Source organism: Xiphophorus maculatus, chromosome 24 (genome assembly GCF_002775205.1).
Source record: "Xiphophorus maculatus strain JP 163 A chromosome 24, X_maculatus-5.0-male, whole genome shotgun sequence".
Classification (NCBI taxonomy): Eukaryota; Metazoa; Chordata; class Actinopteri; order Cyprinodontiformes; family Poeciliidae; genus Xiphophorus; species Xiphophorus maculatus.
Window position 1 is genome coordinate 5,270,511 of NC_036466.1, and position 103,503 is coordinate 5,374,013.

Genomic DNA, 103,503 nt, shown 5'->3' on the forward strand with positions numbered 1-103,503 from the left:
TGTTTTTTTTACAGCACAAGAGGAGATCCACAATGCTGAACACAGCTATGTTGTTTTGGGTTTTTACTAATGAAATAAACGCATCACAAACTTCAAATTGTCTAACGTCCAGTGACTGGATTAGCACTGAAGTTTAATTTAAGGAAAAAGTAAGCAATGAATAAGTAATGCTTGGTTCAGATGCTTCTGCTACAACAAATCTCAACCTTGTTTTAAGATGCGGCAGCCGATGAAAGCCCACAAGTTATTTTGTTTATTCTTTGAGATCTTCAAATATAAAGATATATGTGTTGTGGCAATTTGAATTATAAATATAATCCCTCCCTTAACTTAATCTTATTCGGTAGGACTAAAATAAGCTGCTCTGAACATTGTAGTTCTTCTGATGACAGAAGAAATCTAATTACTTTAACTGGAGGTTTGAAAACATGTAATTACTGAGATATTTAAAATAAATCTCAAAACTAAATATTAAAAATGGATTTTTTTAAACAAATGTTAAGCACTTGAAATTCTATTTTTATGTCTAATTTCAATATATTACTCAAAGGGGCTAATACAGCTAAAAACAATAATATTAGCAGGAGAGACATTTAGAAATCATTAACATATTGGTGCTAATGAATAAATCAGGTGGATTTAAATGAATATATCATCCATAACTGAAGAAATATTAAACATCAGAATGTCCTCTCCCTAACCATGATCAGGATATGATTCTAAGGCAGAGCTGCCTTCCTTTTCTGCCCCAGGTTCGGTCACTGATGGCCTCATCTCCAGCGTACTCTGGGACTTCCTGAAACACCTTTTCTTTTCTTCTCTTAACATCCTCATCCGTCCAACGGGTCACATTCGGAACATGGAGCTTACGCTGACTTTGTTGTGAGCAGACCAGAGAAATTCCTTTATGTTACGGCTAAAACGTTACTTAATGGAAAATCTTTGACCTGACCAGACTCTGTTGAAACTCGCTATGGATACTTCAGCTATGTCTCAATAGATGTTAAATCTGAAACTTATTTTCGGAGTGGAAGCCTCTAGCTGAGTTTCCATTAGGGATTAAATTTAATGTCAAAGTAAAGACAATTTCACAATTGCCGTGCATACAATAAAAAAATCACACGTTACGTTTGTTCATGTGATGCTGCATCATGATCCTCCTATTTGCAAGATAAATCAATTTCAATACTGCTGAAAATCATCCTAGTGCTAAATCGCTTTTTTTTTAAAATCAGAAAACAAATTTGTTTTTTAAATTGGCATGTTTCTATTAAGCAAATTTATTTTTGAAATGTCAAATTGCGCAATTATGTGGTCAATGGAAACGCAGCGACCTATTCTCCCTTATTTTAATCCGTCTCTTGTTTCCTTTCTGTACAAACAGCTGATTTCAGATCCACTGCAGGAACAAGAAGAACTTTTTAATGATTCTGGACCAACTTTTACCCGTCTGGGTCGATAGTTGAACTGTCACAACTCAGCCAGTGGCCAATTACCCACACAACTGCCCTCGGTGCTTTGATATAATAGAGTCCGCATCACATCAGAACTTGAACTCATGACTTTGCGGGGATTTCTGCTGGGGAATAATTCATCATGGGGGAAAATGACAGAATCTCCAAGCTGTCCTCAGCTGATCCGAATATACACGAAAACACTCAAATCTGAGCAACGCCACTGCCGCCGCCGAGTGAGTGCTCTGTTTTAGTTTTGTCTCCACAAGCTTTTATTTCCATTCATGGTCTCCACACTTTACAGTTGTTCCTTCCTTCCCAGACCACATTCACTTTGTCTTACGGCTGCAGGAGCTTTTCCACTCTGTGGATCCATGTAAAGGGAAGCTGGGGAGCTCTCTCGCCTGTTTGCTTTAACTTGCAGAATAAATAGATGCATATCCCCCGCCATATGCCAGAACTCGTTAAATTTCACACACTTATGCTTCTATTTATCCAGTCTTCTTGTCACTCACCTTTATAGTGTTTCCTCTGTTCCTCCTTTGACGTGGCTTACATCTCCCCTCCTTCTCCCTCCCCTCCCATCCCACCCTTTATCTTCTTCTTTCATCTCATCTCGTACCTATATTTTTATACTGGCACAGCAGCAGGTTTTTGAAAGTCTTCTTGAATGTGGCATTGCACAGTGCGTAACAAGCTGGGTTGATGGTGGAGTTGACATAACATAGCCAGTAGCCAATCGCCCACACGGTGTCAGGGACACAGGACTGACAGAAGGTGGATATCAGCACCATGACATTATACGGTGTCCATGTAATGATGAAAGCCAGGAGGATGGCAAAGATGGTCTTGGTTACCTGCAGAGAATGAGAAAGAAAAGAGAGAGAGCAGAAGATTGGACTTAGCAAAACAGAGTAAAGGTACAAGCAGTTCCAAATGAAAGATCTTTAAAAAGACACAGAGGGGACATTTTGTCTGTTTGCTTTTATCTAAACGGACCCGATGCAGTTAGAATCTGATTACAGTGCCTTTTGACAAATCCAGATAATGCAACGGATTTGTTAGCTAACGATGAAGAGGTGAGACAAAACATTTGAGATGCATGTGGATGTGTTTCACTGCAACACCACAAACACACCACTGACGCTGTGTGTCAACACACAAAATGCAAAGAAGTAGAGTGTCAGGAAGGCTGAAGAAAACTGAGGCAAAAGTTTCTGGCCTCCAACAAGGCTCACTTGTTTGAACAATTTTGTACAAGAATGTCCAGTTATCATACACATCAAAAAGGAGACGTGTTCTCTGTCCCAGATGTGAAGAGGTTTTGGTCTGAAACGTGTGACTCAATGCTGAAAACCTCATGAACAAGCTGCTGTACAAACATGGGCTGAAAGGTCGCTCAGGGAGGAAGAAGCCATCTCCAAAAGACACGGATTACAGTTTGGAAATGCACTCATGGACAAGAACGTTGAGTTTTGTAGATCTATCCTGTGGTCTGATGGCTGACGGCTCCAAACGGTTTTGGAGTGTCCATCACAAGGTCGTGACCTCAGCCTCAGAGGGCGGAGCTGGAAAGGTGTGTCTGTCATTCCAACAAACTATTGCTGAAGGAAACCCAAACATTTGACCAAAATCATACAGTTTAAAAGCAGGTGAAACTTGGAATTTAAAGAAGAAGAAAAAATTCTAAAAATATTCACTCTTTTATTATTCAGGTATCTTAATATAAGAAAGAGGGAGAAAAAGTCTTTTTGCACAGTGAATGTAAATCTCTGGTTTCAACTGTCTGTGTGAACTGCAGCTATTATAGCTTTAGGACATGATTCAGTGTTATGTGAATAAAAGCAGCGAATGCCATTACGCCCTTGCATTCAAACCAAGCATTTTCAAAGGCATTTACTTTCAACAGAAAGGTATGAATTATTCAAGTGCAAAAAAGACATCTGTTTCAAAGGATGAACCAGTAAACTGTTTTGAATTCTAGCTTTAAATGCTGCGTTAGAGCCTGTTGCACAGAGGCATCATTTGTCCCACAACTGTAGTTGCATCTAAATGCCTGAAATAACAGTCTGATGGGAAGAAAGTGATTTTTGAGAGAGCATGGCCGAAAACACCAGCAAAGAGTCAAAATAAAAAACAAAGTGAAGCAGCCAGAAGAGATGCTCTTGTTTAAACATAACTCTGTAGATTTATGCAAGAATTTACTTTGAAAGAAGCTTTTACATCTAGTAGCTGGGGACTTCATAAGTGAAGCAACAATAGACAGAGGCTTGTTGTCATGCCAACCTGTCCAAGACCTGAACATGGTAGGTTCAGGTGACATGAGACTCTGTGTAGCGTGGTGGACATAACCTCTTGGAGGGTATGATTTTATGGCAGGAAAGAGAGCCGATAAGGATTTCAGGAGAAACTTCTAATTCTTCTTTGTCAGATGGGTTCAGGGTCAAACAAGGGCACAAACTGCACTCCTTTAAGACAACTGCCAGGTTAAGCATTTTACCCAACATGTCTTCATGTCTCTCATACTATCACAGCTGCAGAAACATCTAACATTACCTGGAAACTTCTTTAACCACATCTTGCAGAAATACAAAAACACAGCAGATATAATCAGTAAATAAATGGTAATAATAAGTATCATCAGTTCCATCAAAGGCTATAAACAAAATTTTCTATTACAAGAGCAATAAAAAAAAAAATCCTTGAAAGCGAACATATTGGTGGAAATAAAATGAAAGGGGAAAAGTCTGGGAGAACAGGGATAAGGGATAAGGTATTGAAGCAAAGCACCTTCAGTGGAAAGGAAGTACCAAAGGCTTGGACTATGGCTGAGCCATCAAGAGCAACTGCACATATCCAGGACATGGACAGTAACCATCACGCTCCTTCAGGTAAATCCTGAACCAGAGACAACATCAGAAGCTGCTAATCTGACCTGATGTCATGTAGTGGTGCGGTGTAGGTGGTGAGGCAGACGCAGTAGACCCAGGCATAAATGAGAAATGAAGGTTTAATGAAGAAAACAAGTCCAACAATAGTCCAACAACCAGGCGGCACGGCTGAGCAGAATCCAGGGCTCGACGCCTATAGCAACTGGAGGAAACGAATGGACAGCTGACGGAGACGACACATACAACCAAGCCAAATGAGACGAGGACCCGACAAAGACACAGACACACAGGTGACACTAAATACACAGGAGGGCAATCAGGGAATGAGAAACACCTGGGAGTAATCGAGGGGAGAACAGGACAACGAAGAGACTCAAGGACACAGAAACTCGAAATAAATACACAGAAAAACACAGATCATGACACCTGAGGAGACAAAGGTTTGGACCGGATCGGTGGTCCAAAGTCTTTTCTCTCGTCTTCCCTCCATGTCATGAAGTATTTCATGTCAATGGATCTCCAACCAACTATTGAGTGAATATAGTTCATGAAACTCAAGAAAGCTTAGAAAGAACTAACTTCAACTCAACTACAAAATCTAAGACTCCAACATTTATGAGAAAATGGATTTATTGTACTTCAAGGGCAGTGCTGTAGTGAAACACAGGCATGTAGGATTAGGTGTGTGCTTCACCCTCTCTTTTTGTGATGGAGATTGAGGCTGTTTCTTTTGTGCACACGTTGAATGAGCAAAACAACCCAATACTACCAGTGGCAAAAGCTATATGAAGTGGGGATTGGAAAAGCAATATAGTCCAGTAATGCATATATTCATGCTAGACCTTCTAAGAAAGCGTCAGCAGTGCAATCAGAGCATGGTGGATCCGCTGTATGATAACAACAATGATGCAGCCACAGATGCTCTTTTGTTGATAAAATCATGAAGAAATTGCTCTATGTAGTCGTGAGCTCCTTCTTCCTTCTACCCCGTGATTCAAATACAGCTAACAGAGTTCCTGATCATTCATGCACAGCCCTAACTCAGCACGGCGCCATGTGCCAGCAAATCCTGTCCTGGTCAGTCACATCACCACAATGCATTCCTTGCACTAATTTGGAAAGAGAGTGAAAACCAAGAGGAACCAATAACATAACTGTAAACTGAAAGGAGCCACAAACCTACCACTTAGGAACCTTTCTTTTATAGGAAACATTCACAATTGTGCTTCACAGGAACAGAGAGGCACCTGATGTTTGGAAAAATACATTTGAACCAATTGACAAGTAAACTATAATTGTTAATATTTAAAAGTGTTTCATGTAATAACCTAAAGATTGAAAACATATCAATGTACTCTAAATAAAAACAAAAAAATATGTGTAGTCTTGAGTCAACGCTGGACTGTTAATATCATCATAGAAGCACGAATGCTTTCAAGTGTATGTTTACATTTTTACACTGCAACATTCAAATCCATAATATTCGTCACAGGAAGAGGGCAGAAATCTCTTTTCCAAAAATAAGTCCTTGATACTGAGAGTAAGAAAAACTGTAGAGAAAAGTGTTGTGTGATTCAGACCTCCAAACATTGAAAGCACTTTCTGACTGGGAATCTCAGACCAACATCATCATTGAGCTTTCTGTAAAGCTAACATCAAAACACGTAGTGTTAGCTTACATCTACTGGGATGTTTACTACTTTTAAGTCGCTTTAAAGTGGTAGGAAAGTTTAATATTTTTCTTGTCTGCTAGTTGTTAAGTGTCCAAACAGCACTGTTACATTAGACAGAAAATGTTCACTTTAATAATACACTGATAGCCCACAGAGTGTAGAAATACAAACATCCAACTGATTTTAAAGTGTTAAGATAAAACTATCTGTTTATGATGAAAGACTTTTAAAGACATTTATACTGAGTTGTTTATTAGTCAAGAAAAAAAAATTGCAAGCTATTTATTTTGTAGCATTTTTACAATTAAAATGCCATGAATTGCAACATCCTGAAGATATTGAATGCTTTATACATTTGTATTCAAATAGATAAATTATTTTCTTCAGTTGCATCATTATATGTACTGTAGCATAAAAGAAGAACTAATTGGGTTCGGGGCTGCAAGGGGCTGGAGCCATAAGGCAAACCAAGGTCACTATTCCTTCACAGGGTCAACAGAGAGAGAGACACATCAGCTGCATAATTATTCATCACAGTAGTTAACCAGAATCAGAAGAAATCTTATTCACAGAGAGAAAGTAAAAGCCTTGTTGTTGTGAGGCGACATCTGAGCCACTCTGCTGACTACCCACCTTCTCCTGAAATATGAGACAACTTTTGCTGGTAACGGCATCAACACAGATGGTAGGGGCCAGATCTGGACATACTGCAGAACATCATAGCTGTTGCCTCATTCACACCCAGTTTGGCCGAGTGCTTTTAAAGGCGAGGAGCTGAGGACGCTGGGAAAGTAGATTTCTGCTGCTGAATAACTTCAGTTTAGCTTAGCAACATTTGGGATCAAATGTCAGCTCATTCTATTGACATTTCTTCCAGTCTGGTGTTTATTTGTCTGGGCTGAGACTCAAGTGATGCTTTTATGGGTTAACAATGACACATACAGTATCTGACATTGTGTCTGACTTGTTGCAGCATTACAAGCCACACAATCTTTCTTTGTCAAACCAGAATGATTTGGATCATCCTGAGTAACCAAAGATAACCTGAGTAAATACAAAAAGCAGATTGAAATGATGGAAGAAAAATCTAACAGGCCACAAAAGCTAACAGGCTGCTGTTGATGCAGCTCTATGTTTTGCTGTTTACTAACAGCATTTATGCAGGAAAATTTCACTCCTGAATAAATAAACCTTCAGAGTGCTTATCATTTGGATAAACCACATTTGATCATAACAAGATTTGTCCACATGTGTTTACACGGCCCACTGCTTCACTCAAACATAATGTCCCTGTGGAGCTGCAACGGCAAGGTGCTCTAATTGAATAACACAAATAACTGGGTATTATTCTGCGTTTTCCCAGTAGCTATTTTCTCACTGCAGGAAAAAAAAGTGGCTTTCACACACTTTATAGTAAAATGACTCGCCACAGTCAGTTCAATTTCACAATTCCTGTTAAGCCACAGTCATGAAACATCCTCAGAAAATCCACCAACACATTCTGCCGGGTCAAATGAAAGATGAAAAAGGTCAAGAGGCAGAAGACAGAAACCAAGAACAGTTACCGTAGTTGTGTTGCCATGTAAGTGTGAAAGTGTGTATTTAATAGCCAATATTTGGAAAAAAAAAGAGCTCCTTTATGGTGAGAACAATGGGGGTCAAATATATTCAAAATGCCCAGAACAATAGCTAAAGACTTTGTAAAGATACTCATCATCTCCAGTGAAACCAGTCGTGTCCCACCATAGGCTCAGAGAAGAAGAAGAAGAAGAAGCCATTACTCCAAACCAAACATTCAGCCAGATTACAGTTCAGGAATCTACTTGGAAACAAGAGCTTTGGAAACATGTCCTGAAGAAACAAAAATGTAGGTTCTGAGCCCTTCTGACTGTTGTCATATTTAAAATGAAATAAGATAGAAAAAAATCAAAATTTTATAATTAAAAACTGATATTAAGAAGAAAAAAAAACAATCTGTGGAAATTAGAGCCTACAGACATCAACCAGAAAGTTAAAGTTTGAGGGTAAATGGATCTGTAATCCCCACCCGTAGACATGCCAGTTCTGAAACAAAGATGTTTTTCAGTAAAATTACTTGTGATGCTAGGATTAGGTGGTTCTTTGGTTTATTTGGGAAAAATGCAATGTAAATTTTTTTCCCGCATCTTATGAGTCAAACCACAAAGAAGACAACAGGAAGTAGTTGGAGGATCATGACACCGCATGTTTTTTAACACGTGGACAAACTTATTCACACGTCATTTAAATTGCGTGTCTTATTTAACGGAAACGCCACAATTGCGAAAATGTAATCGTTCGACATTAGTGTTAATATTGACAAATTTTGCTCACATTTGCAATAGTTTGCTTCAGAGTGAGCAGGAAAGTCCTGCTCACTCTGAACTTTAGTGGGTGGAGCCTAGAGGATGTATGTGAATAAGTTTGGTAAATCAGATGACCTAAAACGGTAAAAGTTTAGTTTGTTTTAAAATCAGATAGTAAAAAAAATGTGTCTTTTGGATACAGTACATGGAAATATGTTGCTGCAACACTATCCAGTTTTCACCACATGCTTAAACACTCACTTTCTTTTCTCTGGCAGCCATCTGTCTTTTCCTCTTCACTTGGCTTCTCGCGATGCTGGCAAACTTTCTTGCCACGGTTCTGGGGCGGCTGATTGGGATGGAGCGCCTCTCCGCTCCCTCCACCGGCGGGACGATCTCTATTGCTGTGATGCATTCGTCGCCCGCCTGCTTCGTGACTATCTTTATCTTGGACCACCTTGACGATGGGTTCATCTTGGTAAGGGCAGAGTTGGATGTTGTCGTGACAACTGGATTGGGATTTGCAGCCGCCTGCAATCAAAAGCAAAGAGTTTTATTAAATCTCACCGTGATTTCTCTTTTAATAGGGTTAAAACTTTTCTTTTTTCATAAAGTGTGCAGTTAGAGTAGCTAATAAGATGGCCGCTCACACTGGACCAGGGTCTACTGGAGGTTTCTTCCTGCTAAAGTGCAGTTCTTCTTAACTTTAAACATTTCTATGAGGCACAGAAGCTCCTCTTCAGCAGCAAACAGGTAATTAGCAGTAAGGTCTCACAGCAACTCAGTTCCTGTGAGACCTTAAAGGGTTCAGGTGAAAGTTAATGCTCTACAGCAAGTCAGTAACACTGAGCTACCAAAAATGAGACAGTAAGTACAGAAGAATTTAATTGAATATAAAAGCATCTAGTTGGGACTTTAAATCAAGAACATAAACTAAGACGCATTTTATACTGATTTGCTGCATCCGTTGAATGTCTGCTGAGAGAGGCTCAACATTTTAAGATTGCTTATTTAATTGAATTTGAATGAACTCTACTGGACACGGCACAGCAGCGGATCTTATTGTCCTCCCAGCAGTTTATGTCTTCTTAAATGGAAAATGTTACATGCAAAACAAACAAACAAAATCTTTTATTGCCTATTTATTTTATTTTTGTTTCGTAGAAAGTCCTGCCACAAGCATCCAGCGACTTTTTTATTTTTTTTTTTAACCCGGAAACACACTCGGGCACACGCATCCATTATACTTAGCTAAATGCAGTTTTAAAAGAAAATTAACATTTTTGTTGCTGGAAATGCACCAACAAGAAGTTAGGTAACCGCAGAAATTAAGGCAAATGTCATGCTAATGTTCGTTTGGTTAAAATATTATTGCTGTGTAGATAAAGGAGGAAAAATTCACACTTTTTGTGTTTTCAATTGGAGAGGAAAAGCTAATGTTGCCCCAATTCAGATGGATGTTCTCCATGATGTATTGGGTTACGGCTGATGTTACGTTCTTGTGCTTCACTGACTGCATCCTAGCCGGCCTTCTCCTTGAGAGGTTACATTGAGGAGAAGGTTTATGTGAAGGTTGAGGAGAGAAGCACGTGATTGAGGTCCGATTTTTGAAGAACTTCATGTTTGCAAACACCTGTGTTGAATAAACCTTCCATCCGTCCTGATAATTTAAAGTGGAGCTGAGCAAACAAGAGTGAGACCAGAACTGCAAAGTCTTAATCCAGCAGGATCGTTGTGAAAAACTGAAGCAGAACTACACACAGTTTTATGCCAATATGTGTCTCACAGATGAGTTTGGTGTAAAATCTATCAACCTCAGGAATAAAACAAGACACAACTGTGTCATTAGATTGTCTTATTATCCAAAGTGAAATGATTTCTGTATGTTATGAGCTCAGCAAGGAAGAAGCCTTTACGCCAAAATTCACAAAAAGTTATTTGGAAATTTGCAGAAGGAAATATCTTGTCAGTTTAAAAAAAAATAAAATCTGTAGCATGATGATAAAATAAAATTGAAGTTTTGGTCCTAATTTCCAGTTATGTCAGGAGGAAAGGGACGTGTGTACAGACGCTCCAGGTCACACATGTTCATGAGGTAATTCCTCCAATTACTACAGATCTGTATGGAAACTGATCAAGATGAACAAAGAAAATAGAAAATTAATTCTCTTTAATTCTTCAGGCATATTTAAAATGGAAACACTTTTGATAATCTTCACTAAAACAGAATCCGTCTCAGACGTTGAAATGTGTGTGTACAGTTACAGTGTGTAAAAGAAACTGGTTTCAACTGTGTTCTTATTTAATCCAAGACAAACTTTAATTAAAAATATTTTCCAGTGCTGTTCATCGAATATTCAGAAGAGTTAGCAACATATTTCCATTCATTGTCATGTAGCTCATCTTTTTCTGATCATTGTCTTCGTTTTCTAAAGAAGCCGGGAGGTTCTGGGTTCAAATCCCAGTCCTGGTTCTTTCTGCTGGGACCTTCCATGTTCTCTGCAGGGACTCTGACTGTTGGGTTAATTGGTCTCTTAAAATTACCCTTGGGTATGAATGTGTGTGTGCATGTCTGTTTGTCCTCTGTGTTGTGATGGGCTGGCAGCGTCTCCAGGGTGTAACCCGCCTCTCACCTGTTGACCTCTGGAGATAGGTTAAATAGATGTTAATATATAGTTAATAGATGGATAGAATGTACTGCTTTATACTGATTTTGTTTCTATTTTTCAATAATTAAAGAAAGGTTGTAAGATGAGGTTCTAGCCTTATCATTATTATTATTAGTAGTAGTAGTACTGTAGTGGTAGTAATATGTTAATTTCTTTGCACCTTCTGCCTATGAATGAACATTTTCCCAGTCTCTAATATTTCTGTTTTCTGAATTTTTTTTTGAAAGTTTATGGCATTGATTCAATAAAACTATTTCTGCAAGACTGACTAAGGCTGTTTGGCGACCACATGTGCATTCAAACCGCAGCAGAGTTCACTTCAACCAAATCGAGGCCAATGTTTTTTTTTTTTATTGCTCAGAGTTTGATTAAAGAACAAGGCTGGTGTGAATTCAACGTAATTCCCATGTTTCCTAAAATGTGTCTTGGTTGCAAAGTCAGATCACAAAAACCAAACAGGCCATACATGTCTGGCCTTTTTATTTTATTTTATTTTTTTTTACACACACTGCTGTTCTTTGGAAGCTCTGTAAGATTTCCAGAGCCTACTTGTGTCTGTAAAATGTCTGAAAGATAAGCAAATATGAACCAGCACATTTGTGTGCCGATAAGAGCCACTGCAATTCTCCTCCTATCCGCAGACGTGAAACACGGCTGCATGTGATACGAGTATCCACGGAAACCAGCCATCAGGTAGCCGTGTGTAGAGAAAACACTGCGGTCCCAGCGTCATGCCTCATGGAAAGATGCTCCCCCATGTCTTTTCCCTGGAGCTTCCCGCTGTGAGAGCTCGTCTCCAGCAGAAGATCTCCCGCCCTGAACAGCTCATGTCAACAGCATCTGGGGGAAAGAGCCGAGCCAAATTGTCTGCAGAGTCTTGTGAGCATCTCTCTCTGTGTGTGAATAGACCTAATGGGAACATTAATCAATGATGTGGGGTTTGAACGTATTAAAAGTGGATTTTTTCCCCCCCTCCACTGATGTGTAAAATACAGAGCACTGGGAATTTCTTTATCTAAATACATGGGCAGGGCTTCAGGCAAGACAACTGTTTCAACAGTTGCTTTGGCAAAGAGTTTCATAGTTAAAACTGGTTTAAAAAAAAAAAAAACTCAGCCTGAGTGCTAAGAATAAACTCAGCGGGGAAAACGGTTTGAGGATGTGTGAAGAGCAGCTTGAACACCTGGAACAGGTTAGAAAAAGAGGCAAAGATGCTCCAAGGAGAACAAAAAAGATTATTTTGAAACATTCTGATCTAAAGAAGCAATGGCAATGAAAAGTTAAATGTCACTAAAACCATTTCAGAGCTTCAAATATCATCCTATTTGCTCTGATACATAGTTATAACTGAAAAGGTGCGAAGGAGCAAGGAGGCAAAAGACAAGGCCGGCAAAATTTTAAGCACAAATCCTAAAAGTGTTTTGTCGAGAAAAAGTGAGGAGACGTCAGATGACGATATGAAACGGTCGTATGTAGCTAAAAATAATCCAGACGTGGTGCTGCGTGTCAAACACACAGAGCAGGTCAGTCAGCATCTGAAGGAAAACGTCCAGACCGGCGTCAGATTGTTTTATGTCAAACCTACAGTACTGTCCTTACATGCAAATTCAGACTCTGAAAGTTCCATCTTGTTTTTTTTTTTGCTTTTCTGCATAATGTTGCATTCATCTGAAAATATTTGCATACATCACTCAAACAGAGCTGCCATTTGCTTCCCTGTTTGTGTCATTGTATAATTCTCCTGCTTGTCATTGTGTCCATTTTAAGTTTGACACCAAGCCATCACCAAACCACAAGATTTTATTACAACTGAGTTTTTAAATCTCTAACGGCTGAATTGCCTGGGTTTTAAGAATCATGTAGGAATTAGTCCAAATAGAATAAGTCATCTTCAGAATTAGATGCTTCGACTTTTTGAAATGCTTATGTACATCACTATACGTTTTTCAGCCATAGTTATATACTGTATATACACATATACCAGTAATCAACAGTCACAGAGCTGCTGCATTTGCACTCAGAAAAAAGGGGGCTGACTACTTTTGCACACCGCATTTTTCAGATTTTTAACTTATTAAAAAAAAAATTTGGAGTCATGTTGAATTTTCTTTCTACTTCACAATTGCATACCGCTTTGTGTTGGTCTTTCACATTAAATTCCAGAGAAATAGATTTATATTTGTGAATGCAATGCACCAAAATACGGAAAAGTTCAAGGAAAAGCATTGATAATTTAGCAAGCCACAGTACGCAGACCACCACTTCTGAACAGAGACGTTGAACCTTAAAGCAGGAGGTTTACAGCAGCAGAAAACACACCGGCTCCCAGAGTGCGTTGTAAACAACATGAAAGGATCTCTATGGTTATATCAACAGTCCAAGTTTAATGATGCGAGGAATATTCTCTTACCACACAACCGAGCCTACACGAGTTACTGACCATGCGCTTCCCTTTCTGACCACTAACAACAATATTATCCACGTTTTGGACACAAACCTCAGACGTCGCCTCGCTGTTGGCCTTTGGTTCTGTTGGAGGGATAAAAGCTGTGGACGAGTCGTTGGAGCTCTCCTTCTCCTCCTGCGAGAAAGAAAAAGGCACAAACTCTAATGCCACTCAGTTATGCAATAAATGCAGGCTCAAAATACAGTCTCTCTGCTTTAATTTGAGGGCACTCCAAAGCTGCAAGTAGAGGTTAGAGGACTGCAGCGTTCTGCAGATGGCTATGAATTTAGAAACTGCTTCATGGAGAGCTGTGAGAAATTCTCGTTAGATCTTCTGATTAGTAGAGCAGGTAGGAGGATTGCGGGAGATTCTGTATGTGGAATCTGCATTCTGACTTTAGTCTGTGAACTGACATCAGTGAAAGTGAAAGGAGCCATTCTTTGACTGGAAAGGACTGAAACAGATCCATCAAAGAGGTAGAGCGAACATCCAGAGCGGAAACCTTCACTAAAACAGAACACACTAATGAGCCCAGACACACAGAAAGGCTACATCAAGAGTTGATGATTAGATGGATTCCCTCCATGGTAAAAAACCAATACCACAGACATCAAGGGTTCGTCACAGTCAGTGCTGTCAGGTACTTTTTATTATACTTCAGGCTCATTTGAGCAAAAACATATCATCTTTCATTGCCACTTTTTGTAAAGTATTACTGATTAAACTTTAGCTTTAATAACACAAAGCTACATCATTTTTTTAAGTTTAATCAGTAATACTTTTCTAACTAATTTCTGTCAGATCATGATTTCTTGGTTAATGACAAGTTGTCATAAAGACATTTTGAATAATGTCAACTTTGTATTAAAAGTGTCATGATTTAGCGAATGACACTTTATGACAACAGTCATAAATATTCATGAAGACTTTAGCGTCATGACAGTCTTATTCACAACCCGCCAAATAGTTATTTGCAGCTGATAATACATGAGATAAAATCTGCGTACGTTTGTGATGTAGAGAAGAATGTTCTCTGTTCCCAGGACATTTACCAAAATAAAAGCTATCACCAGGATTTTGAACATTGCTCACTTTTTATAGACGCGCTATTATTTTGAACCCAACTGTAGTTTAGCATAAACGCTCCATGCTGCCGTGCAGCTGCTGCTGGAGCTGAAACAGAAGGTAAAGGTGAACATGTAGGCCGGGGGCAATCATCCTTCAGAACAAAACAACAGCACTGACAATCATATAGGCACGCAACGCTCTGCCTGCACAAAAAAGAAACAATGAGGTTTTCAGTGTTGCTATGGAGATCTGTCTCAGTTTTACTGGGGTGTGGTTTCTCGGTTTTTAATCTGTTTCACCTTCTCTCTCTCTTTGTCTTAACAGTTCCCTCTATCATCATCTTTATCTTTTTCTTCTTCCTCAGCAACACCATCACTCAAAGTAACACTGTCCTTTAAACTGTGGCTCTAATAAGTGCATGACTCTATAGATTTAAATCTTTAAGTAGCTTTAAATTTCATTGCTAAATTCACTGTTGTGTCTTTGTGCAATGATAATAAAATAAGTCTAACATCACCAGTGTTCAAAGATGTATTTAGAGTTTCTTCTCATTTTCAAACATCTAGACAGAAAGCAACAGAAGGAGAAAGGGAACATGAGAGGATTCAGAAAGTTTAAAGAGGAAATGACTCTGGTTTTCAGGCTGAGGCCCTGAGCTTTCCACCCCAGGGCGTTCTGAGGGAACGGACGGTGTTCAGCTCCACAGTTACCGGAGGGCTATGAATAAATGTGGAAATATCTCTAAGACTACATTTATTTATTTATGATTTAAGGCCATATTCCCCACAGATCATGTGATAATGCTGATCAGCTTAAATCCCAGATTTCTTTCACTATTGGCAACAACACAAGAGATAAACATCCTGCAAGTTTAATCAAAATGGACGCAAAGACCGTCATATTGAAGCTTAGAGCTTAATTTTTCCAACAACTAAACTTTCTAATGTGTAATAAGGTTTAGAATAATAAGTCAGTACCTGTGCCAGTCTGGGACTGGGGTGCCCCAGGGCTCCGGCTTGGGAAGGTTTCTGTTCCTCCACCTGGCCGTTCTTTACTCCATCCAGGGCGGTGGTGGTGGAGTCCAGGCTGGCCTTGGGAGTGGAGCGAGGACTGACTTGAGGGCTGGTGTCGTTGTTGTTGTTCTGCTTTATCATGTGACTCTTTAGCAGGTTGGGAGGTCTGAGGAAATGGACAGTTATTATATTCAACTAGAAAATACGTTTAAGACTCTAGAGAATGTTTTTGGACGTTGACAAAACTGTTTTACAATAATCTCAAACAGTAACTCCTGTTGTGTCCTGCTTCCTGATATTAAAACATTCTGAAGTTTTCCTGTTTTATTAAACTGTATCAATTTTCTAAATGTCAGAATATATATATTTTTTTTAAATCTTTGTGACTTTCTTTAAATTTAGACTCATTATGTCAATCAGTTTGGGATGATCTTTCAGGTGGATAAAGGTTTGATGAGTTAATTCATGACATGATCTAATCAGAGCCATACTGAAAAGTTTAACCAGATTTAATGTCAGAGTGAAGAAAATGACTGCATCATTATATACAGGGCATGCAAACCTCTGGTATTTTTTTTTAAGCTAGGTTGAATTTGAGAAAGAAAAACAAAAAATCCCTGTTATGTCCAGAAGGTATTTCAAAGAAGTTTGATGTTTAATTCACTGATCAATCTTACTTGATCCCCTTCTTCTCTTTCTTCTCAGGTTTGTGTTTGGAGACTCTGCTCCTGGAAGCCAAGGAGATGTTGATGTACAAGACTGTCATAATAACGACGGGCAGATAGAAGGCCGCTATAGCCGTCCCAAAGGTCACTGCGGGGTTAGAAAGGAACTGGAAGAGGAAACAGAGAAAAGAAAAAATGCATCTGTTCACACTCAGAGGTAATTAAGATATGTAAGAGTTAGATACACAGGCGGCAATTTAAAGTCCAATAAAAAGCATTTTGTATTTACTTGACACGTACTAGATTAATATTGAGACCGACTAATACAAACTATACAGAGACTATTTTTGGTCAAACTAAAAGGATATTCTCACAAACTCAGCTCTGGTTGCATTTATATTAAGTTTTCCACCAATTTTGAAACTGGATTCTTGAAAGGGTGGAAATAAAAACGAACAAACAAACAAACAAACAAAAAAACACTCTTCCAATAATTCACCAGATATTATTTGTTCTATTTCATCCCTACTGACCGCCAGAGGCGGTGCTTCAAGCACTGAATGATCATTCTTGCGCATGCGCAGGTCGAGTACTAATGACAACAAAGTCACCTGTGACCTGCCGGGGACCCACGTGACTCTATATAGTCACGTGGCACCCGGCAATCAATCCCTTTTGTTCTTCTCGCGCGCAGGTGTGTTGAGGACAGGTGTGTGGTCGTGTGAAGCCGGTTGCTTCTGTGTATACCACTAATTTCCTAGCTGCTTGTTGCTGGTAGCCCCGTGACCGGGTTTGGTCGGAGCTGCGGGTAAGTCTCGCCCTCCAGGGGCTGCACAAGCTGCTTTCACCTTACCAGATCCGCGGTGACTGGTAAGTTTTTGTTCTTTTCTCAGCAGTAGTTTACTGTTCGCTTTGATTTGCCTCTTTTGTGGCTCTTTTGTCTCACAGTAGCGTTTCTGCTCGCGCTGAGTTTTCAGTTTGTTTATCTACACTCACCAGTAGCGTTTCTGCTCGCGTTGAGTTCTTCTACAGTTGTTTATCTACACTCCCCAGTAGCGTTTTCTGCTCGCGTTGAGTTCTTCTACAGTTGTTTATCTACACTCACCAGTAGCGTTTCTGCTCGCGTTGAGTTCTTCTACAGTTGTTTATCTACACTCCCCAGTAGCGTTTTCTGCTCGGGCTGAGTCCATTTTACTTTGCTGTTGTTTATCTGACTCACCAGTGGCGTCTCTGCTCGTGCTGAGTTCATCTTTGGTTGATTATCGATTTGCTAGTGGCGTTCTGCTCATGCTGAGTTTGGAACCTCTACGGGGGGTTTTCTGCAACGGAGTCGCCGGTAGCGTTTTCTGCTCGTGTTGACTTCTGTTGGTGGCAGGCTAATCACGCCTTTCAGCGGTATGATGCTGGATAATTTATGCTGCTCGTCCTGTCTGGCTCCACTTCAGCCCGACGACGGACATGACTTGTGTCCCTCCTGCCTCGGTGTGGAACATCTCCGGGAGGCGCTGTCAGATAACGCTTGCCCCAACTGTTGCGTCATGCCCCGGTCAGTCAGACTGGATCGGTTGGCTGCGCTGGAGCAGCCTACCGACTGGGCGGGCGCTGCGCCGCGTACTCATTTGCCGATGGGGAAAGCGATGTGCAAACGGTCTACTGTGGCTGCACCTTCGGTACCGACAAAACGAGCCAGACGGACCGATGCAGGGCGGTTGTCCACGAGAGTGGATCATCTCACTACTGAACTGGCCCAAATGAAAGCCCTCCTCCAGTCCTTTCAGACTGCTGATGATCGCGGCCCGGCTCTCCCTTCCGAGCAGGATGAAATGTCAGTCAACGCCGATGATGCTGTTTCTGTGGCGGCCTCTGGCACCCATTTCTGTGAGGACCTGCCGGAGCTGGGCTCCGGGGCCTCTGGGTCGGACTCCATTGCCTCCCAGGAGGATACGGCGGAATCTGTGACATCTGCTATTAGAACGGCTCTTGCCCGTTTACAGATTAGTGTTCCTCAGGCCCAGCCTACGGCTTCCAGCGCCTTCTTTAAGCGCAGTAGGTCAGAGACTGCCTTTATGGTTCCTCCCTCGGCGGAGTACGTGCGGGAACTCCATGCTTGCTGGTCAGACACCAAGGCGCTTTCGCGTCTGACGACGGATGGCAGGGTCCTGGCAGCTATGCTGGAGGCCCCCAAGGTTGGCTTGGGGCAGATGCCAGCGGTGGAACCGGGCATTGCCTCTCTTATTATCCCACCTGATGAGGCTTTGCGGTCCAATGCCCGTTGTCCGCGTCCTCAGTGCCGTATTACCGATGACCTTCTCTGCAAGGCCTATGACTCTGGGGCCCGCATGGGCCGGATTGGGAACTCTCTATCCCATCTTATGCTGGCCCTGTCTTCCTCCTTGGAATCTGTTCCACTGGATCATGCCACGCAAGGCCTGGTTGATGCATCTCTGCAGGCCTTTGCTCTTATGTCGAGGGAACTTGGACGCACACTATCCACACTGGTTCACGCTCGCCGCCAAGTCTGGTTGGCGCAGTCACCACTTACTGAGCCTTGTAGGAGGACCCTCCGGGCCCTGCCTGTGGTTCCGGGGGAACTTTTTGGTTCTGCGGCACTGGACGCCTTGGACCGTACAGCTCAGGCTTCTAGAACGAGGCAACAGCTGGCAGGGCTTCACAGACGTGATCGCCAGCCAGTCAGCACCTGGGCGGCTGCGGGTCCTTCACGGAGGTCCTCAGGGCCTTCTCCTTCTTCCACTGAGCCCCAGGGGCTGGTACCAGGTCAGAGATCGGTCCAGAGACCTGCTCCAGATCGGAGAAACAGGGCTCGAGACCAAGCTGGGACGAGGTCCTTTCATCCCTTTCGAGCCGCGCAGTCTGGCCGACGTCCTCCCGGGCCTTCGAAGGGCCGGGGGGCCCGCAGATGATGCCTTAGGGCCGGCGGTCGGTTATTTTTCCCCGGGTCAGCTCAGCTTCTGGGCTGCCCACACCCCGGACTTGTGGGTGTTGTCCACCCTGTCCCGGGGGTACCGTCTTCAATTCCGCCGCCGGCCACCTATCCCTGGCCGGGTCAGGATGACTGCGATCTGCGACCCGGTGAAGGCACAGGCACTGAACCAAGAAATCTGCACCTTGCTGGCCAAGGGTGCTATAGTGCCTGTGGACCCCCTGCTGGATCCAGGGGGCTTTTATTCCATGTATTTTCTGGTTCCGAAGAAGACCGGGGGCCTGCGTCCAGTCTTGGACCTCAGAGGCCTGAATGTGTACTTGAAGGTCATGCCCTTTCATATGCTGACCACCAAGGAAGTGTGGCAGGCGATTTCCCCAGGCGATTGGTTCACTTCCGTAGATCTCAGGGATGCTTATTTTCACATCCCAATCGCTCCGCCCCATTGGCGGTTTCTTCGTTTTGCTTTTCAGGGGAGGCATTTCCAGTTCAGGGTCCTCCCGTTCGGACTTTCACTGTCTCCCAGGGTGTTCACCCGATGTGTTGCGGCGGCCCTCTCTCCTCTGCAGGCACAAGGATTGAGGATCCTCCCATATCTGGACGACTGGCTCATTTGTGCCGCGACACAGGACCAGGCGGTTCGGGATACTCGGTTAGTGCTCCATCATGTGGGATGCTTGGGCTTGCAGGTGAACATGGAGAAAAGCACTCTGACTCCCTCACAGGAGACTGTCTTCCTGGGCATTGCCATGGATTCCATCTCAATGGCTGCTTGCCCGTCACCCCAGCGGGTGGACAGTATATTGAGCATGCTCCCGGAATTCGGGCGCGGCATGGCACCGCCTCTTGTGCGGTATCTTCGACTTTTGGGCATGCTCACAGCTGCGTCTGCCGTAGTGCCCTTGGGGCTGCTGTCATTGTGGCCCCTCCAGATGTGGTTGAACAGCTTGAATCTGGATCCCGCACGGTACACTCATCGTCTCCGCAGACTTCGGGTGGGGCCTCAGTGTCTTCAGTCTCTGTCCCAATGGAGGGTGAGGTTGTTTATGACCACAGGGGTCCCGCTCGGTTCCCTCCCGTGTCGTCGGGAAGTTGTGTTTACGGATGCATCCTCCACGGGCTGGGGTGCGACTTGGCGGGGTCAAATGGCACAGGGGACATGGTCCCGGCGGCTGAGCAGGGAACACATCAATGTCCTAGAGTTACAGGCTGTCTTTCTGGCTCTTCAGAGCTTTCTTCCAGGCTTGCAGGGGAAGCATGTGCTGGTGAGGTCAGACAACACCACAGTGGTTTTTCACATCAACCACCAGGGGGGAACCAGGTCAAGGAAACTGTTGTGCTTGACTCGACGGCTTCTGACCTGGGCAGCTCCATGCATAGCCAGCCTCAGAGCAGCCTACATACCAGGGCCGGAGAATGTGCCAGCAGATTTTCTATCCCGTCGGAAGCCGCTTCCAGGGGAGTGGAAGCTTCACCAAGAGGTAGTGGAGCGCATCTGGACGGTCTTTGGCAGGGCGGCCGTGGACCTCTTTGCCTCAAGGGACGCATTTCACTGTCCCCTTTGGTTCTCATTGGACAACACCAGCCCTCTGGGCCGCGATGCCCTGGCACACGACTGGCCCCGGGCCCTCCTTTATGCCTTTCCGCCATTCGGCCTCCTTTTTCAGACTCTCCTCAGGGTGCGTCAGGAGGGGCACAGGGTTCTGCTGGTGGCCCCCTACTGGCCAGCGAGGACTTGGTTTCCTCTACTGTGCGAGCTCAGCTCCGGCTCGCCAATGCGTCTCCCCTCCAGGAGAGATCTTCTTTCCCAGGTGGGGGGTCAGATTTTGCACCCCGAACCGGACCGGCTCCAGCTCTGGATTTGGCCCCTGCAGGGCCGGGGTCCACCTTCTCAAGATACCCTGGGTCCATAGGGCATACGATGGCTAATGCATGGGCACCGTCCACGCGAGCTGTCTATGCTAACAAGTGGACGGTCTTTGCGACCTGGTGCCGTGATAGGGGGCAGGACCCGGTGCAGTGTTCAGTTTCGGACATCCTGACCTTCCTGCAGGCATTGCTGGATCAAGGACGGTCTCCATCTACCTTAAAGGTGTATGTGGCTGCCATTTCCTGTTGGCATGTTGGGCTGAATGGTTTTTCTGTGGGCCGAGACAAAGAGGTTGTACTGTTTTTAAGGGGTGCTCGGCGTTTGCACCCACCCAACCGCCCTGTGGCACCGGCCTGGGACCTTTCTCTTGTGCTTGAGGCTCTTCGGTCCCTCCCATTTGAGCCCCTGGCATCGGCAGACCTCAAATGGCTCTCACTAAAGACGGCGTTCCTTTTAGCTATGGTTTCTGCTAAACGTGTGGGGGAATTACAGGCTCTCTCGATAGCCGAGCCCTGCTGCCGGTGGACTCCTGATGGCTCGGGTGTTACACTGTGGTCTGACGTTGCATTTATTCCTAAGGTATCACTGGCGGCTGGCAGTACCCAGCCGCTCCATCTTGCTCGGCTTGACACCGGGAGCCCCTCTGAACCACTGTGTCCTGTTCGTGCCCTTGAGACGTATATCGATGCCACGGCATCCTTCCGAAAGACTAATAGCCTTTTTGTTTGCTACGCTGGCTCACGGAAAGGGCAGGCACTTTCCAAGCAGCGACTTGCACACTGGGTTGTGGATTTGATCTCCAAGGCTTATGCCTTGCAGGACCGGCCACGGCCGGCGGGAGTGAAGTGCCACTCTACACGGGGCATGTCGACGTCGTTTGCTGCCATGACTGGGGTGCCATTGGATGTTATATGCCGTGCGGCCTCCTGGAAATCACCTAGTACCTTTACTCGGTTCTACAGGGTGAATGTGGCTGCGCCCCATCCGCTTCAAGGAATTTTGGAGCAGCATGCCTCTACATCACATTAGGTGGGTGGTGTAGTCGCTGTTCCTTGTTGCTGATTCCTCGTGACCTTGTTGATATGAGTCATCCAGTGCTTGAAGCACCGCCTCTGGCGGTCAGTAGGGATGAAATAGAACGAAAGTTACTACCGTAACTACGGTTCTATGAATCCCGGATGACCGCCAGAGTGCTTGGTCCCTCGGAATCTCTGCTTTCGCGAGAAGATTGAGGGATTGATTGCCGGGTGCCACGTGACTATATAGAGTCACGTGGGTCCCCGGCAGGTCACAGGTGACTTTGTTGTCATTAGTACTCGACCTGCGCATGCGCAAGAATGATCATTCAGTGCTTGAAGCACCGCCTCTGGCGGTCATCCGGGATTCATAGAACCGTAGTTACGGTAGTAACTTTCGTTTCAAATTGGCTTTTGGGTTTCCATCATATATTCCCACTTGAAATGTAGAGTTTTCAGGCTGTTTTCATGCAGAACGACTGGCTGGGATTCAAACCTGGGACCTTCTTGCTAAGAAAATACTGCCAAGCTGTTGCAAAATCATGGTCATAGTTAATAAATATGTTTTTTTTTCCATTGCATATCTTCCTCAAAGTCCTTATCTGCATCTTTAGGTTACTAAAATCCACTATCTACTAACTAGTCATATTTTTCCCCCCAGAATTCATCTGCCACATAAAATAAATGATTTCTTGTGAATGTAACTAGTGCTGCAGTCAACGTTGGCACATACCGACACCAGCAGAATGGGAACAGATTTGTTGGATATTTTCAGGATTTATATCACATTGTGATGCCAATATTAGGAAATGTTGTTGCAAAGCCAAAAATAATTCATCTTCACTGGCAAGATTGCTTTTCTTTAGTTTGATTGAAGTTAAAAAATGTTTTTGGTTCCATCATTTTCTCGTAGCTGAGACTGAATACTGAAGATGAAAGCCAGAAGCCATAGAAACATTACCACCACATTTAGGTTTCACCTCACTGTGCTCATTAGCACTCACTATGCTATAAAAAAATAAATATGAGACAAAGATAATACGAAATGCAGACTTCAATTGTTTCATTTATTATGAAACATGAACATAATTGCTTAATGCACACCAGTAAATTTGCCGGGGAGTACCTCAGATTCGCTAAAGATGAAGCTTTTGGAGTGGCCTAGTCAATGTTCAAACACAAATCCTACTGAAATACAATGAAATCATTTTTCAAAAGGCCTTTCATGTGATTTAATGACTTGGAACAAAGTAGAATTCTTAACATCTTTAAAACATAGAGAATGTATTTAATGAACCCAGTTTAAATATTCTTTAAACTGGGTTCCACTGAGCAGCAGTAGATAACTTAGTTAGTGTCCAATTATTTCGAAATCACATCAGTTGCTCTCAGAGGGTAAACCTAATGGCCTGTATGAACACAGGTAAAGGAGAGGGAGAAATGCAAAAGTAGTTTAATGATCTTTTAACCTGATATCATATTTGCATTATACTGTTATGTATGCAAACCAGCTGTTGTTTACATAAGGACCGTAGTACAGAGTGGACCTCTTCTAATGACCTTCCATGTGAAACATTGAGCAGATTAAAACCTGAGAAGCTTCTCCTGCCAGAGTCAATAGTACAAATTGAGAGAACGTCTGCTTGATCTGCTATATTAACTTTTAATTTTAAACCACATGACCTTTTTGAGACTGAATTGCTTTTGAGATGACAGAAACTCATTTTTAGCAGATCAAGATTAAAATATTGTGAGATTATAATTTTCAGACTCCAAGAGAAAATGACTTCAAGGTACAGTATTGTGTATTTTCCAGACACATAGGGCCTTTTTACATCACAATCACATAAAAGTTGTTACCTTCGGTTCTTATAAAAAAATTCTATATATATCAAATATGACTTCAAACAAATTTGACTTTGTAATGTAATGCCTTGAAATGGGGTCTCTGTCTCTTTAAAAACTCCTGCTCTTTCTGACACTCCATCTTCAGGAAGTCATCACAACATGGCTCCTCTACTAACTCTAATAACATGTTACCATGGTTTCACTGAGAAGTACAGTAGCTCCTATAATGAGCTCCGGTGTTTGCTAATTGCTGCTGGCTAGTCTGAAGGAGCTGAGTGGGGGAGATCCTGGGGAGGGCTGCTCTGTAAGGAGGAAGCTTGGTGGTTTGTTCTCAATAAGACTCTTGGCAGGCAACAATGTCCCTGTGGAACATCTCCAGATCCAAACCATGAACATCAAAATTTTAAATAGTCATGGTCATACTTCCTTCTTTTTTCTTTTTTGATTCACCCAGACTCTGTCACTCACTGTATCTTCAAGTAAAGAAATCCATCCTTTTTATCTCTGGCATTGGCTCGATGCCGTTGACTGAATGTCAGCAGTTACTTTTTCTGGTTTATGGTTTTTCCTCATCTTTGTTAAGTCCTGGTTTAGGGTGAACTGGGAAAAGGTGTTCCATGGTTTCCCTTCCAGAGATTTAAATTTAAGAAAGTGGAAGACAAGACTTTCATTTATCTCCTTTCATAAAAATCATTGGCATCATCATGTGTGTGAAACTAATTTGTATTTATACAAATGAAGACACGAAGTGAGTTATTTATTCCAATAACTTCCTGGAAACTAACCAGTCATAAAACCTAACTTTAAAAATGCTGACTTTTCCTCTTAGTAACGTGGGACATTGACAGTCGCACTTGACCTATAATATGTACCTGAATGTAGCATTCTCCTGCTGGCACTGTTCGCTCCCCGACAATGAACTGCCAGAACAAGATGGCTGGAGCCCACAAGATGAACGACAGGATCCACGCTGCAGCGATCATTAGTCCCGCCATCTTGGTTGTCCTTCTGGTGGGATACGTCAGGGGTTTGGTCACGCAGAAGTAGCGATCGAAGCTGATGATCAATAAGTTCATCACAGAAGCGTTCGAGACGACGTAATCTAAAGCTAGCCACAGATCGCAGACGACCGGTCCCAGGGGCCAGGAGCCAACAATGATGTAGACTGTGTACAAGTTCATGCTGAAAACTCCGATGATCAGGTCAGCACAGGCCAGGGAAAATAAAAAATAGTTATTGACAGTCTGCAAGTGGCGGTTCACTTTGATGGACAGCATGACTAATATGTTTCCAGTCACAGTCACAAAGCTCAGAGATCCAGTCACCAAAGCAATAAAAAACATCTCCACGGTTTTATACGAACTTCCAGGCCTCGCGTTGTCGTCGGGAAGAGAGCAGGATGTGGAACCGTTGGTCGACTCATTACAGGAGATGTTGGAGAACAGGTCAGCTGACTGGTTGCCCAATGACCCTGAGGGAAAAACCAAAGATGGTGGAGAACCATGAAATGTAGCTAAGTTTGAAATTTGGAATCACTATTTGATAGTAAATGGTGCCTGTACTTGTATTTCTGTATGCTTCAGTCAACAGATTAAACAGATTTACATTGAGAAAGAAAAGTAAAAAAGATGAGACTGAGATTGTGGACAGGTGTTAGAAATGATTTCTGTTTTGGATTTCACTACTGAAAACCACCTGAAAATTTAAACAGAAAACCCAAGACACATCAGATTCCCAAACCCATCCAATTAGTATCCATGAAACAAACACCTGCTGTTTGCACTGCCACCAGGAATCTGATAGATCCTAAAACACACTGATATCTCTGCACACTTCCACATTATGTTTTTGGACACTTTGACAGACAATGTTCTACATGATAGACAGACACAGATAGATGAGTGACAGCAGTTTTAAAGATGGGAGACGCCTTGTGTGCTGATATTCGTCTCAAATGATGTGAAGACTGAGCGCGCTGAAGAAACTGACTGACTCCAGCTGTCAAGCCTCAGACCCAGAAGGAGCAGCGTGGCTTTGGGGATGTTGAGCGGATCATCGTTCAACTGGTCTACATGTATGGATATGGAGAAACCTTTTCACTGTGACCCTTAAGGTTTTTATGATGGGTGTTGCATGAACATGAGGTTCTATGAGGAATATAATCAAAGCAAGCAAGTAAAACTCGTTTCCAGTGGGGATTGGACTACACCGGTCCTGTTATAGATACAATTTTAATGAAAATTAAAACGATAGATCCTATTTTTTCTGCCCTAGCTTCACTTCATTGACTCCTTGTTAAATCCAGAATAGAGTTTAAGATTCTCGTGGCAGGCGGCTGCTTGTACTGAGCCTGGTTCTGGTTCTGCTGGAGGTTTCTTCCTGTTAGAGGGGAGTTTTTCATTTTCCTCTCCACTGTCGTCTCATAAATGCTCAGTATGAGGCATTGCTGTAAAATCAATGACAATGCAAGTGATTGTCGCAACATGCTCGTCCAGCAGGAATAAATACTGCAAGTCACTGAGTCAAGGTTTCCTCAGAAACTTTTTAAACTACTTTGAATAATTAACGGGGATCAATTCAAATGTATCAATGATTGAAATAACTTCTTTTTTTTGTAAAGTGCCTTGAGCAGACATTGGTTGTGAATTGGCACTACATCAACACATTGAATTGAGTTGAATCTCTGGGGAACCGAACCTGTGAATAAATGAATGTGGGATTTTTAGGCATCTGGTAATTGTACCTGAACAGGAACCAGACCTGTGGATGATTCAGGTGTCTAAGTGAGAAAATCTTATCAGCTCTCAAACTAAACCAAATGAACTTAAGTTGCAGGCTGAAGTGACAAGAAATCTGAAACGTTCACTTGGAGAGGAAGTAGTAATTACTCCAAAATCCAAAAAAAAAATCTCAATTTTAAAACTCACTTAGGCAGGGCCGTGCAGAGACCTTTGGAGGGGCAGGGGCTCAAAGTTAAAAAAGGGCACACTGAACAAGATCTTAAAACACCGAACAACAACATAGAAACAACCCATATTAATCAAGAATTTAATCGGATCCTACTATATCATTGGCATTATATATAAAGGCAGACATTCTTTATATCTGTCGGTGGGACTGACTCAGGCTCAAACTCTTCTAATTTAACTAAAAGTTAAAGAGTTAAATATGAATGAGATGTTTTGCTACCTTTAACAAAACAGCGTAAGTCTATGAAAGCAGTGTAGCAGTTTTGCTAATAAGTCAGCTTATTAATATTCAGTCAAAGTAATGAAATAAACTGCAGTCTGATTTTTCTTGTTAATGCGTTTCTACCCACTGAGCAGTGAAAGTAAATAAAATGTTTACATGTCTTTTGCTGTAAGTATTTTACTTATTGGAAGGGTTTTTATTGGTGATGCAGAGCTACAGCTAACAGCTAGCTCCTCACTTCAGTGGCTCTCCCACACTTTGGACTGAACTATTGTTCTAATTATGGTAGGAGGAGGGAACTAAAAATTAATTCTTATTTTTTTCTGAGATAAATGGCAGATTTATTTCGTTTTTGGTTTCTTTTATTTAAATGCAAACGTTTCTTCAATGATTTATTTTTTTTGGGGGGGGGGGACAATTCTAGACTTTTCCTAGATTGAAGTCAGACTGAGAAGTTCCTCATAATGCAGCATCAAACATGAATTATTGATGGCAAAGGCCATTTCCTCAAATGTAAAAAAAAAAAAAATGGATATATGGACATTATGATGATTTATCCTAAATACACAACTTATTTTAAAATATCTCAAGAAGGCAACACTTCAGGGAAAAGTTTACAGCTGTCATTTCGTTCAAATAGCAAAAGAATTTGATGGCCACACATGGGATAGCATCTAAATGGGTCCCAGTAGCTTTAGCTTTATGGAAGTGATTTTTTTTATTCTACTGAGGTAATCCTGTTTATTACCATCAAACTTGAACTCATCAGGAAAAATGAAGTCAGTTGCATTTTTCCATTTTTTTAACTAGGGGGCACTTATATTTTCAAAAAGGACCAGCTAACTTTTCATATCACAAAAAGTTAAATCATTTGAAATCAGCATTGTGTGAGTACTCTAGTTCCTTTTATTTATTAGTCTGGAACCTTGACGTTTTTTAAAGAAAAGAGGAAACTTGTACAAGAGAAAATACTTTTTCACTACTTCACTTACTAGTTATAATAAGGAGATTTCCATACAAAATAAATATAAATAAATAAAATAGAAGTAAAGTCACAGTGTAGCCTTACAGAAAACTAACTCCAAGGACCTCATGGTGAAACACTGGAACAATGGAAACGGGTCATGTGGTCTGATGAGTGCAGATTCACCGAACTGCAGAGTGATGGGAGCATCAGAGAAAGAATAGCGGCAGATGAAGCGATGCCCCCATCATGCCAAGAGCCTACTCTATAAGCCTGTGGGGGCAGTGTTATGATTAACTCCCGCTGAGGAATCAGAGCTGTTACAGCGAGGCAACAATGGGATGCTGAAAAAAACAGGAGGGTACATGGCATCATGTACGCTCTGGAGGAGGAGAGGATTTTTAATATCAACAGAGAAAATATGAGAACCTGCCTAACGGGAGCCCATGGTTCCTACGCGCACAAGGTTGAAAATTACTAGCTTGGTTTGTAAATTAACAATACAACTGTTGAAATCAGATGTTTACATTCACCATATAAAGGAATTATCTTCCTATAAATTTGTTTAAATAATCCAGTTTTCGATCAGGATTTCTAAAATTAGTTGGATTTGCTACATGCCAAAAATAATGACAGACGGAACATTTTCAGTTTTTTATTTTCTTTTATCTACTTTTTCCACTTAAGTTATATAAGCTTAAGTTTTTAAGTCTATGATGATGTCACAGCTTCGTATGCTTCCATTTGATTTACAGCAATGAAATCAAAACCTCAAACACTCCTTCTCCTGTGACATCGCTGCAAAAATAAAAATAAGTAAGTCAAGACATCAGGAAGGGGAATTATGGACTTTCAGTCCAGGTTTGCTTCTCTCTTGGTTCCCAGTCTCCAGCCACCTGAACTCTCCACCTTCATCTGTTCGATCAGTTATCTGCAGGTTCTCAGTGGAGACGAGCAGCGGCTACAAAATCAGCGGCCAATTGTTATAGATGTCAAAGCATCTGTCAACTAAGCAATAAATACAGCTTAGATAAACTGCACCAGAAAGAGAGCAATGAAAATCTTAAAGTCAGCCCACTGTTTCACCATATGGTAGAAACAGTTCAGATACACATTAATGAACCAGCAGATGTTCAGAACTGCAGAGCTGTCAGTCTTTCTATACTTGTGTCTACAACTTATCCCCATCTGGGATGGAGATGGGGATAAAAAACTGTTCAGGGTTTGGTTAAGAAAGATGGAGGCCAGGCTGCTGTCTTACCCACACAGGCTTCTTTCATTCATTAAAATTACATTAAAATGACGGTTAGGTTTAAATTGACTTTTAGGTTTTCGGTCTTGTTCCCATGAAGTGTTGTTTTTAGAAACATTTTGTATTTGTCCTTTCGAAGAAGTTCTTAGCATCACACAATTTTAAAAAGTGGCCTTGGCAATACAAGAAAACCGACACCAAGCAAATATGCAACTTACAATTTAGTTTTCATCCTCATTAGAATAATGATTGCTTCTTTTTTTTTTAAAGTTCAAATTCTGAGCTGATCCTAAAGTATTTGGTATATTAAAGATAGATGTTCAGATAGATATTTATTTTATAATTTTTTTTTCATTCAAATTTTACCAAATTAAACCCTTTCCTCATGTAGCCACTTACTTACCAGCAGGCATGAACTTATGGGTGAAAAGAACAGAAGATATGCCACCACAAGATCTAGCATAGGTGACAGGGTTGGCTCTGGAGCCCCCTGCTGGAGTGGAGGGGAATTGAACTCGACACCAAACTGGAAATTTGGCAGTTTTGGAAAAACGGAGCGAGTGTTTTCCCTCGGCTCGTTCTCTAATTCGGTTGTCAGTATGGATGGATGATTAATTAAATTGTCCAGAGAGCTCCGCTGGTCTCTGCAGACTAGTTAAATGATTTGAGATCGATCTGGAGTCTGCCTCAGGGTCCCCAGTCCTCTCTAAGGGCCTCATGATGAGCCTTAACGAGCCGCAGCTGCGGGGCCTGCACCTGCCGGTCACACCCTGGAGAGACGGATGAGGACAAAAACACCCAAACCACCACACAGCTCTGTGGATACCAACTACGCCTTGTTTTGACGTTTACACCTTAAATTCTACAATATGTTTTTGATTTATAATATAAATACATTAGGGAACATAAGTATTTGGTAACTTTTCCAAGTTTCTCCACTTTCAGAGAATAAAGGTCAATAATTTTCATCGTAGACCTCAGCTGTGGAAGACAGAATCTAAAAGGAGGATTCAGAAAATCACGCGATTTATGATTTCCATGCACGTTCAGACCTTGTGGAGGACCAGTGATCATGAGAAAGGTCAAGGTTCAAACCAGAACTGCACAGAAGGATCTGGTCAATGATCTGAACTGAGGTAGGACCACAGTCTCAAAGGTTACCATAGTAACACACTACATAGTTACGGTTCCAAATCTTTCAATATTGGGCATCTTGCTATAAAAGACTGAACTACAGGAGGCTGGTTTAAGAACTATTAATCCCATAATGCTTTGAGTGATGCATCATGTCAGCACGAGGCCTCTGCTGAAGAAACGTTATGTGGATTATGTTAAATCTCTAAAATATATTCTCAATAAGCAAATAGAAAACATTTTGGTGATTCTCTCGAAACTAAAACATGAGATGTTTGGTCAGATTAACTTCAGTGTATGTAAATATCTGGCTTCAACTGCAGATAAATTTATTAGCTTATTCTTGTTGACAAGCTTAGCATACTGACATGTACAACATTATCTGCTTCCAACAGCATTACTCAACTTGTTTGGGAAAAAAACTGCGCTAATTTTATTTTTGCTGGCCTGCTGCCATGACTCTAACACACACAGGCATGCAGGTCTGCTCAGCATCAGGTCTCTGTCGCTGCCCTGGGCGTAAAACTGGCACTGGCATCCCAACGCTCAGGTTGTGTTTAAAGGCGGCTCAGAAAAAAACATGTTAAGACATGCTAACAACGGATTAAAACAGTTGTAAAGGTTGAAAAATGTGTGGGGAAAAAAAGAGAGCTCAGATAATGGGAGTGTGGGAGCCACAAATGACCAAACGAGCCTGTTTTTTCAGTGAAAGCATCAATAAATATCAATACATTTGAAAATGTGATTAAATGCAGCTATTGTGTGTGTGTGTGTGTGTGTGTGTGTGTGTGTGTGTGTGTGTTGGTTACCCAAATCACTTTTTTACACATTACAAATGGAAGGCTATAAGTATTTGGTGTTTGGCGAGGCTTTGATTTTTATGAAGCACAGTAATAGTCATACAGATGCCTAAAAAATTAATAGTTTTAATGTTATCAATATAGCGCCACAAAATACCGTGATTAAACTACCTCCATATGCCCGCCCCTAGTGGACTGCACAGCAAACTGCAGGATCATTTCAAACAATACACAAAATGTGCACGTGTGTTTATGCCTCCAAAACATTTATTTGCAATAAATGACAATAAAAATGTGCAAACAACAGCATAAAAGTTATTTAAAATGAGAAAACCAGTGTAGAAACCAATAGGAATGTAAACAAGACGTTTATGATGGTTCTAGAATAAGGAAAGGTCTATGATAACTCAGGATGCAGCAGTCTGTCTGGTGATGATCTGGGTGATCCTGGGGTAAAGGTCATGAGGTCAGACGAGAACATCATAGAGCTTTGTGGTATGAACGCTACTCGCCGTGTTTGGAGGAAAAGGAAGGATGAGAGGAATCCCTAGAGCATCATGCCAACCGTGAAGCATGGGAGTAGAAACATAATGCTGAGGGATGCTTCTCTGTAACCGGGGCAGGGTGGCTGCACCGTGGTCCTGGAGGAGCCTGGGCCGTCTCCAACACCTGAACCCAATAGAAAATCTCTGGAGGGAGCTGAAGCTCCGTGTTGCCTAGCGACAGCCCCAAAACCTGAAAGATCTGGAGGAGATCTGTATGCAGGAGTGGACCGAAACCCTGCAGTGTGTGCAAACCTGGTCAAGAACTGCAGAGACAAACCTCTGGGATTGTAAAACAAAAAAAGTTTCTGTACCAAATATTAGGTTATATTTTTTAAATCATCTCAAATTGGTTATGTCATGAAAGAAAAAATGCTGATTAATGATTTAAAAATCATATGCTTTCATCGTTGATGAAAATTACAGACCTCTCCATTCTTTGCAGAAGGTGAAAGATGAAAAAACGCCTTTTGAATTTGAGTTTAAAGGAAACTTTCAGATAGCTTCAAACGGCATAAAAATTTTACAAACAGAAACTTTTGTTCTTTTGGACACATCCAAAATCCTATCTAAATCCTATTATTAATCGAACAAAAAGTCTCAGCCTCCAACATGAATACAAATCGACTTTCCACCAACACGATCCAAGGAGCAGGCTGCAGAACAGGCGGATTAGAGATGGGTGACAAGCGAACAAAGAAGCCACAACGATCCGCTGGGCCATTTCAACATTCTGCAGCTCTGACCGTCAACACGCTCCAGGATGGAACACCATCCTACCATTCCTCTCCTCTTATCCCACTAAATTCCTCTTCACATACTAGCATCATATGCCACACGCCCTGCGATTTCTGCTGAACCATGTCAACAGACAGATCTGAGAGCAGCTCGTTGGGCTCAAACCGATTTTTACTCCGAGTCTGGTTTTAGATTGTGGATTTTTACTAGTTAAACAAAGGAGGGTCAAATTCAACCCTGTTTTAAGCCCTGGGTTCTCATGCTAAAGCAAGGAGGGAAAAATTAGAAAAGCAACATTTAAAAAAAACAAGAAACAAACTGGTAACAGAAAAAGATAAATAAAATAAATCATGTTTTTCTGCTTTGGTTCAACGTTTTTGCTGCATTTGTATGCATCATGGTCCCAGCCCCCATGAAGAACAGATTTTACATACTATGCCTGGAAACAATAAAAAAAATAAAATAAAAGAATAACAGCACTGTTTAGATTTTAATCTTTTCCAAGAAAAATCAAATAACAACATGTCATATCTTCAATGTACTAAAATTCCAACGATTTTAGTAAATTTCCATGTAATCGGGATGAACTGATGGCAGAGTTCACACAAATCTACCATGTAAAGATTCCAGACTCAGATTTCAGTGTCTGCCCGATGTAAAGGTCAAAATGAATTTATTTATTGACTGATTCAGCTTTAAATAAGTGATCAATACTGTAATAAACAAACAAACTGCAAATTTGCAAACTGAGATGTAGGATGGAAGAACAGAAAGGATGAAGAACAGGAGAGAGTGAAGAAGAAAACAAACCTTTAGATAACTAGATATGTACAAATACACACCTTCTCTATTAAGCACTTTTTCCATACTTATTCATGCTAGAAATGTGATTCATTTCCAGTTACATACTCCATTGTTAGATTTGTTTTGCATCGAACAAAAATAAATAAATGCTAAATCTGTTTTTGCTGGGATGCCGTTATGATGAGATTCGTCTCTGTGTGCAGCGGGTCATTCCAGCACAGCCGGAGCGCACCTGACCGATTCTCACACTTTCAGGTTTTAAAACTTGAAACCCGTCGCTTATTTCCACCAGCTCCTCCCTCTGCTTGTTAAGCCGAATAAGAAAAGGTTTTGTACTCACCGCCGAAGCTCCAGTGAGGCTGAAAGCCTCCAACTTCACTGCTTTCATTAATCATGTTTCATGGCAAAAGAGCGAAAGCCAAGTTTTTCCCGCTCAGGCTCCTGCCGCCTCGACCCTCCACTGGAATCAGAATCGATGTTTGGACTTTTTTTCCCCCCCTCCTTCCTGGAGCTTGATTTGGTTTCAGTCCGAGTCTTTGTTAACATCTAATTAGGATCGCGGTGATTTGAGCTCCATGCCATCCGGGCGCACCGCTCCGCTGCGCTCCTCACCGCGCAGCGCTCTCTGGAAGAAGCAGCAGAGAGATAGAGAGAGAGACTTATGATGTCATTTTCTTCAGCCAATCCTTCATGACTCACTGTTTGGATATTAGAACTCTCATTTATACAGACGCTTTCCTAAATCTTCCCGACATTCATCCACAAACTCCGGGGAATCATCCATCCATCCATCCTCCCGGATTGTTTTTACCCAGCATTTACGACTGGAACGCGGTTTTCTACCAAATCACAAGCAGATTTTCATTTTCTCTCACCCCTCTGGCAATCAAATTCAATCTCCTGTCAGGCAAACGCAGGCGAAACCCTGAGGTTGGGGGGGAGGAAAGCTGGAGTGCGCTTTTGTCACTTTAAAAGTGAAGCAAACATTTTTAGATAAGGAAGAGGTGCTTTTTTCTAAAACCTGGGAGATTATATATGACGGTGTGAATAAGAACAAATTTCCACCAAGAAACTCAGACAATTTTGAGATTAATCTCAGAAATTTTGTAGAAAAAAAAAATGGGAAATTTCTAAGTTTAAAAAAAGTCAAACATTTTCCACTTTTGAAACTGAAAATGTAAATGTTTTTTCTAATATATATATATATATATATATATATATATATGAGCTTAATCTCAAAATTTCTGCGTTTTTGGAGCAAATTTTTGACTTTTCTCAGGATCTTCTACGAGATTTACTCCATTTTTTCTATTCACAGAGGCCCTAATACAGCCAGAAATGTATGGATTTCATTCAGTTTGAATCAATGTGCCTTTTTTGTAAAGTAACCACAATATGTAAAGGAGAAAAATCTTTTTTATTATTATTTTATTCCACTCATTGGACATAAAAAGCACCTTTAAGTTTATCTCATTTTTGCTTCTATCCATTTATCATAAAATATCATTTTTTTTCTTGTCTCCTCATCTCTCCTGTGTTTTTTTCTTATTGTGCTTCTCTTATAAGATGCCATCACACCATTCAGTTGCATTCTATGGAAAAGAGCACCAACCCAGACAGAAGCTACAAGTGTTTATTAATCACTCCAAAGAAACTTAAAACTGAAGTGTTTCTGAAGGACCAATTCAGAAAAAACTAGCAGAACATAGAAATACATGAAGCACAGAGAATTTTCTGTGGAGACAAAAGAGAAAAACAGAAACCTGAGCAGTCAGAGCTGGTAAACAGAGAGTCAGTCATGAGAAAACCAGGAGCAAATATTCGACTTTATGAGCAAAAAGATTTGAGATTTACAGTGAAAAGTATTCACCGCTTGAATGTTTTACCCTTTTGACTTTTACAAATCAATCTTTTCTTGGCAAAAAAACCCCTCTGTCAAAGCAAAAAAAAAAAAACAAATCTACAAAATTGATTCTTGAACTTGATCTCAGATGATATTAACCGGGATTCTGTTGTTCAGTGGAAAACGTGGAACTTTGGTTTCAGCCTTGTGTCACTTTTAATACGCTCCTTACAAGTTTTCATTTTCAGACTAAGCTTATTCCAATTTTAGGATTTTATTCCTTCAATATTAATGCTGATTAGTATTTTTTCAAGCATTGTGATAAACACCTTAGAGCAGCAAACCGTTGACTTTTTTTTTTTTTTAGAGTAGCTCTTTCTTTTTCAAACATCTTCCACTCTGATTAAACCTACTGACTTTATAGAGTCTAACATATTGACAGCGTCTTGCATTTTTTCTCAGCAACTGTGCGTCTTCAGTGACTTGCTCAGTTGTGGTGCTCCCCAAGGCGGACTCCAAGGACCTCTCATTGTTTACCCTCTTCTGTATGGTCAGTGAATCCAAAAATGATGGTGACCATCACAGTTTCTCTGCAGACAACACGTCTTGTCGGTCAAAAGAAAAACCTACAAAAAAAAACCCCAATTTGTTTCCAGTTTGCTCTTACATTGATTACTGTAATGAAACTTACAGTAAGCCTTTGTCTCCAGTAGGTTCAGAACACTGGAGCTCGAGTAATTACAGAGACTAAAAGGCACAAAAACATCACCCCTGTGCTTGCCTGTCTGCACTGGTTTCCTTTTAGGTTTCATATTGATTTTGAGATCTTGCTGCTTGGTTGAAAGCTTTAAATGGCCATGCCCTGAATAAATCAGTCCTATTGACAAGGTGAGCTTCCACTTGAACTCTGAGGGCCATAGACAGCGCTCCTCTGAATATTCCCAAGGTGCAATTTATGGCGATACGAGATCAAACCATCTCCATTATAAATCTCCAATTCAGGGAAACCAACCCACTAAACACGGGCCAATGAAATGCTGACCTTAAGAGCTAAGCTTGGTTCTGCTTGTGAAAGTCTTGGTACATTCTTCTTTCGTCTACTTTTATTGTTCTGAATATAAACTTGGCAAAAAAAATCTTGTAGTTTCTTCTTATGCAATATGCTGTAACAAATGTCCATTACAGGTTTTTCTTCAGTTTTGCTGTTACAGCCAATGGAAAAAAGTATTTCAGAAAAAGAACATACCGCAAGTTCAACATGGTGGTGGCAGTGTGATGGACTTGGACAAAACTTTGCTGCTTTAGAATCTGGACATTACAAAATCAAGCAAGTGTGATATAAAAGGAAAAAAAAATCAAAACAGAAGAAATCTATTGGGGGACAATTGCGGTTTTTTGTGTGCGTGTAAACAGGTCAAGGATCAAACAATGTTTTTAAAGAAGATCTATTATGCAAAATTACCTTTTTGCAATTCTGTTTGTGTCTCTACTGCTTCTAGAAACAGTCCAAGCCCTAAAACCAAACATCTGTTTGTTTGGCAATAAGTCTAGGGTTTTTTTGGTGTCTGAAAAACGAGCCACTTTAAAAAATCTTCCCACCGCCTTAGAAAAAGTTTTGTTACACTTTGCAGATCGATTGGTTTTGTTTCTAATCTGATTTTAAAGTTCTTTAGATTGGGGCTTTAGATTTATGTCAGACAGAGTGACCTGGTATTCAGACCTGGGTGTGTCTACTGGTGAAATTGAGCTAAATTTTCTATAATCATCCACTTAATTTGCAATTTTTCAAAAACTAAATAATATGATTTTAAAATGTGCTTTATCAGTTGAAATTTCAATGTGAAAAAAACAAAAAAACAAATCTGCTCAGGTTTTCTCACAGCTCTGCTCATGTTGTCATTCTAATGCAAAAAAACAACAACTCATCTTCAGAGGAACAGGAGCCGTTGAATCGGAGGCGACAGGTGTACCGCTCTGTTTGTGTGAAATTTCAGAGCATCTGCTGTCACAGTCATTCTGCGTTCACACTTGCAAACAATAAAAATCCAGAAAGTCTTGTGAAAACGAGGTGACTTAACCATCTGGTGGCAAAATTGTAGAAATGAGTCGAATGCCAGAGAAGGGCATGAGTAACGTGAGTGTGCAGAAATACTCAGGCACACACTCAGACTCTTCTCCCTGCAGTAGGTTGTATAAGAGTATAATGGCTGAGCCAAAATCAGTCCACTTCAACCCATAATGGTTGGAGTAGAGTTTCTTATGTAAGCTTGTTGGTGCAAAAACACACACACACACACACACACACACACACACACACACACACGCGCGCGCGTTCCATTTCCTACTATTGACGTCCATTTAACGGACACAAAGGAATCTCATGCCTTCGCATTGTGAAGTAGTCGTCCTTCACCTTTTATAGCGAACAATGTCCTTTTATAGTTCAACAGAGATGCATATTACATGGGATCTGGCATTTCTGTTCAAATGTCCAATTGAAATTTGTTAAAAAATTATAGTTGAAAGATTTATTTTTCCCCCCATACAAGTTCTTTCCAGGAATTTCTACTTGGGTTTTCAACGACTCCACAATATAGAGATAGACGTTTTAATTGATATGTGAACTAACAGCAAGTTAGTGATTACTAACTTGGTATCAATGGATCTCAAGTGCTGAATTTGATACAGTGAAACTGGAAAAGTGACAACTGGGCAAAGTGAATTGAAATATTCTTTACACATAGCTCAGATTAGAGTCTTGTGACATCTCTTACCAGCTCTATGCTAATGGTACACATCGTTATATTTCTTTCTTAGTCCCGTACTCACTTAACTCCAGCATGTTATTCCTCCAGATTAACGCTGAAAAGTAGACAAAAGTTGTGGTTTTTAGTCTCAAAAATATTAAAGCTAGACATAAGAACTACAGAGTATCAGACACAAAGGAGAAGTTGTGGATGTAGACTTAAAATTGAACAATCACAAAAAGAATCCAGCTTTGTTCACCTTCCACCATCTTAAAATGAACGTAAACCTGCCGCCACAGTTTGCCCCAGTATATTTTGACATACCTAAGATGGCTTTATTTTGGTTCAAAACAGAAATAAAAAGTACCAACTGTATCGTTTATGATGCACTCCATCAGCCATAAATAAAGATCTCTGAACAGATGGGGACAGTTTTTGGGTGGTTTGGTTCTCTGTATCGTCACAGTTACAGTGGAATAAAATAACACTTTGACACAACAAAGGTGGATAATTCACCAACTTTCCCTTTTGATTCTTATTCCACCATTTTCAGTGATTAGAGTGTGGACAACTCTAGCTTGTGGTTTTGCATTATTAAGCCATAATTTTGATACGCAGCAATGAGGCAAGAACAAATGTTGCAGTTCACTTTAAAGACCTGGTTAATCAGTAAATCAAATAGTCTTCCTACTTGGTACTATAAAGTTTGTTTGGAACCATTACATCCAATTAAGCCTAATGTCTCTAATTTACATCACACCAAAACGTGTATCAATTGGATGCATTATTTGTAAATTAACAATATTAACATATAAATACTTAATGCAACAAAGCAATAAAAACAATATGTTATTATCTTTGCACTGGCTGAAAAATATGACTTTTTAAAAATGTCATCGCTTCCACTGTAAGGCCTAAAAAAAAAAACATGATTTACTTGTCCTATGTTGAAGTAGTGGAGCTATTTAATTCCATTTTAATCCTTTACTGTGTTACTTTTTTAATTTACTTCTTTTTCTGTGCAGCACTTTGTTTGTCCTCATGTGTGAAAACTGTTCACTGACTGACCTTCCCAGTAACATTTTAAATAGGAGGAATTTTAATTAAAATATGGGAATGAGCAGCAGATATTTGACCACTGACTGCATTAGTTATGTCTATTAGTTGCAAAATATAAAGTGCCTTTTACAATGTCTCGTGGGATTGAATAGTGTTTTACATTTGCTGGAGGACATTTTTCAATCTTTTGCAGCTTTGTTTGCTTTTTTCCCTCACCTTTAATTTGAAGCAGTGACTAAATCCTGGAAATCGGTCGTCTTGCAGTGTTGCCTTTGAATGCTTCGCCGAACATCCTAATTAAATCCATTCCTTTTTGCTCCAATAGCTTTCAGAGTTTTATTGAAGTGACATCTGTATAAAATAAAATAAAAAAAAAAAAAAGGTTTGTTTCACTAAACTTGTAACCTTTTGAAAAAATGCTTAGAAGGTGTCCTATTTCCTTCTTTTGGTCCAATTACAGAACTAATCCAATTATAAAACTTCCAGAAACATTCAGCTATGAATTTATTTTATTAAGTTACAGGCAGGAACATTTCTTAAACAGACTAAAGCTTTTCTGTAAGTAACAGGATTTCAGCCAAAGTATGACACGGCATCTTGCGTATGAATTAAATTTGTTTTGATGTCTCAACTCCCACTCAAATTAACCAGCCAGCATGACTGCAACATAATGTGTTCTGTCAGATGCATTTTCAGCCTTTTGAATGACAGACCATCAACGCGTCAGAGTTTCTTAAAGCACATTCGGACGTTTCCTTACCAGCGCAACATTGTTTTTATTTTGTTTTGGTTATTTGACTCGCATCATTTCAGGATGAATGATGAAAAGAAACAGGAAGAACGGCATATTATATGGATGAAAATGTATCGCATGCAGACCTACTCAAAAGGATACAAGCCTCTTCCCTCGATGCCTGACATTTAGTCAGACTAGATTTTCCTGTTTTACGTTACGATAGTCAGAATGATCAAAATTGATACTCTGTGCCAGACAGATTCTTCTACGTTTTCAAATTCAGACAGTTGGTAGATTTGGCCTTTAAGTTGATTTTCAGGGTAAGCATCTGAAAATAGTTTGCTGAAATTCTCTCCCAGTCTTCCTCATAGAACTGGGGCGGCCATGTTGAGGCTTATAGCCTGTATATACAGAGAGTCTGCTGATTTATTCTCAATTAATTCCTTCTTAAGTATACTGTGTGCAATTTAATTTTAACTACTCCCTGGATTTGCAATTATATCCATAAAAAACAAAAAGAAGTTGTAGACTGAACTAAAATTACGCAGGGTAGATGTAATAAATTCACCCTGATTCACATTTTTATTGATTCTCATCTATAAAAGTCAAACAACACAATGCATCTCTTTGCTTTTGTCAGATGATTGCTGGGTTGTACAACAAACACATGACTGTTTGTAACTGTCCAATCAAAAAGTGGTACAGTGTAAAATTCTGAAGAGTTTTCCCACATAAATATATTGTGAGATTTGGGTTATGATCTGTAAAAATGTCGCCTTTCTGCGACCCTCCAAGCTGTTCTCTTCATTAAATCCTCTCTGTCTGCTTCTTTTTGAGAATCGCAAAACAACAATCCATACCGCTCAAACTTTTCCACAGCCACACGCCCACGAAGCATCGTGCATTTTACTGGGAGATGATGTGACAGATTAAAGTAGTGTATGATACAGCTGGGACACAGAGGTTATTTTATACTGTGGATAGAACAAAAATAATCAGATCAGATCAGGCCCCAAATGGAATCTAATTTTCTTACATGCAAACCACTGAAGGTAAAAATAACACAGCACTGCCGTCCCCAGTGTGATGCTGTGGGCATGTTTTTCATCAGCAAGGACAGGACAACTCATTAGCATTGATAGGAAGATGGATGGAGCTAAACTCAGGATGATCCTGGAAGAAAACCTGTTAAAGACTTCAGAACTCCACAGTTTGTAGGTTTTAATTTGAATGGCTTTGGGCGGTACGTTTTTACTACAGGTTTCCTTAGTCTTGGTACCTCCAGAACAGAGTTGGTGTACCCCAGGGGTCCCAAAGTCGGTCCTCAAGGCCCTGCATGTTTTAGTTCTCTCCCTGGTTTAACGCACCTGGATCCAATGATGGCTCGTTGGAAGGCCTAAGAACATCGACATGCTGAAAACATTGTTGGCGCCACCAGGGAGAGAACTAAAACATGCCGGCCCTCGAGGACCGACTTTGGGCACCCCTGGTTTACCCTGATCAGTTGGCAAAGTTCCTTCCTCAGAGAGTCTGAAATGATTACTGTGAGCTCTGTGAGGAAACAGATCAATTCTTTTCTCCCGCTGACGAGATCACAGCAATGGCTGCAGTCGGCCAGATCTGGGATCCCTGCTGCGAGCGTCTCAGGAGTCAGAAAAGAGAAAATGTTGAGGTTAGAATCAGCATCCTTTAAGGTTTTGTCCCTGCACAGCCTGTACCCATGAGCCTCATATTTAACTAAAAGAAACTGTTCACTGCAGGATTGCACAGATGGACTGTTTATATCTGAAGGCAGCTTGAGGGATAAGTCCTGTCACAGACATGTTGCTTTACAATGCTAAACAAACAAGAACTAAGAACACAGTGATAAGTGTCACATTTGGACATGAACATCTAAAACTAATCTGCATTTAAACCAATTTGGATTAAACCAATGACTCAATAACTTCAACACAATTCAAGGAATTCAAGCGTTACCACAGATAATTACACCACAGACCATTTTACACCAGAAGTTCCATCTCAGGTCCCAGAACAGAACCAGTGCAGCATCATTGGCTGAATAATGGCCAGTTGCAATGATGGTTCATAACATTTGTGTAATCAATATGCCTTCCAAGCAAATTTGTGTTGAACACTAGTGGAATTTTAAAAAAGATCTTTTTCCATATTTTGCATAGCCAGGGGAAAAATTAACTTCCTTTTGCAGCCAGCTACATTCATGTGAGGCTTATTGTATTTTTCACCCCACTGGAACACATCAGGGTAAAGGAAGATATGCATTCACAATCCAACTATCCATTTATTTGATGCAAAATGTAGTTATTTTTTAATTCTCATTTGCTAATGCTAATGTTACAACAGCTCCTCTTGGGTTGATTATTAATCTTAACTCTTAGATTTGTATTTATATATCCTGCTACTAATTTATTTTTATTTTATTTCATTTGTATTATTGTTGATTTTCTTTATCATAGTCTATCCCATATGGAACAAGTTTCCTGAATGATCTAAACAGCGGTTTGATGCTGGCATTGTAGAGAATAATTTATTTGAATACTTTGCATAACCTGGTGCAAAGCAACAGTTACATTCATGAGAGGCTTATTATATTTTTCACCCGACTGGAACCTCGGGCGGGTTTTAGGGTTTAGATAGTAATGGAGCGATTCTCCACTTTCAAAGTTTCAAAGTTGTCAACACCAAAATGCTGAGAAAGAAATGCTGGTTTCCAGACTCCCTGTGAGAAACTTTATGAAAAAACCAAAAATATAAGTAGAGCAGGTCAGACATTGAGCATGTCTGCTTCCTGTTCTGATTCTTGCAAGAATTAGAAGGGATGTTTAATCACCTCTCATCTCTGCTCGGTAACTAGTGACAGTTCATTGGGGCATTTTTTTCTCTTCATTTTAATAGTTTCCACTATTAACCTATTAATAGTGGGAATTATTAATACGTTAATATGACCTATATTAGCCTATTAATAGTTTCCACTATTAATTGTGGAAACTATTAATAGTTCAATATTAATGCTACAAAGAAAAATAAAACAGAAGCATCAAACTACTTTTGATCTTACACATTAACAAATGCTCCCTGTTGAGTCACTTTAGGTTCATGCTAAACAAATTCAAAACACACGGACCTAAATACCAACTGTCTCTCCTCACATGAATTAATTCAAGCAGTTTTCGGCATGGCAACCTGAGAATACTCAATAAAACACTCTTAAACTTTTAAAGCCTTGTCCATTAACCACATTGCCCCACGTGCGCCTTCCCAGACGTCATAAATATGATAAACTAACTTTTACCTTCAGCCAGGTGCTTAAAATCAGCGACGCGTCTTCTGTGTCGAAGCGTCGAAAGGCGTGTCGAGTAATCCAGGAGGATGTTTTTATTTTATTTGTTTGGTTTTTTTTTAAGCGCGTGCCAAGGCTTGTGTTGATTGAGCAGGTGGTGGTGGTGACGTCTGCACTCGGGCCCGCGTGACTGATTCAGGAATTGTAGCAAAGCCGCCGCCGTTTTCGCGTCACATTTTCTTGTTTTAGGATTTCATTGCGAGTGTAGTTGCAGTTTATTTGAGCGCCTTTTTTTTTTTTTTTGCGATAGACTAAATTTTTTCCATGTTTGGCAATATTTTGATATCTGTTAATAAAAAGGTGAACTTGTATATATATATATATATATATATATATATATATATATATATATATATATATATATATATATATATATATATATATATATATATATATATATATATATAAACTCATCTGTGCATAAACTAAGGAAATAGTTCCATACTGTCATTAGAAGTGTGGAAGTGGAAGCATCATGTTGATACTGAAGGAGGGACTGGTGCTGGTGCTGGTGTCATTGGGAAAGAATATTAACTGGAAACACCTAAAGACAAACAGGAAGTTATAGATTGAGAATAAATTCAATTCAATTCAGTTATTTCTTTTGTAAACGAATTAAGAACAAATGTCAAAAGCACTTATTTTATATCAAATCAATCCAAATGTACACAGAATCAAAGTGTATAACTGCGACTGGTAAAAGCTTTCAGTCTAAGCTCACTCCTCCTAAACGACCAGCTAGCAACAGCTCGGCTGATTGTAAAGACTAGAAACATCTTCCCAGGCATTCCACCAATCCCAGACTTCTGGCCCCTTCTGTCTGTCAGGGGTGTGAATAATAACTTTGTTGGTATGGAAACCAATAAAGTTATTGGTTCTGAATTCGCTCACGTCTGAATTTTAAACAAAATAAAACCCTCATTATTCTGGCTTTTGGCAAACAGACATATTTTTGTCATCCTACAACATGTATAGTTTATTGTGACATACAGTCTCCAGCAATATGGATAAATATGTTGCCTATATTTCTGGAGACTGTCTGCCCTAATTGACACGGGTTCTATAAAAAAAAAACAAATCCAATTATCTCTTTAGCCTATTTTGTTTACAGGATGTGACCTACAGACAGCTGCTGGTTTAGGATAACATGCAGCCAGCAAGAGGAAAATCTCTGACATCTGGGAATACTTTGAGATGATCGCTCACAATAACATTCTTCTTAAATAAAAACAATTCACCCCTCCGCCTCCCATTTTCTCACCTTCTGGAAGTTTCCACTATTATTTGTAGTCTGATAAGTAAAGATATATCAGTCTTGCACAGCAGAAACAGATTTAATGCTGTTGCAAGACTAAAATTCTGCATGTAGGTAAATATAAGGGATCAGAGCCAATTAGAAATCCAAGAATGCCCCAACAAGCACTGCACTCCCAAGACACTAAAACATCAAATGTCCTTGTCAAATCAGTAAAAGAAATAAAAAAAACACACAAAAGAGGAAAAAAAAATGCAGTTGAAAGATTATTTACTTAAATTACAAAAGATCAACAATGAAGATTTAATTGTTTGAAACGAGTCTCACAGTCAAAGCAGCAGGTAAGCATGTAGAGTAAAGCCAAACTGCTAGTCACTAGTGGAAAAGGGTCATTTAAGTCCAAATTGTCTTTAATATTAAATTAAGGTGGAACTAAACAAACCTCCTTACATTATTTTCCACAGTTTCCTTTTAAGACCTCATTTACCTGAGTAGGGTGAAAAGTGTGCGCTCCTCTCGTGCCACCTGAACCTCTGATCGTTTTTCAGACTTTAACAACTAACAAAGCTGTGAGACATTTCCAGCGAAAACACTTAAAAAAAAAAAAAAAAAACCCAGGCATTGTAGGCTATTTAACCGTGTTACATAAATAGAATCTTTATTTCAGTTTGCATATGTTGGAAGGCTTTATTCCAACTTGAACAGCCTCGTGTGAAACATTTAGTCAGAAGGAAAACTACAACAAGAGGACAAACAGAACCAAGGCCTGCCATTTACTGCAAGAAGTCTTTACTTAGTTTCAACTAATAAAAGATTAAAACAGATGCTATACATTACACTCACTATACATATTTACATAACTTACAAAGGTACAGCCATGCATACTTTATACAATCTCTGTGTAATACGTCCGAGCATGTTAAAAGGGGTTTAAAACCACCCAGATGGCAGCTGAGATCTCACTATCTACCAGCTACAACAGTGAAGAGGAGAATATTTAGGTACCAGAAAGAAACACCACAAGTGGATTTACTGACTGGCTCGGTTCCATGTTGCGCACCGGGGTCTGCCGTGACAGTGAGGCGTCCTGAACAAAAGCAGGAAGCTGTTTTGGCTGGAATACATCCTGTACCTTCCTGACTGACTGTCACAAGGCTGAAATGTTTGCAGTGGGGAAATAAAAGCGATGTGTGAATGTCTACGTGGAGAACAGAGGGCCGGTGGAGGCAGCAGTGAAGACGGGGCCGGTGTAGAGTCCAGGTCCGTCTGCAGGAACCTGCCAGACAACACAACAAAACACAGGAACACATCTCAAAACAAGATGTTCACTCACACATCTGATGCGTTTTAACACGACACTGGGTAGCGTTAGCAGTCTGGTGTTCCTGTTATGTACTCAGAAATTTCCTTGTTGTTTTTATTACATTTCTGAGATTTATCTAAACATTTCTGAGTTTTCTGGTGGAAATTTACACTTATGCCCCCCCCCCTGGGCTCGGTACAACATGACCCGCTGGCCTAGAATCATAAGGAAGACTGCTGACATTACAACTTCCCAGCTGTCAGTAGCTGCGCTTCCATTGAGCATAAAATTACATAAACTGGAACTATGAAACTAAGTTTGCTGAACGGAAACACGCCACGTTTAAAAAAAGAAAGAAAAAGTTTGAGGTGGTTTTTCCGCTTTATCAAAATTGGTGTATTTCGCAGAACTGCAAGGGAAAAACTTTTTCCGCATCCCATGAGTCGTGATCAACAACTGAATGTTACTAAGAAGGAAAAAGAGTACGACAGGAAGTGGTAGGAGGATGATGGTGCAGCATGTTTTTTTTTTTAAATAACGTGAACAAGCTTATTGCGAAATGTTATTTTTTTCAGCATTAGCAGAATATTGAAGTGTTGTGCACATTCAAAATGCAAACTTAGCTAATAATAACCTCCACAAGTTGGCTACAGTTACCGTTACTGTAGCCTAGCATACAAGTGGAAAGTTGAGTGGAAGGATCGCCAAAGTAACATCTTGCAGTGGTGTCCAAAGCCGGTCCTCAATGTTTGAGGTTTTCCCCCACACCCAAGTTAACTCTACAGCCTTTCACTCTGCCAGCAAACCTGTTTTATTGGCCTCATGTAATATTTTAATATTCTGAAAACTTGCCATATTTCATATATCACTCTGGGGAATGAATTGCTTTAATGAGCTGAACTTTTTTAATTGAATTACTAAAATAAATGAACCTTTTTATGCTGTTCTAATCTGTGGAGATGAACCTGTTCGGAAGAACAACAGGCCACGTTCCCATAATCAACACCGAGCAAAAACATTTGCCGTTATTGGCATGACAACCACTGTTCCCATCACATCTGATTGTTTGTGGCACAGGAGTTTTACGAGGAGACTCCAGTCAAACAGAATTTATTGTGAATAGCTTTGCATACAAATGTGTGAATAATTAGGAGTTTGCAAAGAGGCTTACAGCAGCGCTGAAGGTTGCTCTCACTTCTACCTCGCCGTGTTTCCAGCAAGACGCTACGAATCTTCAAGACGTTTGCGGTTGAAAGAATTTCCTTCGCCGCCATCTGCCGGGTCGGCAGCAGCAGCAGCAGTGATTTAAGGAAGCTGATTGGAAAGTTCGCTGTGTGGGGGCAGCCGTCTATCCATCACAATCTAATGAGAGGCTACAAAAATATCTCCGATTTTTTAAATTTAGATTTAGTCTCTCATGGATGTACATGTAGATAACTTGAAACTATTAATGCAAAGTCATCCGAAAGCTTAACAGACATTATTTTAAACCCAACATTAAAACATCATTTGAAGATGTTCTTGCTTATAGTTGAATTTCACACAAAATTAGGTTCCTTTATGGGTCTACAGCTATAACAGCTGGGAAGATGGACGTGACTGATTACCTTATATTTCTTAAAAGTCAGCTGGTCTTTCAATAAGGAGCAAAAAAAAAATGGAAATAGAGTTTATTACAAATTTTTTTTTAAAACATTAGACAAACAAAACTATATTTAAGATCTGATCATTTTCATATTTCATCTACAAAAGGTGCGACTGAAAAATCTCATCTCTGGTTTGTACTTTGCTTAAAAAAAAAAAGATCAGTTTTGTACACCATGAGACACTAATGCTAACCTTTGCGAAACCTTGGATAGCTGCACTAAATTTTATCTAAGAGCAGCCAAACGTCTGGAATATTGGATATCAGGAAGCGACCTTATAAAATACTTCCAAATACGACCTTCAGTAAACTGCTGCTGCCTCTGAGGCTGATGCTCTTTACTGATGTGTGTCAGCACATCTCCGCCGACGGACGTCGCACAAACTCGAAGCTTCTTAAGTTTTTTTTTTTTTTTTTTTTTAAATCAAAACTACACTTAAAGTAAACAGCATCTCCACTGCCTGTAATGCGTCGATGGACTGACTGACCCCTGGAACATGCAACACCCTCCATTCCCCATGTTAAAATACTCCAAAGCTACATCCACACCCCCCGAGGGCCAGATGGAAATAATGGCTCCAACCATATGGGTCAGGATCTTTCTTTGCTAGCCAGGCTTTCCTCTTCAGGCTGTGAGCTAAAATAAAAAGGAGCATTTTAAAAGGAAACAATCTTCCACCTGACATGTTAACCTCAATGAGGGTCAGTAGGGTCAATCTGCCGACAGTAGCAACTGTCCCATCTCTTGTTTTTCTTCTTTTACACTCCAGGGGCTCAATATAGAGAATATAGAGAGTAGAAGTGGAGGGGGAAAAAAATCGATTCCGTAGAGATTCGCAATTCGTAGTACTGGGAAATGTTGAATCGATTCAAAATGTTCAAAAATAAATTTTAAAATGTGTTTAAGTTATCTATTTTATGACAAACGCAGCGCGCTAGTCAAAGTTCAGGTTGAAGAATCTGTTGAAAAGCAATTTTTAGTCAAACTTTAAACAAATCTGGTAGCTATGGAAAAACCACAAGAGGTTCTGTTTGTAGTTTGGACGTCTTCCAATCACGAAGACAAGACTTCTGGAACAATGTTCTTTGGTAAGAAGAACCAAAGAACCACGGTAGAAATGCCACTATGAGGTACAGTGGTGGGACAGATTCCCAACTGCCCTGCAGTCGACCATGAGATGCCAACGTTTCCCAAAATTCTGTGAGGCCATCGTTCCAAATCCAGCAGCTAATCCACAACAGAAAAGAATCAAAAGTTCCGACATCAATCTGTTTAAAATACAATGACTGCTTTTCTTGCTCTGAGGTTGAATGTCACTCATTTCAGAACGTTCAAAACGTCTTGATAAATAAATACCAGGTATTAGAAAATGTGATTCTAGCCTGATTTCACCAGGTAGACGTTTACTTTCATTCAATCTTTATAATGAAAAGGTCAAACTATTTCATCTCTTATGACAGCTCACTAATGCACTAATGGGTACAGCATGGCTGATAACTAATGGATCGGTGATAATGGAAGCATTAGTGATTCCATATGGCTGATCTATAAGCTGGCATATGAAGCCAGACTCTGTCCTTTCATCAAAGTATAAAACCAACTCAAAATCTACTTCCACTTGTTTCCTAGGAGAATTTTTCCAATATTTTTGTTTAATGACCTGCAAGAACTCTACATCCCAGGAAAGAATGTCAGAATAAACTCAATAAAAATGAAGCACGCCTTTAGAAGATGCAAAAGAAAGAGCAACAATTCTGCAACGCCGCAATTTTAGCTGCGCGTATATTTACATATATGATTTTTATTTTATTTTCAGAAATATTCACCACCATCGTCTAGGCCCATTTTCGCTTCATTCAATTAGATTAAAAATACACTGTTTATCCCAAAGGGAAATTAAATGTTAGCAGAACTCATATTCTTTGAAGTATCTTCAAAGAATTGCTATGGATGGTGATGTTGTGGGCAGGAAGGACCTCCTGCATCTCCTGACACAATCAGAACAACTTTTTCATCAAAGGGAAAAATACTACTTGTGTTAATGCCTTAAATAAACACCAAATTCTTTGCTTCATAGTCTTCAGTCCTGCAGTTCTACAATATGTTTTCCTTCAGCTGAACTTTCCACAGTAATATCCTAAAGCAGATGCTTGTGGAGGGTGTTGATGATTGTGCTGGACAGCTGTGATGTCTATAGTCTTCCTAAAAAATGTCTAGGCCTTAACATAATGGATTAATGTAAGACTGTGTATCTGTGGTCGATCTAAACACGATAAATGTACTCAGTTGAATCTGAAATGATCTCAGCTGATCTGATACGCCCGCCTACACAGCAAACGACTGATGAGAGAGAAAAGCCGAGGCGTTTTTTTTTTTTTTTTTAACAAGCTAAAGGCCACGAGAAAATAACAGCAGCTGTTTAAAGGCTCTCTAATTGGGACGTAGAGCTACAACAACAACAAGTGCATTCTGTTATTTAGACCCAGGCGGAAGAGAAGACGAGGCCGTACCTCTCCGAGAGCCTGCAGGGCGACGGTGGCTGCCATGGCCTTGGCGTGTTTCTTATTGGGACTGGCGGTCTGCGGCTGATAGTCCACCCCGTTCACAGTGACCTGCAGCAACACGGCATACGGATGGCTTTAATAACACAGGAGCTGTGGATTCAGTTGACTTATGCTTTTGATTACAGACCGTGGAAACAAGAAGGTCAGGAAGGTGCAAACACAGAATTCTAGATTTATTCCAAAAATGTATGAGAAAATGGATGCCACTAGCTGCATTTCCATGAATCATAAAAGTGTGCAAATTGAAATTACAAAAGTATTTTTTGCTTGAAGGGGCAGTGCAATGTATTTTCCAGGCACAGTGAAATTTTGTAGCACAATGAACTAAGTATGTCATCTTCGGTTGTTATAAAAAGGCTGTATACATTAAATATAACTTAAAAGAAATTTGATATTAAAATAAATTGGGAAAGGGCTGCACAGTGGCGCAGTTGGCAGCACTGTTGCCTTGCAGCAAGAAGGTAAATTGGTCTCTCTAAATGCTCCCTAGGTGTGAGTGTGTGCATGGTTGTTTGTCCTGTCTCTGTGTTGCCCTGCGACAGACTCTCACCCAAAAAGTTCGCCGGAGATAGGCACCAGTACCCCTCCCGACCCCACTAGGGACAAGGGTGTACAGAAAATGGATGGTTGGAAGAAATTGGGCCTCTCTCTCTTTAAAAGCTCCTCCTCTTTATGAAACTCAGCTTTCAGGAAGTCAAACACGGCTCCTCTATTAATCCTTTAACGTGTTCACCAGCGTTACACTGAGAAGTAGCTCATATAATGTGATCAGCTGATGTACAGCTCCACCAGGTGTTTGCTAATTGCTGCAGGCTAGTCTGAAGGAGCTGAGTGGGGGAGTAGAAACTCTGTGAGGCAGAAGCCCGGAAGCTTAGAAACTGCTAGGTCAACCTGGACGTTTTTCACAGCTGAATGGTTGACAGGGGACATTATAGGATTTCTCAAACATGCATGAAAGAATCAAAGCAACACTAAAGATATGTTTTTAATGAGGGAATAACATCTTAACATGATGTAAATCTCAAAATGTTGCCTTTACACAATACTGCTCTTTAAGGACGTACAGTACATTGGTCGAATGTAATAATCTACTTTTAAACGTAAAGTGGAAAATCATCATAATTAACAGAAATAAAGGCCATCTGTGTAATTAATCTATATAACATAGTGAAAAAGTTCCTATAATAAATCAGCTTTTCAATAATATTCACATTTATTGAACGGGTCTGTTTACCAACCTTGAAAAGGAAACTCTTGCGGTGGTCCGGTCCGCTGTGGTGAACCATGACGAATTCTGGCTGCGTGATCCGCTTCTTGTTGCACAGCTCAATGAGAGCGGAAACCGGGTGCTTCCCTGCGCACAAATAAAACCAGCGTGAAGGAAATGAGAAGGAAAGGATGGCGACCGTTTTCACAAGTTTAATCAAAAGACATTTTCCGTCAGAAGCCGAGTCGTGCCTTCAAGAATATCGGGTTTTGATGGGAGTTCTTTGAACCGCTCCCATCCTAGGCCACACTGACAGCACCTTTGATAATGAGAGCATGAACAAGCAAACAGATACATCTAAAGCTAATTTCAAGATTTGCTGACTTATTTTATGTATGCAGACGCATGGAGAATCTCTGTGTGGCCTTTCAGGTCATGTCAGAACACGACTTCTTTATCTTTACAAGATTTTTTAGCTTTTGTTCTGGGGCTGAATCACAGATTCAGTGAATCAATCCCACTGCATCTCAGAAGAAACAGGAAGAAACCTTAAGGTAAACAGATGAACGTGGAACCTTCAGGTAAATTGCCCCAGTAATTATTGTGATAAACAATAACATTGTTGTTTTCATATCACCTTCAAGTAAATATATTCAAGTAATAAATGCAAGTTCTCCATCTCAAAGTGGAATCAGTAGATTCCAGGCTGGAATTGGAAGTTATCGTAAACATCCAAAATAAAATACAGCAACCAAAAACAATAAATAAAATGGAAATAAAAACCACACACAGCATGAAGCATTGAACATGGATTATGAAGTCCCTATAAACAAAAGTGCCCTTCAAAAATATAATTAATTTAATTATTTTAAATGTATAATATGATTGATAAAGATGATATTTTCATTTAACTGATTATTTGTCTGTGTCGTATTTGTTGCTGCTTCTTGGCCAGGACTAAATGTGTTTTTATCCTGGTAAAATAAAGGTTAATCAAAACGTATAATTTGAGAGGATCAGTGATTTCAAAATAAAAATAAAAATAAAAACAAGTCCGAACTAAACAAATGGAACACTGTATTTCTGTTTATGGAACAAATCTTTCTAAAATAACCAGAGTATATCAATTTTTACTTTAGAAAGTAATAAAATATAATATTCTAACCAGGTATAATGAAGTAAATTGACTCAGTAGAGTACTGTATCATTAGAAAGATATAAAAAAAAATGTGTGTGTAGAGATATGGTATCTATAAGGATGGCTGATTATTACAAATCAACTTTAGGGATAAGGGGATTTTTTTTTTCTTCCAACTGCTCCTATTTTTTCAAAACTGTCTATTTACATCAACATGGGACATGTTCATGTTTAATTGTAAATGAATAAAACAAACTAAAGTGTGTGTTAATGGAGGGCAGCCTCATCTGGAATCACTGCGCTGCCATGGCGCTTTGAATAAGACAAGTCTAAGCCTAAGTGCTTTAGAGACACAAATCAAGAATCAATCAATATATCTGACACGCAAACTTATTTTTCCATATGTGAATCTTTTCAGCAAGAGCAAACAGTCGGACATAATGCAGTGAATGTGTTACCCATTAGGTCCTTGGTTACAACAAGTCCTCCTGTTTGCTTCTGTGGCTTTTCTCCCTCAGCAACAAGACCTGGAAGATAAAAATCAGTGAGCACAGGAACTCCATTAGCACTGCTGCCGCATTTATTATGATCAACTGTCTGAAAATCTCCCTAAAGAGTCCATCAGTGGGATGTGGAAGGGGCTGATGGAGCGGCAGAGAGAAGCAGGAGATTTAACAGGAAACCCAGCGTTTGCATGTGGGGAGTTATTATACAGTACAGAACCAAGAATTAACCCTTTAAATGCCTGTATAATAATTTCAATGACCAAAAACGGGTAAGAATTTTCTATAAAATAAATGATTTGTACTAAATAACCCCAAAAAAGAAAAATTCGCACCTTTTCTGTCCACCTTGAAGTCGATGACGATTGGTTCCACCGTCCCCTCGCGGTTCCTCCCTAAGCCCTCGCCCGTTCTCCAGCCCATCTTCCTCATGAGGAACTCCCCAACGCCGCCCGACACCGGAGCCGCCCTGAGGAACTGGTCCTACACCCAGGAGAGAGAAAACCACTCTGCATCAGCACAACTCAGCATAGACCCAATATAGCCCTGGAACGGGTCACACCACTAACCTTTTTTAGTTTATGTCAGGAAGGGGAAGTGATTCAGTTTTAGTTTTAATTGGTTATGTTATGTAGTTTATTCAATATGCTAAAGAACCAACCAGTCTGCTTCAGACTGACAGACCCAAACCTGACACAGTTAAATCGGATCTAAACTACTGGTGGGTTTGACAGAACAGACTGTAACCATCCAGAGTCAACAGGGACAGACATGCACTGAGGCTCCTGACAGACACATGTCAGCTTGGTGTCTAACAGCCCTTAGCAAGACATGCAACCACAGACCTGCAGTGCTAACAGCTGAGGAGGACTTTGCAAAGTTTCACCTTGGGGGAGCGAATGTTTAGGACTGGTTTTGAAGGTAAGATATGAAAGCATGTTATTGTGGGGGTTAGAAATTTTGAAAGCAATTAATTTTTCTCCCTCTTTTTTAATTTCGCTGTTGATTTTGATTTTGTTGAAGGATTTCAGACACAGGTCTCATCGATGTCAGTGATTTTACCACCTTCCTAGAGCTGTGCTGCTTTATCAAACATCAGATATTATATGTGGTTTAAAATATCTGCACAAAGAAAGTGGCCGGAGAAATTGAGATCAACTCTATAATTTACATTTGAAAAAAGACATTTAAATACGCTGAATAAAAAGACACATATAATTTCTTTTTCACCGTTTTGAAGTTAAATCAGGCCAAATTATTTCTGTTTAAGCTTCATTAGAATTACAAAAAATTATTTGCATTTGTAAATCCAAGTTTTCTAGCAAATGGAAAGAAATTTGGCGATCAGATTTTTAACAACATATATTAGTTTTTGGCATACACCAAGTTAAATCCTTCAAATCAATCTTTTTCCTTTGCCATTAATAACTTGTTCACGTCCTTCTGTCCTCCCCTACAGGACAAACCCAGAAGATCACACAGGATTACACAACACAGTGTTAGCCTCACAGTTTGACTGGATCGCAGGAGTCAGCATACAGAGAGAAGTGGTCTAGGATTGAGCTGGCAGCCCTACCATTGACTGGTGAAAACTGATCCCATCTCATTAAACGGGTGAGCTGCCGCCGTCAGTTTCAGCGTCGGGTTAAGGTCAGTAAGTGTGTTTTTGCAAGAGGAAAAAGGTGAGACGTCACCTCTGTCATAAACTTGCACACCACAGTGTCTAATTTGTCAGTGACAGCTGGGTTACTCTGCGACTACAGCAGTTTGTGTGAGCCTGCTGGTCAGCCGCTGAGAATAAAGATGGACGGAAACCAGAAACAATGCAGCATTCGTTAAAAGTCCTGAACTTTTGACAAACACCAGCTCAGACCCCTTAATACAAACATGACATAGAAAACTGTGTTTTCTCAGGGTTGGTAACAAACTGAAGCTTTTGTACTGAACGATTTCTTTTCAGTTTCCTTTAAGAAACACTGCATTTTTCTTTTTTCTTAACAGGGTATTAAACGTGACATTGCACGCTTTCCTAAATTCCCCTGGTGGGGTTGATGGGCACCTGACAATATCACAGTGGGCCCACTTTTGTGAGTTATCTAATCCTGATTCACAGACTGAGAAAAACTGCCTCAACTCAACCTGCGCCTGAACGCACCATGTTTTTCTTCCAAATACCTTTGGGTTTATCATCTTGATTTTGAAAAGTTCCTGCAGAGTTTCGTTTCATTTTACTCTGAGGCAAGTAGTTTGGGGTTCAATTCCCAATTTGTGACCTTTGGGAAATGCCACCCTTTCATGCTCTCTCTGATTACTGTGAACAAAGAAAATTTTAAAACTTTTTGAGACCCAAATGTCCTCTTCTTTCAGTTTACACTCCAAACCTTTCGTTCGAAGTTCCTTCGTTCAGAACGAACATGATCTCTGGAACTTAGACTTAAAGACACTGGTACATGTTGGTATTAACATTTAATCAGCTAATCGGCTAATATTTGTTCTCCACTCCTTTTAAAGTAGTTGCCAGGTCCATGACTGCTTTTTTGGTTGTTGTTCTTTTACATAACTAATCACTAAAATATATTTGTGTGCTTCCTAAAACCATTTCCATGTTAAAAGTGTAGCTTGATTGAGATTTGACAGTGTTGGGGAGTTGCTGTTTTTCCTGAAGAAATGCAAACCCTCTGCTTAATGGTCCAAAACTTCAACGAGGATTTCCACGTTTGAACCACTGAAGACCGATGGTGAAAAACATCTGCCCTCGACGTCGTTCATGTGTCTCACCGTAGGATTTGACGTTAAATGAGTGGCTAAGTAACCCTTACCTTCTTTAGCCATGCTTGTGGTCCGCTGGTAGACAGCTCCTCTGAGCTGAGAACCTGGGCTCCAGTAGAACCAGTAAAGAGACCAGGAACGTTGCTGGACTGAGCCCACGCATCCACCTGTTAAAAAAAAACAAGCATTGCCTTAAAAGCCAGCCATTCAATTTTCATTATAACTATTTGAGAAATCAACATTTCCTTAAGAATCCTGAGTGAGACGTATTCTACCTGCTCTTGAGCGCGGCTGAGCATACAAATGGCACTGACGTCATAGGGGTTCTCAGCCAATCGCCTCTGAGCTTTGATTCTCTCCGTCACTGCCTGGGTGATATCCACATTCTGAGGGGAGAGAAGAAGAAGAAGAAAAAAAAGGCAATTTGAAGTGATGGAAGAAAACTACCACTATATCGGTTTGGACGTTTCTGCATGCGTCACTGCTCATCTACAAGGACTCGTCTCTTCCAGCTGCTGCTTCAAAACTTAAGGCTTTACTTAAATCTTTGCCGTTTTCCACACGGGAGCTGCAGTTCTGATATCTGCCAGAGACGTTCCAGATGGGAGGCAAAGGAGAGCTGGGTGTTTAATATACAAATATGTCTGACTGGAGTTAGCTGGAAAGTGCTGAGGAATATATCAGAATAATAAAATGCATGTTTGAAATGAATTTATCTGGAGTGCAACGGCACACAGTACAACATAACAGCAGTCAGGTTTCTATGGCGTCAGGTCAAACCCACTTTATTCTTGTTTGCAGTTAAAGCTTTCATTAATTATCTTCCGCAGCATACAAGTGAAATAACTTTTATTTTATTTTATTTTAGCTCCATGTGCATCGTTTTGATCAAGCGTTCCCTAGAGAAATTCTGTTATGGCATTTTAGGCAAGAACATTTTTATTTTCTTATTTAAAAGGGGAACTGTTTTATTTGTTATTTGCATCTTTTAATGTATTTCTAATATTGTATAAGAAGGGCTGAAGAAGATCAATAAAAAAAATCTGCAACGTGTGATCATGTTTTATACGAATAACTGATAGAATGATTGACTACTCTAATAATTGTTAGCTGCAGTTCTAATATAAATGTGTAAAAGTTCATAAAATGTTTTTTTTCAGAGCTTCTTAGGCTCAATGAACCCAAAATGCACTCTGCTACAGTTCATACTCACTTCTACTTTATTTTTTTATTCTTCTTAGTCTATGAAAACTATTGCAAAATGCAGTTCTAGTTCTCTGGAGCAACAGAATGAAACTTACAGAACCATGCGAGAGATCCTTAGCTCATTCTGATCGGGGAGTTTATAAACACAGCCAGTGTATAAATGTTCTGTAGCATCTGTTGCAAACACTGTTTGGGCAACTATTTTTTTATTTTATGACACTTTCACTACATCAAGAACATGCATCTGCTCTTTTACACTCAGAAGCTTTCTCCAAGATTTCCAGCTCAAAACAGCCTGAGTTTGGCGTTTCCCTTCTGATGCTCCTGACGGAGGTTTTGCCGCTTGTTCCGTCTCAGAATAACATCCCTGCCAGCCTACAAAATACCTTCATCCACGTGAAACACCGCAAGAGCACTGCAAATTGAACAGCGACAGCAAACTGTAAATACTCAGAGGCCAAGTGTCTTGTTATTTCTCATTTCGCTTGTATTGACAGCCCAAAGGCGCTGGCAGTGATGTGTGATCTCTGCCAGCGCTGACAGCCGATCTCATTACAGATGTCTCTCTCTGCTTGTGCCCACCAAGCAGAAGACGGCGTCTTGTTATTCTGCAGAAACAGCTGCTTCCTGCTCAGAGCTCTGATCAGCGCGGCTGGGTTGGGTAACGGTGACCTCCGTGGCGCCCATCAGGATGCCTTTAGTGTCGATGAAGAAGTCATTCATTGCATTAAAGTGATCAAGCCAGAAGCTTTTTTGCATTTTCCACAGGTGAAAGGCCTCCGTGCCAACACCCTAATCTGTAACTCCTCCACAAATTCTCTAAAACTTCACATCTACACATTAAGAAGAGACACGCGTCATTGTTTTGTCAATTCAGTTGAAGAACACTTTATTAATCCAAAATAAATAGTAACTCATCTTATCCACGGTTCTTCAAAGAATTTGAGTTGATGCTTATGGCCGTGGGTAGGAATGATCACCTGGAGCGACTGAAGAGGCTCTGTTGTGTAACCGTCTCAGAAAAAGGATGCTTAGGGTCCTGCAGGTTTCTTTTGTATTTCATTTTATTGCAATGACGAATGGGATTTTATATAATGTGGAACTCTACCAGCCATCATCCTCTTTAGGAAGGTACAAAATGTCCAAATCAACCCCAGATACAAACTGTAACAATACCCTACTCACACACAAGTTAAGAGAGAGTCACTAAGTCCTGTTGTAACATTGGCTGAAATGCCATTCAGAGGAAGAAGACTTTACTCCATATGCAGCAAAACAAATCTAGATTAGACTTTGCAAATGTACTGAGGTTCTGATGAAACTAAATCAATCATCCATCTATTCCCTCTCATCCCTGAAGCTTCACAAAGGAGGCTGGTCCCCAGCATTCACTGGGCAACAGGCGCAATTCATCCTGGACAGGTCGGCTTTGAATCCATTTTAGTTCAAATAAATCTAACACAGAGAATAGCTGCTTCTGTTTTATGTTCAAATGTTACGTTATCTATATGGAGGCTCTTAAATAACATGACAGACCTTGTAAATTGTTTGCATGTCTCCACCTAACGTCAGTGTTGGTGTCAGCAGCCAGGCGCTTCTGAACTGGCTAAAACGAGTCCAGCACCACCTTCTGGTTCAGAAATGAACTGCCGTCTAGATAAACGTGCCAGACTTCTACATGCTTTTGTTTGCAGAGTGGAACATTTCTATAAACCCTTTTAATAAACATGTACGTAAAGCAGTAAAACACCAACAACAGTCAACAGGCATATTGCTGCAGTTTTTTATTTTTCAATACGAAGGCTCAAATAGCCACAATGCTAAAATATTTCATATTTTATGGGCGCCATGGTTCTCAGTTTATGTCCCCACATGGCACAATATACTGGGATTTAAACTATAGCGCTTTGTTTATGGGAAATGTTGCTTTACCTTCCCGGAATGAATTGTAATTAAATTTATAGGACGGTGTGAGTTTCTACAATAAGCTCAGATCGTTCCAGCTGCTGCTTTGGGAGCTCTAAGTGTTCAAGCAGGAACTGATATGGGTCATAACAGAAAACAAAACATTTTAATGATACTGCACAGAGGTGGGCATCCTAAAATACCAAAACGTGAAAGTCCAACCAGGACAGAATTGAAGTGACTTTATTAGACACCAACAATCCCTATAGAGAGTTTATGTCTTACCTGCTGCCGTACTTCAGGGAAAACACTGTCGCTGTCGGGTACAGGTGCTACCTGCTGCTCGATGACGTCGGGTAACCCTGAATCTGACGCCGCCTCGCCCGACAGCGAGGTGGACGTCGCCGAGGGAGCGGTTGACACAGACTTCTTGCCCGTAGACGTAGATTTGTCAGCTGTTTTCTCAACTGGAACCCACTCTCCATAGGCAACCACTCCTTCTCCCTCCTACATGGTAGCATTGTGAACAGGAGGAAGCATTAATATGTGTTAGAAACAGATGAGAATCCTTTGCTTCTCCTAATTGGTTGTACAGACGAATCCTGACCTTCTTACGATGCTGTGACCCTGAAGACACAGGAAACTCCTTGGCCATTTCTGCATCACTACGCGATGTTGGACGAACTGTTGTGTTCTGAAAGTTGGAAAAAAATAAATAAATAATTGCAATAAATGCCCATTTTTATTTTTCTTAAAACAATCCATGTAAATGCTGACTAGTAATTTTTCAACTCCACTTATGCACTACATGTTGCATTTAAAGTAATCAATCGGCTGCCAGATTCAATACAGCTTATTTTTTCCTATTTTAAAGGGGATTAAACACAATATTTTTGGCAAATTAACTAATTAAAATCTGCCTTTTCTGCATTTTAAAGAGCTTTAATACATCTTTTAATAAAAAGCGGCTGTCAAATCACACCAACTACAGCTTTATATCTGCCCATTTTGCCTCTTCAGTGTCCATTTCTCAGTTTAGAAAAGACACAAAAAATTACATTAATGTTGAAGTTGATGACTTTTTGCTCTCGAATGGTTGATCCTCCAAAGAGTTTGCCGTCGTCTTCTTCATCGGAAACATGAGGTAGTGCCACCGGCAGCTCTCCAGTGCTGTCTGCAATCATCTTGCATTTCTATAAAAACACAGAGAACAATGAAATGACTTAACAGATATAATGTAATAATAAGGCTGTAGGTCTTGACTTGTTACCTACTATGTGGTTTCAAGTGGGAGAGTGCAGATGTATACAGTCAGAAGTAAGACAAGGTGACATTTTCCGTTTTTTAACAATTCCTGACACATTCCAAACTAAATACACGTCTGGTCTTCAAAGTCTGTTGTTTCTCTCTGTCCTTTAGTAATAGCATAGACTCTGCATGGAAAGAATAACTACAAAAAGAAATCCTCTACCAATCAATTCATGCCTCCTTTCACGTTCAAGTCGGTTATCATGAAGTTCAGTACTTAGAAAGAAAACACGATTCTTACTGCTATGAAAAACTGTAGTTTTTATCAAACGAGCATAGTTACAATCCAAGTATATTTGAGCATTTATTGATAATGCATTACTTTTAAATTCATCATACATTTGGCTAATGTATATTGGACATCCTTAATTTTCACTAACAAAATATTAGATAAGTACTGTATTTAATTGTATTGGTTTTTGAGGGGGATTTATAAACATACAAACAGGATTTATGCTTCTTCAGTTGCATTTTTGCAAATAAGATGAAACAAACTTTAAAATATGCATATTTGTGCTTTTTCTAGTAAACTTATGGCAGTAAAAGTATTTCTGCTTCTTCGCCTTAGCTTTCATATATCGCCTCAACATTTCGGCCATGTTTTAGAGAATACCTGACATCGATGGAACAAATCCTCCAAACTGAGAGCATGCTGATGACTGCTTACTGTTTTAAGTGCTTTGTTTAGTCCTGAAAACACACACACACACACACACACACACACTGGGGTCTTACATCAGTAAACTCCTTAATGCTAATGCTGTTGGCCTGCTTCGCCACTTTCTTTTTCACTTCCTCCAGAGCGGCCGAGTTGGACTGGATGCCGAGGATAGACGGCTTGTTACCGACGGAGTGCGGTGGGAGCAGCGAAGACAGAGTCCCCATGTTAGACAGAGCTGCAGTCACAGACGCTACAAGGGAGACAAAGTTACAAAAATTAAAAAAGGTTCGAAAGAGAGCCGAGAAAATAGGGTTCGCATTGTTCATTTAAGTTAGTAGAGCAACACCACATTTATTGTTTTTAATTCTGTTGTGTTGGTTATTCAACCATCAAATTGGTGCAAAGCACTATTCTACCCATTCAGTCGGGGCAAAGTCGGGGCAAAAAACTGTGCAGTGTGAACTGGGCTTAAAATAATCTAACCAACATCCCAGAATGTGACATAATTAAGAAATGATGTCCAGATTTTACCAGCAGTCATGCTAGCCATCGCTGCGTTCATGGCCATGTTTGGTAGGGCCAGAGGAAGCGCGGTCGTCCTAAGGCTGGCAGGGACGGGCATCCCAGCCTTCACACACATGGCAGCAGCATTGGCCTTGGCTATTTCCAACAACTGCTCCTTATCTGAGGAAACACAGAAACAGGAATAATTAACCCCAATTTATTCAAAAACTCATAGTGGCAAATGGTAGCTTTGACTGAGGAATGCTGGTTTAGCGTATCTGACCCAGTTCGCTGATGCGTTTTGGGCTGGCACTCCTGCTCCGGTCCTTTCTTGTGGGCGATCTTTTTTTGCGCAGGATGAGGACGGGGGAGTGGCTCGGCTCGCGTTTCCAGCGGTCCCTCTGGCTGTAGGTCAGCCTCCTACGGTTGCGCGAAGCAGACCGTGAGCGGGACCTCCGGGAGCGCCGGTGGGCCGACCTACGCAGCGAAGAAACCAACAAAACACAAACGACGACATCGGTTCTGATGCTGGTAACCGCATGTTGGACGTTACAGAACGAAAGCGTAACGCTACCTGGAGCGTGACCTCTTCCTCACTGAGCGGCTCCTGGATCTGGACCTTCTCCTGTGGCTCCTGCTGTGGGAGTTGGATCTTTTTCTCTTCTTTGATGACTTCTTGTCTCTGTCTCTGTCTGGGGACCGGGACTGCTTTCTTTTCCTCCTGGCTGGTGACTTGTCATGAGACCTGGGCTTTTCTGAAGCTTTCTGCTGAGGGGCGGTGGACTTCGGGGCTTGTTCGGGCGCAGAGGGTGTGGGCGGCTTGTGGGCAGATGAACCAGAACCTAAAGTTTTAGGAAGACCAACAAACAAATTCTAATCAAGCTGAAAATCCAACTGGTGCTTTGAGACAGTGTGGCATAAACCAGGGTGTGTCTCTGTGTGTGTGCATGTGTGTGTGATCTACCGCTTTCTTGAAGCTTAACCAAAGACCCTGCGTCCATTTATTAATTAAAACAATTCAATTTCAAGAAAGCAGCATTCAGTTAACAAAACTATTTTAACATCAATTCAAAATTGAAACAGTCTCATACAAGGTCTGAAGCAGAACTATTTATTCTTAATTCTCATTATTTTTGAACACTTTCATTCGAACAGTAGTAGTTTGTTCTTTGCCATTCATCCTCCATTTATTATTTTCTAAAAAGCATGTGCTGTCATGTACTTATTAGCATGTTATGATGTTCAATACATTGTAAGAAGCCTCCCAATGATTACAAGTAACTTTTGAAATGCAAATATTAAGCATACTTTTCAATAATTTAACTTACTTTAATTGAGCTAATTAAAGGCGACAACATGTGAGAGCTCAGCCTGTGAGTCAGAACTGTGCCGAGGTGCTTATGTGGATTTGTTGGCTTTACGTGAGCTTACCTTGTTTTTCCGTTTTGTCTCGATTCTCCGCTGGCTCTGCTGCTTTTGGTTCAGCTCTTTCTTCTGCCAGCAGGGGTCTCTGTGCAGAACTGAGGTTCTGCACCGGCGACTGGGGCCTTTCTGAAGGACACTGGGCACTGAGCACGGACTCACACAAACGTCCTGTCGTCTCAGACGGGCTGCAATCGACCGCACCACAACATCATTTGTTTCATTTAAGAAACATGTCAAACAATTAAAAAAAAAAAAGTTCTGGCCTGTCTTCATTACTGTAATGACAGCACTTGATTGAAGCCAAGTGACGGAATCCATGGAAAAATACATGAAGTAACCAGCAGCCCAGAAGATGAGTTTTGAAGCTGTGTTTATGGGCTTTACGTATATTTCAATGCCAATTGTGACATCAATGGGAAACTTCTTCATGCGTTTTCCTTAGAGAGATATTTACCGCTAGAGTGGGCTGAGACCGTTATATTTAACAGTATTTATGACGGTGAAAAGCTTTTTCAGAGCTGCAGCACCTGGTGACTGTACAGTGTAATCAACTGGATGGTGAACATGTAACACTCATGCAACTTTGCTATGTTTTTGTTCTTTGCTGAAACTGCTCCGGTCACTTCTTGTGGTTTACTGCTTTTGTCCAATTTAAAGCCAAAATGATTCTAAATAGGCAAACTTGTACTTTCTGTGAACTAATTTCTCCATTTAGGGATTTCTCCAGATGTACAAAAGTATTGCACGTCGTTATCTGTTGGACTGACGAATATCAGCTGGGAAAATGTTGCATTTCGCCCGACATTAATCGGATGTTGATGCCACAGATGGCTGTAACAAACAGGAAGTGGAGCATACATCTCAGGAAAATGGAGAGTATTCCCTGCTGTACTTGAGGTTTGGACTTTGAAACTTTCAGAGTTTGTGCCTCTGGTAAGACAACAACCCACCAGCGAATGAGAAACTTTGCTAAGTCCTCTCCCCATATGAAATCTTTTTTTCAGAAAAGCTAAAAACCAGCTCAAGCCAGCGTACAAACTTTGAAGAAATGATATCGAATTTTGCAGTTTCCGTCAACCTTTCCTGATGGAATACCACAAATTGCCTGGAAAAAAAATAGATCCAACCAGAACCTTCTACAGCAGATGTACGTGGTACGCCACAGACAGATGAGGAACACTAAAGTAGAACCAGATGAAACATCCAGAAGAGAATTATGGGACAGCAGGATGATTCTTCCTTAACTCAGGTGATTTTAGCTACCAACTCTGGTTGGTGGAGAAAGTAATTCACTTGAAATTCTATTCAGTGTGAACAGGGTCTAATAGACCTGGTGTGCCAACAGCAGAGGACCTGAACTGAAAAGCAAGTTATCAAAATAATGAGAGAAAAATAATAATAGGATTCCCCCATTCTCTTCCTGAAGGACATTTTCAGGACTCTCCCACAACAGTCTGGCAGACTGCGTCATTCTCTGCGTCCACTCATTTTTTATTTCAATCTGCCTTCTTTTTGCTCAGGGCTACCCTCTATGATATAACCTTGGACTTATCTTATGCGACAACAATCACCCCTTTTTAGATTGTTCCTAATCTATTCTATAACAAACAGAGTCAACAAAACAAAGCGCTACTTTTTCACAGCCGATATAAAAGGAGTTTCAAAGCCAGAGGCCCAAATCCCAGTAAAGCAGGAGTTTTCAGCAGGACTCTCCAACCTGTGACTCTTCATCTCCTTCATTGGTTCTTATTCATTTTGAGTAAAACTGATGTTCATGTAGTTGGCCTGAGGGTTAAAATGTCACTTTGGATTAGACAGGTTGCAGACCCCTGCATTAGTGATTTAATTAGGCCGATTTGTCCTTGATAAAAAGGACATAGACTGAAAAAACTGAAGAGTTTTTTTTATTGAATGCATCTAGAACTCCCTCCAGGGGCGGGCATTTATCATATCGTTTGTAATACCTGCTTTCGCTTTGGTGGCACTGTGAAGGAGACGGTGATTGAGCCTGTGATCTTTGGCAGTGGAGACGCAGCGATGAGGCGGGGTTGCTCTTCGCCGGGGAGGAATGGGACTCAGAATTGGAATGTGATGGCGGACACGGGCTCCTGCTCCCAGCTCTCTTTTCATTTCCATTCCCTTTATTGGAGCTGTCCTGTTTTAGAGTGAAAAGCAGCAACAAAAAAAAAACAACTAAACAAAAACCTGATACGTGTATATGTGATGTCAACACAGAGACAGTTTGGGAGAGAAGGACCAGCATCGGTCCAGCTTATCCACTACTTGTTAGGAATTTGAAGAATTTCAAGCATTAAATGAATAAAGATGATTTTTACTTCTGGAAATGCTGATCTTATTTATTTAAGATAAATAAATGCTGTCAAACAGCAGCTGGATTAATTGTAGATTCTTGATTTGAATATATTACAGATATAAATGAAGGTTCTTGTGCAATTTAGTGAAATCAGGCATTTTTGGGTGGAACTCTGACCACCAGATGGCGACAAAGTGTTTCAACAGCAAGTGTTGAGGTAAACACATTTCTGGGATTGTTTCTGTCACATTCCCTGTTTGAATTGTTTTTGTTTCTTTACTTCATTCGTCATGGAAACGGACCAGTGGGAAAAATAACAGGCTCACCATCAACTCCATATAACCAGGTATCAAAATGTCAATATTTTAACTTAAGATAGTAAGTAGAAGGTAAATGATACATTTGATGAGACTAATAATCCATATAAAACAAAGCAACCTCTTTTTACTCTACCATGAATTGCTGTTACCTGTTTGGGGATGATATCTGGCAGCTGTTCCTGTCGAGGTCGCAAACATTTATTGAGCTTCTGCTTCGATGTGACTTCCGAGTCCGAATCGGACGTGTTCTCTCCACTTCTCCTCCTCTTCTTCTTCTTTCTCTTCTTCTTCTTTCCCGACGAGTGCTCTCTGTTGGAGCTGGACTTCTTGTCACCTGGACCATTCAGGAGACATGTTTAAGACACTGCAGTCTTGCAATAATGCATAACTATCAAGTGGTATTTTCAAATTTCCTGTCAACTTTAAACATTTTTTAACTCAGAAGCATGCCGGTCAGCTGGATTACTGCCTTAGTGCCCCGAGCTCCGGGGGTAAACCGGAGTTTTCTGGGGTAAACCCTGCAGAAAATTAAAGCCCCTGTAAGACTGCGATGGTAGCCTCACTCCCAACAACCAACATATAATATCGCATATGGATTAGGAGTTTGTAAAGCGCCACATGTGACGTTTTCCCCACTCACTATAAAAGTATAAAAAAGGTCAAAGTAGCATTTTTCCCAATAAATATGACCTTTTAGTCTCCATGCCTGTAAGACATATTCATATAAATCCCATCCCCTCTCTCACTCCTGATAAATATGGAGCAAAAACTTCAAAGGCTGGCCCTCATAAAACACAAAGCACATGTAAAAGGTGAACATTTTTACTCTGGCCGACTCACCTTGTTCCTTCATCTCTGGAGCTGGTGTCTCTTTTCTACGAGGAAAAGACAAAAGACAGGCAAGTTCCCAATGAAAACACGGACGACAACCAAAAACAGCAGAGTGTGAAGTCTCAGAATTCGCCATCTTAAGCATCTGTGTTACATCCATTTGTAACTTTCACGAGTTCTCCCTCTCTTCTGACTTGATTATGTCTATGACTTGTTTCAGCCAGGTCATGTGTCACCATGGTTTCAAAACTGTAAAAAGTTTTCTATTAGAAATTTCAGACTTTTTAAGCTCTGCTAAATTAGCAGATAGCCTGACTAATGAATCAGCTAACATTAGCATTTTATATTTGTGCTACTCTATGAAGAAAACAGGAGCAACTCAGATTAATGATCTGCACAATAAACACTTACTTAGCATGTTTTTACATATTGTTTTAATCCACGTGGCGCTTTATTTCTTCTTACTGTCTGTTGTGAAATTAAGTAAACATTTAAACATCCCCTTAAAGCAACAGGGAGTCATTCTGGTATCAAAATGGTAGCATGACCTTTAGGTAAAGTGCATTCAGGGACATACAGTCAAAGATAATATTTGTCATTTCATTTTAAGACGGACTGAATCTCGGCTGCTTTAAATTTCAGTTAAGATCTATTATTACTGCGAACATGTTAGCTTCTAGTCTACACAATACAATATTTTTCTTTCATTTAAAGAGTGAGTTTAGGTTTGTCCTGGGGTAAAAATGATTAGAAATTGTGAGATAAATTAGATAGGTTCACAGGGATAAAGAATTAAATAACTGAAAGTAATTTAAACTGATTTTTAAAAATTGTTTCAGTTATTGACATTTTGGAACAATAACGAAATAGAAGAAAACGATTAACTGATTAATATCTAATTCAACTGCTGAACAAAGTAAAAGCAATTATTGAAGGATATTGTTAATATGATAACATGACTATAGATGCTCTTTCAGATCAACCTGTTACCTCGGCTCTTGTCCCTCCATGTCGGCTCCTGACTCAGAACTGCTGTCCTTCTCATGGTTCTTCCTCTTCTTCTTGCTCTTGTGCTTTTTGTGCTTCTTCTGCTTCTTCTGGGACTTGCTGGGGTCCTGATGCTGGGCTCTCGGAGGACTTCTCTTTGCCGCATCACTAACTTTCTCTTCACAGTCCGCGCCTGTTGCCTCGCTGCCGGGAAACGGATCAGAACATCACATGTTACCGTCTGATTATTTTTTAAAAAAAAAACCCGAGGGCAGCATCGAAAAGATCCATGAGGAAGCAGAGGGAAAAAAAATGTTTAGCGTTGATCTTTCTGACAGTGCTGCCGTTTGGCCTTTAATCTCCACCGTGGTTAAAATAATCTTTACACATCAAACAGATGATCTTTATAAATATTTTTTTAAAAAAAACAGTTTCCATCTGTATGAAGACTTTCATCCCCTGCCCTTCCCGAAGCCTGCATGCAATGCATGGTTAGTTCACAACATTCAGAACCACATGATTCGGCGACATTCAGAGCGCAGGGCTATCGTTAGCAACAGTCCGTCAGCAGAAACACAAGCTAAACACGACTGACGACAAACCTTTTGTCGTCCTTCTGCTCCTCTATCTCTCGAATCTTGTTTAGAATAAAATCCTGGAAAATTTGTTCTATGTTGGCCGCCATGTTTCAGTGTGTAACTAGAATAAACGTCCGGGTAGGAACTCCATCCGCTCGATAGTTGCTCCCCCCGCTGTTAGTTTTGTTCTCAACTTTATTTGTAGACGTACCATTTACATAGGACAACGTTGACTGAATATATTTACATGTCTCAGAAAAGAATAGTACAGATAAGCAAATAAAAAGAAAAAACTAGGGGGTTTAGGTTTCAAATACTACATTTAAAGCATTGCGTATTTCAAACGTTTAAACACCCAATTTATTGTTAGATCTGATATAATACTCAATTCCATTGAAAAAAGCAGTAAAACATGGTTTTCCTTCAGTGAATTTGCAACGATGAATATGACATTTAGCCAATAATAAAACTCGGAATTGCTAAGCATTCGTTTACCAGAGAGGTAAACTCATCTCACCACTAAGTCCTTTTCTGTCACATACATTCTTTACTGTCTAAATTAATACAGTAGTATTGAGTACTACTGTACTTCTCCTTTTACTACTACTACTACTAATAATAATAATAATAATAATATTTTAAAGAGTTGTGCCTCTCATGGTAGATGTGTTGGGTTAGTTCTGATTTAGTCTTTTTCTAGACTTTTGTTCAAATATTTTTTTATCTTATTTTATTTCATTTTTGTATTTTATTAATTAACTCATTAAGAAATAGCAAGATTAGACACCTCAAAGACACCTCGACGACAACCACTAAGTCTCGAAGAAGTTGAAAGGGAATCATTGCGGGTGCAGAGCAGCTTATGTTGTATTATCTTTCAGGTTACATGAGCGGCGGAAGAGAACAGACAGGGACAATCTTCTCCAAGGTGTGAATTTTCCTCTGAAGGTATCCGTGGCTGTGACACCTCTTTCCCAGAACTGAGAATTATTAGACCAGGAACGCCTGGCAAGAGGGGAGCCTCCCAAAAAGCGCCAATGGAAGCAGGACTACTACTGTCAGTGTCCAGTTTGTGGTCGATCAAAAAACAAAAGCACTGGCCACACACAGATTAAGGGGAAACGATACTGTCCAGCCTCTGGACAGACGGTTTTGTCTCTTGGGAAGCAGTGACTGTTTGAAAGATTTTCTTTGTAGTTTTCATCTTTTAATATCATGCCATCACTTTTGTTTTAAAGCCCAGAATTGTTTGTAAATTTCAACAGGACAGCTGCCATGTTATGAGGGCTTAGTTAATAACTGCAGTGGTCTTTATCCCTCTTTATTACATAATAGCACATGTTATATTACAAACAACTGTTCAACCTTTTTTCGATAAATGTAATTTTTTGTGACCTCAGTTTTTCATGACGCTAAATCACCTTGTAGCTATAGAAACTGAACTTTCAGTGAAATCTCTGTTTCTTTATATTTCTGAAATTTGGTATCAAACTAAATCCCAGATATTCTGTGTTTAGCTACAGAAAAATTACATGTTATTAAGCTTTGTTGATATAAACACTGATTAATTGGTCTCTCCAAATTCTCCCTAGGTATGAGTGTGTGTGTGTGTGTGTGTGTGTGTGCATGGTTGTTTTCCTGTCTGTCTCTGCGACAGACTGGCGACCTGACCAGATTAATAATAGATTAATAATAAACACTGCAAAAAACTAATACAGAGAAAAGAAAATGAATGGAAGAATTTGACACTCCCTTTATCATTTTGGTTTGCACTTGGATCTGCTGAGTTTATGGCTTTAGGCGTTGCTTTATACATGTGGAGGTATATTGTTAGCCCTCTGCGAATGTAGTTGTGTAAGAGGGAAGAAATGTCAATGATCATTTATTTGTGTGTTCTATAATTTTGTTGGCCCTCTCAAAAGTGATACTATCAACAGTATAGTAATTCAATAATTCAGAATAAACAGTACTTTGGATGTTATGCTATATTGAACTTGAAATTAGTGTAAAAAAAAAATGCTTTGTGGAGCATGAAACAGGTATTATTACTAAAATGACATGAATGCTGCTGAAACATGTACTTGAGTAGAAGCTTCAGATTTTTCCTCTTTTCCTCCCCCAACCTCTAATTGTCTCTTTTGCCCCATTTTTGGCGACAGATTAAGGAGTTGGACTCCAAATCCAATGCGGTTTCCCCGCACAGGTTCGAATCCTGTTCGCGACGAAGATTCATTTATTGTCTTTTCCGTCGCATAAATGTTTTCATTTAGGTTTGGACATTTTTTTTTGTTATAAAACACACCGTTTTATATTTATATAAAGTAGTGTAACATTACAAGTGTGCAATGTTGCATTAAATCGATGTTTACTGGGATTTTCTCACCCTGATTTTTAATTTATCAGCAGCTACACAGCCAGACAACGACGCTAAAAATAACCAAACTTCTTCCTTTTTTACTTGTTTTATTGAAGAGTGGCCTCTGACCACTGCCATCACTTTGGCCATCGTGAACTGTAACATACAAGGCTTAGTATTAGCAAACAAACATTGCAAATTAGCCATCCTTGCTGCGAGCTAAAATAAAAAAGCATTTTCATAAATGACAATTATTTACACCACAATTACATAAAGCAAAAAGACAATTATTATTTTCACAATGAACCAATACTTACGAACAAATCTTGTCTGAAACACAACGTATAAAGATAATAATCAGCTTATTGCCATAAACTGTTCGGTGTTGCTTTCCACCATCTTGGATCTATTTTCTTTTTTAGCGTCACCATAACAACATAACAAAATATCCACCAGGGGGCGTTCTAGTGCGGTTTTTAACCTTGCTGGTCCAACTAAACTTAAAAAAAAATCAGCACACAGTGGAATGTTCTTTTTAATATTCATGTTGAATTCAACATTTCTAATTAAAACACTGAATATTTTTCTCCTATGTGTTGCATATCATCCAAAAAAAAAAAAAAACAACCCTGAAAATCTGCATCATCCAGGAACATCCTGATCTTGGCATCTGCAAGCTATTTAAAATATAAATTTGGGAATATAGAAGCCTAGGTAAAGTCATGCTCAATTAATTAGAATGAGTCTAAAATGTTAGTCTCATAAATCAGTCAGCGGACACACTGACAATGAGGAGGAATTGCTTTCAGCATGTTCATATCCCTGGACAGGAAACCAAGAAGCTCCGGGCCGTTGCCGTCCTGATGAATACAAGAGGAAAATGTCTGAATGACAGAGTGATTGCTGCGAGTTGCCAAGATGGTTGACCTGTGCACTACGCAGGATATCACAAGTAAACCTCATGGTGAGGAAAGTGCTTTAAAACAAGATGCTAATCTTTTCTGAGCAACTTTTTAAAATTAAAGACATATACACCTTTTGACGTCTTTCATTTTTTTGGCGTATAAAAACCTCCACCAAATATGTCTTTTCCTCAAAGTGTAAACAGAATAAAGTCATTATAATGATTCATATAGAGTTGTGTTGTGCTTATGTTGATGTTCATGAATTACATGCTACTAAAAATAGTGTTTCAGAAAACAAAAATTTAAACTTTGTTGTTTCTAGCAACTCAATTTGAGTGTTCAGTCTTCAAATCTTATTAGCTACTCATCAGTTTTGGAATCATGAAATTGATTCTCATCTTTCATCCCATCATCCATCTGAAGACATGAAAACAAAAACCTGATAATCTGATGAAGATTTCTCAATTTCTAGCGTTTTTCAAATGAGTATCATTTTAAATAATCCTAACCAACATAAAATGAAAATGCCGAATGTCTTTTCATACAATAAATGCAAATATCTGGTTTCAAGTGGATCTGCTGACAAGTTCAGAATCCTCCTTCATTCAGAGCAGATCTGCAATTTTCAAGATAAAGCAAATTATATTTGAATGAATTTGTGAAACGGTTTCCCTCCTGCACTCCTACTTCAGCTTTTCTTAAATGCAAAGGAAATGCTCTTTAAATTTCCATTGCCACAACGTACTAAAACTTAATTTTCTTACTTTGCCAACACAAACATCAATCAAAAAAATTATTCTTGCTATTGTTGGAACATGATGTGACATTTTATGAAGTTATCCATTAAGAGCAAACACTTAAAACAATTTGTTTCTTCAAATAATAATAAAAAAAAAGTGGCAGCAACTAACTGTTGATTTTTTTCCCCTTTTCTCAGATTTACAACTTTAAAATGATGCTACTTTAATTGACCTGACACTACAGTAAGAACCCTAACCCCAATCCTAACCCCTACCCCAAGAGCTTCTTTTTCATATTTTTACCTGCAATTGTGGAATAAATTATAACTGAACCTTCAGTGAGGATTTCTGACCTCATTTGGTGAAGAATAGCTCCAGTTAAAGAGATGATTCTGGCTCCCTGTGTGCAACAACAATAAAAGAACCTTTCTGGGAATTTCCCCGACCTTAAAGGTTTTGCATAACCCACATTTCCATCTTAAAATACGCTTGATTTTTTTTACTGATTTCTGTTCAGATATGGGTTTATCTTTATTCAAATTAGATTAACTGGTCTCTCCCTCTCACCTGGATCCTATATAACAAGCCCAGATCAGTAAGTTCTGCAGCTGCAGAGACTTTCCATCACTGAAGATCTTCAGCAGTCCGTGCTTCAGACATCCAAGTCTACCGACAGAGTCAGTTGAAAGGGAAAAATAACATCCGGTATGTGACTTTATTGGGATTTTTTCCATTTAATCCTTGACAAATTTCATTGTTAGCCATTTTTAACAGGTAAATGTTGACCACCTTCGTTTTTCTCTCTCTCTCCACCAGTAGTCATGAAGATCCAGGTTGCCGGCTTCCTGCTGATGCTGCTCTCTGCTGTCAACCTCTGCGAAGGATTAAGACGCATCAATGCCATGACCAAACAGCAATGCAATGCTGTAATGGCAGCAGAAGTTAATAACGGGGGGGGATGCCAACATACTGAAACCTTCATTGTGGCTACTCTCGATGCTGTCAATGCCGCCTGTCAAAATGTGAACGAAGCTCTTGCCAGATTTCCAGTTGTTGACTGTACACGCAAAATGAGAGCGAACGGTTGTGTTTATGAAGGTAATGCACATGGAGCAAGTCAAGTTAAGCTTCAATGTGCAAATGGTCAAGTTGTGAAATATGTAAGTGTTGTAAGACTTGCTTAAAAGCGACACATCAGATAATTCCTGGCATATATAAAAATTTGAAGCTCATGTTTATCCTGATAGAGTCTTAAGCTACTTCTGTTTACATTGTCATCCGTTTCCCTACATGTAACTATGTCTGAACTTCCAGAGAGCCTTTTTCTTTTGAGCCTTATTACCCATTACCATCTTATGTTTTGGCTTTGGCTTGTTTCTTGTAGCTGTCTCAATTCAAATAAACTTATTGCTTACAATCTGATATAACTGCTTTTTAAACGTTTTACTCCTACAAATTGTCAAGGTGTTTTTTGGTTTGACATATAAAAACCTTCAAAATGGAGGTGAAAGAGTTGTTAAAAATAAAAACAGTTTTGAAAAGACAAAAATATCTAAAAAAAAAAAAAAAAAGAGCACAAATCTAGCTTTTTTTTTTTTTTATAGCAACGTTTCAGACATGGACGTTCATTTGCAGTAAAACGTCTCACTTGTTTTAAAATGTGTTGCTGTAATAAAAACACTAAATGATCCAATAACATATCTTGAAGAATCTGTGAGGAGTTTGATAATTCATATTATCAAATGCCTGGCCTACTATCCAAATCCATTCAGTTATAATGCAGAAGTGCTAGTCAAAAAAATTATAGACAGATCATCTGAAAGGAAATGCAGGGCAGGATGAATGAGCAGTGTTGTATAAAGTACTGAAATCTCAGAGTCAAGTAAAAGTACAAGTACCTCTCCAAAATATGACTTTGGTAAAAGTCGAAGTCACTGACTGAAATGTTACTTGAGTAAAAGTCTTAAAGTATCTGAAACTTCTTGTACTTAAGTATGGAAATTACTGTAAAAATGGATGTACTCAAGTAATGTAATGAAAAGTACAAGTAAAAAGTAAAACAAGGCAAATGCAGTTTGAATGACATTTTTTATATTTTGGTAAACTTGTCAAATACACTTAAAATAATGTACCCAACCAAGTGCAGGCAAAATTAAACCTGCTAATAGATATACCTGCAGGCATCATTTAGTTAAGAACATTAGGTGCTTTACCTATAGCACAAGGTTAACTTAACCTGCTTTACAACTGAACCAGCTTCTTAGTAAACCCTCCAGGACAGAAAATACAAAGTTTTTGTAAGCCTCAAGTTTTCCCTTCAAGTAAGGTCAGTGCTGAAAATGAGAAAAATAAATAGTGCAGAAAATGCGGCCAACATGAAGAAAAAGAGCTGTTACGATTACTCTACTTCACAAATCAGTGAATCAGTCAATGCTACAGTCAGTAGCTGGTGCACACAACTGGTCATTATGCAAAAGAAAAAAAGAATTGGGAGGGAAATGCAGCTTATTGGCATCTCTGTAAACCTGGTTTTGAACTTGCATGCCTTTCCTATATTCGTTAAATTTAGTCTAAATTGCTATCGCTATGGCTTCTGTCCCCCCTTGAACAGAGGAGTCTAGGTAGCCTGCTACAGTCAACATTAGGCCTCAGCTAAATACACCACGTATGGAACTGAAACAATGCCAAACAAAGTTCATTTATGGTCAAGATTTCACAATACAGTAGTGCCTAGTGACCAAGTTACTGAAACAGGAGGATTATAACCATTTCATAAGACGTTACCTCGATGGTAGGGTGACCAGACGTCCTCTTTTTCCCGGACATGTCCTACTTTTCAGACCTAAAAATCGTCCGGGATTTTGGTCAACTGCCTCAAAACACATTACATAGCTTACAGTGCATTGTGATTACATTGCCACTCCGTTCCACTACTCCATTCCAGGTTTCTTTATATGGCAAATTAATCACGCCCTTCTCCCCAAATCCAATCACGTTGCATTATGTGTGCGAGTGTGTGTAGGAAAAGTAAAGATAACACCCCCCCTATCCCTCCCTCTCATCAAAGCCTAAATTGAGGTATTCAGCTGGATAATGTTCAGGTTGGCACCTTAACACTTGCTGGTCAACCTCTCTGGATGTCCACTCAAGGCATCACAACACCAAATTATTATTTTCTTTGCAGTTGTGAATCGTTTAAAACGTCCCATATTATTTCATTCCTCATAAATCATTTGCTTACTTAAACAAGCCACTCTAAAGAGAAAACTGTTCTCTGAATTTAGAAAACTAAAACTACATCAAAATCTTGCCTTATGCGATGATCATGACTTCTCTACTGTCAGACAGACCACAAAACAATCCTCACTCCCTCCTTGCATGAACTTCCTCTCACCTACTTTTCTTTCCAGCTTTTAGATAATTCATTATTTTTCATTTTGTTTACTAAATCATTTATTTATTTATCTACACTCTGTATCTTCAAAATCTTCTTTTTATTTTCTTTCTGTATTTGGTTGCTTAAGAGGAAAGGAGATGGGGCTTTTTCTGTTGTTGCTCCTCTTCTATGGAACAATCTACTTTTCCAAATTAGATCTGCCCACAGCCTGGATCATTTTAAATCGCTTCTTAAAACTCATTTTTATTCCTTGGCATTTAATTGAACTAGTGTTTTGATACTCTGTTTTTATTCATTTGTGTTATTGTCATTCTTGTGCAGCTCTTTGGTGCAGTTTTATGCCTGTTTTTAAAGTGCTATATAAATAAATTTGACATTGCTTTTTTCTTATAACTCCTACCTGAGCTCCTCCCTGCTCTGCTGCCTGATCTGCTTCACTCTTCTTGCTCTCCTGTTTTATCCTAACTTTTCTGATTGCCTTCTTCTCTCTTTTAGCTCCTCCATCCATTTTTCTAACTCGCCCATTCCTTCACTACTCATATTTTTTTTGATTTAATTTTTGTTTTCTGTCGTACTTCATCCTATAACTCAGTCAGTTCTTTTGAGTGTTTAATTGGCCCTGAAAGTTATATTTTTCTATCAATTTATTTAAATTCTTTACTGAGTTAGGGTTTTGTCTTTCCATAAACTTCCAGTCCTTACACTGGAGTTTATCTTTCGGTGATAATTTGCTATTCCCTTTTCCCATTTTGAGCAATTTACTCAATTTCGTTCCAGTCTTAAAAACACATAGGGTGGACTCTAAAAGACTGGATAAATTCTTAGCAGGACGGTGATCAATCCCCTGTTGTGGTAATTCTCTCTTCAACCTTTTCAGGTGGGAAATTCTTGCCTACATGCATCCACCAGAGGTTCACCGTTTGCACTCCTGCCGTTTGGTATGAGGACAAATACCTAGTGGTATTTAAATTCCTCCAAGTATTCTCACACTCACACACACACTTGGTATTACGGGTTTTTCAGTTTACGCGGACTCCGCCGTCCTTCTGTTACCTATCAGTGCCTAGGATTCATGGGGTTTTACACCCCAAAGACCCTCAATCGTTCGCTCACTTTTTAATTTAAACGCTACTCACTTGTCCCCCCTTCACGGACGTCCCGTCAGCAGCTGGTTTCCAGCAGGCGTATCGGACTCCGGCTTCGAAGGAGCAATTTATCCATCCATCCATCTTCTTCCGCTTATCCAGGGTCGGGTCGCGGGGGTAGCAGCTTCAGAAGGGAGGCCCAGACTTCCCTCTCCCCGGCCACTTCTTCCAGCTCCTCCGGGGGAATCCCGAGGCGTTCCCAGGCCAGCTGAGAGACATAGTCCCTCCAGCGTGTCCTGGGTCTTCCCCGGGGCCTCCTCCCGGTGGGACGTGCCGGGAGCACCTCACCAGGGAGGCGTCCAGGAGGCATCCTGACCAGATGCCCGAGCCTCAACTGGCTCCTCTGGATGTGAAGGAGCAGCGGCTCTACTCTGAGTCCCTCCCGGATGACTGAGCTTCTCACCCTATCTCTAAGGGAGAGCCCAGACACCCTACGGAGAAAACCCATTTCGGCCGCTTGTATCCGCGATCTCGTTCTTTCGGTCACGACCCAAAGCTCATGACCATAGATGAGGGTGGGAACGTAGATCGACCGGTAAATCGAGAGCTTCGCTTTTTGGCTCAGCTCTCTCTTCACCACGACGGACCGGTACAGCGCCCGCTTGACTGCAGACGCTGCGCCAATCCGCCTGTCGACCTCCCGCTCCCTTCTTCCCCCATTCGTGAACAAGATCCCGAAATACTTGAACTCCTCCACTTGGGGCAGGACAAACCCCCTGACCCGGAGAAGGTACTCTACCCTTTTCCGGCTCAAAAAAATGGCCTCGGATTTGGAGGCACTGATCCTCATCCCGGCCGCTTCACACTCGGCTGCGAACCGCTCCAGCGAGAGCTGCAGATCACGGCCTGATGAAGCCAAAAGGATCACATCGTCCGCAAAAAACAGAGATGAGATCCTAAGGCCACCAAATCGGATCCCCTCAACACCTTGGCTGCGCCTAGAAATTCTGTCCATGAAAGTGATGAACAGAATCGGTGACAAAGCTCAGCCCTGGCGGAGTCCAACTCTCACCGGAAACGAGCCCGACTTACTGCCGGCAATGCGGACCAGACTCTGACACCGGTCATACAGGGACCTGACAGCCCGTATCAAAGGGCCCGGTACCCAATACTCCCGGAGAACCCCCCACAGGGCTCCCCGAGGGACACGGTCGAACGCCTTCTCCAAGTCCACAAAACACATGTAGACTGGTTGGGCGAACTCCCGTGCACCCTCCAGGACCCTGCAGGGTGTAGAGCTGGTCCAGTGTTCCACGACCAGGACGAAAACCACACTGCTCTTCCTGGATCCGAGGTTCGACTGTCCGACGGATAGTTTCCAGCAGGCGGGTCGGAGACACAGTCCTGGAAAGGATCTGTGAGACTCCTAGGAGCCTGCGGTGGTCACGGTCTTCTGATGTCCGTTCCTCCCTCTGGAAGCCGCAGATTTCTGCCTCTGCTCTCAAGCTTCATCTGAGTCTAGCCCTGCTTTTGTGGTCGTTATTTAATCTTATTTCGAAATTAAAATATCCAGGGTGGCACCCAATACCTCAAAGTCCCTGATTGATACATTTTGATGAAAGTTCTCCCAATTATCTGAAATATATTTGATTTCTCTTCTTTAGCTTCTTCATCCGGGGTCTGAGTCTCTGTGTTGTCCATCTTTTCTTCGTCAGCCTTTAAATTTTCTTCCCTGGCTTTAAGTCTGTCCATCTTCAATTTAAGTCCAGCAATTTCTTGAGTGAGCTCTTCGTTCACCTTGCCAATCCAGTACAACTGTTGTGATTTCTCTTTCATTGATTTGTTAAAGTTTCTTTTATCGACCATTGTTCCCCATTGTATCTTCCTATTATGAGTTGACAAGGCTTTGTTTTCTGATTGCAGTTGTTCAACTGTCGCTTTAGCCTCGTCCAATTCACTAGTCAAAGTGCTGAATTGTTTTTTAAAATAATCATTTTTGTTGATCAGCCTTTCATTTTCTACCTGCCAGGTATCTTTTTTCCTGGCATTCAGTCTCTCAATCTTCAGCCTCAGATCTTCAACAGTTTTCTGAAGCTTCTTGTTGTCTTTTGTTATCTTCCAGCAGCTCTTCTCCAAACTTTCCACGTTCTCCATCAATGCATTTCGTCGCGCCATTGTTCAGTTTTGTTTGAGATTGAAGACCGCAAATGAATTTCTCTGTGGAACCTGGGAATACAAAGACAGGCGGCTGTGATGTCACAGACAGGATGAGTGACATCACAGCTTTGCGTCAAAGCCACAAGAAGTCTGTTGGGTGAGGGGGAGGGAGAGGGGGGCGGATGTTGTTTTTTTTTAAACTTTATTCGCAGACACACTGTATAACGACAGAGTTATGCCTCATTTGTTCTGCCTCAAGAAAAAACAAACACAGATAAACATATTCAAGGTAAAGAAAAAGCTAAGGGTTCATTTAAAGCAATACAGATTCCAATTGTTTTATTTTCTGTAGCTCTTTTTCTGTCATCTTCATGTCGAATCTTCACATTCAAAGACAAACTCCCAGGATTTTCTGGTTTTTATTCATTTTCATTTTTCACAGATTGTGAGAACATCCCACCTTTAAATGGCTTGTTTTCCGGTAGAGAAGAGACATTAAAAAAAAATTAAAGATAGGCAACAAGATTCTATGAAACAGTGTCATTGTTTTTATTGTTTTATACTTGTGCATATGTATTAATTGTTTTTATCTTGTAACCAGGTTGCTATGTATTGCACATTTTTTGCTCAGGTCCCTCTTGAAAATGAGATCTAGATCTCAACGGGGTTTACCTGATTAAATAAAGGAATATGAATTACACCCATTGAGTAAATATGAATGCAGCAGCGCCCTCTGCTGTTTGACAAAGGTTAAAAAAAACCCAAAAAACTACTTGCCGCATGTTTACGTTTATTAAGTGTTATGTCAGCGAATATCTTACAAAACTCAAACAGTTATTTTCATGATCCAATCAACTTCTATTCAGACACAAGAAAGTTCCTAACAAAGTCGATAAAATGTCAAATAAAAATGATTTTACAAATCCTTTAAACTCACTTTACTTTGAGCCATGATGGATTTGTATTAGATTTTTTTTTTTTTCTAAAACAAGTAATTACAAAAGTTATTTCCTCTATACAAATATACACAAAACTGTTGTTAATCTTTAGTTTGGGTAAGAATGGCCACCAAAAATCTTGCAATGTTGCATTAAATCGATGCTTATGGTAACTATTTAAGACAAATGTACGGAATAAGAAAATATATTAAATTGGATGCTTTTCGAAAAGCAAAAATAGTGACTTGTGTCTCGTAACAGCATGCAGGATCCCACCTGAGCAGAGTCTCTGCAGCTCCTCACCATGTGGTCTCCACGACCATATTAATAGAAAAATGTTTACAGTTTTCAATTTTTTAAATGAACCAATTCCAGTGAACCCGTTACAGTTGCCATGTTTGCTCGTTTTATTTCCACAAGTGACATAAATTATGGACATTCAAGTTTGAATAATTACATAACCCACTAAATATTAGATTGTCTCTGTGCTGCAATATAAAACATAACGCAACGTTTGACACATGCACTGTTTCAGTGCAAAGCAATATGAGTTGATATCATTTTGCGCATTTATAACAGCTGACAAAGGCTTTACATTCAAGTATATTTTTAAATATCGCCTCTGACCAAACAAAATGAGAAGTAGTGGTGTTGGATGCTGCCTTTTTTTTTTCTTTTCTTTTTTAAAATCACTTAAAAAAATAAACAAACAGATAAATAAATAGGTCAGTTTCTTTCTTGGCACCTGTTCTGCATGTTTGTTTTTCAAATTATATGATCCCACCATCCTCTGTTTTGTTTTGACACTTAACGTAAGTCAGATTTAGCCCGGTGACAGAAGTAAACAAAAAATCACAGGAATGTATTTACACAGTGGAGTTCTTGTAAAAATGATTTTTTTTTAGAAAACTCACCATTTCTGCCCATTCAGAGTCATGCAGTTCGCTGCAGCTACAGAGTTAATGTCGTTTCAATGGTTTGCATCTCACATGCTGTCAGCTCATACATTTATGTTGACAGTTACATAACAGTACAGCTTTTGTGACAGAAATAATCATAACATAAAAATCACTTTGGCTATGCAAAGACTCATGCTGCTTTAATTTCTCTCAAAGTCTCTAATCTTGCTGAGACAAAAATAGTTCTGACATCAGAATCCTGAGAGAAAAAAGTTAGAATTCTGAGATTCAGTGTAGAATAAAAAAAAATAATAAAAAATTCTCACATTAATGACAGAATTCTGGAAAAAAATCAAGAAAAAAAAGTCAGACTTCTGACATTCTATGATTTAAGTTAGAATTTTACGCTACAAGTCTGAATTTTGAGAGGAAAAACGTCAGTATTGGAGATTTCTTTTTCCTCTTGAATACTCACACTAGAACCACATTTTACTAGGATTTCATTAGGAAAAAGAGGAGTTTAGCTAGAACGCAATAAAAAACACCTAAAAATTTATTGCACACCAACATAGAAGTGGCGTACATTTGTTTTCATCTCCCTTAGTTAACCCTGATGATACCCTGGAATACAATCCACTGTCTTTACTAGCAATTAGTAAACAGCATCCATTAATTTGTAATTACATTTCAGAATAAATCCAGATGTTCTGCGAAGGCCTCAGGAGAGACCAGAATTGAAGTTTTGCTTATTGGGAAACTGAATCTGACCCCTGAACATCATGTTTTTGTCCTTCCACTTTAATTCATGTTGGTCTATCACATAAAATGCTAATAAAATAAGCTCAAGCTTGTGGTAAAAGGGGAATGAAAACTGTTGCAGGGAAGCCTATCTACATGCAGACTGCCCCAATCGTGGCTGACTCAGCGATTTGCAGGTAAAGCCTTTAAAAACAATCTAATTGTGATTGCTTGTGATTTTGCGCTCTCTCAAGTTCTTCATCATGGTTTTCTGCCGACGTCTACCTCGCCAGCTGATGCATGCTTGGCCATGCATTTTGCATCCCAGAGGCTCCAGTTAGAAGTCAGAGGTAGTATGTTGCAGTAAGTACTGTCCTCTGTCCACGGCTCAGTGGTAGCTCTAACGTGGGACAGAGGACGGTGCAGGGGGACATCTCCTGCTGCGTCTGACAGAGACGCTTCAGTTCTCACCGTAACCTCGGTATCTGTGCTCATAGGCGCCCCCTGTGGTTCGTTCTGGACATGGTGAGCGGCAAAGACACGGAGGACAGGGAGGACACCTCCCAGTAGAGCGAGCGGGACAGGAAGAGCTGGTAGAGGATCACCATGGAGATGGACTGACAGAGGATCACGCCGATGGTGATGACCTACAGAACAAAAGGTAGTGACAGAGGTAATGAAGATTTCAGGTAACGGACAGTCAAATTCTGGAGTTGTGGCCTCGCACCTTTTCCCTCTGGTGGTCGTTGAAGACCACAGACATGAGGACGAGGACGGGGTGACAAAGGAACCACAGGAAGCAGCCCTGTGGAGAGAAGACAACCTGGAGGTCAGGTGGCTGTCAGGCTCAGAGGCTGCTGGTGGAGCTCAGAGTCGTCACCTTAGCAAAGCAGAGGTAGAAGTCTCTCTTCAGGGTGCTCCTCTCTGTGGAGACGATCTGGTAGAGGACGGAGGCCAGCAGGAGGGACAGCGCCACTCTCAGAGCCAGGAGGAGGAGACCTGCTAGGCTTCGTTGGGCGTGATAACTGTGGTGTTCGCTCTCTGACTCAGAGTACTGCTCCCACAGCAGCAGGACCCCCTGGGAACCACAGATCGGGTCAATGTGTAAGGCTACGCATCGGATTGCTCTCTGCCAGTCATGACTGCCGATATCAACTTCTTTGTGGACAACACCAATCCCCACCAGAACATCGAGAAGCTTCTCTAGTAAGAAACTCTGGCCACATAAAAACAAAAGCTGGTACCTGTGTGACCACGCCGCCGACAGCGACGGCCGTGGACGCCGGGGAGCGCTCCCACTGCAGCGGTCTGGACTGCGGCTTCCTGCCTCGACTCAGAGTCCAGCCCATACACAGGCTCAGCAGCATGTACAGCATGGACACCTGAGACACCATGTCCCAGACTGCACGGCAACACACACAGAAGCGCAAAGAAGACGTGACTAAAGGTGGCGTTGTTTAATTGATGTGTGAGTAGAGTTAAGGTGAGGCGCGGAGCGCAACATACACTCTGCCAGGCTGCCCATCAGGGGGATCCCAGTACCGTCTCTGGAATACCTGCCGGACACCAGATTATTCATTATTAGTTCAACTTAAAGAATAAAGCTCGGTTCAAAGCCATTCATATTTGAAGCTTAGTTCTGATTGTTTTTGTTTCTCCACAGAAAACAGGAGAATGTTCAAAAGCAAAAAAACTGACATTGTATTGACATTCTGGCGTCAATAATGAGTGGATAAACATTTGTGTGCATTACAGCAATCAAACACATAAGATAGAATATCGTGAAAGAATTGAATATTTTGTAATCGCTCATTTCTGAACGTAAAACTCTTAATATACTGACTTGATGGTGGACACTTCTATAGGACTGTAGGATGGAGGCTACCTGGCCAGGTGGATGTAGTTGCAGAGGGCAGAGCAGCCTTGCAGAGCCAGGGCCATGGTCAGCACCTTGAGGACCGTGTGCATGGGGCCCCCTTTCTTCAGCGCCTGATACAGAGGCTGGAAGTAGATGCAGCAGGCGATGAAGTAGGCGAGCAGTAGGAGGAAGTAGAAACTGTGCAGCCCTGAGAAAACACATTTGTGTACGGTTAAAAATGAAACCCCAGGAAGAGTTTGGAACAACTAAAAACATGGCCGTCCTCCTAAATCGACATCGTGTGTCAGAGTCGTCTGACCTGCTTCCTCTGCGCTGAAGTGATCCAGCGGGTTCCCAGCAGAGTCGGGGTTGAACAGCAGGAGAGTGAAGCCGAGGTCAGCGAACGACGGCGTTACTGAGCTTTCCTGACAAGAAAACAAACAACGGGAATATTTCCTCATCCCAACGGTTGTATTTGAATTTTATGTCCGTGGAAACACGCAACATTCCCAGTTACCTCGCACGTGTATCTGTCGGCGTACAGCACCTGCCAGGCTGTGGGCGAAGACTGACGAGGGATAGTCTGGTTGTGTTCGTCTTGGCTGAGGGAAACTGAAGCAGGTGGTGGGGAGAAAAGTCAGTCAATGGCCTCTTGACCTCTTCGTAGTAATAAACTAGAACACTTACTGGTGAACTGGGCTCTGCTGAGTCGCTGGGAGCAGCTCAGGTTGTCCAGGTCTGAGTCCATGTCCTGGTACAGCAGCAGCCTGGCCTCCTTCTCTGTTCCCAGGGATGGGTTGTCCAGCCGACACACCAGCAGCCCGCCATCACCTGCTAATATTAAATAAATCAAGAAAATATCAGACACTTTCTACTTTTTTTAAAGTGTATTTTAACATTAGTAATATTTTATTACAGATTAAGATAGATAAAACAAGATTTCAATAAAGGAATGACTACATCAGCATCAATCAAATTAGTTGGGCAGTTTATTAAGTTAAAGAAATAAAGACAAGGTGAGACTAAATACTACGTTAATATGAAATAAACTATTAAGAATGAGATTGTGTTCCATTTCAATCTTACTGACACACAAAAAAGGTTATTTAAAAACTGAATTGATCTATAATCTTTATTACTTTCAGTCTTCAAAGATGATAAATTCTCATTAATTTTCTGAAATTTTACAACACAATTTAAAAGTTTCCTTTCTATTCCTCAACTATTTTTTTTCCCTCCATATCTTCACCTAGCAGAAAACAATAGATAACATAGAGATGTAAATAACAGAATATAGAACTTCTACTAAAACAGCAAACATAAAACCAAAACTATTGAATGATATGTCCAGGGCCCCAGGAGGATTAAGAGATGTCCGAAGGTGATGATAATCACTGCAGACATTACTAGTCCAAGTTAATAATTAGTCAGTTGGTTACACCCTTTTATGTGGATAATAAGGTATTAAAACCGAACGGAAGCAATGAATTTCATCCAGAACCGACGAGAGTCCCCGCAGAGGATGAGCAGCTTGTGCCCGTGCTGGAGTGACACGTTAGCGGCCACAGCTGCACATCAGCACCGTTACCTTGGTACATGAATTTGGTGATGAACTGGCCATTTTCCTGCCTCGCCTCTTCGCTCCTGAAGACCCCCCTCACAGATTTCCCCGAAGCCTTCAGGCTGAGCAGCAGCGCGACGACGAGGGTCGCTGATAAACGCCACATTTTTTCCCCACTTTTGCGGTGAAACGATGAAGAGAAAATAAAACGTCGGGCTAATCAGTTCAATGAGCCACGAAGCCAGAAGTAAACCAGCGGCGTCGAGCTAACCGCGGTTAGCAAGTACTAAACCGGAAATAGACTGCGGACGGTGAAAAATAATAATTTTGTCCAATGACGACGTTAAACCTTTCACACATTTCATAATTAAACCGAATTGGATAATTTTGTTGACTCAAATCCACTTAATTTTTTTTGCCAATTCACTTAAAATTTACTGTAATTATTTCTGTAAAAGTCAGGCTTCATATTGGAAGCTACAAAGATGGATGCCAAGCGGCTGAAAAAATGTATCGAATGTATTATATAGCACCTACAGTACATCTCATTATTCTTACACAAAAAACTATTTTAACACCCGGAGCCACTGAGACTTACTTTGAAAAGAATACCGGATCATCAAACATTTTATCTCGCTTGAAATGCCTTGACTTTCATCCCGTTCACTGCTGACAGTTCGATTGACTCAGGATTTACCCAACCAGACCGTGGGAGTCATCTTACGTCATACACTTTACCCAATCAAATTGCGGAGAGCAGTGTCCAACGCGGAAACGCACCGCCTAATTTCAACGTGTCAACACTGCCGTTAACGGGTTTACAACTGTCGTGCAGGGCACAACTCCTCTACTGTACGGAAGAAAATGAAGAACTTCTGTATTGTCCGTCAAAAAAAGATGTTTTTATGGCTAAAATAGAAATGACAGCTGAAGGAAGAGCAGAGGATGAACTTCAAAAGGACGGTTTTGGTGACAGGAGGGTCTGGATTCATGTAGGTTAATATTAAAACTATGATAAAAGCTGAAATATATGAGGAACCCTTTGCTTCAGTTTTCTGTTATAACGCATGTGACGTGCAAATATCAAGAGCAGGACATTGCGATGTTCTGAATTTCAATTGGTTCTCTAATTTCGATATTTGCAGTGGCTCTCATCTGGTATGTTCGCTGGTCGCCAGTTACCCAGAATGGAGGATTATTAACTTGGATATTGTAAGTCTGCAAGAATACATACACCGCGACTGTCCCACATTTGTCACGACCACAAAATGTGCTTCAATGGGCTTTTTGTGACAGAAAATGAACAGACGGTTTGCTCAGTTTTTGCCCATTTTTATTTGTAACACAAATGAAGTTAATATTGGATGGAGAAACATCTGGGAGCAGTATTTCAAGTAGCACAGATTCCGATTTTACCTGATTGGAGAGGATGGGAAGAAGGAATAATCATAAATGTCAAGGGTTATATCCCCTACTCCAACATCTGTCTGCCTGCCAGAGATATTTAAAGAAGTGAAGCAAAAGCAAGTGAGGTGGATAAATAATTCTTGCCAACAACTGATGATGGAATCCGTGGCTTCTTAATGTGAAATATTGTACAATTTAGTAGAATTTCTACACTAATTATACAATTAGTGTAGAAAATTTAATTTTCTACACTAATATTCAAACCCTCTCTAAAAATATGGAAACCGCATGCCTTTCTTTTACATTAGACAAATTTACAAAACCCATTGTTTTGTTTTTTTTAAACGTTCCTTGCCTTAAAAAAATTAAATTGGTTTCATTAAAGAGTTGCGTATTTAGTTTGTGGTTGAGTGGGTAAAAAAAAAAAAAAGACAAGATTTGCGTTTCTGATCTGGAAAAAATATAATTTTGAGGCACTTTCGATGTGACCATGTTTTATTGTTTATTAATCCTTTTGCAAAAGAATTGCTGAAATAATTTATGTCTAATTTTGCAGTTGGATTACTGCTGCAGTCCCAGGAGTCTGGAAGGGCTTGAAAACAGAGACAATTACACTTTCATTCAGGTACAAATTTGCCTTTTTTTTTTTTAATTGCATATGAAATAAAATAAATATCCTGCATTTTGTGTCTGCATGCTGCACAGGGAGACGTGTGTAACCCACAGTTGGTGAATCATATCTTCATCACTGAAAACATTGATGTCATCTTTCACCTGGCAGCTAAAACTCATGTTGGTGAGCAGCCTCCGTTCAGATTTCACTTCATAAGCAGGTTCAGTCCAGTTCTTTATACGCTCCTTTTTTCCCCCCCCAGAGTCTTCGTTCGAGATCCCCTCCGTTTTCCAGCGGGTCAACGTCGACGGAACCAGGGTTCTACTGGATGCCGCCCATCGGGCTCGACACCAGCCGCAGCGCTTTGTCTACGTCAGCACGGACGAAGTGTATGGAACCAGCCTGGATGAGGTCAGTGAGGTTTTCATTTTTATTTTCCACCAGGTCGGACTCCATATTAGATTGCGTTTTGTTTTTCCTTTCAGGCATTTGACGAGGACTGTCCGCTGAGGCCGACCAACCCGTACGCTGCTACTAAAGCAGCTGCTGAGTATCTGGTCAGGTCCTACTGGGACAAGTATCAGGTTTGGAGTTTGTCATTTAATTTTTTTTAATATTATCAAGATTAATAACGTCACTTTGTTTTTCCAGTTTCCAATTATCATCACCAGGAGCAACAACATCTACGGACCTAGGCAGTTCACAGAGAAGGTAGAGTTAATCTACAACTATTTCAAGGAATTAAGGCAGTCAGAGTATTTAATTTTTTTCCAAATGTTTCAGGTGATTCCCAGGTTTCTCACCTTGTTGCAGAACAACAACAAATGGTAGGTGTTGTCAAACTTACCAAGCGTACCTCACGATACAAGCCAAATGACGCGTTCTTCCTGCTGCAGCACCATTCAGGGAACCCTGGCCATGTCCCGCCACTTCCTGTTCGTCAGCGACGCCGTCCAGGCCTTCCTGCTGGTTCTGGAGAAAGGGACGGTGGGCGACGTCTACAACATGGGAACAAGCGTCGAGATTCCCATCGTGCAGCTGGCGAGGGAACTAGTTAGGATGGTGGGTCTCGTGAAACTGTGACGCATCAGTCAGTTTCAGAATTGAAACGGTTTCTGCTTCCTCCAGGTAAAGAACGTGGCTGAATCCGAAGTGAATGACTGGATTGAGTTCGTCTCCAGCAGGTTAGGAAATTATGTTAATAGAAAGTTTTTTTTCCCCCCTACTTTCAGGAAATAGCCAGAGCAAATTTCACACAATACAGTGCACTTAATACTTTCAAAAACATTTCCAGCTAATGCATTTTCTTTCCTGATCCAATAGGCCGCAGGTCGACCTTCGTTACCCAATCAGGAGTGAGAAGCTGCAGCGGCTGGGCTGGAGAGCAGAGACGTCCTGGGCTGAAGGCATCAGACAAACAGGTTCAATAATCCACCCAGTGTGAAATGATCAGAGTTCCTACAAAGTTTTCATGACTGAAGTCCATTGTTTTCTATATTCAAGGCTGGATGGACATATTGACAACCACAGACTAAAAAAAAAACAAAAACAAGGGATGATACATTTTGGCAATGAAATATGGAAGATAGTGTGGAAGTTATTCCATGTCAGTACATATGTAGACTTTCCCAAACCGTGTAGGAACCTTAAAATATGGATTCTCTTCTGTCATTGCTTACTTACCCGTCCTGTTTTCTGTGCGCTTGTCTTTCAGTGAAGTGGTACCAAGACAACCCAGACTTCTGGTTGGACGTCAATAAGGACCAGCGAATCAGAAAGGAGCCTGAAAAAGCCTCAAACACATGACCAGGCGTAGTTTGTCCTGCAGCTCGACTGACAGGAAGACCCGTTTCCCTCTCCATGAGATTTGTAACACAGCTATGGCTGATTATTCAGCTCAGGAACAAAATTATGTTATGTTTTGAATGTGCCAGACGACAATAAGTTGCCGCCTGTAAATCAACGCCTCAAGTTTTTGTAATAAATTATTTTTGCTCAATTTAAGACGAGCATTTTTCCTCTTCTTCTGCTTATCAGGGTGTTTTAACGGTGATATGGCAGGAAGAAACCAACCCAGACACTGATCACATCTGCAAATCCAAACCTTTAATTGTGGTAAAATCGGAATAGTTGCACAGATTTTTTTTTGTTTGTTTTTTTTTTTTTTTCGTGCAGTGCTCTTCGTGCACACTTGCTAAACTAATACATAAAGCAAATACTAACTACCAGGCTGGTGCTTCTGCTACATCACGTCGAGCGGTCTGGCCAATCAGTGATGAAGACGGCACTGGACTCCCAAAGTCTTTTAAATACACCCGCTAAAACAACAGTCATTCAGAAACATACCTCCACTTTTTTATTATTATTATTTAGATTGCAGTTTTTTGTTTGTGTATTTTTTTTTTATTTTTTTTTTTAACAGAGAAAGTCACAAAGTTGTTTTTGTGCAATTAGTTTGCTCAAAAAAAAAAAACAAACCAGAACCAAAAAAAGGTTGTTTTTTAAAAAAAAAAAAAAAGTAAAAATTTTTTTCCTGACTGGCCAGAAACTCTCCTGTGACAGCATCAATGCACTTGTTGCCTGAAAATATGCAAATCACAACAACGTAGCAATATAACCACAGTCAATTCTGCGTGATGGAGACTTTAAAGACGGCCACTTGCCAAACATTCACAACGAGGGTGTTAACAAGAAGAGGGAGAAGGGGAGTTACGATTCCAAAATAATAATAATAGTTTTAAAAAAAAGTCACTAAAAAGTAAAACTGACTTGACGAGAATCTGGATACTTTTTTTTTTTTTGTACTGCATGTTACTTTTTTCTTTTCTTTTTTTTTTACAAAATGGTCTTTAATCATAACATTTTATTATTTTTTTTAATCCAAACCTTGGCATATTTGGAACTTATTCAAATCCGTTTGCCAATCGGAGATCGTTTTATGCTGATATTAGCGACGGAGCCTGTCGCACAAACAGGTTTATGGATCATAAATATGACTTAAGGTAACCTGTGCGGGGTGTTTCACTTCATATGTCACGGTAACGTGCAACACGACGACCAGTGCTTCACTTAGACGCAGTTCTTGGAGCAATTTTGACTATATTTCATTAACAATGGAGGATATTTTGTGTTTAGAATTTTTGTGATTATAATAAACAGGCTCTGGCCAAGACTTTTAATATTAACAGACGGTGATGGTAATAAATTTGGTTTTAGGGCGATCCTGAAGGAAAAAGTAAAGGGATTTCTTCGGAGGGACCTGAACGCCTCACAGGTTCCCGTCTTAAGTATGGAAATAATAAACCAGAGTGATTTTGGCACTCTCCAAAAGAAAGCACAAACCAGCACTTCCTGTTACAGTGACATGAGTGTGAAACCCCCACTCATTGCATTTTTATTTTATTTTTTTACATTAAAAAGCTCACACTACCCCAGAAAAATAGAGATTTCTTTTTTTTTTTGTCTCCACTCATACCAACGACATTCAACATTCAAGTGCCAGTGTTTTTGTTTACTGTCTTTTGGTCAAGTCACTTTGTAAAACATCAGCTTTATGTATTTAGACTTACAAAAATAAACATATCGCCCCAAAAATGCTTGATAAATTACACAAACTAGCAGCGAAAGTAGACTCAGGAACGCGGCAAAACAGTTGAATCCTACAGTTGCTGTTGACTAGAGCTCCACCTGGTCCCAAGAAAAACAAACAAAAAAAATCCCCCAAAGAAAATAAAAAGTTAAAAGCAAAAAACGGTTTCCTATCTGGAAGGACCTTTCCTTACAACAAACACAAACCACATTAAACTGTGGGCAAACTTCGCCTGGCTGTGCTACACGACGGATACCTTCAGTCGGAAAACTTCTCGGAGGCGTGAAGGACGTGTGCTACATAAGACTCAACACAAACAAGCCTTAACCAAACAGTATTTTCTGCAAAACTGTTGATTTAAAGTCATTTTACAACAGGGAGGCCTACAGGCCGCAGCAATGGGAGCATAGCACCATTAATTGTTCTTCATGTCTTTAAAAAAAAAAAGCACTCCTGCGAATAACTTAGAGAGCACAGAGTCATCAGCGTAAATGATGAGCGCATCAGGAACAAACAGCCATCTGCTCCTTTAGGGCTGGGTATTCACCACTAATATAAGGCATCAATGGGTTTTAGAAACGACAATAAAAAAATTAAAGTGCTGGATTTGGAAATGAGAAGGGTTTTAGTCACACACACACACACACACAAAAAAAAGAACAGAGTGTTCTTGAAATGATCTGGATAAATTAGCTATGTTCATATCTTACATGCACACTCAGTAACAGGGTGTGTGTGGGGGGGAGAATAAATGCCTACAATGGATTCTGCATAGGTACAGATCAAGTGTAAACTCACAATACTTGTACATGTTGCAATAACTGCAGTTAGCATGTTAGCAGTTTCAAATTAGCAAGCAATACAACACAGGATTTGCAGGCGTTTAAATCTTTTAAAGTGCTAGATGTGTTGGTAGTAGTGCCGTAAATGTTAGCGAGCCACTAAGAGTCGGCCTTGTACGACTCCAATTGGGACTATAAAGAATGACCAAAGTTTCTGAAGAAATGTGGCTAGAAAGCCAAGAATCTGTTCGAGATGGAACATTAATGGCACGAAATAATTTCACGCGCTTGAGCAGCACCAGAATTAATTTGTGCCTGATTTGCGTCTGAAAAAGCTTGTGCCAAATGGCTGCTTTATGGTAGCGCGAGTGCAAAACCTACCAGTACTGAAATTCGTTGAACTTTGTAAAGTGGCGACACAAGGATAAACTAATTTATTTCTTCTTTTTTTTTGTACAAAAAGGCATTAAATGAGGCCCACCAGCTTTGAAGATGGCAAGCTCTCTAAATGCCCTTCTGGTTGTTGCGATCGTACCTTGAGGTAGTCAATCTGACATTCACATGGAGAGATATAACATTTACACACCTACAGTTTCATATCGAGAGAGCAATAGTTTGGACATCATATCCAACTGAAAACATACCCAGCCCTAACCAATGTGTGAGTCAGTAATTCAGTCATTACAAGGCACTATGCACATTTTGGAAATTGGATGTTAGCACGCAGCATGCCAACAGTTTTATTTAAACGTAGCAAAAATAATAATAATAAAAAAAAAGTTTGAAACTAAAAATCAAGGAATCTAAGTACATAATCTGAGCAAGCAACAGAACTTTATTTCACTTTGGTAGAAATTTGAGTGCCAAGCAATATTAAGGTTTGAGATTCAGGGCACAGTGGTAGTGAAGCATTGCTCTAGCTTGATTTATTTGGCAAATGCAACTAACAGTGAATTTTGCTCATGAGACGCATTTTGCATTGCATATCCGACTTCTATTGGACAGGAGTGGCCTATAAACAAATCGCTAAACATTTAACTTCCACTGTTTACAATTTAAAATAAAATTAGTATATCAAAACATGCAGCTGCCAACAAAGTGCTTATTCCTTCATTGCCCCCTAGTGGTCAGTAGAAGGCACAGCAGCTTCTAGACCGTGCACTGTACTCAATCAAGGAACGTGATCCAAGTAGAACAAATAACACAGAAATTTAAAGAACGTCTGCTTGGATGCAGCAGCCGCTTTGGATTCAAGTAACAAACACCAACAGTATCCCTACTCCGACAGTAAATATATCAACAGTAACACCGCTCACAGCAAGGTCAAAGTTCGAGGTTGGTAGTGGAGGACATTTCCAACAGCTCAATAGTGGTTCAGTTCTGGGAATTTCATCATTGTGGAAGACACGGGTTGAAGTCGGGCAGCTGCATGACAAAACCTCTGCATGTCGAGATGGCGGCTAAATGACTGAACATGCAACGGAAAAGAGTTCTGTTCACGCGGGAATTTTAAACTTGATTGTCATTAGCAACTTATTGTACCTTTACAGATTCTATCTCGGTGCTGGTTATTTGCTGAAGAAGTTTAATATGGAGACTATCAACCATTGCTGCAAGAAAAACAAAACCCTGATAGGCTAAAAACATCCGAGCATACCAAGTGTTGGCGCTCTTAATTTAATCAGACTTCATTAAGGTCCATTTATTTTGGACAAATGAAGCCGAGAATGCAACTTAAATTTGTTTTTTGTTTTATTTAATAAGTGGATGTAAAGAGCAACTAATAAGACAGGGTGGAGTGCGACATTGCATCCTGTAACGGCTGTCCTCTATTCTCAGTGGAAAACTCTTCGATTATTGTGATAAAGCCAACTAGCTTCCATTACATCCCGGCAGAGCAGATGTGAGGGAACTGGAGCTAAAGAATTACATGTTTAAAAGAAACTGAAGAAAAGTCAAATTAAAATAAAACATGCCTGGTATTTATCACTAAAGCCTGCTTTAGATTTAGAGCAGTCTGCTCTGCATTCTTAACTCCTTGACCAAAAAAACAACAACACTTGCATATGTTTTATTGTCTTGGTCCGGCTTTGTCAGAAGCAGTGGGCAATTTAGGAAGTTAGGAGCCCAAATTAACGAATTACACTGCTGGAAACGTTACTCATCTCCACCCACCGCAGCTCTGAACAAAGCTTTCCAGTCAAAGTCTGGACCATGTTGAGTGATCGAGTTTTACACGCCTCTAATCCGTCACATTTTCTGTGGAAATCCCTCTGGTTTTGCTTTAAGTTTGCAACTATTTACATGTGTGTTTTTTTTTTTTTAAATCAAGTAAACAAAGTGCAGATAATGTCGGTGCAGAGTCGGCTTTCTCCTTGAGATTTCCTTCTGCGACAGAGCCAAGCAGGACTTCCCCGGGGATGCCGCTTTTCCACCAGCACATTTTAGCAGCTCTGGTTCAGACTGCTTTGACTTTGCCAGTTAAAGCAGGGTTAAGGTTTAGAGGACACTTAAATTGAAAAAGAAAAAGAGCCTCAAAAACAAGGTGAGGATGTTTTTAACCAGGTGGTACCTCTGCAAGATGGTGGGGGGAAAAAATCAAGTAGCTTACTTAGGACAAAAAGTGAAGAAGGTATCTACTCTCTCCGTGGCTATAATGTGCTCTGGAAATGCAGCATTTTATCGTCTGGAAGCCCCAGTTGTCACTACAGTAAAAAAAAAGAAAGAAAAGAAATTCTAACGCTTTACTTCAACAGATTTGAAGGACCGAACAAATTAATAATTTAAAAATAAAATAAAAAACTGGAAAGATTTATTGAAGAGAAGGCTTTCTGTTTAACTCTCCAGGATAGAGTGAGCATGTTTTTTTATTTTTCCTTTAACTTACTTTTGAGAGTTTCAGGAAGATTTGAAGAACTAAGACTGAGGTTTGAGTTGGAAGCAGATTCGGTTTCCCAAAAGCATTGCCGGCACCAAGAGTCGGATAAAGAAAAACTATCGATTTTGGGTGTTACAATCTTGTTTTAACCAAGAAACCCTCGGATCAGCTTTTACTAACGGTTAATGACGCCAGAGGAGTGGAGGCCGACAATTAGTGACAAAGGCTGTGGGAAACCAAGCTGCCAGCTCGAGTTTGAGCTTTGGATTTGACGCAAGTAAAAAAAAAACGAGTATCCTCCCTCCCCCCCAAAAAAATACAACAAAACCTACAACCAAGCCGAGAAAAAGTTCAAATGTCTCTACAGAGGTTATAAGCGTCAGGGAAAAACAGCTCATTTGGTGATTTTTTTTTTTCTACCTCTAAGAGGACATGAGGAGTTTCGGCTTTCCTCGTTACGTCCGTTTTAGTTTTCGTTTTGTGTTGGTTTTTTTTGTGTTTTTTTGCCAAGGTTTGATTTAGTTCAAGCCTAGTTTGTCTCCGTCCAAACGGGAATGAAGAAGTGCGCGTTTAAACCCACACATGACATTAAATACAGTAACCTTTAAAAACTATACTTGCAGCCAGTTAGGTATTATAGTGAGAAAAGCAACATACATAGAGTTTAAATTCTTAAAGGCACAGTACAGAAACAAAAAGATTCTCTACATTGTTGGTTGGAGTTGAAGAAATCAAGTTTTAACAAGCGCCTTCTAGTGGGCAAAACTGACATTTCACTGGTTAGGGGGTTATAGGTGGGTTCAGTTTGTCGTTTTCTTCGGCAGACATCAGTAACTCAAATATCGCTGCTTTAAAAAGTGAAAAACTCCAGGTTAGAAATGAAGGAGAACACATAAAGTTCCTATGTCGGACATTTTGCCTTGCCGTCTCGCCCAGCTCCGCGTTTTACAAAATCTTTGGCCGGTGATTTACAACATGGCCATGCGCTTAAATACAAAGTTTCACAGGGAGCCTGCCTGACTGGTAAACATGAAGCTAAAACTCAAATCAAAAGGTCACAAAAAAAAAAAAGAAACGAATGTTGCCCTACCTATAGATGTCCGTAAATCATCCTATATGAGGGGCTTTGAGAACAACTCGAACTTTGTTAGGAAGTAACAAAATAAAATTCAAGAATCCTTTATAAAAGTGGCCAACTTTACCAGGAAAGATCAAGAACGTAAAGGAAACAAAATGAAGATGGAAAGCACGAGAGAATCTAAAGCTAATAAAAGACATGACTGACTGGGACTAGAAGGAGGGGATATATAAATGAGTATAAATAGTTTAATAACATGCATGGAGGTTCCAGGGAATACTAGAGGTGATGAGACGGACGGGATGTGGATGACATGGTTGGGGAGAAATGATGGAAAAGGAGTCAAAGGAGGAAAGAAAGATGAGTAGAGATGGAATGGAGACACCTAGTTTCCCCACCAATCCACTTGAGAGTGGGAGTAATTGCCTCCGTAGCCGTCGCTTGTGTAGAAGTTGCCAAAACCACCTGTTGATGTGAACAAACACCTTATTCACCTGTGTGTCGTTTAATCGCAGTATAAATGCCGCAACATTCTCTACCTCCTCCGAAGCCACGGTTTCCTCCATGTCCCTGCTGGTTGCGTCCTCCCCGGCCCCCGAACCCTCCGGCGCTGCCCCCGGCAGCCGTCTGGCGGTAATCCCGAGCTCCGAAACCACCAGAGAACCTGTCGACGACGTGGAATTCAGCACAATTTTCGGACGATTTTATTACAAAATGAAATGATGCCAGGACAGTAGCTGTTCCGCACCTCTTAGAGCGCCCCCTGTTGCTACTCTTGTGCTGGTGTTCATAGGCCAGGCTCTCCAGCCATGACGGAACCTCCTGTTTAGCCTCTACCAGGATATCCAGCAGGTCCTTTGTGATGTTCCCGTTTTTGTCGTTGAAGAATGACGTGGCCAGCCCTGCGGAGACCAGACAGCGCGCAGATTCATCAGAATGTGTCGTTTGTTAGCGGGAGCTGCAGCGAGTCGGTTTTCAGAGCCGCTCACTGACCCAGGTTTCCGACTCGCCCCGTACGTCCGATGCGATGGACGTACTCCTCTATGTCGCTTGGCAGGTCGAAGTTAATAACATGTTTCACGTTGGAGATGTCCAGACCTCGAGCTGCAACCTGGCCAACACGAGAATATTTAGATTATAAACCTGCAGTGCGCTCTCACTCTTTGAAAGCAGGTTTTGTGGTTTTACTGACCGCCGTGGCGACAAGGATGGGGCACTTTCCCGATCTGAACTGGTTCAGTGCCTCCTCGCGGTCTCTCTGGGAGCGGTCGCCATGGATACTGGTGCAGGCGTAGCCCTCCCGGTACAGGAAGTCTTCCAAGGCGTCGGCTCCTTTCTTGGTCTCCACAAAGACGAGGGTCAGAGAGTCCTTACCTGGTCAGCAAAGACAAAAACAAACGAGTTAAAAACTAGAATTGAACTTAAGGTGTCGGGAGAGATTAAGCTTAACTAAACAGAACTTACAGTCTGATGCAACATAACACAGACCTTGAGTTTCAGAACTGTGTGCCAAAATTCATTTTATGGCCATGAAACAAAAGCATCTGGCGGTGATGTGAAAATATGTTGCTGTGAAATACTTGAGCTCAAAGGTAACAAGTGAAATTTGGATCAGTTAAATGCATCACACCGCTAATGACAGAGGTCCAACAAGTTTCATGTCAAGGTTCTGTCCTCTACGAGAGTCTCCAGGATACTTTAGCCCATTTTATATTGCACCGGTTTGAAAGTCCACTGAATTCATTTCAGATTGACTACAGTGGTCAGGCTTTAGATATGAAACCTGCTAAAAACCACCAGACGGATACCTGATGGATCAAAGAATGGATGAAGACCAAATGGTGGACAAACGATTGGGCAGAAGACCAGAGACTGGCTTATGATTGAAAAGATAAACGGATGCATGAAGGACCACGGGACAACACAGAATGGACAAAAGAATTGTTAATGGACATCTAGTTTCATCTTTTAGATAAGAGAACGCAGATTAACATTTGGAAACACAAAGATGTCACATTATGCCCTTGTTCCCCGTAATTCTTTCTAAACGTGGAAAACACTGAATTCTATGTTTTTCGGAGCCCTGCCAGCTGAGGGTCTCCCAGTCTGTGGTGTGATACATACAGGCTTACTGAGTAATATTGAGCATCACATTAAACATTTAATGCTTTTTTTATAAACAAAAACAACAAAAAGATGTGCAGATCAAAATAATGTGGGAGTTTTCATGCAGGAACTATTAAAGCCATTGATGGCAAGACTTGGTCCAAAGTGCTGAAGGTTTTCTCCACTAAAAATCACTTGTTTGCCTAAAATGACCCCCACTCAGCAGCAAGGAACCATCATCATGACCAGATTCTCTCCATCAAGGCTACAGGTCTGACATGAAGGTACCACAGAAACACACAGTGCATAAAGATGCAACATCTTTAAAAAAGGAAAACTGGCTTGTGTACTTCAGCACATGAGATGGTACACAAAGCCGAAATTAAATGAAGAAACGATTCTCCATCCACAAAAACATATATAATGGAGGTCAAGGAAACTTATGCAAAACATGAAATGATAGATGTAGAAACGTCTTAAGTGTAGATCTTACCAGGTTTCTCTACGTTGTCTCCAGTATTGTCCTGTACTTCGTTGGGGATGACTTGGGATAAAACCACATCAAAGTTTTATAACTATTCCTAATCCGAGTCAGCGTTAATGCCTCAACTGCACTAAATTAGTCAAAGAAAACACATTTTCTCCCCTACCGCAACAAAACCAACATCTTTGTCTGAATTTTATCTTAGCCACTTATGACTGCATGTTTTTATTATTGGAGATGTTACGAAGGGAAAACACGTGTAAAACAGTGTTGACGGTAAAAGTCGTGCTGGCTTGCTAAGACAAGACGTGCAACAATGCAATGGAGTGAGATGGGATAAATACGGCACGACTGCAAAAAGACATACAGCACAGTTTGTTTATGTGTGCTAGAAAAGGCAGAACGCTACATTTAGGCAGGTAATGCGATCAGTTCAAAAATGGTTTCTGAATATTTAGAGAAATTAGAAAATCCTACTGTGTTTACTCTTACATCCTCATGCAAAACTTCCCATCCTAATAAAGATTTCTAACCTGTAGCACTGAGAAGATCCAAGAGGAAAGATCTCTTATCGCTCTCTTCAACCCACACCACCTTCTGTGTGATGTTCTCCGAGGTGGAACCCACTCTGCCCACTGCCAGGAAGATGTAATCCTCCAGAAAATCCCTCGCCAGGATCTGCAGGGGAAGCAAAAAGCATTATTTCCTCAGGCTACTTTTTAAAAGGAACTTAACGTCTTGCCAGTTTCCTGTCCCGAAACAAACTCCGCTCTGGCAGCCGTTCAGGAGCTGGCAGGAGAGCTGGGAACTGGAGTCGCAACAAACACACCTGGATCTCTTTAGGAAACGTAGCGCTGAACATCAAGGTTTGTCTGATGCCTTTGTGCGGCATGGTGTCCTGCTCCACGATGCGTCTTATCTGTGGTTCAAAGCCCATGTCCAGCATGCGGTCTGCCTCATCTAGCACCAAGTAGCTAAAGGAAAAAAAACAAGTTTGAGCAAGGGAAGCATCCAGAACGTCTTTCATCTTCCACTTCTTCCGTCGGGTCACGTCTTACTTGCAGTAGTCCAGTCCAATCTTGCCTCTCTCCATCATGTCCACCAGTCTACCAGGAGTTGCTACCAGCAGGTGGCAGCCTCTCTCCAGGTCTCTAATCTGCTGGCCAATGTCTGCCCCGCCGTACACCACACAGGGACGCACTCTGGAGCGGTATGAAAACTGCAATGCAAAGCGTAAGTCTTTCTTCATTTTCTACCTCTTGCCTCGCTGTAATTTGTGAGCATAATGTTTACGTGCCTTCCTGGCTTCGTCATAGATCTGCAGCGCCAGTTCTCTGGTTGGGGCCAGTACCAGGGCAATGGGGTACTGCTTACGCCGGCCATACTTTCCATTTTCCTAAAACAAACATCACAGAACGGGAACGTCACATAGGGCTTAAATATTTGCTACATAATGTCTTTTGTTATTTATTTTTTTATTTATTCAGTTTTTGCAAATATGATTTAATCAGCAAGAGGCAAAAATATAAACCCCGCTCTAATTTTGAGGGATAAAAGTCATTTTGTAACATACAAATACAGAGTCCACCCTGGAACTTTTGCATGCAAAAACCTAAAAAGTGATTAATTGCGTTTAAATTTTTTAACATTGCTTTCTTCCTTATTTAGGCTATATTTTACGGTCTATTGATGGTAGCCATGCTGATTTGCAGTTTTTAAATCACTCAGTGATAGATGGAACTATCAAGGTTTCATCTTAAATACAGCAGGAGTTTTTACTTTCCAAAAAAGAGGAGCATTGTTCAGCAGTGTGGGCAGAGGGAGAAGCAGGGGGACTTTCTCCAGCGGTTACAAAAAGTATGACAAGGTTTCTGTGGTCCAACTGAACAGGAAGGCTCGTCACTATGGTTTTACATTCAAAGCTCAGCGAGTTTTCATTCTAATGTGTGGGAACTAGCTTTTCTGACCTGCCCTGAGGCTTTGGCTGCATTCAGAGCTTCTCCTGGTCCATCTGTGTAGATCTGGCTGAGAATTGGAAGCAGGAATGCAGCCGTCTTTCCAGATCCTGACAACACAAGGTCAAATTTATGCAATATCACAGTTTGGGTTCTCAATCTAGAGCAGATCTATGTCCTCTTTTGTGTTGTTACCCGTCTGTGCGCAGGCCATGAGGTCTCTCTTGGATTTCACGATAGGAATGGCGTATTTCTGCACAGGAGTTGGTCTGGTGTAGCGGCTCAGAGCAATGTTGCCCATGATAATCTCACCCATGTCGACATCTTGGAACTATTAAAAGAGGAAACGAGATATTTACACACGTCCAGATGTGGAAGGGTCCTGGTGAACGTCTGATTTGATGTGAGCGGCGGCGGCGTACACTCTCGATGTGATGAGGGCTGTTTTGTCCTGTAGCCTCAACGGGAATGTCGTCGTATTTCTCAAAGTTGATCCCGGTGTTGCTGCCGGAGAACAGCTCACTGCAGAGACGGGGCCAGACTGGTCTCAGAAAAATATTCACATACCTTTAAACCTTTCTACAGCTGAGCTGATATAACTCAGCTCAGCAACTGGTCGTTGCCACAAGAAGCCAGGAACACCTCCTCTCCCACAGGAAGTGTAGTTGTTTCTTCAGACTCACTGTTCCAGCCGTTCGTTACGCGGCAGCGGCTTGGACCAGTCGCCATCGTCCCTGGACTCCTCCACCCAGCGGCTGTTTCCTCCTCCGCCACCACCGAATCCACCGTGATCGAACCTGAGCACCGGGAACAAATTGGAAAGTTGACTCTATTGGGTTTTCTGATCCAACGGTGTGTGTCCTAAAGCATGTGCGTTGCCTACCTTCCTCTGCTGGCGTTGCCTCTGTCGTTGAAGAACGCAGACTTTCCTCGGTTGTTGCCAAAGCTGCTATAGGCGTCTTTGGCCGTGTTCCAGCCACTGGCATCTAATAAGAGACATAAAACAAAAACAATTAGGAGAAGTTCCCATGGAAACGTTTAACTCTACGCATTAAAAACGCCGATTTCTGCGTCACAGCTGGTGTCAAACCCACCGAAGCTTATGGGTTGCGCGGGGTTAATGGGATTGAACGCTCCACCCCTGTTGCCACGGTAACCGCCTCCCGCAACACCGCCTCGCCCACGCTCCATGCGTGGCGGGCCACGGTTGAACGAGTTGCCGCTCATGCGGTTGTCATGGTAGCCGTTGACAAAGTTGTTGCGCCCTGCGTCCCAACCGTCTGAGGGGAGGTAAATCAAGGAATATTGTAACAAATATTGCATCAGCAGGATTATAAACAGAGAGAACACTCATCAAAAAAATTTTCAAGTTGAAATTATTTTTAGTTTTTCGACAAGTTAGATACAGATTAAGTAAATTGATAGAAGAAAATATGAGATTTTCTGCAAGTTCTGCATCATCGGGTGAATCTAAAGATAATTTCACTTGGCCTGCAGCTTACGTTTGCTACAACACATTTGTGATGAGGTTAACATTCAGAGTTACTCACAGTTCGCTGCAGGCGCTATGGTGTACCCGCCCGGTCGTCCAGCAGCAAAAGCATTTCCCACTGCACACGACAAGTTGGTTTTTATATTGCGCTTATGGTCAGTAACACAAAAAACATTTCAACAACCACAAAGATTTCCTGCAGTTTTGCACAAAAACCTACAAATCAACGGCTAAAATAAACTGAGACGCCTACTAAAAAGGTTAATTCATACTAATGTGACAACCGTCGCTGACAAAACGTGAGGGCAACACACTCCTGCGTAAATCCTGCTTTTCTCACCGTTCTTGGATGCGTCTTTGTTCCGTAAATGTGGAGGAACGTATCGCCCTGGAGAAACACAATCACAAAGCATCGTTTACGACCACATGCTGTTACTTTTGGTGGACAAGGAAAGACTTTACACCCTGCTAGCTGGCCAGGTTTGTAATGTAAAAAAAGACCATTGTGAATCAGTTCTGAACTTCCATCCATGTAACCTGTACAACATAAGTCTTTTAGGGTGGAATAAACAATTAAACTATGATAGACGTGTACATCTTTACAAACAGGAAACGGGTCTGTTCCAAATTAAGCACCTGATTTAAACTCATTAAATAGGAGTAACACCAAATAATACTTGGCTATTCTAGTAGGCTTTTAAACTTCACTTGGAGCCATTACAAAAAACAGTCCTTATAAAATCAAAAATGTTACTTTAAATGTGCTTAATCTGCTTATTATTTACCCTGAGTAAATCCTGAACTATAAAGTATACATTTGTTTTCCAAATACAGCACCTACTAAAATTAAGCTGAGATTAACGTCAACTTTTGAGTTTGAGTTTGTTTCACTGTTCGTTTTTACCCAAGGTGAAATAAAAAGCAGAGAACGGCAACAAAAACATGTCTACGTCTTACTGCTAGTACCTCCGACTTGTCCATCTGGAGCACTCAAGTCTAGGACAGCAAGCTGGAGAACCAGAACAGAAACACATGAGCGGGTTACACGAACAAAAACACTATTATTTAACTACTTTTATTTCATTACTCAGATTTGGTGACAATGAACTGGCTTGTACAGGATCAGAAAATCATATGAAACAGTGCAATAAAGGCTTCAAGAATATAATACATTTAATTATGATTAAGTCTAACTATATGTGAAAGGAGACCAATTTTGTAACTATTGGTCTCCAAAACTCATCAAAATGTGGATATGAAAGTTTGTACAAACTGAAAGTAGAAAACAATGGGAGAAATTTATTCAGAGACGGTTTGTACACTGCATATTGGTGTTCACTATTATAATACTCAGATTTTGAGCAAAAAACATGCTTTGCACTTATGCACATTATAGTTATGCATTTTCTTACTAATTTCAGTGTTTACGTTTGTTAATTCCATCACATTCAAAATATGGAAAATATACAAGTATAGCATTTACCTTAAATTAAACTTATTGTAACCAATTATTTTGCAAACTCGCTCTAAATTAACTTATTTCACACAGTTCATTCAACTTAAAAAAAAGGGAATATTTTAAAATAGACTGAAAAAACTGCATCCATCTCATTGCTGCTGCAGGATGAAAGAGGTTTATCTATTCATTTGCTTCATTTGAGACGGGGATGGCACACTGAACAAATTGTTCCCAATGCAGCTTTTTGCATATTTTGCATCCTTACAAATGCTGAAAATGTGTATATTTGTTACAAAAAAACATTTCGAGGGCTTTTTATAATCAAAATATCATTTAAGTACATGCAGTACTTTTCTGTTGCTATCCAAACTGCCTGACCAGACAGCTACGTTTTTGATGACGCAGAAGAAATTTACTGAACGGGTAAATACCATCAACACCATCACACTGGTTATAGTTTTAGAAACCAGCGTTTCGGGTGTAAAAGCCCGTATAGTTTATTTGCAAGGCTCACTTTAGCTGTATTTTCTCGTACCTCCGTTTTATCACTGTATTAAGCTGCAAGGCAAAACGCAGTGAACGTAATAGTTGAAAGGGTGCGTTGAATATGTTCAACACGGAGACGCTGATGGGGTTGGAGAGATGCTTGGCTTCGCAAAAACAAACATTTTTCCTCACTGATTAAACCTGAAATACTACATTCATTTTTATTGTTGGTTTTATACAATATAAAGACACAGCATATATAAATTCAGAGTTGCGGTTAAGTGTCTGAGCGGAGTCTCTTGCGGGTGAAAGATTCAAACGCACCCCGAGCTAGCTAGCACGATAGCATCTCGCTAACGGTACCAGGCTAGCCGGCAAGCTAATGTTTATCCTCGCTGCTGTCCCACTTTCCAAGAACCACTTCTGACACACCAAACTGACACGGCTTACCTGCTGCTCTAGACCGTGGGCATTTTCGACGGCCACATGACTCATAACTATTGAATATGGAGGAAAAATGTTGGCGTTGAAAAAAGGACCTCTTTGTTTGCCGGGTTTTGATGTTTTGTTTTGGCTTCTTTGCCTCTAGCCTGTTTCTGTGGTTACGGCTAGTTGACACTTATTTCATTTGGTTACTGTTTCTATTTAACGCTGCAAAAATGATGCTGTTGAATTTGAAGTGATGGTAAATTCCTCTATTTAGGCGTCAAGGGTTGATACTTGATGCAAACCCAGCTGCGTCGATTTGTTCTTCAGCTGAGGCAGAGAAGCAGTCCGCGGACGGTCAAGCGAGCAGCCTTAAAACGTACATACACATCCGGTACTTTCAAAATAAAAGGAGGTAAATGTAAAAAATAGATCTATTGTGAAAAAAAGCAAATTATGTAAATTAGTCAGTTAATTATACAATTAACATAGTAATGGCATTAGCTACGATTTACTTAAATATCTTTGCTTTGTTTAAAAGTATCCGGCTTCTATACTTCTTGTTTATCTCTAAATGCAGCCAACTTGACAACCCATCCAAAACGTTATTTTTTTTTCAATAGAAATCGCGAGATTTTAA

The 103,503-nt window shown here is 40.6% G+C and overlaps 5 protein-coding genes across 7 annotated transcripts; 1 reads left to right on the plus strand and 4 right to left on the minus strand.

Annotated features, from left to right (window-relative positions):
• Positions 1-2,027: 2,027 nt before the first annotated feature.
• On the minus strand, positions 2,028-43,148 carry LOC102235242 (muscarinic acetylcholine receptor M4-like). The gene is made up of 8 exons (XM_014472031.2): positions 43,003-43,148; positions 33,645-33,929; positions 24,751-25,349; positions 16,216-16,370; positions 15,503-15,704; positions 13,509-13,592; positions 8,604-8,873; positions 2,028-2,311 (listed from the first exon to the last, which is right to left on the minus strand). Exons 2-8 carry the CDS (start codon positions 33,697-33,699, stop codon positions 2,066-2,068), a joined length of 1,611 nt encoding a protein of 536 aa, XP_014327517.1. The 5' UTR covers positions 33,700-33,929; positions 43,003-43,148; the 3' UTR covers positions 2,028-2,065.
• A 1,788-nt stretch (positions 43,149-44,936) lies between these two features.
• LOC106699885 (protein SON-like) lies at positions 44,937-67,607 on the minus strand. The gene is made up of 20 exons (XM_023329603.1): positions 67,499-67,607; positions 66,900-67,100; positions 65,919-65,953; positions 65,228-65,412; positions 64,409-64,599; positions 62,451-62,629; positions 61,594-61,861; positions 61,303-61,496; positions 61,047-61,199; positions 60,590-60,765; positions 59,605-59,739; positions 59,154-59,240; positions 58,832-59,053; positions 55,711-55,821; positions 55,486-55,602; positions 53,002-53,149; positions 52,622-52,690; positions 51,057-51,172; positions 49,765-49,866; positions 44,937-45,581 (listed from the first exon to the last, which is right to left on the minus strand). Exons 1-20 carry the CDS (start codon positions 67,579-67,581, stop codon positions 45,504-45,506), a joined length of 2,850 nt encoding a protein of 949 aa, XP_023185371.1. The 5' UTR covers positions 67,582-67,607; the 3' UTR covers positions 44,937-45,503.
• Positions 67,608-79,435: 11,828 nt separating this feature from the next.
• Positions 79,436-84,400, minus strand: LOC102234826 (integral membrane protein GPR180). Of its 2 annotated transcripts, none has more exons than XM_023329189.1 (10): positions 84,136-84,400; positions 83,235-83,378; positions 83,065-83,159; positions 82,867-82,972; positions 82,575-82,755; positions 82,196-82,245; positions 81,934-82,091; positions 81,570-81,767; positions 81,417-81,494; positions 79,436-81,336 (listed from the first exon to the last, which is right to left on the minus strand). In XM_023329189.1, exons 1-10 carry the CDS (start codon positions 84,272-84,274, stop codon positions 81,181-81,183), a joined length of 1,305 nt encoding a protein of 434 aa, XP_023184957.1. In that variant the 5' UTR covers positions 84,275-84,400; the 3' UTR covers positions 79,436-81,180. The 2 variants fall into 2 exon arrangements, with proteins under 2 accessions (XP_023184957.1, XP_023184956.1); XM_023329188.1 differs by having other exon boundaries at positions 83,235-83,381; positions 84,136-84,398.
• Positions 84,401-84,918: 518 nt separating this feature from the next.
• tgds (TDP-glucose 4,6-dehydratase) lies at positions 84,919-90,164 on the plus strand. Its single transcript, XM_005813095.3, has 12 exons — positions 84,919-85,100; positions 85,254-85,320; positions 86,072-86,140; positions 86,221-86,311; positions 86,391-86,539; positions 86,614-86,712; positions 86,780-86,839; positions 86,912-86,955; positions 87,025-87,190; positions 87,257-87,312; positions 87,452-87,549; positions 87,843-90,164. The coding sequence occupies exons 1-12, from the start codon at positions 85,054-85,056 to the stop codon at positions 87,932-87,934; spliced, it is 1,038 nt and encodes a 345-aa protein (XP_005813152.1). The 5' UTR covers positions 84,919-85,053; the 3' UTR covers positions 87,935-90,164.
• On the minus strand, positions 88,220-103,220 carry LOC102231980 (ATP-dependent RNA helicase DDX3X-like). Of its 2 annotated transcripts, XM_005813093.3 has the most exons (20): positions 102,888-103,220; positions 101,459-101,501; positions 100,833-100,880; positions 100,551-100,610; positions 100,095-100,280; positions 99,884-99,986; positions 99,684-99,797; positions 99,423-99,522; positions 99,196-99,331; positions 99,013-99,110; positions 98,343-98,441; positions 98,104-98,264; positions 97,875-98,019; positions 97,579-97,723; positions 97,055-97,105; positions 95,648-95,829; positions 95,449-95,566; positions 95,204-95,357; positions 94,995-95,119; positions 88,220-94,920 (listed from the first exon to the last, which is right to left on the minus strand). In XM_005813093.3, the coding sequence occupies exons 1-20, from the start codon at positions 102,930-102,932 to the stop codon at positions 94,841-94,843; spliced, it is 2,193 nt and encodes a 730-aa protein (XP_005813150.1). In that variant the 5' UTR covers positions 102,933-103,220; the 3' UTR covers positions 88,220-94,840. The 2 variants fall into 2 exon arrangements, with proteins under 2 accessions (XP_005813150.1, XP_023185673.1); XM_023329905.1 differs by lacking the exon at positions 97,055-97,105.
• Positions 103,221-103,503: the final 283 nt, after the last annotated feature.

Bases quoted from the DNA above. Each gene is read 5' to 3' on its own strand.
- LOC102235242 (XM_014472031.2), bottom strand. From the start codon at position 33,699: ATGATTAATGAAAGCAGTGAAGTTGGAGGCTTTCAGCCTCACTGGAGC. The intron at 13,593-15,502 runs GTACTGACTTAT...TCTTTCTCGCAG, and splicing joins CCAGTCCCAGACTGGCACAG to GAGGAGAAGGAGAGCTCCAA. The intron at 8,874-13,508 runs GTTTGTGTCCAA...TTTTGATTGCAG, and splicing joins ACAGCGAGGCGACGTCTGAG to GCGGCTGCAAATCCCAATCC.
- LOC106699885 (XM_023329603.1), bottom strand. From the start codon at position 67,581: ATGGCGGCCAACATAGAACAAATTTTCCAGGATTTTATTCTAAACAAG. The intron at 59,740-60,589 runs GTAAGACCCCAG...GTGTTTTTATAG, and splicing joins GCATTAAGGAGTTTACTGAT to AAATGCAAGATGATTGCAGA. The intron at 59,241-59,604 runs GTAATTTTTTGT...TCCAACTTTCAG, and splicing joins TCATCAACTTCAACATTAAT to AACACAACAGTTCGTCCAAC.
- LOC102234826 (XM_023329188.1), bottom strand. From the start codon at position 84,274: ATGTGGCGTTTATCAGCGACCCTCGTCGTCGCGCTGCTGCTCAGCCTG. The intron at 82,756-82,866 runs GTCAGACGACTC...GTGTTTTCTCAG, and splicing joins CTTCAGCGCAGAGGAAGCAG to GGCTGCACAGTTTCTACTTC. The intron at 81,337-81,416 runs GTGCGAGGCCAC...TTTGTTCTGTAG, and splicing joins ACGACCACCAGAGGGAAAAG to GTCATCACCATCGGCGTGAT.
- tgds (XM_005813095.3), top strand. From the start codon at position 85,054: ATGAACTTCAAAAGGACGGTTTTGGTGACAGGAGGGTCTGGATTCAT. The intron at 86,540-86,613 runs GTCAGTGAGGTT...TTTTCCTTTCAG, and splicing joins ATGGAACCAGCCTGGATGAG to GCATTTGACGAGGACTGTCC. The intron at 86,840-86,911 runs GTAGAGTTAATC...CAAATGTTTCAG, and splicing joins CTAGGCAGTTCACAGAGAAG to GTGATTCCCAGGTTTCTCAC.
- LOC102231980 (XM_005813093.3), bottom strand. From the start codon at position 102,932: ATGAGTCATGTGGCCGTCGAAAATGCCCACGGTCTAGAGCAGCAG. The intron at 101,502-102,887 runs GTAAGCCGTGTC...CTGGTTCTCCAG, and splicing joins CCCACGGTCTAGAGCAGCAG to CTTGCTGTCCTAGACTTGAG. The intron at 98,442-99,012 runs GTCAGAAAAGCT...TGTTTGTTTTAG, and splicing joins CAGCCAAAGCCTCAGGGCAG to GAAAATGGAAAGTATGGCCG.